Source organism: Ascidiella aspersa, chromosome 9 (assembly GCF_963924565.1).
Source record: "Ascidiella aspersa chromosome 9, kaAscAspe10.2, whole genome shotgun sequence".
In the NCBI taxonomy this organism is placed as follows: Eukaryota; Metazoa; Chordata; class Ascidiacea; order Phlebobranchia; family Ascidiidae; genus Ascidiella; species Ascidiella aspersa.
The window spans coordinates 758,726-883,345 of NC_139455.1; the positions used below are offsets into that span (position 1 = coordinate 758,726).

Genomic DNA, 124,620 nt, shown 5'->3' on the forward strand with positions numbered 1-124,620 from the left:
TAGGATGCCTCCAGGTGGTTATATAGTGGCCACGAAAGGTTTACAAACTTACAAAAATGCGAAAGTTAACGAACAAAATTGAAAACACGTGTGACCCACAACTCAGTCGATATCTTTCAACGCCTTTAACCTAGTGTAGTGTTGCTTTGCGTGGTGCTGCCACATTTCCTTATGAAGTTATACTGGTGCATAAGGTAGCCAAAACGTTAAAGCAGATGTGTCCAACAAGTGGCACGCGTGCCAAATGTGGCACGCGCCAAAATTAAATGGCACGCAAGCCCCCCTAAATTAGTTAATTTGCTATTCAGCCAATTGTAAAAAAATAGCTAATTTTTTATACAGTAAACTGCCATTGTTTATTCGCAATATAAAACCATCGCGGCAATCACGACAACTAACAATTACTTCTAATACTATAACATTTTATTGTAGTGGAGGCTAGCATTCACATAACTATAAAGTTTGGTGTGAAGAAACAAAAAGCAAAGGTCAACTCACGGACGGACATTTAGATGCAGTAATGTTAACTAAACGTTTTATATTATTTGTAAAAAAAACGCTTTTATTACTAGAAAGAATTATATTACTAAACTTTAGCAAGAAGTTATAGAATAAAAATTGGCACGCCGGCATGTACGAGTTGGACACCCCTGCGTTAAAGAAAATAACAAAGTATAGTGACACATACCTGTTAGAAACAGTGACGTATCACCAACAAACTAATATAAATTGATCTAAATAGCTCCTCTGGTAATTGTAATTACTTACCAACGTATTGGCAACCTATTCAAGTCGCCTTCTTCAGGGCGAATGACGTCGAAAGTATGTTTTGCGAGCGAACGTCAAAGCCCATTTACTGAAGTAAACCAGTAACCACATACATATCAGACTGCACAGTTCAAACATTTCAAGCTGACTCAGTTTGTTAAACACTCAAATAATAAAGTCACGTGGTATTGTAATGCGATGCCCAACTTGACATCACTGTACAGTGTACACGTGACCGGTGTTCACTGACGTGTGACCAACGCCTCGCTTCGCGATTTCATTCTTCTTTATGCTATTCGACTGGATACAGTTTGAAACTACAGCACAGTGTTTTCTCAGCCTTTTATGGCTAGCGAAACCCGTTAGGAATAACAAATAGATTACGGCACCCCACAAGATTTTTCGGTGGGCAATTCAAAATAATGTCACAATAAACAGAACTGGAACAACACACATCAACTCTACGCAACCCAAGGAAGTATATGGATATATTCCACTCTTATCTTACATAAAATTAGTAAGAGTTAGGGGCACATATTAGATTTTTAAAGATTCTCAAATATCTTATGGCACCCTGGAGGTTAATGGTACCCCAGGTTGTCGCGGAACCCCGGTTGAGAACCACCGCTATAGCGGATTAAATCACCGTGTTATGTGTTCTGAAAATTATCAACATACTCAACGAGCAATATCAACTGAGTGAAGTGACTCTGTCTAGAGTTCAAGAAGTTAAGGACAGGAATTTTAGCGGCCAGCTCCTCGAGTTGGGTGGATACAGGAACGTGCAAGACAACCGTCGGCTCTCGCCTTAAGAGCCAACGCCTCGTATACAAGCAACAACCCCCAAAGCTAAAAGAGACTTTTTGTTGCTTCCAATCAGTTAATAAACTCACAAACTTACCATAATATGTTTGTTTTGCCAAAGGGCAAACATTAACATTTACTTACAGCCCTAGGTTTGCTGTTTGTTGCAAGTTAAATGTTGTTTGAAAGTGGTTATTTATTTAAAGCGACAAAACAACAAAAACGTGAAGCCATGCATTTTTTCAGTGGAATTTGCAGAAATAAAACACAATTTTTTTTGCTGGGCAGAAAATATGCTGTTCATGTCAAGTATAATAGAAGTGCAATACTGGATTCTAAAAATACAAGTGCATTTTTTTCCTACCTTGGTACAATAAAAAAATTGAAGCTGCTAAAATACACAAGTCTAACAAAGACCTAAAACGTGCAATAGTGTAACCAAGAAGAGATAACTATCGTTTTAAAACAATATTTTGAGTGATATTTACTATTTTAGGTGCTTTTTTGGTACACTTGAAGTATAAAGTGTATTTCTTCTTACTGAAGTAAATGTAGTTTTAGCAGAACGTAGTTTTGAAGCCTTATAAAAAACAGCCCTATTCTATTGTATACGTATGTAAGTAGACGGAATATCAAAGCCCATACAGCAGTATTAGCGCAGGTAACATTTTAAACGTTTCGAATATATTTTTATTGATTTTTAACACCTGATCTTAATATTTGAAAACGTCTAAAAAATGCTCCCTACTTTTATATGGGCTTTGTTATTCTTACTACGCCTAACTAAAACCTCCAGCCATTATGCTCAAAGTATACGTATGTACATTATACAAGGCCCTCCCCTTACAGCCCCACGCCCATGGCTCTGTAGTAAGAGCAAGGCAGGACCACCACACATTGTGTTGTCTGCTGGTAGTAAGGGTATCTGCTGCTTCTTGTGGGAACTGAGACCCTGCGGGGAACACAAAACTTGGTCAGACCCAGTGGTAAAAGTAGTTTTACTGGAACGCATGCAAATTGGAAAAAAAAGTTTTAACGGGCCGTCCAGAATAAGTGATCTTATGCATGACACAGTTTATTTTTTTATTTTTGTTCTGCTTAACACATGTTGTTTTGTTCCGTATAGTAGCTTATGTTTTCTTTAAGCCAGGATAAACTGACCAAACGACAAAAGTAGCTTTATTTGTTTTAAATTAATTCACTAGCTTAATTTATATAAACTTGCTTATCGTTCAATGTGGTTCACAAATATGCAACTTAGTTTGAATACATTGTAGGAGATGGCAAATGGTTTGAAAAAAAAACGAACGTGACCAAGTAAAAAAAGAATATTTTCTCACGGCGTACTTACAAAACTATTTACGCCGTTATTTTGGCTTAGTCAATTTTTAAGTGTGTACAAAGTTGCCACTACTAGGAATGTCTGATAATTTCGGGTCGGAGCCGAACAGCTATCAGTACGGACAGTGCCATTATCGTGGATGTTTATAATCAAGAAAAATAGAGTTTTTTTTAATAGAAAAACAGAGCTAATTCGTTTTAAGAAAAAAAATTTTCAATTACAAAGTTGTTCTTCCGGCAATATTTTTTATTAAATGTACCGATGTTTTAATGTCCTATACAGGAAATCTTCATCAGGGCATAGAATCAAAACGTCGGTACATTTAATAAAATTCTGTCGGTGATAAATAGATGGATTTTATTTTTTCGGAACCGCAACAACTAGAACGCAGTACAAAGTTTACAAATAAATTTTCAGTTGTTTGTTCCAGGATGCAGCGAAATAGCGTAAGAGACACCCTGTTTGGTGCAATGGCAGCAACATCCAGGTAAAGATTCATTAAAATCTTTTTGGAAATTATATAGTTTAATAAAGAAAAACATCCATTCGTTTTACACTACCTGTTGCATTGCAAGTAAGTTCTCCTGCACAGCTGACAACATCTCATCCCGTGGTCGCTATCACTCTGCTCCGCTCGCCTCTCACTCTGCCCCGCTCTGCTCTCACTCGGCCTCATTCTCCTCTCCTCCTCCCTCCTCACTTGTCTCTCTCGCTCCTCACGAGCTCGGTTGCCATTGTTGGGAGCAGCTCGCTCCTGAAAGCAACATTGTTGTAGAGAACAATAAATATGAAAACAGACTTGTAAGTCTCCAGCCGCAAGACCGAGATAGAAAACTTGGAATAAGTTTTAAACCCGACGGAGTAAAACCAACCCTAACCGCAGCTCGCTCCTGAAAGCAACATTGTTGTGGAACAGTGCTTCCCAAACATTGGGTCGCAATTCGCAAAGCTTTTTAAAAGTTACAGTTTTCTATTAGTTGGCGAAATTATTGCATTATCATTACGTAACACAAGTACTTAACAATTAGATGTGTTGTGTTGTGTCCCATTAACTACTTCAGTACTTACGCCAGTTAGTAAAGATGCAGGTTTTATGTAACTTTAGTTGTTTGGCCATATCTCATTGTTGGTTGCACAATAAAACTTGCTTTAAAAGTGGGTCGCGGACTGAAAAGAGTTGGGAAGCACTGTTGTAGAACAATAAATATGAAAACAGACTTGGACAACTAGGGCTCCTGTCGCAAGAGCGACATTACACCAACATCGACATCGGAATAAACACAGTTCGGAATAAGATCAAAATAGGACTAATAACTTAACAGTCGTATTAGGAATAAATCTGAAACCCGACAGAATAAAACCAGCTATAACCGATTTTTTAACCCCTACCACTAATATTGGGACTTTCTTAGAGTTAAGCCCATGCTTTCAGATTGTTAAAAGTACCTACAAGTAATTTTGACAAACGAGTCACCTTTTCACATTCCTTGTTTCGGAAATATAAAAAAGCGTAATTTGTACAGAAACTATAATTGTCCCAAATAACTTCTTTTTTAACTAATTTTAAACAAAACTTAAAAGAATCTCGGTTATTCCCCCTCACCTTTCGAAACAAATAATCGTCCTGTGTGACGTCATACTGCAGGTCGATATAATCATGGGAAATCCCCTGATCTTCGTCGATTTGTTCGTTTTCATCAGGAACGAAATCCAAACTCCAGGGGACCATCTTAAAAGCGGGAATTCCCCGGCACCGGGCGCTCAGGGACTCGGGGAGTTCCCCTAAGTCGACTGGGGATTTCTCGTCTTGGCCCCAGATGATGTCATCCATTACAACTTGCATGTCTTCGTCCTGGTTTGTAAAAGAAAAAAAAATTAAATCAAAATCAAATAAAATTCTCGTGTTTTTTTAGTGGAAATTTTTTTTTCTTTCAATAAAACATGGGACAACCCAAATTACACTGCTGTGTATTGTAACCTTAAGGTCAGGGGTGTCCGACACGCGGAACGCGACCTAATAAAAATGGCACAAAAGTCCTCCAAATAGACTAAATTCGTTATTCAGCCAATTGTAAACCAACTGTTAAGCTATGTGATATCACGACATTGAAGCGCCTTATCGTGCTTGCCGCAGTAAACTTAAAACCATAATTGGGCCTTTCCTCACCTCAGCAAAGTCAGTAGCGCACCTTGTGAGTGATAGTTGTTTGCGTGGTACGGTACAAGAAACACTGTATAACTGATAAGAATCCACATTTACCTCAGTCCCGTTCATCATAGAATCGAGCATCTCGGGTGGGGGAAATATCGGAGGAGAGGAAAGTCCGTAGCTTCTGTCGTCACGGATTAAGCAGATCCTCTCACCACTTGGGGCGCTAACGATCACTGCGGTCATCTCGTTCTAAAAATAATATTGATGTTTTGAATAAAATAATAATAATGATGTTTAAAGAATGAAATAAAATCAAAAGTTTCGTGAGACATTCCAAGGTTGTTATGACCCATTAGATTATTTTTGTTTTCAGCCTTAACTAATTTAATGCAAATTGTTAATGAATGGTAAAAAAAATATAGGAGATCAAGAGTATCACAAAAAAGTGCCAGTTTACTAAGTAAAAAACTATTAAATTTGTGTAAAAAGGTCAGGTATGTGGAACTAGGCCTACAACCACAAAAAATGTAGAGCATTCGCTACATTTTTTGGTGTCTAGAGGTATCAAAAAAAGCCCCATGCAAATATAGAAAAGTCGTTAAACAAAAAGCACATGGTTAAAGTAACATACTCAAACGATGTTGAGAAGTCACTTAAGCTAGTTTACCAAAAAAATTGAACAGATTAAAAACTAAAATAGTATTTAAACTACAGACGAATCCTAAATCTACAGCAGATATCAGTATACTGTCAGTATACAAAGATAATCAAAATCTAAACAAATAAAAACAAAAATAGTATAGGAACTGCACCGAAACGTAAATCTACAACAGATATGAGTAAGCTGTGATATACCACTCACCAAACCATCGCTGATGCTCTGAGTAGTTCCACACGTAAAGCTCTCAGTGTGATGAAGAGGATCAAAGTTGAGTTTTCCAACAAACTTCTCTCCTTCGATCATCCCGTGAACCTTGTACTCACTGCTCCTCTAAAGAACACAGGCTTCAATCGTGAGAAAACATAACATAAAAAATATGGGACAGTGATTCCCAAACTGTGTGCCTCGAGAGATTATCAAATGTGCCGCGAAATGTAATTTCGGAAAATATAGTATTTGTATTAGCAATAGGCATACACGTAAGGATTTTAGACTTAATACGCACTACTCCTTACAAGTTAATAATTTTGAGACACTTGTATATAGTTTGTTGTGTCTTAAGGACGATTATAAAATTTCTCTATTGTTGTTCTGTTAAAATTGTGCCGCGAGCCAAAAATGTTTGGGAACCACTGGTTTAGGGGGGTGTCCGACGCTTGTAGCGATACCCGATATTTCTCAACGAACACAGGTTTTGAATCGTGAGCAAACATAACATAGGGAGTATAGGGGAATGTCTGGTACTTGACATTTTGTAACGATATGGGCCCGGACTATGAACATCTATTTTGGACCTCGAATCAATACAGTTTTATACCATAAACTATTTCTTCAGTTATGCTCAACTAGAAATGTGCAATTTTAATGTAAAGCATAGGACGGCATAAAAGTAGTAATAGCAACTAACACTACATGGAACCAATTCTACAAAGTTAAATATTAAAGTAGAAGTAAATTACGTGGCGCCCCTCGGTTAAGAACCACTGATTTAGAGCATTCTTAGCACCTTATGGTGTTGAACAGGTAGAGCTGTGTTGATACAACATTTAATTATTTTGTATTTATAACTTCAAAAAAACCTTTCAACCCACCACGATCTCCCTATGCAGGAAAAAGAATACGAGAAATGCGACGAGGCAAACCACGAAGACACACTGGAGGATCCCGAAGCAGATCTTCAACTTCCGCGGGATCTTCTGAGCGCTCCTCTGGGAGAAACAAGTAAAGCAAGCGTTCTGGATCACACAATCATAAATTATCGAACTTATCCAAAAAATTGGGTCGCCAGGTTAACAATAAAACGTTTAAATGTTTTGTTTTGTATTTTTTGTTCGTTATGGTTTTACGAATAAATAATTATTTTTGCAATGTATCTTGTTTCGCCTTTTGTTTTCCTTTAAAACTGCTTAACACGAATTGAATCACGGCAAGGGGGCAGCTGACTAAATGACTTAACAGTCTTTCGCCGCCTCCTGGGAATAAGCAAAGCGTTGGGAGTGCCCCTTGAACCACAGCCTACTCGGGCTAGGCATTGTTTCTGCACAATTCAGACCAGTTGAAATTGTTATTAATGCTGCCTTATTTGGTTCGCGCAGTTAAATCCATAACCCGAGTCAGACTCCGGTCAAAATGTACAATTTCATCGAGTACCAATTTTGGCTCAAACCCTGCAGCCCATATTTCACCTATTTACAAAACTAAAAAGTTTGACGTGCATTAATACAATCATATGGGTGTCCTATACAAAACTGTTTTCTGTGCACAATGTTTGAAAGAAAGCTAATCGGTTAGCAGTTAAAACTGCATGTTAAAAGTGAATAAAGAGATATTGAAATTGTTAAAAATGTTTTTCACTTTTATATGGGATTTAATATTCCCACTACCTAGAACAGGGGTTCTTAAACTGGGGTCCATGCACCCTTTGGGGGTCCGTGAACTAATTTTTTGGGGTCCATGAAGGCCTAATGGAAATAGTAGTTGATATTATAAAAGTAATCAATTTTTAAAATAACTTTAATTAAAATTAAAACGATTTGCACTGAATGTTGGCTCCATTACACTTTCACATTTTTGGACCGAAATCGGCAGATTTCCGAGGTCTATTTGTATTGTGACGTCGATTTGTGACGTCATTATGGGAATTTTCTCGCCTACCGTGGTCCACGCGAAGCAATATAAAATTTTAGGGGTCCGCGGTAAAGAAGTTTAAGAACGCTTGACCTTGAACAATACTGTCTTGGATTAACCGAACCTTGGAAAACCATAAAAGAAATGTCACTTTTAAACACAGAAAGGACAACAACAAAAGCATTGTTTTGCTAAACTCAAAAACCTTGTGTTTGTGTCTTAGCTCCAGAAGCCTTGCTCTGTAAAACTATTTACACAAAAAATGACTGATGTAAATTCTGCAAAAGTAATCCGGGCTTTTCTCGGCTAAAATGAAAAGCTTAGTCTTCGTTTACAAACTCGCGTTTGGTTGTTGCTTGTAGCTTTGCGATTTCTGTGAAAACTATGGTTTAGCGGCGGCGTTTAATACCAATCCAGAATGTCATTTCAACGCAACGGATTTATGTGGCGGCTTATACAAATACATTAACACACTCGAACTCTATTGATCGCAAGATTAGAACATCCGGATACCACGTACAAAAAGACAAAAGGAATACAAATTTCAATTAGCCTAATTGTTACAAAATGAAGGAAATATAATAGAAATATTAGCAAAATTTACATTAAGCAAGTTGTAATTTAATTTATTTTTCCACCTTAGCTTAGTTTTGCATAACATTTTGCCTAATGAAGTGTCCGTAAATATGGTGCGGGCAGGAAAGAATTTAACCGGTAGGGTGTAGTTTGGCGGCCCCTGCGCTATTTGTTTGTAAACGCCCCGGCAACAATATTGTGCTTCATTAAACATTTGATTCCAGTACTGATTCTTAATATTTTAAGCTAAAAGGCATCGCGATACTACCCAATACCAAATGACGTCATCACTACCCTCAATAAGCAAACTATATGAAATTCAAACGTTTAAAGTCAATCTTCTAAAAGGCTTTTAGACCAAAGTTACTTTAACATTAGGAAGTTTAGTAACCTACCGTTGTTAATCTACTAAATTTTGGTAGTTTTTTTAAACGCAAAATCGTCGCGTTTATTCGCAAATCATGAAAGAAATATCTATAATTACTTGGTATCGTAGGCAACGATACCAACCTCGTATCGGACAAGTACCGATACTATCACTTGGTATCGGGCATCTGCCCTGATCCGATAGTATCGGATATTTCTAATTAAATCCCTCTTTCGTGCAATAGTTAGATCTTCTCACCTTAGGTTCAGGCGGGACAAGTAAAACTTCAGTTGAACCGTCATCTTTCACGAGTAAATCAACTTTGTTGCCAGCTGTCATCTTGACTAGAAGTTAAACAACTAAACCTAATGGAACAAAAATTATGTTATTCAAGTATTTCACAACGCATATAAGCCAATGGACCGTCTTTCCCTTAAGAACCGGATTCAAAATGTTAAAAAAATTGTATTTTAACTACCTAAATGCACTTTTTCTATGTCTTAATTGTCCTATTGGTGTCAATTTTCCTCGAAAATAAAGGGTTTGGCAACTTGAACGATTTAAAGGTATTTTTCGCTTTGTGCGAATCGCTAACATATATTTTTAATGTATATCTTTTGCATTTAAAGTAAGACAAATCAAATCTAAAACTTTAACATATATAACAAATTAAACGAACTGTGTAGGGTTCTTAAAATTACTTTTTATGACGTCCCTAGATGTAACTTTGTGACGTCACGTATGACGTAAATTCGTGCCCCCTGAACAAAAATCCTAGATGCGCACCTGCGACACAACAACTATTTAACCCATCGGTTCATTCTAACACTTTGATTTATTCTTACGCCGCCCAATCGCATGTAAAAAGCAGTTCTCGAAATGAAAACTAAAGGCGATTTTACAAATGACTTGACTGGGATTTAGTCGTTTCAAAATGACTTGTTTCAAAACACTGAACGATCCTATTACAACCAAACCTCTCCTGACTTGAACTTTATTTGTAAGTTTTCGCTGAAATTAAAGCGTTTTTGTATCAGTGGCGTTTTGTTTCAGTCCGTAAACATAATTAATCGAAATTTGGAGCTCTGCACTGACTGCACACTACTTGCAACACACAGCAACGAGAATATGCAAACAACGTAGTAGTGACGGGAAATATTAGGCTAAACATCCGAACGGAATAAGCGAGACACAAGCTTATCGTAAAATCTCCCAAAAAATAAAGTGGGTGTAGGACTAAGAATACTTTACAGTGCTTCATTATAATGAATATCTACTTGTTTACGACGGTTTCATAACAACGCTACAGAACAGCTAGTCAAAAATCTATAAAACGATCTCCCTAAAAAGAATTAATGAGCCACTGAGCATATACTTCACTGTTATATAATAGGGTTCTAAGGCGGCTATGGGCAAAAAGGCAATTATGTGTAGGCGGTCTAAATGCACTTAAAACATTTCAACCTGCTCAGTCACACAGCCTATACACAAGACTCTAGCAGTGTACAATGCTTTTATGTTTTACAAGCTTCACACATTTGCTCAAGTAGTGCTAATTTGCTCGAAGCACGTTGCGATTAAGCGTCAAAAGGCGCGCGCCATTCAGAGCCCACGTGCTAATCGCACTAATCCTGCAAGTTGCTTCCAAGCAGAGAGGATTGGGCCGCGCTATTTATAGAAGCGCCGACCTTAAGCCGGGCGATTTGTAAACAAGAGATTACTGAAGCTGGCTCGGTGTGCAAACTTGAGCGAATGCAGGCTGATGTGTGCTGAAGGTCAGATTGCACAATAAAGCAATCTCGGTGTAAAGCTGTAACACGAAAAAACGAACCTATTATCTTGGAATTTGTTAAATTTAAAGCAAAACTTGGTACAAATTTGATTGCAAAGCTCCCAAACGTACAGCGAAGAAATTTCACATTTCACTGGTGAATTCATAATCAATCCATTTGCACAAAATCCACTTTGTAGCAAATATATAAACCGGATTTATTTGTCAGCACCTGATTTCGTTTTCTTCTTCTTTTAACAACTCATAGTTAGCTTGAAAATTTTTGGCGGTTGGACGTAGTAGGAACATAAAAGCCCATACAAAAGTAGGCAACATTTTGCTGACTTTTCAAATAACTTTTAATTTAATATTTGAAAAGGATGTTGAAAATGAATAAAGATTTGTTCGAAACATTCACAAAATGCTTCCTACTTCTTTATGAGCCTTGATATTAATTCTACTTATAACTACAACCACGCGCCATTATCGTAAGATTTATTTAAAACTTTCATAATGATACCTACTTCTGTATGCTTTGATATTCTTACTACGTCTTACTACAACCTCCAATCGTTATGCACCTAAGTTAGGTGGTCAAATGATGCCTTTTAAAGCAAAAACAAACCTACATTACCCTGTAAAATACTGTATTACTACGCAGCTAACAGTAGCCTTTAACATTTACTCAGCGTGGAATATTTCTGATCTGCTGCCCAAGAACCGATCTCAGTGAAGTGATCCAATGCACGCCAGGCAATTTAAGGGAAGCCACAATTCGGCAACCTCATTGATTGGCGCAATCTAATCCGAATACTCGTAAAAACGTCAGACGCTTAATTGCCTTACGTAGGAAATATGGTTTAACACCTCTCATATACAACACGCCTGGGAAATGACAGCAATCCACCCAAACAAAACAATAAGTAACACATGCCTATATCGGGTTCAAATTATATTCTAAAATATTGGTTTTACCAGACGAATTAGTCACTCCAGCAAAGTATAAGTACTGCCGGTTTAATAACAATTGGGTTACCGAAATGAGTTGCGTACAAACACTTTTAAAGATGCCAAACCTTTACTTAACTTGCTGGTAAGTTGTACGTCGTTTACCAGATGACGCACGGAGGTAAAATTTACCCAGCGAAATCTTCACAAGAAAGTTAAGAATGTTATGCATTTTAAATGGTCAAACGTCGTGTTCAACCTCTGCAACAAGAAGGACCAATGTACAAGGAGCGATTGCTTATACAAGGATAGAACTTAAACACTTTTAACCGCAAAACTGGAATTATCTGACGAAACGCAGGCTTTGCCAAGCTTAGAGAGAGGGTAAACCACTTAAGCGTTTATGCCAAGCAACTCTGTCTAAAATAACTACAGGAATAAGGAAAAAAATTGAATTGTTCTAGATATGCATTCATAACTTATTGTTATGTTAAAAAGGGATCTTTCGCGAATTTATTATTTATTTTCTTTAACGTTTTTGCGACGTAGGCAGAATGCCTTTATTTTTAGTGTATACCTACTATGCCGGGTAGCAACAGCATAATTTTCATTATGCTAATGCTTGAATTAGTACGTAGCGGTTTGTTTAAAGTTTCACAGATTTGTTATGCTGTTTTTTTTATCAGCTATCGCGTTGAACCGATTTCCTTTTCTAAAATAAAACACATAGCCTACATATCATTTTTCCTCGAGTTCGAGTAGTGAACACAGTTGTTTTGTTAGTCACTTTACATTCCACCCTTTGTCATTGTGGGTTTATCCTAGTGGCTATATACGTTTTATGACATCCCTGGGTTAAAGATCTACCAAAAAGCTAAGATAAGATTAGGCCTGAGTTCCAACATTATGGCAAATACAATTTCCTGTTTAAATAACATTAAAGAAAATGTCGGGCAAAATTGGAAATTTTCATTCTTTTTCGGAGTTATTAAATTGTGAAGAACAATAAAAGTAGTCTAGTTCGTTTGTAAAACAAATTTTCCCAGACAAATATTAGCAGTTCAGGTTATTGGCGTTAATATAATGAAAAAAGAAAGTTATTGACGTAATTTAATGCAGTTCAGTTTTGAATAAATGAATAAATTTTTTTAGGCAAACAACTAAATATTCCGCTAATGTCGATATATCATCAATAAAAAGAAACACGAAACCAACAATACAGAAACCTTATTTTCATTCAAGCTAAGTCTCCACTAAGCAAAACACCAAAACTGAGATTTCTTTCTGCAATTGCATTAACAAAATCTAAAATAAATGCAACGAACTTAACAAAAAATCGACCATTTAAAAAATATCGTCATATAAATATTAAAAAAAAATAGTTTTCGAGGAATTAAAAATAACAAAAGGGTTGTAATTCTTTTCACAAAGCTACAAGTACCATTAGTTTCCAAAGTTGCCTGTTTTTTTTTACTTTAAATTTTCAGATGAGCCTAATAACTCTTTGAAAAGATTAACACGAAAGACAACACAGCAAAACAGCAACATGATTTAGACTGCGACCCAGCAAAACACCCGACCTGCAATTCCTTTGTGTGCCTTCAGGCAACTTAACCACTCCTTTATGACCCCGCTGTAGGGTCCAATAAAACCCACTGAGCGCTGTCAGGCCAAACCCAGCCATTCGCGAGTCAGCGGAGCGTGACATTTAGCCCCTACGTAGCTGGTCACGCTTGACTGGCGACTGTAAGGCAAGGAATAAGTTGCGTGACAAAAGTGAAGTTTGGTGGCTACAAGAAAGTAGGGGTTTGCTGGCGAAAGGAAATTGACAGTTTACTTGAGATTTCAAGATCCTTGACAAAGAGCCGTTGTGTACCGGCAATAAATGTGGTGATCTTGTGTAGGTTCGGGTTGGGTAAACAGCGAACTTGGAACGTTGAATTTTTTTGTGTTATATCTCCGAAGTTATGCCGCTAATAAGCTGAAATTTTCACACAATTCTTCAACTTGATTTAGCTATTCAACCAGCACACATTTTTAGCAAAAATATCACGATTAATGTAATATTCACAAATATAAATGTTAATATTTATCCATATTAATCTAAATCTCGAGTTATCAAGCCCAAATTCTATTTATTTTAACCAGAGGACATACTCTTCAAACGTTTACCGTAATAACTAGTGATTTTTTTACATATATAACAATGACCTATTCCTCAGTTAAACGGCCGTCCTCATAAAAATAAAAACACAAGCCTATAATTGTTATTTTAACTCAAGGGTCACCAAGTTACGGACAAAGAAATAATTTTACTGGTCCTTGGAATATTTCCTTCATTAAAAGATGAAGTCCAGTTAAAATGTTGGCAAATGCAAATCAAAACTAAATTTTAAATTGAACTACAATTTATTAAAGCTCACTAAAGTTTTTGCTGCATAGTTATTAATATTTACTTCGTTTAAAGATATTAAGTTAATAAAGATCGACTTTAAATTTTATATTAGTTGATCATTACAGATATCCGGCCTTTTATTTAAAAAACAATTGATGACCCATGTTTTAACTCTAGCCTGAACATTAACTTGGAAAACCAAAGATTTTGTATTCAGTCTAGACACTTTTACACTTGTTGCAATTTTTATAAAAGGCAGACATTGTTGGTCGAAATACAAGCTGCAAGAAAAATACACTGCGACGAGAATACTGTTAAGTGGCGTTCAACGGTTAATATATATGAGATTGTGTAGCAAAAAGGCCTATACACGTACATAATAAAATGCAACAAGAAACTTAGAAAAATAGAGAAAGTGAATTGGATTCTAGAGTTTTGAGCAAGGTAAAACGGCTGACTGCAAGACACAATACAAAGACGCGTGAAAATAATCGGCAAATACCTGCTTTCTTATGCAAAATGTGTTCAGTGTTATTAGCATTGGAACATGAGCTCTAAATTCTGTGTTGTTGCAAAAAGCAATTTTGGGTGCTGTTTTTTCTGGACACAAAACACGCAACAACGGTTAAGGTTTGAAGCAGTGTTTCTAACCCATGGGTCGGCAAACAATTGGGTCGCCGACTGCAGTGGTTTTGTATGGTTGGACTTATGAAGATTGTTTCTTAAACAGGATTCCTTTGAAAGATAGAATTGCTGAAGCAATCAAAGATATCAACTAAATCACTTACAACAAAAGAGAAGTTGGTCGCCAAAGCTTCGCTTTTATAATTTTGTGTGACCAGCGTTTTTTTAAGGTGTTTTGGGGGGTTAAATTTCTCCAGCGGTTTCCCAAATTTTGGACTTGCAACTATTTAGTATTTAAATGAAACACCTGCGGTCTCTTAAAACTACTTAGCGGTCACCCAAACCAAACCTTAAAAAAAAAACTGTGTGTCACGGCAAAAAGGTTGAGAAACACTGGTTTAAATTTTAAATTCAATATTCAAAGTATAAGCTGATATCCCGAGACTCAATTTTAAAAACACATTTCATCGAGGATTGTCATACGCGTGTAAAAAATCACAATTCACATTGAAAACAATTTTGGCCAAAAATCTTAAAATCGAATAAAACAGAAAAAAATATGGCAAAAAATGAATAAAAACTCGGCCCAATATGTGGTTGTTATTTACAAAAGGCAGTTTTATTTTTTGCCGTTAAGATGTCGAGAGCGTTTTTGCGCATAAGTGAAGTCGTGATTAAAAAATAGCGACTCTAGGTTAAAAGGAAATAGAGAAGGTTTGTAGAAAATGCATAGAAAATATAAACACGACAGGCACGGAATAGATCGGCCACAATGAGATTAATACAAAGAACAAACGATGTCCGATAATTACTTTATTTTCCGATACCGATATCCGATATTTTGAAAAAAAAAGTATCGCCGATCCGATCCGATAATGAGCCATTATCGGTTAAATAAACAAATCAAAATAAATTAAAAGGGAAATGTAATTCATTTTCATGAGATTTGGCTTAAATTAGTTTTTCCACGAATTTTAATATTAAAATACCAAAACCGGTTGCTTAGATCGTAAAATATGACAGATGACCAGATTATTTTGATATCGGATCGGCACCGATACCACGAGAGTATCGGACGAGTACCGATACCGGTATCGGGTATCGGTTACTATCCGGCATTATCGGACATTCAAACTCGAGAAATCGCGTATTGTTTCATTTAAGGCTGCATTCGCTTCAGACATTTACTGAATCACAAGCACAAAAAAACAACGGTAAACAGGGCTCGATTACATGACGTCAACCATGATGACGTCATGTCAATTGCGTTAGTGCAAACATACTTTAGGTGGGCTGCTCTATCTAACATTAAAAAGGTGATATTGATTAGTTTGAAAAAAAAAATAGAAATAGTAATACTGCAAGGCAAATCAAAACCACGATAGAAATATTGATTAAAGTGCAATTGTTCTTATTTTTACAAAAATTGGCTTCATATTTATTATTGGTTATTTTAAAATTTATGTTTCAGAAATCCATATATAAGTACTTGAAGTCGACATTTAGTTTCACGCCGCATCACGGGTTCTTAAACTTGTTTAACGCGGGCCTCTAAAAACACTTATGGTTTGCGCAGGGTCGACAAGTATTTAAAAATGACGTCATAAAACCAATAGACTTTAGAAACCTAGTATTATCGGTTTAATAAATAAAAAAACTAAAATGGAGTCTAATACAATCAATTTGAAGTCGCCAAAAGCTTCTACGAAACTCTGTTCCAAAATATTTCTGTTTTTTTCAAATTGCACACTAAGATTTCAATTAGACCTTGATGGACCCCTAAAGCTAGTCCACGTACCCCAAAATTCCACATAACGCAGTTTAAGAACCCCTGTGCTAGGTGGAACAAAGTCTCAATAAGGAAAAGTACTTTTACTGAGTCGAAAAAAATGGCAAGAAAATATATTTTCACTGATAGGTTTTTACCACCTTGACCAAAGCATCTCGACGCGAAGTAGAAAAACAGACACACAATCGGTGGATGGTAAAAAAGAATGTTAGCTTTGAAACAAAAAACGTAAAAAAACTGCACCTCGTTGAAAAAACAATGCGGTTTGGCGAAAATACACTGGCTTCATGATAAATATACTTAGGGTCATTTGAGCGCTAGCCTATCAAATATAATTATATGGAAAAACATACTATGTTTGGGGAATAGTGGCAGGGGGGTGTAGTAAGACGTAGAATGAATATCGAACTCCGTGAAGGAGTAAGTAGCATTTTATGAACGTTTAAAATAAATCTTTAAAAAGAATTAATTCTGAAATGAATTATTCAAAACGTTCACAAATGCGTACTTCTGTATATGCTTTGAAATTCCTTCTATGTGTATGTTTTAAAAGCGTTCCTCACATAAAATTAAATTCATAAAAAACAGCTTTTCACGCGTTTGTGAAACCCTCTTTTGAGTGGAAAAAACATTTTTCTCCAATATTTTTTTACGATTCTGGGACTTCGTATGGTTTGGCGCCCTCTGGTGGCTCGTCTTTCGGTAGCGCTTCCGGGATTTCCCCTTCGAGGAGAAGAGCGTGCTCTGAGGCGCCACCATGCGGCGTGTAGAAGATACGATCGCGGTCCATTGTGATCTCACAGTCGGTGTTTGTCTGAGATAAAACAGTTTTAAAGAATGGGTTATTTGTTTGAAAGTCAGCTTCTCTCACCTGCAACAGTTTCTTAACCAACTTGTCGAATATAAGAATATAAGCGGCTTATGACGCATATTTTGTGGCGAAATGCATTTCTCTTAAGAACTCGTAAATGACTGCAGACTTTAATTGGGACAAAAAGTAGATTTTACTATGATTTGAATCAATTGATAAATAAAAGCAGTCGTTTTATTTGATTGGGCCGATTGTAGTATTTTTTTTTTAATTTATTGAGGGTTACGGACAAGATGTTTTCTAAATTTACGAAAATGAAAGCAATACGAAGGCATTTTTACTTAAGATTTTGTAAGCGAATAAACCATAAAGTCACTAGCATAAATAAATTCGAAATTGATCAATTTCGTTGGCATTCATGTTTTTTTCGAATTTTACGAAATCTTTCGCAGAACCAACCTCAATAAATATAACCATATAAAACTCCTGCAGCTGGCGGCTAAATTAAACGGTAACACAATTTTGGGCCGCGGCCCATGGGTTGAGAAACACTGTGATAAGCTGAGGCTGATCGGACAAACTAAACACCAACTAGAACTTTAAACTCTTCAAAAGCATCCGCATTATCACCTTTTTGAAAGTAAGCGCACGTCTTTGCAACTTTTGGAACGTGATAAGCATTTTTTGCCGTTTTTTAACTCAAAAAACAAAAAAGTGCTACTCGGATATAACAACATTATAACTTTTTGAAACAGGGAACAACTTACAAATAAGCGTTATCATATGACATCTTCAAAAATAATTGGCGCTGAATACCAACCTTACGGCTTTGTTTTTACAGTTTTGAAACGAGTTGCCAAAAATAAAATTGCAAGGAAGTCATAAAATATGGGGTAATATATAATAATAATACTTGACCCACCCAAACGCTAACTCTCACCCTTTCTAACCCAAATATTGCTAGCAATATAACGGGACGGATAACGTGGTAGGATTCTAGACCAGCGCCTAAATTTTAACAAATATGACGTCACAATCCCACCTCGTCGGTCGCGGCGGGGGTTTCCCCTCCAGTTTTGTCGGATGAGTGGGCAGCAAACCCATTTGCGTCCTCCGTTTCACTACCGCCCACTAGCGGCGCGCTCAGATCGGTCATCTCTGACGCGGCAAGCTCGCTGTACAGAAGGTTGCCTACGTCATTGTGTGACGTCATCAAACTATGACGGAACCTGCGCAAGAGGGTTGGTTGGATGCATGAAAGTTTTGAATGTCTCTTTATTCATTTGCGACGTCGATGAATAAGTATTGATGCGAAACGTCCACAAAATGCTTTCTACTTCTCTATGTGCTTTGATATTCTTACTACCTCCAGCCATTATGCTCCAAACTTTAAATATAAAAAGCGGAAAAACATTACCAAAGTGTTTCGGTCTGTAGAATAATCAATCACTAGTAAAAATCGTTGTAAAGCGTCAAACGGTTTTATGTGAATAGCATTTATTTATTTCTGTTATTTTATAACTATAACTAGAGCTGTCCGATAATATCGGATCGGAGCCGATACCCAACAATTCAATCCTTTCAAAGACTCGACCCTGTACTATTCCAATCGCATCGCTTAATAAAGCATCCCAATAATAAAAAAGAAAACCCCAGCTGATTCAAAACTCACCCGAGAAGTCTCGCCTTCCTCTTGTACGCCACCCACAATCCGATGAGCGCAAGAACCACCACAAAAATCACGACCACCACCACTGGGAGCGCCGGAGAGCCCGTCGCCGGTACCTTTATGACGTCACACGAAGCTCCCGGGGGGCAGCGGCACTCTCCCCCCTCGCAAACCTCCCCAGGAAGGGGGCAATGCACCCCCACACAAGAACAATGGACAATCGGGGTGAATCCCCGCGGGGAAGTCCCGTTTTGCGGACAGAGGCACTCGTATTGTTTACCCGAGTGGAGACAAAGGGCGCCTGTTACGTCACAAGCGGTGCAATTGTTAGGTGCGGCGGCGCGGGTGAGGGCCACCGATTCGCGGGGGAGGGAGTTGATGATGGCCAGGGCTGGGGGTTCCCCTGAGCTGTAGTCTATCCACTGGAGATGCGAGAGAAGCTTGTCGGCGTCGAGGTAAGATGAACCTGGAGGTTGGAACGTTAAGATATATTATAAGTCGCGATATTGAAATCCTAACCCGGTGGTAAAAATCAAAATTTACATCTCGCATATGGTTTGCTTTAAAGTTAAATTAACGTGGTTATGAGTTTTAACTTGAAAAAGATGGTACTGGTAGAAAGGCGTTTGAACGTCAAAATACATTGATTGAAACCTTATAGAATAGCAAGATGAAACTGGTGAAAACAAGGTGGCAATTCAAAATACTTTAAAGGAGTACGGTATAAAAATCTTAAATCGATGAAAAAAGAAAATTCAAATCTCGCATTTGGTTTGCTTTAAAATCAAATTAGGGAGGTGACAAATTTGAACCTCACTTTCCCTACATAAACTAAAACTTAGCAGTTTTTAGTCTAAGAAAAACTTTCTAACGTTCTTTGAACTATTCAAATCTATTTTAGAAAAAAAAATGAAAAGCAATTAATCGAAGTATCTAGAAATTGGCTCATATATGTCGGATTGTAACTGGTCAGTATTTTAACAAAAACAATAAAATATTCGCTAAAATTAAAAAATTAAAGCCAGTAGAAAAAAAACTGTACAATCTTGGATATATTTTTCAGAACTCCATACATACAGCTTAAAAATTCTGCTAAACATATACAATTTAAATTTACCGTGTAAGAATGCCTCATAGACTCAGTGCCCCCTTAGTATTTGACATATATTTTAGAACTCCATACACACACTTTGCAAATTATACTGAACATACAATTATACACTTACCGTGAAAGAATGCCTCATAGGCCCGGAATCCCTTATTCCTCTTTCTAGTTGCAACCGATGGAGTTGTGTGCGCCAACTTATGGATGCGGAACACGCGGTTCGTCATGGCAGTTGTCGCGAAGATATAGTCGCCATAGAGGGCTATAGAGCGTGGGCGGATCTGGGACTCGAACCGCCGAACCTCGGAACTCGCGATGCCGTTGAAATCACAACTGACAATCACTCTAAGCTTGGAGTCAGCCCAGTAAATACGAGCTGCTGTGTCGTCCACTGCTACACTTCCAGGCCAGTCCATCTCACCACACCTTATAAGGAGTTGGTGCTTGGGGTTGGGGGAATCCCCGCCGGACATCGGGAGCCGGATTATAGAGGGTTTTATGACGTCAGAACCGCCGTCGGCCACGAAAAGGAATCCTGTGAGAAAAAGGGTGTTTTGAATTTATTTATTCATTTTTGCATCTATTGGTGTTTATAGTTTTGATTCTGCCTTTTTAAAGCATAAAATGTAGTGCTGTGGTTTAACTTTATCAATTGTTTGCGATTCTAGTTTTGTTTTCTTTTATATTGTATGTAAATATTTTTTAATTTATTAGGGAGTTCAAAGATAAAATAAATCTATTCTCGTAAATTTGTCTGTTTTAACTTTTGTAATTGCGTATGTACTTTAGGGAACTACCTGGTTAAATTTCCGATTTACCCAAATGTAGATATTTTTAACTTATTCTCTAAATTTTTAAGGTTATTTTTATACTTAAACTCCTTTTCTAACTTTTTTTAGTTTTTAAAACTAGTTTTTGTTTTGCTTTGCCATAAATTCAAACCCAAATATCGCAGACCTTTTCGTATGCTGAGGGCGACATCCAGCGGCCAGATTATATTCGAGTTGTTGCCGTTGTAGAGCGGTAGAGAGCTGAGTGGTGCTCCGTGTGTGTTGAGCGACATGACGTGCACAGATCTTGTGCCGATGTCTGACCAGTAGAGGTTTGAACCGATCCAATCGAAGGCGATGCCTGTGGGGCGCGAACCGGGGGCTAGACGGTGGATCTGGGGGGTAAATGGGGGTTGTTAGGGGATTTTCCCTTAATAAGTGATCGTTCAACTGGGGATAATTACCCCCAGAGGCATACAACGCCGAAAGCTGTAGCCGACTCATCGAATCTGTCAAACAAAGATGCAAGCAGGGCAGGCTAGAAAAACAACTAGCCTGAAGTGAGGTTCGAACTCCAAAACTCCGGTCAAGCCGGGACCGTCGCTCTACCAACTGAGCTATGCAGGCTCTCAGAGGAGCGAGTTGAGAAACAATCATACGCCAATCCCCAAAGTAATACTTTGATGTGTTTAATGGGATACAATTTACAAGGTGCAATTTTAAAGCTCGGTAGAAAAAATTATAAACCTTACAGTTATTGTTAAGAAGGGTTTGAATGCAGACTATTACGCTGATTTAGTGTTGCAAACATCTTCTGTAACAATCAAAATCGTAAGAACTACCTGTCCGGTCTTAGTGATAAGGACAGGAAGTGTCTGGCTAAGCAAAGTGTGTTATTATTGTGGGTGTGTCAAACTATTAAGGGCACGAAGTACTGTAGGGGTAACGAGAGTGAAAGGGTTAATAAAAGGGCCGCCAATAGTGTAAGGCTGACAGTGTGTAAGGTTCAGTGTTAGGTTGAGAGCTTCGTGATTCCAAAATAACCTTTTATTGTGTTTTGTGAAACAGCTTACCATAGCGGATTGCTTGTTTGACCACTTGTGTATCGATGCGTGTTTCCAATCGATCCAATATACGTCATCAAATGGGGTCGACGCCATTCTGCAAAGATGACGTCATCAATTAAAGAGCTTAACTTTAACTTTGCGTTTTTGAAACATCAATATCATTGAACAAACTCAATTGTTAAATTATTCTTCCGGCAAATATTTTTTATTATTATAGTTCTACCGACGTCACTTTTGTTGCAACAATATTTATTTCAAAATTTTCTGAATTTTTCGTTTTCATCAAGCAAGAAGAAGCCTACTATAAATAATAATGGTATTATATGATTGGTGTTAACAATATCTTTTAATACAAAAAAATTCATAATTTGCTTATTTCTTCTGCGGCATAGTTTAATTACACAATTCATTGTACTTTGTGGTAATTTTGGTTGCAATTAAATGTTTTCATTTATTTTAGAGAAGTTGGAATTATTTGCTTTTTTTAGAAAAGGTATAATATTTTGTTATGTATTCAACAATACAGCGATTACTAATTAATAATAACGTTATACAAATAGTTTTACTTTAAACTTGCATGCGTTGCTTATCTCGCCACAGCAATCTTGCAACCGTACCTTGTGACGTCAATGTCTGATGACGTATTGAGCCTGACGACGAGGTCACGTGACGGCTCCTCGGCCTCCAAGTACTCGTACACGTGGATAACCGGGGGAATCCCCGACGTGGTTATCAGCTTAGGTGCTTTCCCTCCTGCTTTCGTGATCAGGCGACAAAAAGTGTGGCCCTGGAAAACACAAATGGGAAAAACTTCGCAATGTAGTAGGTCTGGTCGACATTTTGACTTTTGTTAGGTAAGGGAAGTGTATAATGTATATAGTAATTGAGACCGAACTTTTTCGCTTAAATAACCCGAATAACCAGCGTAAATTTAGCAGCGAAGCTTTGGCGACCTAATTATATTCATTAGACTTTTAAGAAGTGACCAAAACACAAGACAAATAACAACTTTAAACGTAGATATATATATATCCCAAAACAATTAAACGTCAAACGCCACAAGACACAAAGTAAACTCAAAATCTCACCGAATTCACCCAACCCTTCTCGCATTTACAGTGGAATGATCCTGGCAGATTGATGCAGGTTTGCGAGCAAGGATGAAGCGTAGAGCATTCATCCACATCAACACAACGCATTTCCGCGTCGAGCTGGTAACCGCGCCCACAAGTGCACAAAGATTTAAACCTACCACCGCCGGCAGAGGGCGGTAGAGGACGACATTCGCCTTTGATCAGCTGGGAGCAGTTGTGCGTGACGGTGCAGTCATCTGGAACAACATTATATTAGGGCATAATGGCTGAAGGTTTTATTAGGATTTAATAAGAATATCAGAGCTCATACAGAAGTAGGTTGCATTTTGAACGTTTCGAATAACTCTTTATTCTTTTTTAACATCGATGTTGTTTTCTTTATCGATGTACTTCTGTATGGGCTTTGATATTGTTATAACATAATATTAGGTTGAGTCGCTTTTTGGAAAGAGATAAGAAATACGTAATAAGCGTTTGTTGTTATAATAATTTCAAGTATTTAAGTCTGCGATGTCTTCCGGTGTATTAATGATACGTAAACCGAAATCGTTGGTCAAAAAGCAGCTTCAGAAAGGCTAGATCACAGTTTACATATGTGTATGTTTTATTGAAGTTAGTTAAGAATTGCATTCCCCAAAAAATATTTAATTTTTAATAAAAAACAAGCCTGTTGTAGTTAAATAACCCCTGCAGTTTGAAATTCGGACAAACCTTTCGAGCAGAACCTTTCGTCTCTGACGTCAGGGCAAGTGATGACGTCATCGCACAATGTGGTCAGGGGGGCGCAACTCCCGTCGCCGCACAAATAACCCCCCTCGCTCTCTCTAGCGCCATCCAGTGAATCCATGCGCTGTGGCTCCATCTTGCGCCAGATGAGACAACTGCTTCCGTCCGATGAGTGGCCTGTGGGGGGATTAAATGTTGGACGTTATTTGTGATTTCAGTTAATCTTTTAAAGTTGGTAGAGCGACGGTCCCAGTATAGCTGAGGTCGTGAGTTCGAACCTCACCACAGGATATTTTTACGAACGGGATGCAGCAGGCACCGGTGCTATGGTTGTTTCTTGACTTGCTCCCCTCTCAGCCTGCATAGCACAGTTGGTAGAGCGACGGTCCCTGTATGACCGAGGTTGTGAGTTCGAACCTCACTGCAGGCTAGTTGTTTTTCTAGCTTTGCCTTGCTTGTATGAATATCCTTAATTGGTCGATCGATTCGTTTAGTCTGTTAAAGACTTAAGGTGTACAAAAGTAAGTTTATGATTAACTCAGGGATGTCTTATAAAGCATATAATGTTAATATAAATCGAAAATTCAAAAACGAATGTACATGAAGGACTATAAAGTGAACAGAAACATTAAACGTGGGGCAAAAAACCGCGGAACATCAATTGGGACCCCCACTTGAAACATTTTTGGTAAATTACAAAGACTAAAAAACTCAACTCAAACAACAACACAAACATTGGATTCCTCTGTCATACATAAATTAATTTCTGCTTTATAAGGTGTTTCGAAAGACCATTTGAAACGTTTGAAACCACCTTACATATTTATAGCGATGTTTCTCACCAAGGTTTGGAGGTCTTGCGGTGCACGAATCATGTTCTTCATCAGTTCCATCTCCCAGACAATCCTTCACTCCATCACAAACCTTGCTCAGTGGAAGGCAAGCGGCGAACGACTCGCACCTGAACATAAGTAGTCGTTGCAGGTGGCTAAAACAATTATAATATGACACACTATCGTGAAGTGACTTTAGCGCGAAATGACACTGATGCCGCAAAGAGACACCTTTGCGAAATGACACTATAGCGAAGTGACACTCCTGCGAACTGACATTATCGCAAAAAGACACTACGGCGAAATGACACTATTGTAAAATGACATTATCGCACAATGATCTTATCGCAAAATTACACTATCGAGAAATGACAACACAAGGAAATGACAGTAAAGCGAAACGAAATTATCGCAAAATGACACTACGGTGAAATGACACCATCGCAAAATGACACTACGGTGAAGTGAAATTATCGCAAAATGACACCATCGCGTGGACAACTTTAACGTAACTACATCACAGCTAAATTAAATTATCAATATAAGACAGCGCCTCTTAATGACACCATAATGAAAAGACACTACAGCTAATTGACAACACTGTGACATTGTATGACCACAAAATTACAATCGTAATAAACATCAAACTCTTAAAAAATTAAGAAAATAAATAAACACATAAGATTAGCATGTCACTAAACTTTGTTTAACCCCAAAATGCTAAAAATCCCCTTTTAACTTTAATTCAAAAACCCATACAAAATAGTAGACTTTTTGAGGAGATTTAAACTGCTTTACACCCAACGTATGATTGCATCATCCTTTCAAAATGATGTTTCAGTGAACTGACCTGAAACTTCTGTCAGGGGGACATACGAATTGGTCACACACCGGGCCCTCGTCGCTTGCATCAGGGCAGTCGAACTGTCCATCACACTGCCAGTGGAGCGGAACGCACGTGTTGTCCACGCACCGGAACATGAACTCGGGGCATGATCGCGAACCCGGCACTGTGTGTTGAGGTTTAAGGTCAGGTTTAAGAGGTGGAGGGTTTAAAAAGTAACTGGTGATGATTTAAAGTAATTTTAGCCATAAACGGCTTTTAGATATTTTTATTTTTATCAAATGTTTGTTTTGAAGAAAATACAAAAAATGGGCCCTAACACAGTAAAGCATTGTTGATATATGGCCTTTATTTTATATAGGAATATAAAAGATATATGAAAGATTCGCCTATTGCTAGATTTTCCATTTTTCTAGTTTAAATCGTTGGCGTACACTGTACGTACTGTACATGTACAGACATACACGCAGGCTTTTACTCTACCCTTTTTATTGCTCATATTAATAGACTAACCTTGTAAGCAGTTGAACTCCTCTGTGTAGTTGAGGCAGTGAGCGATCCCATCACATCTATCTTCAAGTGGTATGCAAGCAGGAGGGACTTCACACCTGGGTGCAACAAGCCGGTTGTTAGAAGTGGTGACTACACTTGTCCTAACTCTAGCTTAAAAATGTCCTACTGCATTTTTTGAATGGGCGAAAAAAAAATTAGCCTAACAATTTGCATACAACGTGCTGGTTGCTTAGCAACAGTGGCTACACCCATCCTAACTCACACTAAATCTAGCTTAAAACGAATGTTTTGATCTTACAACACTTTATAAATGCGTAAAAAAATAAGACTCAAAATTTGCATACAACTTGCTGGTTGCTTAGCAACGGTGGATAAACTCATCTCAATTCTCAGCTACAAAAGTTCGGACTAAAACGGTTGCATGGGAGCGTGAAAAAGAAATTAAAAAAATCCGGTTTCTCCTCTGACAAGTAACACCTTTAAGAGTACGTAAAAACCGACGTACACATGCGCAGTATCAAACTCGAAACTGATGAGTCAGCAAATTGTAAATAATAAGGTGGAATCGCATACAGTTGAATATTTTCCGAGATATGACACACCTATAAGTGATTGCTGAACACCTAGTATCAACGCTAAGTTAATTAAACGGGTGAACTATAGGCAGTAGATTCGGAGCCAGAGAAGAGACTTAACAAAATCGCACATTTGGCCGGAGTCAAAAGTCGGACTCGGGTTATTATAACAGACTTCGCAGCCCTGGCCTTAGTTGTAGTAGGCCAGTGATTCTTAACCTTTTATGGCTTACAGCACTCCTAAAAAATAATAAATATATTTTCGGCACGCTTAAGCAATAGAAATGGCACACCAGGGCGCCTCGGTTGAGGACCACTGTGTTGGTCGTTGCTTTCCAAGGTAGTTACCTGAACTCATACTTCCCGCAGGCGAGTTGCTGGTTGCAGTCCAACTCGTCTGACCCGTCTGTGCACTCGTTTTCACCATCACATCTGAACTCAGCAGGTACGCACTCACCAGACGAGTTGCACGTGAAGTAGCTGCTCGGACAAGTCGAGTTCGCTAAAAAATAAGGTTAAATTTAAATCATTGGTGTGTCAGTTTGGCTTTGCTGTACAAACGAAAAGGTATTTTTATTCAGTTTTTGAAGCATAATAGCTGAAGGTTGTAGTTTGACGTAGAATGAATATCAGAGTTGGAAATGAATGAAGTATTATTCGAAATGTTCACTTTTAGTTCACAAAAGTCACAAACAATTGTAGTAAGCTTTTTAAATTGTCGTTTAGTTTGAAATTAAATCAAATCTACGATTCAAATCACTTTAGTTCGTCGTGTAACAAGCTTCAAGTGACCACTTGCTATTTGCCCGGCTTCATCAGTTACACATACACCCATTACTTATTAAATGTAGATTTGAAATACTTTGGTGTCTAGGTACATAGCCTCTTCCTAAAAAGATATTCGCCATAATACTGATACATTCAGTGGCTATTACCAACTTTTTTTTGCGGAAATGCTATTTTAAGCTCTAAAATGAAATCATATTTCTGACTAAATTTCCTAATCAACATTACATTACAATGTAAAAGACATTAATAGCAACATATTAAAAAGTCGTGTATAATTCCCAGTTACAACTCACTGCAGTTTATTTCATCGCTTTCATCGCCGCAATCATTTTCACCATCACACCGAAACTCTAGCGCCACACACTGGCCGTTGTGGCAGCTCCATTGGTTGGAAGTGCAAAGGGGGAGGTCTGGGGGGCCTACAAATAATACGAGGTAATTAGAAAAAAGTCAGGATTGTAGTGCTCTAGATAGCTTTTTGCAAAATGTGAAACAGAATACCTGAAGCAAGTAAGGTTAGGTATTTACACTTGTTAAATACAGATGTTAAAATTCTGCTAAAAATAATTTTCTTTAAAAAACTAACTACTCGTACCGCATTCCTCTATAGTTTCATCCGATCCATCCGGGCAATCTTTCTCTCCATCACAAAACCATAGAAGTCCCAAGCAACTTCCGTCCTTACAAGCGTCTTCTTCTTCGTCCTAAGTACAACAATACCAGGGTTAAAGAAGTACAACAATACCAGGGTTAAAGAAGTACAACAATACCAGGGTTATCTTGCAACGGTGCTCACAAACTTAATGGAATGTTTAAACCAGGGCTAATGGTATTAGTAGCGTCTAAATCGGAATAAGTCCCAAATCCGTCGGAATAATACCTTAAGGGTCAGAATCAGGCCTAAACAACACTTTAACTAACCCCAAACCCCACCCTTAAGTACATCACTAACTCCCCTAATAATTTCAACACTAACTCATTTTCTAACCCCTCCCATTACCCAATTTACCCACTAATAAACCCAAACAGGATAGAAAATCCGGTGCCAAAACAGCGGCACCGGTCAGACTAGGGCGTTCAAACGTAGTCACCAAAACAGTCGATGTCAGACCGATGGCCCCCGATCGTCCCATACCCTCTACCTACAGGTTCGGGCGTTATTCTGGCCATTTAGGCCTTCTTCCGATGAATTAGGACTTATTTCGAAAAATTTAGGCCTTATTCAGACAGATGTAGGTCTTATTTAGACGATTTTGATCTTATGCTGTCGTGGATATTACTGCGTATTTGGCTGTATTATGTCGTTAGTCTTAATACTACGATTTTATAAATTTTTCTGCTTTAGGTATCGTTGCTTTGTAGGTCTTATTGTGTGTTCCCCGAGTAGATCATTTGTAAAAATTACACAAAGTTACAACTGACAATATTTTGAGGTACATAATTGTGCCGCGGCCGCAGAGTTAAACATCCCTGCACAAACGTTAGTTTTTACACACAGCAGCTATACATAAAGCTCACCGTGCATCCGGCTTGCTCACAGTTCTTCTCATCACTTCCATCCTCGCACTCCTGGTCTCCATCACACCTCCAGGAGGATGGAATGCACTCCAAAGCAAATGATGGAGATCCCTTCCTCTGGCACGAGATCTCACCAGGAGCACATCTAGGTGGCGCTACACAACAATGTACAGAGTTGCAGCATATTTTAAGGAATAAGAAAGATATTGGGGCACAATGGTTTGAGGTTTTAGTTAGGCGTAGTAGGAATAACGAAGTCTGTACAGAAGTAGGAAGCATTTTGAACGTTTCGAATAAATCTTTATTCATTTTCAACATCCATTTTGATTTTATTTATCAACAAGTTCGAAGACATTTCAAAATCACACGTTTTCAAAGAAAAAATTGGATCCCTTTTAGGTGGTTTTGTTTAAAATTAGATTTTTGTTTTAATAGGGCACTTTCTAAACGCAAAACTTGAGCTGAACATGAAATAATTTCAATACTACTTAAAGACTTTTCATAGGTTTATAAAAACCTAAAATTAAAATTGGATTTTGTTTACTACGGCTTATTTCCAAACATATATGTTCAGCGGACATGAAATAAATTCAATAGTAATCAAATACTTTTTTAAAGTTAAGGTTTTAAAAGACTTTTTAATGCCCAATTAAATCAAAGACATTCAAGGCTTTTAAAGCTTCAAGTCCTTGTGGCAACAATGCAAGAAATAATATTACAGGATTTGCAAAAATGCTGACTCACGGCAATCTTCCTCGTCTTCTGCTTCGTCACACTCTGCGCTCCCGTCACACCTGAATAGGTCGAGGATGCAGCGAGGCGGAACGGACTTGGAGCACTTGAACTGACTGTCCATGCACACGTGACGTTCTATTATGAAAATACGTTTTATACAGCGAAACTAGCATCTAGCATTAACAAGGAAATCGAACTACATAACTTGGATCTAAACTAGGAAATTTATCACAAATAAGGCAAAACATTATAAGGCAACAAATTAGGCTCCTCGCGCAAAACAGAAAATTCATTGGCTTGGGGTGAAATACCTAAACTGAGTACTATCTATTTGCATTAAATCGAACTATAGTTACAAAATAGCTGGGCGACTTTTTAATTTCTAGAAAATTATTTTTTTCCGAGCAGGTAAATGTGAGTTAATGCAATTTTATATACAGCCAAGGGAAAGACCAGTGATTTTCCAAAACTATGTGAGGTAGATTACTTTGTGTTCCGTGTCACTTAATTTTATTAAATTTTTGTAATTTTGAATAAATAACTTTTTTGAAGAGGCTGCATAGACTCGGATTACGCTATCTATTATAAAATTGATAATATTTTTATAAATTCATGATATAAGTTATAATACTTTGTAAAACGTGTGCCGCGAATGTGTTTTAGTTTTCTTAGTAAAGTACAAAAGCACTGCTCAAAACACTTACCGCAGGTTTGTTCTATTAACGCCTTAACCAACTTTTTATGTTAACAAATGCAGCAAAATTATCTTTTTCCAGTAAATAAAAGCGACAAGATGTGTCTTTTAATACTCACCGCAGTTTAGTTCGTCCGATCCGTCTCTACATTCAGACTCTCCATCACATAAAGATGAAGGACTGATGCAATCTGGTCGGTCAGCTGTCGAACTCTGGCACTGGAACTGACCGGGGGTGCAATGGAACGGACCTGGGGGGTTAAGGGGTTAAATGTTACCCATGTTGTACAAGGGTTTACGGGTTAGTTGTGTGGTGAGTAGCTACTCCCTTTAACTAAAGAGGAACAACATACATTGGACAGGGGTGTATGGGTTAGTTTTTGGGTAAACAATTTACTAGCAAAAGGTGGATAGGGATTGCGTTAAAACGTACCCATATAGTAAAAGGGTGTATGGGTGAGCTTTGGGGTGAATTAGCTACCCATTTAACCAAAGGGAAACAACAAGGGTTGTATTGGTCGGTATTAAGTACCAAAACTACAAATATGGTCCGAGGGTCCTGCAGGCAATAAATATGTAATTAAAGATCCCATAGAATATAACAAGTCGGGAAGTCCTGACGTAAATACATAAAGCTTGAAAAAAATATTAAAGCCAAAAACGTCAGGTTAATCGACATCATTATACGCACTTGTATCATCATCAGGTAATAATTACCTCGTCATTATATTAACTGAAGATAATACAAGTTCGTATTGACACGTTTTTTAAAATAATGCCGATCTACTCGACCTTTTTGGCTTGACATTTTTTCAAACTACATAACAAATTCGTGAATAGTGTATCTTACTTAAATACACATAGTTTAGAATAAAAACAAAACCAGCAATCAAATTTTAAGTATGGAAATTTTTTTAATTAAATCAAATTTAATTCTTCATTTTGTTGGTAAAAAAAACAATTTTTTCACTCACGGCAGTCCAGGCTGTCGGCCTCATCCGAATTATCGCCGCAGTCATCCACCGTATCACACTTCCACCACTGGGGGACGCACTTGTGGTTGGCGCAAGCGAACTGGGGAGTAAAATAAAATATGAAATAGATTTAATAAGAATATCCAAACCCATACAGAAGTAGGTATCATTTTGAACGTATAATAATCAGCGCCTTCTCAATATGTTTAAAATGAATAAAGATTTATTCGAAACGTTCAAAATGCTGCCTACTTCTGTGTGGGCTTTTTTGTTCATTCTAAGTCTAACTACAACCTTCAACGATTATGGTCCAATGAAATAGGTTGTTCTACACAAACAGTCATTTTGTTTTCGGTCTTTGCCTTAAAAAACAGCACCTTACTTAGCCTCAGCAAACCCAAGTAGAAAATAACTACTAACCTCACTGAAGGAGCAGTTATTAATGCAGGTTGTGTTCCCTGCTCCGAGGATGAAGTTATCCGGACACTCACATCTGAATCCTTGCGATCCTGGAGCCACCAGGCACAAGTCTGAACATCCCTGTCGGTAAACTTTACATGGATGGTGGCCTGGAAGGTTAAAACACGGGATTAACCAAATGTATTAGTACACATGGGATCCACAGTCCAGGTATGACTGAGGTCGTGAGTTCGAACCTCACCACAGGCTAGTTTTACGAACAGGATGCAACGGTACTATGGTTGTTTCTTGACTGGCTCCCTTCTGAGCCTGCCTAGCTGCTCAGTTTGTAGAGCGACGGTCCCGTATGACCGAGGTTGTGAGTTCGAACACCAACAGGATACAGCAGGCAACAATGCTATAGTTGTTACGCGTAGCCATTTATGTTTTGGCAAAACAAACTAGTGATATATATATATATATTTTTTTTGGCCGAATTATTATTAACTTTCGTTTGGTAAAATTATATTACTGCATAAGTGTTCAGTGGCCAAAAGAGGCTGACAAACACTGCCGTAAACCATAAAAGGTTGTGAACCCATGCACTATAATACAGGAACAACTATAAGTTGTTTTTTCCAACAGCGATGTTATCACACACCCACTTACCACCATAAGCAGGTTGTCGTAGAGGATGCGCCATTTTGAGGTCAGTAATCTTGTAAGGGACTTGTGTGAGCACGATGGCTTGCTGCTGCCTCGGCCTGAACTTCTTGGTGGAAACGATTCGCTTGCTGCGGGGATCGAACCAGTAGAGACGGTCCTCGAACACAGAAAGCGCTCCGAACAATGAGATCAGGTGAGGCGAAAGTGCGATGTCGACCACTGTGACGTCACAATACAACAGTTGTTGTGGTTGTTTACTTTTAAATCTGAGGCCTATTGGGAGCCAGTTGTACATTCGTTATTTGTGAGATAGTTTTTATGAATAAATGGCGATGTTGGCCACTGTGTGACGTTTATGGCGTCATTATTGATTAGTTGTTTTGTTTACTTTCAAATTTGAGGCCTATTGGGAGTCAGTTGTGCAATCGTGCGAGAGTTTTTTTTTTTGAGTTTTCATAAAAAAGCGAGAGTTTTATGAAATACATGGGGGTGTTGATGTTGACCACTGTGTCACGTCATAATAGATTAGTTGTTTTTGTTGTTTACTTTTGAATTTAAATCTATGGAAATCTAGTTGTGCATTCGGGGAGAGTTGATGGAATATGACGATGTTGATTTTGGTGTGACATCATAAACGATCGTTTGTTGGTATTTACTTTTAAAATAAGATCTGATGGAAAGGCAGTTGCGGAGATTTTAAAGGGCTTTGTGTTACGTAAGTAAGTCTAGGTATTAGATAGATGATAGAAAGTCTAACTTCACGAATGACTAATCATAATCTACAACTATTCATAAGGACTCGCAACAGCAGAGACGTTTATAAATGTATATTAGTAAAACATCAGTATACAAAAACACATGTTCGGTCGATAAGCTCTTTATCGAACCCAAATTTGAGGTAGTGATTTTTGAATTAAAGCATAGTAAATTTATTTATAAAAAACGAAAATGAACAGGTTAATATACTAAAAAGTATCATCAAATATCAATTCGGTTTTGCGTCGTTCTTCTTAGCAGTTTAAGTCTTAACAAAAATAACTATTAAAATACTAAACAACACTAAAAACAAGAATTCTTATTGAATTGGCCTAAGTGGTAAACGCTTTAGAAGAGGGGTTATCAAACTACGGCCAGCCGAGTTAGTTCGACCGGCTCGCGACCTATTTCCTTAATACAAAGATACACAATAGAACTTTTAAACTAAGCGACAATTTATTTAAGCTCACTTCAGTTTTTGTTGCATTTTCTAACGATAATTAAGTTTATAAAGTTCGACACAAAAGTTGTATAACAGGCCTGCGATGTTCAGGCCTTACAGTAATCCTGACCTTTTAAAAAAAAAAGTTGGTGACCCACTGATCCCCTGCTTTACAACACTCAGCAAAACCAATACCTTTACAAGACGCAAAACACAAAACTTACCTATCTTGGGGTAGGTTCCATCTGTGTTACAATAAGCGATGTAACCTCTCCTAGCGTCACTCCAGAAAAGTTTTCCCGAGGTGTAATCCATTGTGAGGCCTGCAGGTTCGTGGAAGTGGTCTGGAAAAAAGATTTGGTCTATAAGTTCATAAATATCACAAAAAGTGATTAGGAAATATATAATATTAATCAAAAAACAGCTCTTCTGGTAATTTGTCATTGTTATATTACTATGGTAGCAACAGTTCATATATTGGAAATATATGATTTGGTCAGAAAGTTCATAAATAAACACAGGGCAAATTGTTCTATAGTTTGTTCCACTACGAAGGTAGGACTCACAAGTCATTTTTTTGACTTTAATAGACAACTAAAAACTCAATATAAACACGACAAGTAAGTCGAGCTCTTGACATATAAATGAAGTAGTTTTTGTTGCACTTATTTGTTCCCTTACTAAATTAGGATAAACAAGTCCTTCTTAACTTCAATATATAATTATCATTAAAAGGGAAATATTCTAGCTTTTAACATAAACGATTGTAACACATCGGAGCATAATGGTTGGAGGTTGTAGTAAGACGTAATAAGAATACCAAAGCCCATACAGAAGTAGGTTGCATTTTGAACGTTTTGAATAACTCTTTATTCATTTTCAACATAGCTCTGTATGGGCTTTGATATTCTTATTACGATTGTAACACAGTTTGGAAACAAATTTTGAATATCAAAGCCCATACAGAAGTAGGTACCATTTTGAACGTTTTGAATAACTCTTTATTCATTTTCAACATAGCTCTGTATGGGCTTTGATATTCTTATTACGATTGTAACACAGTTTGGAAACAAATTTTGAATATCAAAGCCCATACAGAAGTAGGTACCATTTTGAACGTTTCGAATAACTCTTTATTCATTTTCAACATAGTGGACCATATTCGAAACGTTCACAAAATGCTAACTTCTGTACGGGCTTTGATTTCCTACCACAACCTCCAGCCATTATGCGCGAAGATAAATGACTTTCGTTTCCATAATTAACTAACAAATAAGTGCCAGTTCAAGAAGTTGAACAAATACTTTTTAGGTTACTTGTAAGTCGTCCAAGCACTGATAACACACTCACTGAATTTAGATTTGTTGATTACGATCGTTCTATTAAAACCATCCATTCCTGCAGATCCTATGTGAGGGGATTCCCCAATGTCCGTCCAATACATATACCTGAAGAAATAAATTTTTGTTTGGCCGAGGTAGACAAAGTTGTTTCCACGTATATTTTGCTTCAAATTTCGCTATTTGTAATAATTTTAAACCTCCAAAAAACACAGGTCCGATAGAACTAAGAGATTGATTTCTGTCAGGGTCACATTTAAAGATTTTTAAAATAAATGTAAAGGTTTTTAAAGACACAAAGTTAATCATTTTAAATGTTGTTAATAACAGTCAACACAAAAAATAGTTTAAAATCTTGTTTCACACGCGACACATTTAAAACATATAACTTAAGTTATACATAAAATAAATACAAACACTATCCAACAACTTTTAGAAAAACATCGGGTTTTTTTAAATTTTTGAATATCTAAATCAATTCAAAGGCATTTCACAGACTTTTATCCCAAGGTTTTGTGACAACTCTGTAATATTAAAGCGGTACTTACCCTTTTTTCGGGTCGACCACGATTGCCATGGGAAAAGTGATTTCAGTGTTTATCAAGGTTTTCCTGAACAATCCATCTATGGTAGCAACTTCAATACTGGCCGCTCCTGTATTTAAGAAAACGTTTAAGTAATGTGTGGACGAATTTTAAGTGGACATTAGCTCTAAAGCAGTATTTATTAACCCTTTAGACCAGCGAAACTTTAGTGACCGAATTTTCTTATCTCAACATTTTGTAAGGAACCAAAACATGACAATATCAAAGAAAAGTTTGAATTAAAAAACGGATAAATATTATTAGAAATTTGCCGAAAACAAATATTAACTAACCTAACCATATAAAACTAGTAGAGTCGGCGACCCAACCAAATCAAAAATCACATTCAATAATAATATAATCAAAATACATTTTTTACGACATAAAAAAACTTTTTTTAATAATCAAACAATTTTTTACCACAAAAAAAACAACTGTTCATTACATTCAAACAACAATTTTTTAGAACAAAAAAAAAACATTCTATAATAACCATCAACATTTTTTTACCCCCCCCCCTCCAGCCCCCCCCCCCAAAAAAAACTTATTCTATTCTATACTAAACTCACCAGAATCTGTCCAGTAAATGTTGTCAGCGACCCAATCCACAGCCAGCCCTTGTACATTGTTAGCAGCAGTTCCACTCTCATACACAACCCTGCTCTGGTTGAGGTGTTCCAACTGGGACACGTAGCTCTGGTTCATCTCCATCCGCTTGATGACGCTCTTGCCCCTCATGACGTCAGCCCAGAAGAGCAACTGCGCCCCCCAGTGGAAGTCTAGTGCCACCGGGTGGTAGAGGTGCAGGTCGTGGCTGTAGTTGTGCGCGGTCGAGTCCAGTAAGACTTGACCGATGTAATGCCTGGGAAAATATCGAGGTATTGTTGGTATGCATTTTATTAAGCAAGTGTCTAATTGACTTAAGCACTGATTTCAAAACGAGTTGATAAATCTGCCTATAGTGCTTATCAAAGGAATTTATCGCAAAGCCTTTTTTAATGTTTTTAAAAAAACTTGACAAATGTAATGTCTGAAACAATATCTAAGAGATGTTGTGGCTATGCATTGAATAAATTTAGTGGTTTAACGACCTGATAAAATGAATTGAGAACGACTTGAAAATGACTTGACAAAAGTGTTTCAAGTTCTCAAAAATCTAAATCTATGCCTAGAACAATTTCAAGGATAATTTTTCGATAAACTTTTTAACAAAGTTAGTGTAAAAAGAGTTGACCGATGTGACTGTGGTAAAATATTGAAGGAAATTTATGGCCAAACTAACAAAAAACAATTTTGATAACAAAGCATGACCTTATAGTTATCAGTAAAAGCATATTACGTCATACTTAGTGTTGGCAAGTATGACGTCACGATTATTTAATGTCGTACGTGACGTCATACTTAACTGTTGTAATAAATATTCTTAACATCGATTGATCGCCACAGCATAGCATATGACAAGAACCCCCACCGATATGTTTGATGACGTCATAATACCTGTTTGTGAAGATGACGTCACATGTTACCTGTTTGTGAAGATGACGTCATAATACCTGTTTGTGAAGATGACGTAGGCCTCCCCTGTGTGTTTGTCGGCTTGGCAAGTTTGTGTGTCGAGGGGGTTTCGGTGGTATCCGGGGGTGCAAGAACAAAGGTACGCCCCCCCGTCGTTCGTACACACCTGGGGGTACATGGGGTAAAAAAGGTTATGGGTGTTTGGGGTTATAGAAGTAAAAACTGTAATGAAATGTTTACTTTATTAAATCATGATTTGTTTTTACAAATCTTTTTAGTTACGAAAAAGTAATTTTAACTGGTAAGAAGGGACGTATGTTGAATAATTTTCAGCTTAATAAAACCTTTTAAGTATCCTTGTTTCAGTTAAGTTACCTGCGAGCAGGGCGGTGCGATCTGTGGGTCGTTACATTCGTTTATCTCGAGACAAGAGAATCCGTTCTCAGCAAGTCTGTAGCCTTTCCTGCATTTGCACTCGTATCTGAAACAAGTAAGTTGTAATGTAAAGCTATCGCAGCATTACCTGCTTACTGGATATTAAATCAGTCCATACTAAACAAAACCAGCCTGGGAAATTTTTACTGCGTTGAGGTTCGAACTCACGACCTCGGTCATAAATGGACCGTCGATCTATAAACTGAACCACACAACGTCCAGTATAAAAAAGGTCGTGAGTTCGAATTATTTCACAGTTTTACTTTGTCTAGCTAGCTTGTTCGAAACTTACTTGAGGAATCCAGAAAAAAAGACTGATTTCGGTTGACGACTGTTCACAAATACAAAACGAAATGACAAAAGTTAAAAAAATCAATTTCTACAGTTACTTTTCAACGAGGTGAACTAGTAATATTCTAGTTATCTTGTTCCCTTACTTGTACTTTCGTTCCACGCATATTTGCTGGCATCTGTTGGGCCCGTCACAATCTCTCACGTCACACGAACTCTCATCTTCACCATTAGTACAATCGTTGTGGCCGTTGCAAGTCACGTTCAAATCAAGGCACTTGTCTGAAAACAGGTTTGAATAGATTTAAATCAGACGTATAATGAACTGCAAAGCCAAAAGGTCGAGTAGATCGACATCATTACGATGTTGGATACGAAGTTGTATCATTATCAGTTAGTGTCAATGTTATACCGTAATAGATACAAATATACTTGGGAACCTATGCACTATTCTGTATATGAGATTGATTTAATTAATTGCAAAGCCAAAAAGGCCAAGTAAGATCAACATCATCTGATTAAGACGTTTCGATACGAACTTGTATCATCTTCTGTTAATAGGACTGAGAAGTTAAAAGCATCACTTATATAAGGTGGGACGCAATTGTTAGCATTTGATTTTCAAACATTATAACATTGCCAAAATATTCACGTAAAATCCTAAAAGCACACATTGATATATTTTTTTAAATGAAGTTTTAGGCAAATACGTATCTTTAGTGAACTAATGTTGCAAGTTCAGAATTAAAAAAACGACTAACAAAAATACAGTGTTTTTACCCGAAACACGTTTGTTAGGATAAGTGGGATAAAAACTCACGCTTTGAAAATTCTGATTCACTGCATCAGCTCTACAGCTTTATAGGTTGTAACGGTACGCAGATGACGTCACCTGTGACGTAATGACTCACCGTCGCACTCGACGTGGCTCCTGACGTCACATCCGGTGCAGTTTGTCTCGTCTCCCCCATCTGCGCAATCGGGGTCACCATCGCACACCCAAGATCGCGACACGCACTTGCCACCCTGGCACTGGAACTCTGTGTCCTTGCACGGGGGGTAATCTGGTGAGATATTTAGAAAAAAATATTTATTTTATTAAATTTTTTCCTCGTGTTTTTTATTTTTTATTTTCAGCATCTTTTTTAGCAAAACTTCTAGTATGCCCCTCTTTTACCCCTTGGGTAAGCTAGTAATTTTTTTAACATAACTTTTAATTGGTAGGGTCTTCTCTTTACCCACTCCACCCACTTTCACCCACCGCATCGGTCCTCGTCGCTTCCATCGTCGCAGTCGTTATCTCTGTCGCATTTCCACTCAGCGTTGATGCATTTGCCCGAAGCTACACATCTGAACAACCCTCCTAGACAAGTCGTCTCCGCGTCGCCTGGCAACATGACGTCACAGATGAGTGACATGACGTCATACATTATAAACATGACGTCATACATAACTAACATGACGTTACATAAGTTACATGAAATCACGACAGAAAGATTACGTCACGAATGTAACATGACGTCACACATAAGTAACACTACGCAACGAAAGAAACATGACGTCACACATACGTTACAGGACGTCACAGAAGTAACATGACGTCACAAAAGCACCATGATGTAACAACAGTTAGGTTGCACAGTTGCACACTATACCAGTAGCATTATTTTAACAAAATATGTTGGAATAGACATCGCTGAAAGTTGAATGCAAAGATTGCAACCGTATTGTGAAATAGAATGTGAAACGATTTTATAGTCAGTGGTTTAAACTTTTTATTTATTTAGAATGGTGTGATACTGAGCTATAAAAAATAAAAGAAATAAAAAAAATATTTGTTCCCAGTTTAGGTAGTAATATTTGGCCAACCATAATGTTTGAAACGACAAAAAAAAAACAGCGCAAACCCAAACGTTAAAAATACGAAGATGGCTACTATTGGTACATTTACATTATTTTGAACAACATATAAAACTTTTGAATTAGTTTTTAACGAGTTGAAGGAACGACATTAAGCTTGGTATTTATAAAGTAGTTTTACTAACCGCATGAAAGTTCGTCAGATCCGTCGGGGCAGTCGTACTGACCATCACAAGCCCATCTTAGTGGAATGCAATGGTTGTTGGCCGCACAAGACATGAAGCCCTCCTTGCATTTCTTACCAACTGCGAGAAAGGGGAGGAAATGCATAATTTAAAGTTGTTAAACCGGGTTTGATATTTTAAAGTGTTTAAATTATAGGCCGGTCAATTCAAGCCATTTTTTTTTAATTAAATAGCTTGATAACGAATACAAAAGTTAGAATGGCCAGGTAAATTGTCACCATCTTAATAAATTCGTACCAACGGCGATAAAATAGAGGCAATATACAATTTAAAAGTTGTCAAACCGTATTCAATGTAGTTAAGTGTTTAAGTTATTGGTCGGGTAATTTAAACCAAAATCTATTATCAAAAATAACCTTGACTAAGAGTACCACGTTAAGTAAAAGGTATTTTTAGCGACTTTAAGACAACCTTTTTAGAATTTAGACAGGTGTTTATGTGGGCTTAACACCATTTCACACTGCAATGTTTGTAAATGTTAAGCTACATTACATTAATTTTATCTAATAAGAAAACAAGTTGGCTGTTTTTTGTGAATGCATTTTAAAAACATTACTAATAAGTTAAAATGAATACCAAAAGTAGAATAAATATCAAAACCCATACAGAAGGAGGCAGCATTTTTTTAAAGTTTGGAATAAATCCTAAATCATTTTCAGAAAATGAATAAAATTTATTCAAAACGTTCACAAAATGCTACTTCTGTATGGGCTTTGAGCAACCTTTGATATATTTATTTTGTTTTTCAAAACGTGATAGCAACTCACCACATCCCTGTTCGTCACTCCCATCCGCGCAATCAGCATCGAAGTCGCACTGATAGGCGTTGGGAATGCAAACGCGGTCCGACTTACATTGGAAGCTCAGGGGAGGGCAAGTCATGTCTGAACAAAAGTATATAAGATCACGGGTGAGCAGTTGTCTACAGGTGTCCTAATCAATTTTAAGGCTTTCCGCGTAAATTGGAGCTCATTTTCTTTCTTTAAACATTATAATAAATATAAAAACTATATTTTGCTTATAGATAACCACTCCTACCAATATATCTGTATTAGTAAACTTAGGCCGCTGCTTTTCAGATATTGTAATATAAAATTATTCCATAGCATTTCCGAAAAAACACACAAATTAACTATTTTTTTAACTTGCAAATTTATCTTTAACTTTTTATTTCCATGATTGGCTGATTTAACATAGCATTTGGTGTTCAGTACTAGTTAATAGGATCGGCTACAACGTTTTGATGAAAGTAAAGTTGTACGCGAACTTACTGCATCTCTCATCGGATCCATCGCCGCAGTCATCCTCTCTATCGCATTTCCACGTCATTGGAACACAATGACCGTTGTCACATCGGAACATGCCTTCACTGCACTTCACTAGGGATATATAAGTGACGTTTGACAGTTGGTTAGTAAGTAAATTCTACACTTTAACCACACTTAACCTAACATAAAGTTAACAGTTGGAATTAATTTAACTCAACCCTATACACGTCGTCAGGACACAATGATCGTTGTCACATCGTAATTAACATGCCTTCACAGCGTAACACAATATCCTAAAAAAATAACATGACTTTTTCTCCTGACAGCAAGAAGTTACAGGAAAACAAAAAAAAGATTAAAAAAAACGCAAACGTCAGTTTGTAGTTACTTTGTCCCAAACACCTCGATACTTACGCTTTGGGGTGCCCTTAGCTAAGAATAAAGATAAATAAATAAATGTTTATTTTAGTAAGACTAACACTGTAACTTACGCTTGGGGGTCGGCAATCCACTTTGTGGACAATCGATGTCATCGCTTTCATCGCTCCCGTCGCCGCAGTCGTCTGTTCCGTCACAAAGGAATCGCGTGTGGATGCATCGACGGTTGCCGCACAACCAGTAGTTCTTCCTGCACACATGTTGCGCAATACGATTGAAATGTTGCGCAATTGTTTAGATAGTGAATCGTAAGAACATGTAATACTTCGAATGAAAATATTTCAAAGGAGTCTAAACAAATGCCTGATAGTTAGGTTAGTACTGGCTAGAGATGTCCGATGCATTTAATTTCGATACCAATAACCGATATTTAGAACAAAAGTAAGCCGGTACTGAATAACGTCATTACTATATGCTTAAACATAAAAATAAATTCAGAGACTTTTCAAATAAAATAAACGCAAACATTATTGAAAGACTTTTGGAAAAACATTTTTAAAGATTTCCTTATACGTAAATCAATCCACCGAAATTTAAAGGTTCACGTTGTAAAGTACGTGAAAGCAGACGGTAAGCATAACAACAAAACGTACCACTTAACTATGACGCCAATAAGGTCACTACCCTGTTATTACGTCACACCTTGCCATGACGTCACACCCTGCTATGACGTCACTCACCTGCACTGTCGTTGGCCGCAGTAGAATTTATCTTCGTCTGTTCCGTTTCGACAGTTTCTCGTTCCGTCACACGTGAGTGAGTAGTGGATGCACTCGGGCGTGTCGGTCACGCTCGGACGCACATTGCAGTTGAAGCCGTCCTTGCCGCAATTGTCGTCACCTGAATGCCGGTTGTTACGTCACAGGGAATAACATTGGCTTGTTGTTGTAATGTGGATTTAAGGTGTATTTGTAAACTTGTAGAGTCGGTAGTAAATATTTTAGAAAATTATACAGTAAAATTTTTAAGGACTTCATGGACCCCCGAAACTATTCCCCGTACCTCAAATGTCCCCAATAAACAATCAATCTAACCCCACCCAAAACTTAACCCCACCCCATACTAATCCTATCCCATCTAACCTGAACACCCAATACTCACCCCTACAAGCGAAGGATAGCGTTCCATTGGGTCACACTTAACCCCATCCCGTAATAACCCAATCCCCACACTTAACCCAGCCCCAATACTCACCCCTACAAGCGAAGGATAGCGTTCCATTGGGGCACATGCATTGAGGCGTATCATCCTCCAAAACAACACACTCGTATTTGCACTGAGTGTGCGCGCATGGGTTCGGCTTGCCTGAAACAATACACCGTCTATTACGTCACAACACAGTATTGTTCATAATAAATTAAAATTATATGATAGAATATTGACTTTGACAGGGGGCTAAACATGATTTTAGGAATAAATATTAGTAACTCGGTGCTTAATATGCAACAAACTTCAGCGACTAATCATGTTTTGCCGAAAATATTTACAATTTTTAAACTTTAACCTTTTATTCGGTTCATTTCCTAAAAACCTATATGGAATAAACCGGTATCGAAATTGGTAGTTTGTTTTCAAATATATAATTCGGGCTTTCAAAAAGCTGGCATTTTTTGGTAAATTTGAATTAGATAAGATTAGATTAGAACTTGGCACACAAGCAGCTAACAAATTAGATTAAGAATTAGCCACATTTTGCTTTAATTATTTAAATTAGAACAACCAGAATTATCTAGTTGTCCAAGCGACACAGAGCGAAACTATTTAGCCAGTGGTTCTCAACCTTTTTTCTTTCGTGGCCCATTTACGTTGCAAAATAATTCTGTGGCCCAATAGTTTTATAAAGGAAAAAAACTGTAAAAATAGGTTTAGGACAAAACACAGAAGAACATATTTCAAAACAGATTATTTAATCAACCGTGCATTAGTGAGATACTTGCGGCTGAATAATAAATTTACATTCATTTTTAATTTCTCCCCAAGCCATTATTTCAGTAAAATTAAATATAGTGACACAAACTAAATCTAGCTTTTTTAAATTGGTCTGTGGCCCACCTCAAATGTTCTTATGGCCCACCAGTGAGCCATGGCCCACAGGTTGGCACCGCTGTATTTAGCGTTAGTCGGACTCGGGCTATTTTTTTAACCTTTACGTAAATAGATCAAATACATGGACGAAATCATACATTTGGCCGGAGTAGGAATCAAGTTTATATTCTGGCCAGAGTCGGACTCTGGTTATTTTTACATACTCTCAGCACTTTGAACCTATACTTATCCTCGTATAATTTAGTTACAAAAATGGATCGAGCACTGACTGTAGAGTTTGAGTCGGGCTCGGGACTTGGCAAGGTTAATTTAGCTGGAGTCGGACTCTGGTTATTCTACCGATTCGCAGCCTGGCCACTAACTTACATAATAACAAAAGTAATAATCTTTAAAATAAATTGTTTTATCTAATTGTGCACAGAGTCGGAAATGGACTCGGGCTCATTAGTATCCAAGCACTTTAAACCTACACTGATCATCGTAGACTGCCATGACTCCGAGTAGGTTTAGGAAGGATAGATTCCTCATCACTTGCATATCCCCTCCCGTCCACTTTGAGGCTCGTAATATCTTCTCACGCTGCCAGTCGCTCCAGTATAGGTGGCGCCCTAGCACAGCGAGCGAGAACACGTGGTCCAGGCCTCGGGACAGGATTATCTGTGACGTCACAAGGGTGGTTGTGTTGTTCGAGAATTATTAACAATGCAATGCGAAATTGCACGAAATATTGGCTCAAAGGCTTGTTGATCACTGATTAGTGATTATACTTTGCGTTTTTTCTGTTGTTTGACCACAGTGTTACAAAAAACTAATAATTTTTTTCATAAAAATGTTTATTTTCTTTTTTATTTTCTAATAACCTCTAAATGGCCAGTTTTGTTTTACAATGGATGCGAATTTGCAGGAAATATTGGACTACAAACAGGGTTAAAGAACATCCTTTTTTTGCCGACAGGATCACAAAAGTTACCTGATAACGGGACAGGTGAAAAAATTGAGAACCACTAATTTATTGGGTTATAAAACCTAAACCAACTCTTGAATTGGCCAAAAACACTTTAAATTGAGGTATTGCTCATAATCGGATTAATTTACCAACTTTAACAGTTTAACGTTTAATTTTTATAACAAGGACTTAACTTGAAATTGGCTTGCTCGACTTGGACTTGACTAGAAATTCTCAAAACTTTAACATTAACTATCAACTACGTCACAAGTATTGTTTTAGGGTAATCTCCACCTTTCTGTCCTGTCCATCGAAGTTACATCTTTCGATTTTATCGAGAGTTGCATCTGCCCAGTAGAGCTTACGGGCCACAATGTCGATGGTGAGCGCGTTGGGAGTGCTCACTCCAGTGGTGATTAATTTGACAATGTTCTCGCCGTTAGTGGTCGCCCTCATCACACTAGGTTGCTTGGCGTTCCAATTCGTCCAGAAGATTAGGTTTGGTCTGCGAAATATTTGGTTGTAAGGCTATGAAAACTATGAAAACGGCAGTTAAGGAGGATATTTATACGTTTTTGTAATATTTTATTTGTAAGTGTTTGGTAAATTAGGATTTCAAGAATTCACTATACTCTTAATAAGGTTAATGTCTAGCTCAGTTGGTAGAGCGACGATCCTAGTGAGTGAGTTCGAACCTTACCACAGGCTAGTTTTGCAAAATAGGTTTTGCCAGGCAGCGGTCCTATGATTAAATGTTTATCGACATGCCCTTGCAAGCCGCACTGCGTAAAAAACAAATTTGGTAATCTGAAAATGAAACTGAAATGCAAATGATAAAGGCGACAACAGAAAGCAAAGGTCGCACAACTTCAAGAACAGGGGTTCCCAAACCGGGGTCCGTGGACCCCTGGGGTGACGTAGAATAGTTTTGTGGGTTCATAAAGGCCTTGAAGGCCAAATCTTAGTGCATAATTTAAATATTTTTTTAAAATCATATTCGTTGAATAAAATGCTATGATGGGGAATGATTGAATAAAATGCTATGATGGATGTTGAAGTTAGACGTAGAATGAATATCAAACTCATACAGAAGTAGGTAGTATTTCATGAACGGTTCGAATAATTTTTTACTAATTTTTCCCTGCTGTAGAATTTGCCAAAAAGTAACATCGATATAAGTCAAAGAAAAAACTTTTAAACATCAAAATCCATCGAGAAAATTGCTTCCAGCAAAACGCAGCCTTCAAAGCTTCCAACACAAGAAGTTAAAAGGCGACAACAATAAGAACAACAATCCTTCGCGTTCTTAAGTTCTTGCGAAGATCAAACAAAAGATGCCGGCACAAGGCTTCTGTTTGCTGGTTATTGTCGAGTGGTGGCTACGTAACAATGGGACGTGTGTGACGTCACAATAGGATTCGCGTGGTTGTGATTAGCGGCTGAATGTTTGTTGCAAGTGAGTGAGGAGACAAGAGCTGAGTAAATAAATAAGTTTTGAAGGATGGTTGAAGAAAGTTGAAGTTATAAGATTAATTAAAGTTGTCGACAAATGTTATACTTGTATTTATGTATGTATTAAGATTACAATTTTTTGTGTAACATAAACTGTCGCTACCAGGCGTAATATTAACCAAAAAACAGCTCCTCTGGTAATTATATACTCAAAAAAATACCAAAGGAGCTGTTTTTTGTGTTATACGTCTAAGAGTTTTGCAGTTCGCAGGACAGAGGTCCGAACATGTTTTTACGCAATGCTTCTAAATGTTTTGATTTTTGTTTACGTTTGATTTAAAATAGACAAATTTCGCTCATTTTTTGCTGCTGTTTTTTCAGATGGACGCCAACTTGATTTTATTGTGTTTTTTATTCTGTTACTAATATGTAGGAATGATTTGCGTTATAAAGTTCTTAACTTTGATTTATACTTGCTTATATTTAAAATGTCACAATCGCAGCAAGAATTACCTATAGGTCAGTGGAACAGTGATTGACGTAGAATTATAGTTATGGTACCCATACTTCGGAGGTGCACCTTTCTTCAATTCTAACTACCTAATTCTAGCAACATATTGGTAGGTGTTTGGTGCAGTTTAAGCACAAAATTTAGCACATTGTTGTGTTTGGGCTGTCAGCCGCATAAAGTCAAAGTTGGCTGTATGACGTAGCCCGCCATAACAAAGACGCGACCGCGATCGGTTTGTCGTAAGCGCGCGCGTTCCATTGTTGTCCTGTCCGACAAACACGCTCCCCCCCCACAATCGCGCGAAAGCTCGCGTTACGAAAACACAGAAAGTGGAAGAATGTGCGTCTGTAAAGCGCATTTGTAAGCTGATAGTTTGGTGTCAATTCGTAGCAGCGTATTATATAGGGGTTGGACGAATAAGTTAAGAGTTAAGACCTTTGGGCTATTAAATATTAAAATGACGCACAACGAAAGACCTCGGTATATACAATACTTTTTAGGACAAAGTATTAATTGCTAGAGTGAATAAGGCGAATGATGTCCACGCAAAAGTTTGCAGGGTTGTGTTTGGACAAAGCATTAATTGCTTAAAAAGTAAACTTAAAAAGTGAACTTAAACATTTGTTGCATAATTCCTCAGCTAACCTTCACTCTACTTCACATTGGGATGGCGTGGCGTATTGAAATTTGCAACATACTTCCTAATATTTCTCCCTGGACCACTGCGCATTTTTACGACTGCTTTGTTAATTTTTAGACGGAAGGTGTTTTGGTTGCGATTAATTAGTCATCATGGTGGAACAAAGACAATTAATGTGTCACAAACTTAATTTATATATATATTTACCACTAGGTTTGGATTTTTAATTATATATGTATTTACCCCTGGATTTTCCTTTTTTTTACTTGATTTTTATTTTTACAGTCATTTTAGGGATCTAAGACTTATACTTATAAATGGTGGCACTTATTTGGCTCCCGCTTGAGGTCTATTGCTAGGAACGCTTTGTAACTAAGAGGAGCAAAGAGAAGAGTGGTAGTATGTCGATGACGAGGAAACAGATTGAGGAGGAGGGAAGAGCTCAGGAGATGATGAGAGCAATCAACGACAACAACGTAAAGAAAATTGAGGTGAATATTTTATTATAATAAAAAAACAGCTCCTCTAGAAATTCTAACTGTTAACCAACGCTTCGGAAACCTATAAAATCGCCTTCTGTGACATTTCGCAGAAACGTTGGTTAACAATTACCTGAGGAATTGTTTTTGATTAATATTACTATATGCCTGGTAGCAACAGTTTATATAAATATTTCATGTGACTTTTTATGATCTCACTTTTTGGAAAATTACTTATTATTACACAATAATGCCAACCGCCCGTTCGCGAATGCATGAAGCTAACCTAGAGCTACCATATAACAAGTTGTCTTTTTTAGAAAAATGAATGGTCTTTGAGGACAATAAAAAAATGCCCAAATATCCCAATTTTTGCATTTTGCGTTTTCTTGTTGATGTTTTAACAGAATTATATATATTAGCATAATTAAAAGTTAGGTCAAATTACTTTACAGCAACAAACTGAGTTTATCTGGCATTTAAACTTGCCTTGTTGCGTCTATTTTGTTGTTTGTTTTTTGTTTTTTGCAAAATACGCGCATAACAATCCATACGGAGTGGTAAACAAATTAAATTTTTTGTGCACTTTTAGGTCGAAATTGTACTGTTTTTAGGCAAAGAGGCCCAACTAACCTTAACATTTGTGACTATCATCAAATCTCAATACCGTTAGCTGTCACTGTTAAGGTGCTAATGTAACTTTGTTATGTGACTCAATTGCAGGAAGTTCTTGAAAACACGAAACGTCAAGGAAAGGGCTTCGTTCTAACAAGCAAGTTCTCTCACAGAAGGGGATCCCCCAGGGTAAGCGCCAGTCATGCGTGAATATAACCCTTGACCTTTCTTCAAAGCCAAAATGTACAAGGTGGTAAAATCAGTTCCTTAATGGCGTTTTTTTTAAGTTAAATGATGTATTTAAAGCAGGGTTTCCTAAAAGTTTTTTTAACGCCGACCCCTAAAAATGTTTGGGTTCACATGAATTGCGATAGGCTTGAAATTTTCAGAGATGACGTAATCAATTGACGTTATTAAACAAGTAGACTTAAGAAATCTTATATTTTTTGTCAAAAAAATAAAACTGAAATAAAGCAAATGGTAATTGGGAAGGTGTTTTTTTAAATCAATGAATTTTTGAAAATACTAAAGATTCCTATTAGCCTTCATGGACCCCCTAAAACTACCCCACGTACCCCCCCAAAAAGGGTCCATGGAACCCAGATTTAAAAAGCATAATTTAGAGTTAATTTAGCAACAAGTTACATCGATAGAAGTAAAAATACTTGGTATTTCAAATATACACTTTAAAAGTGTAGTAAAATAAAAAACGAAAATATCCTTGTCGGCAAATCTAACAATACCGTACAAAGTGAACAAAACGGAGAGTTTAAATTATTCATAAAAAGTAAGCCTAGGTTTGTTGACATTTCTCTTTCATAACCTGGCTTTTAAACCCCTCCAAGTTATTGTTATGTACACACAGGTCTGGCTGACAACATTAAACTCGCAAGACAAACACTTGAGCACTTAGTTCAATGCTGAAACGTTCTGACAAACACAAGTGAAATAAAAGCAGGGGCCGAAATGTTGACAAAGCAGATTACAATAAGTCGTGGTTAGACTGGGTATTTCGTGCTGTTATGAGCCTATGGCTAAGCCAAATAAACCACATAACTTTGTAGCCAGGACGACATAATACAGCTGGATGGTTCAGCACTAAACAGCTGCTTTGAACAGTTATCAAAATGTTTGGCTGGTACGACATAATATCTTAACAGTTAAGACTTACCTGTGAGACAAAAATGGGATTTTCTAATGTAATTAGTTAGAACAGATTAAGGTTGGTTGGATATGGTTAGCATAGATATACTTAAATCTGCTTTAAATGTTAATACGAAAGTTTTTCAAATTCAGTCTAGTTACATTACTGAGTTCAATTTAGAAATAAACTATCAGTATAACTTATTCTTAAATTTGACTTCCAAGCTCAGCTATTTAATTGATTCAAAATGAACGAGTTTTACATTCGGTTTCTCTCCATAAATGAATCTATAAGAGAAATAGAATGAACAGGGAAAAAATTCAATGTGTTTTTGAATAACTACGACCAATGCTATTGTATTAAAAAGCATAGGAGCTTAGTACAGGGCTTGTTATGTAACAATGGTTTTATGACGTCAATACCTAGGCACACAGTCAAGTAATTTATTTTCAGGACTTACATTTTTTTAGAAAGAGGTTTTATACAAAAACGTTAGACGTATGGTGCAAGAAACTTGAATTCTGTGTCAGTTTGTCAGATGGAGTGACGGGAAAAGGCCGGCACAGCAACATGAGGCACACCAAAAGATGCACAGGCTTCAGAAAGATGAGGTTTAGAGACCGACTGAGAAAAACTTTGCGCTGTTTTCGCAGGGTAACTAAGCAGTTAAACTTAAAAAGAATTTGTGTTTAGACGTAGAATGAATATCAAAGCCCATACAGAAGTAGGTAGCGTATTGTGAACTACAATTTATTTTGATATCTACTCAGCTTAAAAAACACAAGAGTTAGAAAATAGATTGTGTGTTTTTTAGGAAAAAAAAATTAGTTTTATACAAAATCTTTTTCAGACATTTGGTTAAAAAATGTCAGGTTTGCAGTTAATAAACTAGTATTTTTTATACAAAATGGTTGATTTTGAAAGGTTTTAATCAAAAACACAGATTAGGGCCAATTTCCAAGTTCAATACGATTTTCATCATTTTTTTTGTTTTTGACCAAAATACAATTTTCACCAAGTTTTGATTTCAATAATTACCCTTGGTAACTTTTAGGGTCATGCAAGGTCACCACCCCATCAACCCCACATGCCAATGGTAGTTGGCTCACCCATCGGATCACCCCCACCATCAAGAAAATCAACCCCATCACCAAGTAGGGGGCTTTCACGTAGAAAGAAAAGTGGAAAAAAGAAGATTTACCTCACAGAGATCAAGCAAACTGAAAGACCAGGCAAGGTAAATGTAAAGGACTGTGTATTGAAAAGCTAAATTTTAAAGTAAATTAATTTGAATTGATTTATTCATTGAAAATTTACACTGTTTTTTTAAAGGTCTTTTAAATTAATTTTTTTTTGTTTTTTTTTTTTAAAAACAAATCTGTCCTGTGTTTTTCTTGAAAAGTTTTTTAAAAATCTATGTTTTTCAAAAGGCTTTGAATTAGTTTGAATTGATTTGTTTATTGAAACGTCTTTGCAAACACTGTTTTACAAAAGTTTTTAAATGGTCATTGAATTTATTTTAAGTGCAGCTTAAGCTATATGTAAAAAAAAGTGTCATTGTAAAACCAATTTTTTAACTGTTTGGTATTCTGTTGATTATTGTACTGCAATTTCAACTGCTTCATGGACCTCCTAAGCTTACATACCCCTAAAAGGGTCAACATAATACCGTTTAAGACCCTTTACCAAAGTAGCCAAAGCAGTAAATGACAGAAGCATTAATTTGTATCTTCTAGCTTAAATTTTATCAATATTGTGATCAAAAACTGAAAAAAGAAAGGGTTGAATATAAAATGTTGGAATGGAAGAAAGAAAAAATCATTCCTGAAATCTTCTTCCCAGGTGGACATGGCGATACAGAGCGACGAACTTGACCCCGACCAAATGTTCCCCTCCCCCCCTCCCGTCACCCCCGAGCAGCGGTCCGAGCATGGCGATGATGACGTCACAAAGGGAGGGAGCAAAGAGGAGGAGATAACGTCTTCAGTGAGAAAGGAGCCTCCAACTGCTCCGGTTGAAGAGAGTCCTTCTTCGGTGGTGGATGAAGAGGTTGTGGAGTTGTCGAAGAGGTGGAAGAAGGAACGGAGGATCAGGTGAAATATTCAACATCCGAGACCAGGAGAAGATGGGGATAATTATTTATATATTCATGAAACTTATAAGTACCGGAAGCTTCTGTTTAGTATAACATGCCTGGTAACAATATGTATTCATAAAGCTCAGCTTGGCTTAATTTCAGTATTTTGGGTCACTTCACTTTGCCTATGTATATATATGTATACTGATATTGATATTAATGTTTATATATATTTCTTAAACTCAGCAATCAAACTGCTACTTGAAATTTTAGCTTATTATAATGAGAATTTTTTTGTTTGATGACTTATTTTTTTCCTAAAAATAGCTCATTTTTTATTTTTTACATTCTCTTTTTTCAAGGGTTTTCAGTTTTACCGGATAAAAAAAATGGTAATATCCTGGAATGTACAAATGCAAATTGTTTTTTATTAAAAAAGTTGTTTTACAAATATATTAAAAAAACTTAAAAAAAAACGAAAACACACAAATTAAAAAAAAAGTTTATACGCCTCAAAAAACACTTTTGAAAAAACGTACAATTTCAAAAAGGCTTAATAACTTTAAATTAAAAAAATATATTAAAATTTTATAATTCACAGCTCTGCGAAGTTTGCGCGTCTCGGCATCGGGAAGCGGCCCCCACAATTCCGGGTAATCCCTCGACCCCAGCCCAAAGCAGTCAAGGCCCCAGGGGAAAACCCGGAACCCCTGGCCTCGAATATCTTCGTCACTAGGGTCCCCAAGCAGGGGGGCAAGATAAAATCCCCCTTCTACACCCAGGTTGATATTCCTGAGGGTGCACTACCCGGTGACGTCATAATGAAGTTCGAAACCCAGGGCTACGAAACGTAAGTGACGTCATATTTAATTTGAAATAGCAAGACTAGATGTTTAAACAAAGTTTAAAATTTAACTTTGCCAATTTTATGGCTGGTGGAAATTGTCAGGATTTATAAATTTAAAATGTATTTCGCTTTGTGTAATGATTTAGGGAAAATAAAAGAGAAATATATGTAAAAATTCTGCACTGGAAAAATAGAAATAAGTGTTTTTTCTAAGAGAGATAGATATAATATTTTTACTGAAAAATTTTTTTTTTAAACAATAATGCGCTATATAAAAAAATAATAAAAAAAATTTCACCAGGTTATGCAGAATCGCATATTAAAAAAAAGAGTTGTTTGTTTTTGTTTTGTTTAGTAATTTATGCTTGTTTTAGAACAAAGTTGGAGCTTGGTGATGACGAGAAGTTGTGCAGCTACATCGTCGACATCGACCTGAACCCCCTCACATATTGTTTGCAGAGGGAGGCCACAGTGCGCATGCGCATACTAAAGGAGTGCGTTAACAGGTGGGAAGATAATAAAAACTCTAACCATGCTTTGTAGATGTTTTAGCCTAATATTGACTGGACAGTTTAAACTGACAATTGATTTCATGTTTATAAGAAACCATTATACACCAATACCTGCTCGGAATATATTTTCATTTTAATAAAACATAATTTGGAGCATAGTGGTTACAGGCTTTGATTCGACGTATTGGGAACATCGAAGTCCATACAGAATAGATGGCATTATAAACGTTTCCAATAACTTTTGTTTTCATTTTAAACATCGTAAGGCTTTAAAAAATTATTTAATACAACAAAATATAAAAAACAAATCATTTCAATGGTTTTTTAATCTTGGACTTGAACTATTTTTGATTTGAGACGATATATTTGAAATAGCGCTTGACTTTATCTATAAGGAAAAGTCAGAGCTTTAAAATATTAAGCAGCTTGCATTTACCTAACTTTAAGTACGCGAGTATATCTCAAAGTGACGTTACGTTTTTTTAGGCAAGATGACGTCATCGTGATTACGTCACGCCACTTCAGCTGGCAGAGGATTGCGGCTAGGATTGAGACGCGAGAAGTGAATGGGGATAATCATTATTACGCGGTCGCCGACACACAATACCTGGGTGAGTTGGTTCGGGTTTGGAAACAAAAGGTCGAACTTGACCTTTTGAGTTAATTGTTTGACTGGTTAACATTTGGTTTTAGGGTTATTTAGTTTTTTTTCGTTATTTCTTTAAATTTCATTTTCTAACGCAACCCCATATTCTCTCCCAGTTGTAAATCCTTCTTAACATTTTAAACATCTATTTTATTCACAATTGCAATCCGTTTGAAACCACAGACTCGGGTAAAACCACAGACCCAGTCGCTATTTTTATCCCTGTCGACACAAACGGTAGTAGATAATAAACACAGGAGCAATGGTTAATTTTGTTCTAAATATTTTTAAAGAGCACAAGTTAGGCTTATAGTGAGTTGCTGAACATTTATTTGTTTTCAGGTAAATTCGCGGTCATTACTTCCGGTCGCGCCGACCGTTTCGTTATGACGTCAGCAGGTGGTTTGTTTGAGTCGACAATCGATCCTGACGTCACAATGCGTGTGGGGGAGGGATCGGTGAGGGGTGTTGACCACTTGGTGGAGCTGCGTGTTGTGGGGGTCAGGGACGAAGCGGTTTTGAGGACGAGCAAGCAGATCGAAAATGTGAAAGGTAATTTGGGACTAGGGACTATATACAAGTTCTTTTTTAAATAATAATCGAAGTATATTGAAAGCGGGCAAGGTAATAAGTTTTTTTTATTTTTTTAATAAATAAATTATGTTGAAAACGTTTAAGCTAAATGGGAAATTGCTATCTACAAGTTTTTTTGCTTGTTTTTCATTTTAGGAAAAAATAAAAGAAAAAATTAAAGGTTTTGAAGTAGTCAATTACTAATTTTTTAATAAATATTTAAATTATATTAAATGTGTGCAAGTTGGAAGCAGTTGAGATTGTTTTGTTATTTTTTAATAAAAATAGTAATTATATTAAACTGTGCAGAGTAAGAGGGATTTGGATATAACTAACTAAGTTTTTGATAAGTGTTTCAAAGAAGTTATCACATAAACATAAAGACATATATCAACCATGTGCCAGTATTTTTTTAAAGATGTATTAAAGTAACGTCCAGACATATGGCTTTTCTGCACCATGTGACACTTTTCCCCACAGAAACCGCAGGAAGCCTTGTTGCCAGTAGCGCCTACATCGACATCACCAAGGACACAATGGGTCGATCCGGTCTGCTACAAGACGGCACACAACTTCCCAAGCGCGTCACACTAGCCGTTCCCATGACAGCGGTTGCCAGGCGACCAGCGAGCGATGACGTCATCAGCAAATGGGCGGCGGCGCCGACTCTAAAAGTGATGCGACGGTCTAAGGCCGAACCCGGAATTCTGCGGGGATCCTGGGAAGAAATCACGGCGGAACAAAAACAACTTCTCGATCCCGTTTCAATCCAAGATGGCGGCGTGGCGCTGATTGACGCGCGCGTTCCCGGCGAGTTTCTGCTTCTATTGTTCGACGCTGACGTAACTTCCGGCGCGGGCGGGCCGCAGCGCGATCTGGGTGACGTGTGCGACGCGTTGCTAGGCAACAACAGGCGACACCGTGCGGTTTTTATGATGCACCAGAAAGTGGAAAAGCCAGAAATCGTCAGTAAGTGTTTCATCGACGTTTTACTCTTATTTGCGTTATGGATTAAAGTGAATAGATCTTAAAGAGAAAAAACGGGTGAACATGTGTTTGCACTCCAGATGGGAAAAAAGTTTTTCTATATAATGTGTGCGTTATCGTTGTCCAGTACAACTCCGGGTTTGGTCACAGAATACATATTTTGTATTTATACATTTTAGTTTCTAATACGGGTTCTTGATCTGTCCCAAATAAGGCCAATAAAGCCTGCTTTGCTTGCACTACAATCGTGATCAGGATGACTGAAAAGTCTTTCCCGAAATGAATAGAAGTTATAGGATGGGGAACCGGGAAAAATCTGAACTGGCCGCCAAGAGTGTATCTTCGCATTGCTTACTTTGTCGAGCAGAATATTGTTGACATAGTTAAAAAAGCACTAAAATAGTACGAAAAGTGTTTTTCTACCTGCATTTTTGTATTGTTCTGTTTAAGCACTTTTAACTTTAAACAATTACAAACAATTCAGTACTACTTTTTATGAAACTATGTCCATGCCTCTAAGAAAGAAAATTTCCTTTGGTACAAAGCCGAGTCAATAAATGACGTCATTAACCTCAAACCAATTTATCAAACAGGAAAACCGGATTTGTGCTAAATTTTTTTTGAAAAAGAAAGCTTTTTCTATAGAGAAATGTTTACCAAATCTCGATAAAATCGCGTCACTAAATGACGTCATTCGATAAATCACCAGGGAAACCCCCTTTTATTCCAGGTGTCCACGTAGTTCCGGAGCACGCGGCCGACAGAATTCACGCCCAGATGGCCAAGACCGAGGAATGGCGTACTACTGACGTCACCACTTACCGCAGTGACGTCATGTTGCTAGGGGAACGCGAAGTTGTGGATATGAGGTTCAGGGAGGGATTCCGTACCACGGCGAACCAAATCGCACCTGAGCTGCAGTTTAACAGCAGAAGGTGGCAAGGATATCAGGTGCGTGTGCACTTAATTACACCTAAGTATCAGGTGCGTGTGACTTAAGTATTAGGTGAGTATCAGGTGAGTGTGACTTAAGCATCAGGTGAGTGTGACTTAAGTATTAGGTGAGTATCGGGTGAGTGTGACTTAAGCATCAGGTGTGTTTGACTTGAGTATCAGGTGAGGGTTACTTAAGTATCAGGTGAGTGGTGTGTGTGACTTAACTTGAGTGCACTAAGTAACTGTTTTTAAATGACTTTACCTGCGGGCACTTAACTAAATGTCTTTTATTTAAATGACTGGACTTAAGTGCATTTAAGTAACAGTTTTTAAATCGCTTGACTTGAACTAAATATTTTGTAGAAATTACTTTATTTTAGACAATTAACAAAAAAAAAAAACTAATTTTAGGTATTTCAATTGAAACATTTGTGCCAAAAATGGGTAATTTATTTAATCTGTAAAAAAATAAAAGCGTCCAAGATAATTTCTCCTTTGTCGTGAAATAAATTTAAATCGCCTAAAACTTTCTATTTTTTCTCAGTTCCAACTTGAAGCCAGCGACGACGCTTTTGCTACGGGAGACGCCACCATTAGGGGCGCCATTGAGTTCGTGGTGAGGCGAGGTGATGACGTACCACCTACGTCACACACCTGTTACGTCACAATAGCGAGGGACAACGTCAGACCGTACAGACCGACGGTGATTGTACGGCCGATGCCAAAAGGTGAATAATTGTTTCACGTATCTACGTTGGGGCTTTATAGATTATACCAATAGTTCGATTATTACTTATCCTCTATTTTTTATGTCCGGTTACTCATTGATATCGGCATAATAGATTGGTGGGAGATTATCGCCTAGTCTAGTTTTACATACTTATTTCACGTAAGCCACAATATTTCGCAAAAATTTGCCTTGAGCGTTGAAAAGCTAATTATTTTGTTCAGTTGTTAAGTTACACACTTCTGACAAAAATATTTTTTAAGTTACCAACGCTACCTTAAACTGCTTACCATTTTAAAAATATGGACATCAATCAGTTATCGAATTGGCATTGACACCACCCTAGTATATGCCTTGTTTTGGAAAATCGACTGCGATACGGTTCTATCGTACCCTATAGTTATGAAAAGCCATGATAATAGCGCATAATTCCCTTTAGATAGCATCAATCATTTCAAAATGTCAAAAAAATCTGGTATCAGGTATCAACCAATATTATCGTACACTAATATTTGATACAGCAGTGTCAGCAGTGCTTATTTCCAATAGCCGTGATACAATTTTAACAATACACAATTGTATATTCCGTGTAGTGTCAGTGTCCCATAGTGAAGGGGTTCTACAACTGGGCTCCATAAAGGCCTAATTGAAGTGTTAGTTTATATTTGAGAAGTAAACAATTTTTTAAAGCAATTAGTTTAAATAAAAATAAAACGGATTTGCACTGAATGTATTTAGACTCTACTTCACTTTCACATTTTTGGACCGAAATCAACAGATTTATGATGTCTATTTGTATTGTGACGTGTGAAATCATTTTTAAAATTTCTTGCCTACAGTAGTCCACGCTAAGCAAAAAAAAAAATTAGGGGTCCGCGGTAGAAGAAGTTCCCCTGCTGTAAGTGTCTTTAACAACACACAACCTTCTAGTGTCGGTGGTTCGTGAATACAAACTCAAATGGCTCAAGAATCTTTCGGCCGCTGAGAAGGAAAAATACAAGGGAATCAACCAGCCGTAACCAATGACCAACTGACCGTGACGCGAGTCACTCAAGTGTATCGCACGTCATCCAAAATAACTATGGCGTCACATATTGTCACCACCGCTCGTAGCACTTTATTAAATGCTTTAAAAGTGGCGTCATGCCCATGAATTGGCGTTTAAATTTTTATAAAAAAATGTACATTTTTTAACACACAAAAACATTTACAATAAAATAAGTTTTTTGATTTTTTTCACTAAAAAAATAATAGGTTTATTTTAATAAATAAAGCAGATATTAATTTGACCACAATTGTGCAGCTACAGTGTACTTATTTCAAATAAAGAAATCTAAATACAAGTTTTATAAAACTGTGATTTAAGCAACTTAAGACTAGTTATATTTTACTTTTCTGCGCATATTATAAGTTCTTTCTCCACTGTGCACTTACTGCTTGCTTGTTCATTACTTTGTAGAATATTTGTTGCATCCTTAAAACGCTTTGAACAAATACACTATTGAGATTTATAAACGTATGTGAAAGGAATTATAATGATCGGGAAGTTTAAATATTACTTATTTGACTCCTCAATTTTTTAACTGGATGTCAAGCTGCCAACGCTAAACGAACAACGTGATGCTTCCAATTCGAACGACAACCACCAGAAAAAACAAGCTTCGTAGCTGAGGGAAAGCACCGATATAGGTCGCGACCCAAATTTGTGTTTACGTTTGATTTATCGACTGCAGTACTAAATATGCTTACCAACTCGCGGTGGAGTCGAACTCACGACCTCAGGAACTTTAACAACAAGCATTAGCAGTGCCTACCTAGCCAAAAAGTTACCACTGACAAAAACAAACTCGCGGTGGAGTCGAACTTACGACCTTTGGAACTTTACCAGCAACAAGCATTACTTACCTTTGGCATTCTCACAACACGGGAGCCCTAAGAAACTAAATTCGCGGTTGGGTTGGAACTCACCACCTCTGGAACTTAACAACAACAAGCCTTAGCATTGCTACCCGCTAAAACAGAGTGAGAACCACTGAGCAAACTAACTCGCGGTGGGGTTCGAATTCATGACCTCTGGAACTTCAACAACAGTAAGCAAACCTACCTTTGGCATTCCCAGAGAACGAGAGCTCTCAGTTTATCTTCAGGAGCCTGAGGTGGAACAATGATGAGTTTCTTGGTGGAGTTTGGGTGGGAGAGATACAATCGCATCACTTGTCGGTCGTCGAAACTCGTCCAGTAGAGGGCGTCCTGACCGCGGTGGTAAGCCATCCCTTCAACCGTTCCAACATCTGTATAAATATTAAAAAAACAAAAAAACTGTTTCAACGTCTGTATAATATATAGGGGGTTAGAAAGTGTTTTAAAGCAGATATTTAGACATCTAAAAACAAATTAACTATTTAAACGAGGCCAATACTATCTTAATTAATTTGTCAGCCGTTTTGCTATACGACGAAAAAGGTTGTCATCTTTTTATGAACGACAACAGTGCCAAGTATCGGACAAGAAACGATAACAAGGCAGTAAGTATCGGACAAGAAACGATAGCAATCTAGCAACATTTAAACAAGCACGGGTACCACGGAGGCAAGTATCGGACAGGTAACGATTCAGAACCAGTAAGTATCGGACAGGTAACGATTCAGAACCAGTAAGTATCGGACAGGTACCGATAACAAGGCAGTACGTATCGGAAGAATTCCGATAAAAAATCAGCAAGTATTGGGAGAGTACCTATACACCCTAACAAGTATCGAACATGTTGAGATTAACAGTGAGCTTGCTAAACCGTATTTTTATGGAAGTACTTTATGACCGATTTAATTGTGTGATCATTCTATGACTTGCGGTCAAAGGTCACTGAGCACATGGTGCCTTGACATTGTAGTTGTCCTTACGGCAGTTGGTGTTACTACCTTGTCGCGGTAGGAGCTCATTTTGTTAGTTGCTTGTAAGTGTTTGGCAATGATGTTTAACTTACTGATTCTGTTTCTGTTTTATTAACATTGTTTTGTATTCTAGTTGAATAAGGAATCCACTTGTTTAAGCCTTTTCGTGTTTTAATAAATTCCTGTACGTGTACACTGATAAAGACTTCAGTATCGGATCGGATCCATTAGTTTTCAGAACAAGTACCGCTACCACCCTAGCAAGTATCAGACGACAATATACCGCCTACCTTTAGCGACAGGTTTCCTGTTCGGAGTTGATCTTCCCTGTTCCTTCATGTCGATCCAGTAAATGTTGCTCCGCACGATGTCGCTATAGAACACGCGACGACCGTGGTAGTCCATCGCCATGGCAACGATCGAACGCATCACTTTCGGGTTCTTAAAAAAAACAACTAGCGTGAGATTTGAACTCGTAACCTTTGGAAATTGCGAGAAGTGCTTAACGGAATGGGGTTTTACTCTCCAGAAATGTGTGCAGTTCAAGAAGTTCCGGCCAACGTATTAAAAGCTGCTCAATTCAAATAAGTCATAATTTTATCTAAAAGTCGTAATAATTATAACTATTTGCAAAACGTATAATTCCTGCTGATCACCTCAATTAGTGGGAATGGTTCGTTTAGATCGTGAGGATTGTAAACGTTGATGCTTCGAATCACGGTTCGTGAAGAATAGAGAACATACTTGTCGAAAGCTGGTGGAAAGTATCGGAGTTAAAGCAGATTAAAATTAAATGAAAAAATTTTACAATTTCTGCTAAAGAAAAGGTAAATTGGCTAATCTCCTATATCTAAAGTTTCTTAAAATCAGAGTAACAGCACCTACAGTTTGTAATATTAAGAGGAGAAATATTAAAAAATATGCTATAAAATACTTCCTTTTCAAATAAGATGAAATTTTACCGTTAGAACTCGTAAAACATAGGCTGAACAAAAATAACCTAAATTAGTTTTGTATGGGACAAGTTCTACAGTAATTTTGTGACATAAATGCAAGATCGATAGTTTTTAACATTTCAATAAAATATGACGTCACCTTTGCAAGTTTTATTGTCGGTGTTGAGCATTCCGTATGCGCATGCGCACTTCGTCTCGTTTCCCCCGAGATAAAAACAAAGTTGCTCGCAACCCCCTGGAAATAAAAGTGGATCTTCATAAAAAACAAACATTAAAATCAGGTTTTTGCTTGTCAACCGTATCTCAGCTAACGTATATATAAACCACAAAGAAAAAAATATCGTTTTTTTCCTTACTCGTAAACAGAAAAACTGAAACTGTGGCCTTTGTACTATTTTATCTAGCTTTTACATTTTGACCTTACGTTTAGCTTTTTCAATACTCAGTTTTTTTTTCGATGCTTGATGTTTTTAATCGAAAAGAATGGTCGTTCGATATAAAAATTACCTCGAAATGTATCAAAATATAAAAATTCGCTTGATTTTTCAGTAATAATTACGCTTCGATAGTAAACCTTTAATAGTTTGGTCGAATCGTTTTTCAGTAAACGAAAGCGCTAAGTTTAACCTCACATGGCTAAAATGCCAACTTTAATTTGGTATCGGATCGGCACCGATACGACCATAGTATCGGACAAGTACCGATACTACCTTTTAATATCGGATGTTGTATGTGATCTAATAATATATTACGTCTGTATCCAACCTCACCGTTCTTAGTCGTGTTTGTGTCTGCGCACAAGTTGGTTCCCAGTTGTCGTTCAGGACTGTAAGCCACGATGTCGTTGAGTCGATAAGATAGAAGCTTCCTCAACCATCGAAGTGTGTTGCTGCTCAGGTCGTAGCTACTCACTGAACCACCCAAGTACTGGCTGCAAAACAACATAAGATTATAAGACTAAAATAATTAGGGGATTTTTTTTAGGTTTTTTTAGTGAAATTTCAAGAAATTAATAATTTTAATTTTATACTTCGTAAATGTTTAATTTTTTTCTACTGTGGGGCAAAAAAAATACAGATTTCATCAATAATGCTCAGTGTATACCTTCCTCTCTTTTTAATCGTTATCATTTTTCATAAATAAGGAGACAAATAATATCGTTTCAGTTTAAATAATGTTTGAAAAAAATAGGTGAGTGTAAAAACAACATAACAAGTGTAGGTGTATTTGTAGAATCTTCCAATACAAATTAATATTTACATACAATTTTACAATTGCTCAAGAATTATTTTAAAGACTTATTTAAGGATTTATAATAATGCCTTAAGTCTTATTTACAGATTCTTTCAATACACTTATAATGCCTTAAGACTTGACTTATTTAAGGATTTTTGGAATACAACTTATAATGCCTCACCTGTCTGTCCAGTATAGGAACCCTTTAAAGTAAGTAATCCCGTAGGTTCTGGATTGATTAGATGAGATCACTGTCCTTACGTTGTTTCCATCGATGTCAGAAGATTGGATCTGGTCGCTTTTAGCATCGCACCAATATAGAATGTCGTTCTGACAAGTAAATAAACTTTTTTTTTACTACAACAATATTAAATCCAAATACTCTCCACTTTACTTGTATGGTACGTTCGCATTGGTAGTTTTAAAAAATGTTATTAAACCATAAAAACAATTCTAGCTATTATTTTTTCTAAATAAAAAATATCAACAAAAAATGTTATTGATTGATTGATTTTTCAGGGTAAAAATCGCCGCATATAAACGCAAATCATGGCTGTTATTCCTACATTATACCACCCTAGTATTGCCCGTGTGCCGAACCTGTCATTGGGCAGGGGATATCGGCTCCAGTACGATAATACCGGGCATCTCTACTTGTCGTTATGTGACTCACCTCATAATCAACGGTGAGCCCGTTAGGCCACCCGAGGTTGCTTACGATTTGTCTCGCCCACGAACCATCAAGCCTCATGCGTATTATACTGGCCTTCTTTCCCCAATCTGTGGCGAATAACAAACCGCTGGTTGGATGGACTGAGATTGCGCGGATGCGATCCCCACCTTTGTAGATTGTGTAAGGGAATGAGCCGTTGAGTCGAATAACCTGAAATTAAGGTATTTTTCAATGCTTTGAATGTAAATTTTAAGCACTTCTTGTGGGTCGTGGACAAGATTTATAGGGTCCAGGCCTAATTGAAATCTTAGTGTATAACTTAAAATACGAAATATTTTTTTTAACGAATCAAGAAGATATTTTTTAAGCTTTGGAATTATTAATTTTGAGCAGGGGTTTTTAAACTGCGGTCCGTGGACCCATTTGTAAATACGTGGACTAGTTTTAGGGGTCCAGAAAGGCTTACTTAATATCCTATACTCGTGTTTAATTTAATAATAAATATAGAATTTTTTTTAGAAGAAAAAGTATAATTGAAAAAACACTTGGGCGCCTTCTTCGGACATGTATCAAGACTATATTTTAACTGTCACGTTTGTTGGACTGAAACAAGCGTGTCTTAGGTCTACTACTTTTATGACGTCATCTACAAAAAAATCATGCCGACCCTGGTTCACGTCACTTTCGTCAACAAAACAAACAAATATTGCCATTGTGGTCTACATTAGCTAAAATGTTGCCATCAAAGAGATCCGCAACAACATTGTTCAACTTACTTTGATGAGATCCAAGCCTGGGTCAGTCCAATAAAGGTTCCCAGCAATCCAATCAACAGAAATCCCCTCGAACCGCTCTCCCGTCTGTCTGCAAATTAATACAAATATATCAAGTAGTTGTACAGAGGGGTTTAATGATAACAAGCATTTTGTTCTTGTAAACGTAATTTGTAGTAACAAAAAACGAAGGAATTTTAAACAGCGACTTCTGCAAAATATTTCCAATCGTTTTAACCTTTTTTACAAAAGTGAGCAATTTTTATACAGACTGAATTCCTACTTTTTGTGAAAATTAAAACTTTAATTAATTTGTTCTTCAATTAAAGATTTACAAAAATCCACCTTTTTACTCACTTCATTATTAAAATAAAGAAATACGACATTGATTCTATTTCGAATGTTCAAAGTACAATATCCGACAATTAAGTCCAAATGTGACGTGGTATTAAACACATGACGTCACTAACCTCGAGCCGAGATCGCGTTGTGTGACGTAATGCGAGTAGATGACCCATTGTGACGTGCTGTCACGTGATCCACCCTTAATGAGGCTTGTAGCTGTGTCGATCCAAACAATCGTGTTATTCTCTGCAACGAATTAACAACACTGTTCAATATGACGCAAACAGTCGCAGGTGATGTTAAGACTGTTTTTCATTCGAATTAGGAAACTGATAATGCCTATTCATAAGGCGAAATACATATTTCTGTAAAATTTTAAGAAATGATTTTGTGTTTTATACATGTTAGGTTTGACAGCATCTGATACGATAACAAGAATCTTTATTTTACATGTTATTGTCTGCGGGAGATTCCCTACTTCCGTAAGTACTTCAGTTTACACACACATGTGTTTTTCATTTACTGGATACTTTAATAGTCTAATGTAGGTTCCTTTTAGTATGAAGTCGCTCTATAACTCTTTGTACTGAAGGTTGCAGCAGGCAACGGTACTATGATTGCTTCTCGACTTGCTCCACTCTGAGCCTGTGTAGCTCAGTTGGTAGAGCAATGGTCCCGGTATGACCGAGGTCGTGAGTTCGAACTTCACCACAGACTATGAAACCTGATCTTAATCACGTTAATTTATGTATGAAACATTTAGTTTTCTTGGAATAACTCACTCGCATAGAAATCAACTCCAGTGGGTAATAGTTGTGTGGTAATTGGAACCAAAGCGTCAGCGTCGCTCTCCATATCCACCCCAGCTATTATGTGGTCGTTGGAATATACCAGGAAGTCACGGATCACTATAATGATATGGAAGCGTAAGCGTTGGTCAAAAACACTTTCCGAGGGGCTAGACCAGAGTTGTTAATAAACACATATGTGTGTTTGTGTGTATCTTTCATTCGGTGTTTTTTTTTTAACCAACTAAAAAGTGAAAGGAAAGTAAGGGGACTGAATCTTGAAAAAAATCAATTTGTCAAAAAAACAACAATTTGTCACACTTAATTTCCAGTTTATAGATTATCAAGTTGGTTTGTAAACATAACTCAGAAACAAAGTAAAACTAATAAGAATATCAAAACCCATACGAAAGTATGTAGCATTTTTTGAACGAACATTAAAATATTACCTACTGCTGTATGGGCTTTGATATTTTTATTACAGGAAACATTTAATAGTGTGTTCAAACAACAGTCGCACTCTGATTTATTCGAAACGTTCAAAATGCTACATACTTCTGTATGGGCTTTGATATTGTTATTACGTTTTACTACAACCTCCAACCATTATGCTCCAAAGTAAAACGAAAATAATTACAAACTTACTTTCGCAAGCCGACAGGTTTGCCTTGGTGGCGTGGAACCCGGTGGAACACCTACATGTGACGTCACCTTGGTTGTGGGGAGGGGGGAGACATAATTGCTCGCACCCCCCGTTGTGCACCGTGCACGAACCCACGGTAGAGTTGCTGAAATAACAAGAAATTATCAAATATAGGGGGTTCAGCGATAACTACATTATAAGCAGGGTTACCATACCGTGCTTGTTTCCAAAATTTGTGCTTATTTTGAAAAAAATCAAAGGTTAAGGCGATGGCAAGTCTTTATTTCAGGTGCGCCGAATCATAAAGAACACACTAGACGCGGCGTTTAAAAGGCACGAGAAAAATAGAAAAAAGGCAAACATAACGTTTCGACAAATCCGGGTCGGTGTAGTGTCGCTACAAGGTAAAAAAATAAAAATAAATTGTTCGAAAAAAAAATTCGAGATTAATTAATATAATATCGAATACGTAAAAAATAAAAAATGCAAAAAATAAATAAAAATAATAAGAAATTTGTCAAAATATAAGAGGACGCCTACTTGGTGCCGTCGGTGAATCCTGTCTGTTTAGTGACGTCATACATTGCTAGGGCGTTGAGGCGCGTAAGGCCTCCCCTCTGGCGCACTCGGACCCACTTCGGGCCCACCTGGCTCACTTTGTAGATCGACGCTGCGAGGAAAATGATAAAAGTAGGTTTATTGGGATGTGTGGTAGGACAGGGCTCCTCAACCGGCTGTATTGAACACCCCAAGGTGTACAAGAATTGGTAAAGGGTTGATGGGTTGTACAAGATACCGCACTACAATAACCCTTTGATCAGATATCACAATAAATAAACATGTTTATTACCACACTGGCACAACATGTATTTAAGCGTACATAACTTGTAAGATACTATATTCTGTTTGTGACACCACACCCAAATATTTCTCTTGTTAATCGTTATTGTGAGGTAGGCTACTACTAACTAGTTCTTGGTTCAACTAGTTCTTCATAACGGTTAATAGTTCTCTGCGCATTACAACATGGTGTATGTTTCTATAAGTTCAGTGCATTGCGTAGACTGGGGTGTACAAGTTCTTCAGCAAACGTAAAAGTGTGTACTGTTCAACAAAGGTTGACAATCACTGCTCTAAGGTACTACCACTTGGCACTGGGCTACATGAGGAAGTTTTTTAAGGGCCTTGGGGTATCTTTTAAATTATAAATCTTGAATTATATTAGCTGGAACACCACTTTTTTACCCAACTTAGTACAACGTCATAGAATAAAATTGACACCTATACTAAGACTTCTATAACGCCAAACATCATTTTCTTATTTTGTTTATACTGTGCGTAAACTAAGGCAATAACATCGGCTTTATAAAATGAAACATATTCAATTTAGGTATAATATGAACGGATCTGTAATGAATGAATCTCAAACCAAAAAGGTTGAGTTGATCTATACGGACTTGTATTATCATTAGTTAATGTTTAATTAACTTATCATTACACCGTCAATGTGAAATTCGTGTTAAAGTTACTTTTGTCGGCAATAACATCGAACTTTACCAAACAAACTTTATACTCACAAGTGGATTAAATGTATTTTTTAGAAAAGGTCGATTCACTTGACCTATTTGATTTTGACATTCATTTGTTGTATTTAAAAAAAGAACACAAGAAAGTCTGTGTTAACCAGCTTTATACTTACAAGTGGTGGGGTCATATATCCACACGTTCGACCTGGATGCGCTCAGGTAAGTTCCCTTAACCTTGAGGTTAGTTGTGCACCAGTAGGGACCTTGACATCTTCCGTTGTACAACTGATGGAGAGATGCATCGTGGGTGAGATACAAGTGATCATTGAGAAAGTACAAGTCTATAACATCGTCCAACGGAGAAATCTGAAACATAATTGTAAATTAAATTTGTCCTTTTTACGTTAAACAATACACCTCTTTGGAGCATAATGGCTGTAGTTTGTAGTTAGTCGTACAACATATCAAACCCCTACAGAAGTTGGCGAAATATATTATATATTATATATCTTTCAAGATCTTTTAATAGTGTCTGGCCTGAATTGCTAGCATTGTTAGAGTTTTCTGCTGTTTCATACAGAAGTAGGAAGCATTTTGTGAACGTTTTGAATAAATAATAAGATAGTGGCTGGAGGTTGTAGTTAGGCGTAGAATGAATATCAACGCCTATACACAAGTAGGTTGCATTAAATCCCTTAAAGAATTTTTCAAATAATACTTGTAAATGAATCAAGTATTTTTGGAAACATCCACAGCATGCAATCTACTTCTTTACTACAACTTGGTATCGGGTATCGGCTCCGATCCGATATTATCGGACATCCCTAGGTGCAATTTCCACTATTACCGACCCTACTCACTTTATTAAGACCACTTCCGTCCATATTGACTTGGTAGACTCCTTCGTCACAAGCAAAGTACAATAGAGCGTTTATTACGTCAGCAGTGAGACCACGTGGGTGGTGCAAGGTCATCCAAGGTGAACCGGGGGCGCGGGTTTCTAGGCGGGCTTTGTAACTAGGGGAGATCACGTGGTTAGTTCGTAACTAGGGAAGATCACGTGGTTAATTCGTAACTAGGGGAGATCACGTGGTTAGTTCGTAACTAGGGAAGATCACGTGGTCAGTTCGTAACTAGGGGAGATCACGTGTTAGTTCGTAACTAGGGGAGATCACGTGGTTAGTTCGTAACTAGGGGAGATCACGTGGTTAGTTCGTAACTAGGGGAGATCACGTGGTTAGTTCGTAACTAGGGGAGATCACGTGGTTAGTTCGTAACTAGGGGAGATCACGTGTTAGTTCGTAACTAGGGGAGATCACGTGTTAGCTCGTAACTAGGGGAGATCACGTGGTTAGTTCGTAACTAGGGGAGATCACGTGTTAGTTCGTAACTAGGGGAGATCACGTGGTTAGTTCGTAACTAGGGGAGATCACGTGGTTAGTTCGTAACTAGGGGAGATCACGTGTTAGTTCGTAACTAGGGGAGATCACGTGGTTAGTTCGTAACTAGGGGAGATCACGTGGTTAGTTCATAACTAGGGGAGATCACGTGTTAGTTCGTGTAAAAGAGGTTTTAAATAAAAAGTTCTGAAAGAGCAAGTTTAAGGCAGGGTTACTTAACCAGGGGTGCTCGTACCAGTGATTATAAAATAAATCAATGATTATAAAATAAAATCATTTTAAGTAGGTTGTTTGAGTGTTAAGAGTCATTATATTAGGTGACATAAAAAGTTGTTGCTGTACGCCATTATAATAAAAACTAGAAGGAGCAGGCCAGGTTACAGTTACGCACCTATCTAGAATAAAAACATTATGGCTGTTACATGAGAAACAAGTTGGTCATACCGCCACATTGCAATAACTATTTGTGCTAAGAGGACTGAAAGGCTTGCTTTTGCCATATGTCTAACATTTTTACATATAGCCGAAAAATCAAGTGAAGTTTAATTCTCCTTTTTTACCACCAAAAATCACTAGTAATACAGCTTGTAATTAAAAAAAAACAACACCAACCCTGACACTAGAGACGCCATTGTGATTCGGGCAAGTGACGCCACACTTCCGTTCCGCATGACTGGTTCCGATGACGTCCAGAATATCTTCTCTCTCATCCAATCAACGACCAGCCCGTATATGTCAGTTGAGTCTATAAAAAGTGAAAAGTTTTTACGGTAATTTAGTGCAAATTTGTAAATCGCGGCGCTCTCATGAAGGGGTTGCTAAACTGGGGTCCATGGGAACCTTGGGGGTCCGTGAACTAGTTTCAGAGGGCCCAAATACGCCCAATTGAAATATTAGTGAATATTTAAGTGATCATTTTTTTTTTTCTTTTTTTTTTAAATAAAACTGTTTTACACTGAATTTATTTAGACTTCATTTCACTTTCACATTTTTGGACCAAAATCAGCAGATTTATGATGTCATTTTTGAAAATTTTTAGGCTACTTTTTTTACCTTAGGAGACCTGCTCTTCTAATGTGTCGTTTCAAATTTTCCAGGACAAGAATTTCGTTTGGTATCTTAACTGCAGTAATAAATTACTGGAAGATATTATTATCCATTGACATTCGAACTTATTATTACTAAAACAACATTCAAAATATTCTTTATAGACTTTCCTGTTTTAGTCAAAGTCAGTCATTAATAAGTTGAGGATTGGATTCTATTTGAGTTATTGCTGAAACGTCTGTAAACTGCCAAATGTCGATTTTATCGAATATTATGGCTTTAATATTTAAAAAAAAAAAAAACATTGTCCAGATTAAGAGACTGATGATGCCTTATTTTGTGGCGAAATACTTTTCTCTTTTAAATAATTCGAACTTTTAAATGACTGACTTAGACCAAAACAGTTAAGTCTAAAGAGTATTTTCTCTAATTTCAAGTCATTGTCATCATTTACGAGTAAGAGAAAGGAAATATTTTCGCATTTTAAACATTCAGTTTACCAATGCATTATTCGATCATTATTTAATTTTCTAAAACAAACAAACATAAAAATTAACTTTAGTGCAAGAAATTTAGTGCAGATTAGTGAAATCATTATCGCTTGATAATCCATCGAACTTTTCAAAAACCTTCGCAAGAAAAAAGTTTATCTAATCACTGACATAATAATGATTTTTAATTGAAATTAACAACGCACAACAAAGGTGCTGAAAAAGTATCTCAAATTTTGTTGAAAATGAATGAAGATTTATTCAAAATGCGACCTACTTCTGTATGGGCTTTGATATTCTTTTTAAGTCTTACTACAACTTGCAGCCATTATGCCTCAAAATAGTTCAAATCACCTGTTTTAATCACGTTTTCAACTTCAGATCCATTCAGTGAAGCTCGTTTAATCTGGCTGTCACCCGCTTCGCTCCAGTACACACGGTCACGTGGTTCATCAACAGCCAATCGTGTGGCGTTCCGCACCGCTGGCGCTGAGATGGCGTACATTGTGCTGTAGTTTAGATTGGTGAGTGAAACGCCTTGGATCTGGGATGTTGAATTGTGTCATTAATAATATTAAATTGGGTGTAAAATACAATAAATTATTTTGCATTCACATATTTGTTTGCGCCCAGGGAATTTCACTGTAAAATTGTATGTGAACTTCATAATATTAGACCAAATTTCTGATTATTTCGAAAATATGTAATCAACATGAAATTGTTCTATTTTATTTAAGGGTGTCATACAGATTTTAAAGTTTCCTGTTTTAGTTTAATTTAAATCTGTATTTGCGAATATGATAAAGATTAAAATATTCAATATAGCATTTTCTCAGAAATGAAAAAGAAAAAAAGTTAGGTTGGAACGCAAAATGTAATAGTGTAATATTATATTATGTACAATAAATTAGTATTGGACCGGCATCGATACCACCCTAGTATCGGGCGAGTACCAATGTCACCATCATATCGGATGAAAGCCGATACTACAATTTGGCATCGTGCATCGGTTCCAATCCAATTTTATCGGCATTTTCAGCTGCACCGACATTTCCCTAGCACCGGAGTGCCGGTACCACCACTTGGCATCGGTTAGCGGTTCGGATATTTTATCAGAAATTGCTAAAAGGAAAGATATCTGCAAATACCAAATATTCAGCCAACAAACCTCAAGGGGCCTTGCGTAAATAAGGAATGACTTTATTCTGTTGCATGAAAGTCCATCCTGCCCCAACTCGAACATGTAGGGGCACAAGCATTTGGGGAGGAGGACGGGTGCGACATCTAGTGACAGGGTCTGAGGGGAGATCACGCACAGACCTGCGCACGAGTGGTTTGCGCAGGGGTTCACCAGCTCTGTTCAAATCGATAGAAAATGTTGTTTTTATTAAAGAAAATATTATTAGGATAAATGAAGAAGGGGAAAAATTGTTGATTTATTTTTCAATATTGCAGTTACAATTTTTCGGTAAATTAAATGAATAAATATGCACTTGCCATAAACTAAGCATTTTATCCAAAAAAATTACACTGAATTAATTTCGCAATTTTTTTTAGCTAGAACTGTTTTTGAACTACTTTTTGATAAATTTTAACATTGTTTTATTTAATAGAGATTTTGGTAACTTTTGGCTTTTAATTTGGTTAATTTTTTTCCCTTTAATTGTCATCTTTTATCAATTGTTTTGTTAATAAAACCATAATATTCTTTGAAAAAATTCTGAATGACTTATCACAATTTTGCATTTTTCTAGTTTTAATGTTTTACTGTTTAGGTAAAAAAAATTTTGTAATTTTTTTGTAATATGTTTAGATGTTTATGTAACGGTTTAATTTGTTATTTAATTTTAATTCTTTAACACCAACCTGTATTCGACATTGCTCCTTTAGTCAGCGGCTGTCTGCTTTCATGGAACACAATGATGTCAAACGGGTCGCTAGTTGAGAGTTCGAGTACAGTCGAGTTTCTACCCGGCCACTTGAAAGCACTCGCTATCACACTGAAGCTGTCGGACCATATAAGGAGATGCGAGTAGAGGGTTAGGGCGAACGGGTGAGTCAGCCATTCTGCGTTCGTCAGGGCAGTGAAGTATCGGCTGCCGTCGTATAAAGACGATAATATCGCGTCCGATCTGCAAAAAAATTAAAAAATTGGTTGTTTTATTAAAAATAAAAACCGGGTCTGAAATATATGAAAAATTAAGTTTTAATCAAATTACGGAAAATGTCGAGTACGAGAAAAAGTTTTAAAAGAAATGCTTTCGGAAAAGGCTTACCGAAATCACCTGATCAGAATTTGAGAGCAAAAAAGGCCAGGCCAGAAAAACAACAAGCCTGTGGTGAGGTTCGAACTCACGACCTCTACACGCCTGTGTAGCTCAGTTGGTAGAGCGTCGGTCAGCCACAGCTTTAACTTTCTACTCACTTAGCATCGGCCCAGTAGATCCTGTTCTCCAGGTAATCGACGGTGAGTCCGTTGGGCCAGCCACCCCCGCCCCTCCTACTGTCCCATATAACCCTACGGGACTTCCCCGCCATTGTGCAACGCTCGATGCGGGGGTTCGACTCCTCCCAGTCGGTCCAGAAGATTAGGCTGCCAAAAAAATCACAAAAAGTTTGGTTTTTAGAAAAAAAGGTTGATAAAAATTAAGTTGGAAAAAAAAGTTAGGTTTTAAAACAGAAGGGTTAAAAAGGATTAACTGGAGAAAATTATGAGTTCTTTAGAAGAAAGTTTAAGAAAGATTATACTGGGGAAAAAAACACAAACAAATTTTAGGTTTTAAAACAAATATTTAAGAAAATTTAATACAGGGGAAAAACAAGAAAAAGTTAAGTTTAAAAAAAAGGTTAAGCACTATTAAACCGGAGAAAAAAAGAAAAAATATTGTTTTTTAGAAAAAAGTTTAAGAAATGTTAAACTGAAAAAAAGAAAAAATATGAGTTTTTAGAAAAAAGGTTAAGAGAGGTTAAATAGAAGAAAACACACACAAAAATACGATTTTTTTGCGGTTTGTCTTTCGTGTGCGGCCTGCTACGATAAATTAAACAAAATTAAAAACTTTTGGAGCAAAATCTCAAAAAAATTTTTTATTAAATATAGTTAGTTAACTTACTTACCAAACACTTCAATTACAGCCAAATCTTTACAATATTTATCTGAATCTACAAATTTCACCTCTAACCAAAACTTTGTTCTCAGATAAGGGACTTACCAGAAGCGTGGGTAATTTTGGTAAAGTACTGTACAAACTTAAAAAAAACAAGTTATAGCAGTGGAATTTATATCAAATATCATTTTACCAAACACTTTAATCACAGGCAAATCTTTACAACACCTTACTGAATCTACAATTTCGCCTCTACCAAAAGTTTTACCAACCGAATTTCATCACAAAATCCAACCATTTCTTCTCATATAAGGTACTTACCCGAATCGCGGGTCAAGGGCCAGGGCCCTGGGGTTGGTGATCCCCCCCGCCACAAGGACGCTCCGGTGGTTCCCCTCCAAGTCTGCGACCTCGATTTGATCGAAGCTCGATTCGACGAAGTAAAGTCTCTCGGCCAACCAATCGACAGCAATCCCCTCTGGAGCATCGATACCACCGCTCACAACGACCGATGCGTTCGCTGTGCGTAGAGCACGGCCTGTCGGATGAATCGGTGTGAGTATATTTTGTTATAAGATAATTTGGGAAGTATGCTGTGAATAAAAGGAAGTAAGCCAGCAGGTCGAATCTGGCTCAATTACCGGGAAAACACAAAAAGGCCTAAAAAGCAACAATACCCAAAGCAGAAAAATCTATAAAACCATAGACCAACGGCATAATAAAGCCAAATACGTAGTAAATTCACGGCAGAAAAAGATCTAAATCGTCTAAATAACACCTAAACCTGCCGGAATAACTCCCAAATTCATCGGAATAAAGCTTAAATAGACAAAATAACGCCTGAAACTGTAGGGAGAGGGTATGGGACAAAGGGGGGTCGTCGGTCTGGCATCGGACTTTGGTGTCAACGTTTGGACGCTCTAGTTTGCACCGTTAGGGCGACGCTGTTTTGGCAACGTATTTTTACACCCTATTGAGGGGTTATCGGCGGGTAATGGACGGGGTCAGACAATGGCTGGAGTACTTCGGGGCCTTATACTAACCAAGCCTTATTGGGTATTCCTACAGTGGTCTACATTAATTAGAATGAGATTCACAAACAACCCACAGAGGAGAGATTACCGTTGCTGTCAGTTAATTAAGATTCACTTTTAGCATGAACTAATGAAAAATTACATAAAAAGCGTTACTTAAATATCTAGTTTAAATTGGACATTTAGTTGCTTTAGGCCCAAAAACCTCCACAAACTCTACAAACGTAAACCTCACCGTTTTAACATGGAATTAAGTTTGTTTTAAAGCAAAGAAAAGACCCAAAATCTTACCTTTGCTGTCATAATGTAGATCTGCTCTTGTGATCGTGTCACCTCCAACATCCGAGTAGAAGAGTAGTTTCTTCCTGTAATGGAAGTCGACTGAGCCAGCGATGAGTTTGGATGCAGCAACCAGGAGTTGGGATCTAATCTTAAGATGAGGATGGACGTCGAATCCCAGCCTCATGTCAAGCTCCATACTGGGAGGGGATTAAAAGAAGGTTTGTTAAAGTTTTTAATATTGTTACCCCTAAGAAGAACGTGATTATATCAATTAACCCCTTTTCAACAAAATAACAAAATACAGCCGCATGTTCAGCTCCATACTGGGAGGGGAGATTAGAAAGTAAATGCAGTGTTTTCCAACCAGTAGCATGCATACCACTAGTGCAGGAGTTATTAACTTTTTTTAATGTGCACCTCTAAAAAAATACGCGGAGTTTATTTTGAAACCAGGTGTTACCCAGCGACAGAACAGTTTTTTTTATAAAGGCCAGTTCTTTAAATCAGTGTTTCTCAACCTATTTCGCGGCGACCTAATTATTCTCCAACCTTGCTTGAGAGTTATTTACATTTTGTAATAAAAAAATAACCATCTAATATCGAATTTTAACACTTAAAAGCTCAGTTGGTAAAAAAAATTCTTTTTAAAGAACGTTTAATGTAAATATTCCAACAAGGAAATGTTTTAACCTTAGGATTATTATTTACTAGCAGTTATAAAATCCTTTGTGACAAACAATAGGCTTTGTTTGTCAGACAATTAACCTGCATTGTAGGATTAAACTGAAGTAAAATAGTAATTTATTTATAATTTAAGAAAATTAATATTTAATAACTAATTAATTAAGGCTTCCGGCATTATTCTATGAATTTTATTTTATTCCTTTTCCATAATCGTCGCGTTGTTCAAAAAACACGTTATAAAAAAGTTATATGTTTATTTATTTTTTTATTAAAAATGAAAAAAAATCTTTTAATAATGCGTCACAAAACAATATGCGTATCCTAGCAACGCGAAATTTACAAATTGGAGAAAAAAACGGGAAAATATTTGAGATTTAGAGGGTGGATAGTGCAGAGAGAGTGAATTATTTGAGCAGTTTTTTGAGATATATTGAGCGATTTTTATCAGATTTCAGCGAATTTACAGAAGATTTATCGAATTTGAAGCTGTTTTCAGCAGTTTTCAGCAGTTTGGATCAAGCTTGAGAGATCTTGGTCAGTTTTGATAGATCTGCATCAGATTAAGATGCATTTCTGCGCATCTGCAGTTCTGTTGGCCGCGGTCGTTTGCATGGTTGGGGTCAGTTGTGCAATGGGGTCAGAGTTCAGCGGGTCAGCGGCCAACGGGTCAGAGGTCAAAGGGTCAGGGGTCAACGGGTCAGTGGTCAGCGGATCAGGGGTCAACGCGTCAGTCGACAGTTGTGTTTTGGGTCAAAACGTTAAGGATTCGGCAATGCAGGAAAATCAGGTGAGATTTGACACATTTTTTTAAGAATTTAAAATTAAGAGGCTTGTTTTAGAATTTTAAGGGCGCTGGTCTAGAATCCTACCACAATGCAAGTGATTATTTGGGTTGCGTTTGGGTAGGTTAAGCAATATTATTAAACAATATTACTTGACCCACCCTCACCCAAACACCAACCGACACCCTAACCCAAATATTGTGCGTTGCATAATAATTGTTTCAACGCTGTGGTAGGATTCTAGAGCAACGCCGAATTAAGTCTGTTAAAATGTTTTCCTGTTAAAACTAAAAAAAAGGTTCAACTTTTAGATTTATTACCGCAATAAACTCCTAGATAAAAAACCTTTAAATTATATTTGTTAGCAAGAATGCTTTTTCCACGCAGGAGGAAATTAGTTGGTGGAAAACTGTGGAGAACTATTGGGAAGCAATATTAACCAGAGTCCAAAACTTCATCAAACCACGACTCACAGCAGAGGAAATGGAGGCGCTGGTGGCAAAATACAATCAGCAGAAGAAAAGGCTTCGCGCGAGGATGGCAAAGGTACGTTGTGACGTCATAATAGGGGTCGCTATTCGTTTTTTTTTACATTGGGAAACCTGAATTTTGCCGTGCATTAGAAACTTAGTATTTTTTTCAAAAGAGAAACACTTTTATGTTGCAGAAATCGCTGGGCACGATGTTATTTATTAGTATTAGTATTTTACAATTTAAATAATGAGCAGAAAATACTGAAAAAATTGAGGGAGTCGTTATTTACAAATATTAAAAATGAAAAAAGTATTGCAAATTTCAAACTAAATCTGCTTTTAGACTTCAATAAGCCACCATGAAATAAATAATGGTGTATTTGCGATCTGACTTTTAAAATTTTGTATATTACTGCACGATTTTTTTTTTTTTTTTGTGTTTTACTAAACGCTTTGATTTTCGCAGGAAACATTGTGGAGAAAAAGGAAGTGGGCTGTGAGCAGTTTCCACAAGTCTGTTGGAGCGACACGCGACATGCAAGTGCTTGTGGCGACAAGCGACATGCGGTGTTCGACAACTAATGTGAGTTTAGGAAAGTAAAGTAGTGCTCAACTGCAAACAAGTGCCTTATATGGCTTTATATACTGGGGATTTTAACCAATAAAACTAAATCTCTTTTTTTAATAAAAAAATTATAAGCTGTCAAACGTGGACAACAAATGCACTTTCTTAAAAAAAGTAAATACAAAATGTAACAAATGAGGTTTGGACTCCATAGTTCCTAATTTTGAATTTGATTTTCTGCATTTTGTCGTAGGGGGAAAATTCGGGGCTTGGTTTCGGAGATTCTGCAACAAATGTTGGAGTGAGGGGAATTGGAAAACCTTACTTTGTGGATTGCGACACGAATTTTGATCCAAAGGTAAAGCAGTAGTAATAAAATAACACGTAGCTGAACCCTTGGTTCGATTTAGTGATTCTTGCGAAAATGTGAGGTGAAATATAAAAAAAATAGATTACCTTAAAGTTGAGGAAATGTTTTCCTCCAAAATTCACAGATTTTCTTAATGTCCCAAACCTTATAAAACAATTTAGTCACGCGGAGCCCAATTTATGAAGAGCATTGCTCTAAGTAACAAAGGAAAACCTTATATTTCTTCAACAAAATGAGTATTTTTATAAAGATAAGAGGCATGTAAACTTAATCCATCATTACGTTACAGGGATCAGTATTGTGGTGGGCGAACAATTTGGTGGCGAACCTATTCACGCAAGTCGCTGACAAGATTGCTGGGTTCGTTTCAACGAAAGATCTTAGAGCGGAGAGGGTTAGACGGAAGATGTTGGTGAAGCTACAAGATAAAGCTGATCGGTCAAAGGTAAAGCTACAATTCGACGCTATGTGCGTTTATGCATTGGGATATTATTTGAACAAGCGTCCTGACAAACCTACAAAATTAATTCCCACGTCTAAAGTTTGCTTATTTCTGTAGAAAAGTATTTCTTATTTTAAGTGTTTTTTAGGGTTACGTTTATTTTTGCTTTAAAATGATTAAAAATTGACGCTGTTTGAATTTTTCAAACCATTTTTAAAAGCCTGCAAACAACTTTATGTTACGCGCAGAATCTACGGCTTGTTAGACTTGGTGTCCTTAGAGATCTTTATCACAAGAAGCTTGCTAAAGCTGAGATGATTGGAGAAAACGAACCGAAATATGATCAAACAGAAATTTCCATTCAAAAGGTATAGAATCATAACTTACGCAAATTGGAGGAATTTTAAGAATAAAATTTAAATAATGCTTATCTTCTAAACTTATAAAAAAACATTAAAGCTTTATCAACCTCCAAACAACCAATCTTATAACAAATTGTAAAACATAAAAAATCTATTTTAGTAATTAATTGTTTTACCTGTTTGTTTTTCAATTACTACATATTTTTAGTTTAAATTTATTTTGTGATTTAAGCTTAAACATCGTAATTTTTAACAGGAAATTATTGTCCAAGATGAGATTAAAACAAATGACTTGAAATGGAAATCGTGGGGTGAATATATCCCCTGGAATTGGGGGTGGTCAAGAAAAGTTGAAATTAGTCCAAACGAAAAACCTAAAGCCGAGGTGAGTTTTTGCAAAACCTTTAAACTTTGAGAATTAAAATCCATAAAAGAACCGAACAGATTTCTTTTAATTAATATAATTTTTTTAAGTAAGATTTAATTTTTATTTTATTTAAGCATTATTAACCTTCGTATTTTTACAGGAAATTATTGTCCAAGATGAGATTAAAACAACTAATGAGGTGAATTGGAAATTGTGGGATGAATTTAACCCTTGGGGATGGTTTGGGTTTGGAGAAGATGGACTTAGTTCAGACGAAAAAGCTATATTAGATGAGGTTAGTTTTGAAAAAACGTCAAAATTTTGAAGCATTAAAATCCATAAAAAACAGAAATGAGTTTTTTAATTATTATATAGTTTTCAATTAAATTATTTTTTGTTGTTCAAAAATCTTATTATTTTAACAGGAAATTATCGCCCATGATGAGGTGAAAACTAATGACGGTGAATGGAGAATCTGGAAGCTGGGTGAACTTACCCCTTGGGGCTGGTTTGGGTTCGAAAAAGATAAAGTGAACTCAGACGAAAAATCTGAGCCCAAGGTAAGTTTAGCAAAACACATAAAATCCAAAAAAAAAACGATTTTTTTAAATTAAGATTTAAATTTATTTTGTTTAAGGTTAAAAGTTTGAATGTTTTTTTTGTTTTTTTTACCCTTAACCTTCGTATCGTATTTTTTACAGGAAATTATCGCCAAAGACGACGAAAAAACGAATGACGAAAAATGGAAATTGTGGGGCCTGGGTGAATTTACCCCCTCGGGATTTTGGGGGTTAAAAGAAGTTGAATCAGACGAAAAAAATAAACTAGACGAGGTTGGTTTTGGCAAAACGTTAAAACTTTAAAACTTTAAAATCCATAAAAAGACCAAAAATGATTTTTTTTGTAATTAATAAATACGTTTTAATTAGGTTTAATGTTTTTTTGTTTTAAGCATAATTAACCTTCGTTTTATTTGACAGGAAATAATAGTAAAAGATGACGACAAAATGAATGACGATAAATGGAAATTCTGGGGCTGGTTTGGGCCAAGAAAATATGAAGACAACGAAAAAGCTAAACTAGAAAAGGTAAGTTGTGGGGAAAAGCTGGAACATTTAGGAAGAAAAAATAAAATAAAAATAGTGGACATTTTGACTCATTTTAGATTATTTTAATAAAAATATACCCAAAAATTTTTAATTTTTTTAATTTTATTGAAAATGCTACGACCACCCATGCACGGTGTTCAGTTGTTTTACATATATTGTTTAACCTTTTGTGGTTCATTTTTTTTTTAACCTTTGTGAGAGCACAGAACCTAAATTAAAATAAATCACGTAGATTGAAAAAATGTCCACAAAAGATAAATTAGAGTTTGATGGTATTACTGTTGTATAGAGAAGATAAGGTAATGTTGTTGGGTGCTATAAAAAACTTTAGTTCCGAATTTAAATATGCAGTAAATGGCAAGTCTGGGGCATAAAACGAAGTAAGAATTCAGAAAAAATGAATGTTTGTTTAAACTTTTAATACTTCCCTGACGAAAGGAGAATATTTCGATATACAATAAAAAATAACAAAAATCTTTCTATATATTTTATGCTTCCCTGACAAAAAAACGAAATATTCCTAAATACAATTTTTATGAGGTTTTAAACTGAACGCCAATCTTAAAAAGTTCATTACTTTTTTTATGTTTATTAATTATTTGTTTCGCTAATAACAAAGTGAATAAAATGTTCTGTCCGCGATCATAAATCCTTATGGTGGCCCTTACTGGAATAAACTGAAGAAATAAAATCATATTTTTTCGTTTTGTTAATAGTTAATGCGTGTATAAAGTAACATAAGCTTTAACCTCTAAAGTCTAACATCTGAAAATTTATCACAGGTCCAAGTCAAAGAGTGGGACGTTGTCACGTTTTATCAGCTGATGATGGATTTGAAAGTTCCACATCTTGTGCTTCTAGCGATTTGTTGTCTTATCGCAAAACTTGTATTTAAGCGGCGAATAAACGCACTTTGATTTCTTTTACTTTTTTATTAAAATAAAAAAAAAATAAAAAACCTTCTTGTGTTCCTTTTGGTGGATGAAAATCTTTTAGTTCAAAATTTAGAAGTTTTTAAAACGAACGTCTTAGATCAAGATTATGTTAACAAGGGTCGCAGTACCTGTGATATATAAGATGCAAGGAATTGTCTCTGATCAATTAATTCACCTCTTGTGCCTTTTTATGAAAGTAGTAAAAAAGTGTCAAAAGGTTTCACAATTTATCCGGTCACGCTTTTCAAAGTTCTCTTACTTGTTAAAGTTTAAACCCAACTTTATTCGTGAAAGCTTTGGGGGGCCTTTCTAACGCCAGCAATTTGTGTTTGTTTTTTGTCAGTTGCACACGTCTTTGCCAGCATGTGCCTGTGAATATATTTGACGTCACTATTCTTATCGCCTTTTGCTCGCGCTTCTGCTTTTACGTAACTTTATGACGTCATCCGTGAAAAAACCACTATCACTAACCTTCCCTAGGTTACTCAATATAGGCAAATTAAACAAATTTAATACTGTTGAGGTGATTAGATGCAGTAATGTTGTTGTTAATTAATGTTAAATCGGCCTTAACAAGGATTTAAACAAGAGGATGATAGATTAAAAACAATTAAATTAAGTCAGCATTACAACTTTTAACATAGGGCTAACTTACATAATTAACGATTAAAAAGTAGGATTAAAGCTAACAAGAATTGAAACAAGAGGGTGAACTCACAATCTGACGGCTTCGTGGTTTGTGAAGATGAGGAATGGTGGAGGTTGGGGTTTTGCGTACACACAGCCCCACCCCGTGGGGTCTTGGGGGTCGGAGATCCACCCTGGGTAGCACGAGCACTCGTAGTTGGATAGTTCCTGGTAGCAGATGTGGCTGCAGGTGCCCGGGAACTCACAGTACGGGATGACTGGAAAAATAAAGGGGTAAAAGGGGTGAAAAGTTACGGAAAAGGTAAAAAATACCTCTAAGTATTGTGACACAACATGTTAATAACGCAGTACCAAAAAGATTTGGCTGTAACAATGGAAAAGAAAGGAACGGTGTGGAGTGAATTTAGCAGTATGTATACTCGTTATTTCACGATAAATGTTTTGCACAACTATATGGTAAAAATATTAATAAGTTTTTATATAATTTTTTTCCCCGTCGGATATAATTTTTTTGAAGATTTAAAATTGTTAACCAGGTGAACACCGAATGCTCGTAGTACGATGAAAATCCATTGTGTTTCCATATATTGTACCACGAGCGTTCGGTGTCATTCACCCTGAAGAAGGTGATTTGAAATGTTGCCGAAACGTTGGTTAGAATTAATTAACAGAGTAGTTTATTATTATTTTATTATTATGCCTTGCATCTACAGTTTTTATGTTGATCTTACATCTGCATGTTTTATGGTCGTCTCCGATCTCCATTCCCTTAGGACACGAGCAAGTGTATCCGTCGATCAGAGTGAAGTTCTCGTTACATGAGTGGCTGCACCCCGAGTCAGCACAAGTTCCGTTCACAACTGGAGAAATGAGAAGTTGTAAAATAACACGCTTGTCGAAGTAGGTATACCAAAGACCGTATACAGGTTGGTAACATTTCACAACCTCCAGCCACTTTTGCTAAGAAAATTCAAAGCTTTGATTTAAAGTAAAAATCTGTAGACCGACTTTTCGCCAAGAGCTAATAATTTCCTAGCATTTAGCATATATGTTAAAATTAGCATATACAACTTAATAAAAAAAACATTAAAATATATTAAGCACTTTGGTGGGTATGACAGAATCTTAAATAGAAGTGATATTTCGACCAAAATAAGTCACAGAAAACTTTAAAAAAATCTGGGAAAAAAAGGGGTCTAGATTGATTTTTTACTTCGTCCTGATCAATCACGGTTGTGTGTGAGCTTGAGATATTAACACAAAACGTAGTTCAACGGTGCCACCTTATTTCAAATTAAATAATCGTCTCCGCAGAATAAATTCTGTTTCGGAGCGTGAAAATGTGAGTTGCGTTATAAAGTGCGCTTACCGCATCCTTCTTCGTCGTCGTCAAGAAGACACTCGATTTTACCGTCGCACATATTCACGCACTCGAACCTGTGCATGTTGGTCAGACAGCGTTTCTACAAAAACAAGAACATTTCAAGCTGAAATTAATATAATAAAGCTATCATGTGGCTCTATACTCCAATTGTTCTCATAGGTTTTACGCTTGTGAAAAATAGAAAATCCTTTCGCGGATCGAAAACAATAAATTTAAAGGCACATTTCTTTACTGAGACAATTAGAGCAAGTAATTAATATTAAACAAAGTAATATAGTATTACACAGGGTCACTCAGGTAATGGGGAACTGTTAGTATGAAAGATGTTGAAAAAACAGCTATTTGAGCATAATGAAAGCAGCATAATATAGTGTAGCATACTAACGTTGCATTTACGCATATAGAGTTGGCAAAAAAACACAGTTTGCCAATTGCACAAAAAAAAAGACCGGCAGTTAAGAACTAAGTGGCTTTTTCCGTCATACACAATAAACAATAATTTATTAACTTTCTACATATACCTCACAAAAGGCAAGGTAATAAATAAAAAATAACGAGTTAAAAAACGTTCATATACACACGGTGTATTCTGTTATGAAGCCTTCTGAAGTCTTACTGGACAACGATAACTATTGACTGCTGCATCCTGTTCGTAAAACTATTCTGCGGTGAGGTTCGAACTCACGACCTCGGTCATACTGGGGCCGTCGCTCTACCAACTGAGCTACAAAGGCTCAGAGGGGAGCAAGTGGAGAAACAACCATAGCACCGTTGCCTGCTGCATCTTGTTCGTAAACTAGCCTGTGGCGATGTTCGAACTCTCGACCTCGGCCATACTTACCTTGGTTTTTTGCTGAAACTAGGTTGAGAAAACTTTTTTATCTGTTTAGTGCTTTTACTTATCATTAATATTTTTACATGCATATACTTTTTTACCTGCTTATACTTCCCAGTATCAGGGCACGAGCAGTTTGACTCGTCCCATCCATTCTGACAATCAACGTCCATATCACAAATCCACATCGGAAGGATTTTACAAGGTCCAGTGTCTCCACAACGAAGTAAGCTGTTCGGACAAGCAACCTCTGTAAAGCAATGTGCGTTACAACATAATGGCTGGAGGTTGTAGAAAGACAATCAAAGCCATAACCAAGTGTGGTAAACACGCCTTTATGAAATGACATACAGAGTAAAGTCATTCGTAAAAACAAATTAGGTTCAAGTCAAGTCATTAATATAAAATAAAGCGTAAAACTATTAAAAACGGCAAACTCGTCCGTTCATGAGCCACGACTCAAGCACAAATAACAAAAACACAATACACAGCAAGCCGATTGTTTAATGTGCAAAATTTGAGATTAATACCCCAATTTTATTAATAAATATTTGATAAAAACACTTAATGAGTTTAAGTCCAGGTCAAGTCATTTGTCCGAAAGACTTAATTCACTTTGGTCAAAAGACTTAAGCCAAGTCAAGTCATTTGAAAATAGTGACTTAAGTGCACTAAAAAAGTCAATTGACTTAACTGTTTACAACACTGGGCAAACCTAACAATAACATAAGAAACAGTTCGTTAAAAAACGTTATAAACTACCTCCACAGTTCAGTTCGTCGCTTCCATCGTGGCAGTCAGTGTTGCCATCACATTGCCACCTCCTTGGTATGCACTCGTCACTGCCATTGCCACAAGCGAACTGGTTGCCACCCATACATGCCAGTTGCCCTTGCCACTTGTCAGGGCAGTCAAGCTCGTCAGAACCATCTCCTGTAATGTTATAATGGTGACCGCACATTTTTATTAAAAAAAAATTAAAAAACAATTTGAACGAAAATCTTTAACTTTGAAATATCCTAAAATTGAATCGCTTGAATTTTTGGATATAATTCGAAAAAATAACAATACAACCGCCAACACAATAGAAAATGGTTGGAAACAAAGCGGTCTTACTTAACACACAGCATAAAGTGGTGTAATACGTATAAACTATATTCCAAAACTATTTAAAGACTTAAACAACAAGTTTTTTCGAAGACATTCCAATACATAAATCAATTCAAATACATCCAAAGACTTCTTCATAAAGAGTCGTAAGACTGTTAGCATAGGTAATCGCGGGACGGTGATAATGAAAAAAATAACAAGCTTTATGATACTATCGTTTAGTTCAAAATTTTAGTTCGATTTGATCCCACAACAATTCTGTTAATAAACTATTATTAACCGTATTTTGGCTTCGTATTTATTGCGCAATAATAATCATACATTGCGCAATAAGGTGGGCTCTTACCACAGTCGTCCTCCCCGTCGCATTTCCACTCAACAGCGATGCACTTGCCGTTACCACACGTGAACTGCACTCCCTCGTCACAAGCCGCCGAAGCTGGGAAAATAAATAAAGGTAAAAAATAATGTAAAAAACAATACAAGGGGAGAAAAAATAAGGGGAGAAAGATAAATTTGAAAAAAAATTCAGTGAAAAATATAACAGGTGAAAAAATTAAGGGAGAAAAAAATAAATCTTAAGAAAAATAAAGTGAAAAAAAAATAAAGTGAAAAAATATGGATGAGAAGAAAATAAGGTTGAAAAATAGGGGAGGAAATAAAGGGAGAAAATAAGGGAAAAACAATAGGGGAAAAAAAATAAGAGGTAAAGGTTAGGGTTGTTTTTGCTGGTTCCTGTCTAATCCACATTCAAAGGTTTCTGGGTTAACAAATAAAATCGTTTTAAGTCTAAGCACAACCTCCAGCCATTATGCTCCACAAAATACCAAGTGTTCTACAGGTAATATATATGATGAGTTGTACTAACAGCAGTTGGCGCTTTCATCGCTTCCATCGCTACAATCGTCTTCACCGTCGCATCTCCAAACATCAGGAATACAAAGTCCACTCGAACACAGGAAGTGGCCAGAACTACAAGTGCGGTCTAAACACAAATAAAAGTTGATACCGAGACAGCAATCTATAGTATTAGTTGCAAAATTATTGGCCTGATGAATATTTCCCGTAAAAAAACGTCGGTACATTTATTAAAAATATTAGCTGGAAGAACAGTTTTATATTTGGTTTTAATTACAGGGATTCATTTTATGGTGTTATACTGTGCAATGGGGCACTTTCTGTATAGAGATTATTATTCCACGTTATTCAACTTACTTTTGCATATGCTGAGCTTTGAGGTATGCTACAACATATTACTCGATGTTATTCATATACTTTATTTTGAACTTACTGTTGCATATGGTTGTGTTTTATATCGTGCTACGGGGTACGTAACAATATATTATTCAACGTTATTCAATGGTTTCAACTTACTGTTGCATATTGTTGGGTTTTCGTCTGCCCCACTCGTACAATCAGCGTCCCCATCACAAACCCACCTCCCCGCGATGCAAATCCCCGAGCTGGGGCACTTGAACCAACCGGAGGGACACGAGCTGTTCACTGTTCAACAATAGTTACGTCATAAACAATAGTGACATCATAAAACATTTGTCTCCACTAACGTACAAATGAGGTCGTGGGTTCACCTATTGAGCTGGTTTTATTTAATTTTCCGTTTGTATAAAGCACGAAAACTGTTTCCTAAAAAACAACATGCTGAAAGTGGGTCATAAAAAACTACAAAGGTAACAAGTTTATTCGATGCTCTACAATTGAAATAAAAGATCGAACGTATTTGTTGGATATGCAATTTTTCCTTGGAAGTTTAATTTGTGGTAGCCGTTCGAAAATAAAAAAACCAAGATAACTAAAAATGTTGCCTGTTCAAATGTTTGAATTAAAAATATAAAAAAGATAAAAAAAAAATCTAAACCAAAATACTTACTGCATCTATCTAGTGACTCGTCGCTATGATCAAGACAGTCGTAGTCGCTATCACAAAGCCACTTCACAGGAACACAAAGTCCGTTGCTGCATTCGAAGTGGTCTTTCGCACAGGGGGAGGGGGGCGTGTAGTTCTCCTTCTCTGTGACGTAACAACACTACATTATAGTGACGTCACAATACCGCGTGTTGGCAAAACCGCCCCACGGTTTGCTGGACTTGCGGAAAAGGGGAGAAAAGGTCACCTTCTCTCTTATGGCGACGTCAGAATATGTGTTACGTCATAATATATGTGTGACGTCATAATATATGTGTGACGTACTGTTTTGAGGGCAAGGAGTGGGACAAATTAGTAGGATTGAGTAGAAATTAATTAATTAGGAGATACAATACATGGTTGCCAAACGGTTTTATGAAAAAATTTTAAAGAATCGAAATAATTAAATAAAATATATACATACAGCCTTTCTAAGATCTAAAAATGGATCCCTCGCGGTCGGCACAATAGAAAATAGTTGAAAAACACAGACTTTTGTGAAATCAAAGGAAACACTTTTAAAGATGTAAAAACTTTGTGGCAACCCTTTACAAATATATAGACAATATTATTTTTTAATCTTTGATTTATGTGCGTTTTTAGTTGATTTTGTTGGCTATTTTAAGTTTTATGATCTTCAACTCTACGTTTTACTTCTCTATTGTTGGTTTATACTTTTAATCATAATTTCAATTAGACCAAATACTGCTTTACAATTTTAGGATAGAGGTAGAATGGAAATTTTTTTCTTTGAAGATTTTGTCGAATTTTGCAGATGTTGTTTTTAATCGATTTCAATTCTATTTGAATAAGCTTACCTATACAATATAAACTGTTGCTACCAGGTATACTAATATAGATCAATAGACAGCTCCTATGGTAATTCTATTTTGTTCTCCAACATTCCGGCATCCAATCGAAATCATCTTATTCAGGGTGAATGACTCAGAACGCCTGCAATATTGTAGAGGAGCTGTTTTTTTATTTGTATTACCTATACAAGTGTGCTGATCCTCTGCCATCCTTCTGTTATCCGGACACTCGCATCTGTAGTGAGGAGGAACAGGGATCGGGAGGCAGATGTCGGAGCAAGGGTTGGAGGAGCACGAGTTGGATCCGTTCCTCGATGCTGGGTCGTACACCACGATCTGGAACAAACGAGGAAGTTTTCATCAAAGACTTGGTGGAGTTAATGGTTGGAGGTTGAATGAAGTTTTAAAGAAGGATCAAATTAAACAGTAAAAATATTGATAAAACAGCTTAAAATGTAACTTCATGTTCGAACAGAATAGGTTAGTAACCGTTAGTTGATCAGTCAACACTTGGTGGATTTATAATGGTTGGAGAAAAATAAAACGCTGTATATAACAAAGAAGTTTAAACAACGATTTGAAACAGAAGAAGGAGGTTTTCTCTCTGGAAGCGTTTATAGTGGTTTGAGGCACGGCTGCGAAAAAGTTACCGGAGTCTGACCCCGCAAAAAGTTGAAAGCGAGTCCAACTCCGGCCAAATGTGCGATTATTCCGAGTCCCGGGTCCGGCTCAGGCTCGACAAACTGTATTTTACCCATTTACAAAACTAAAGACTATGGCGATTAGGCAATCCACCTATAGCTTTGTCGTATAATTATTCATCCACTTACAATACGTGGTTGGAATCAATTCAACCATATGCTATTCCGCGTTTATGATTTAATGTTTGCCACCTCATCAGTATTTCGTACTGCGCAATGCGCATGCGCACGTCAGACTAATCATACTGGCATGCACATGTGTAAAATATTTTTAACTTTTTCTGCACCACAAATTACAAAAAAAAGGAGAGTATAGATTAAAAACTGGAGGTAACTTAACAAAGGTAAAGCGAATTTTAACTTTTTTTACGGCTCAGTGTTATATTTCGCAGCATATTATTGTAACCAAACAACCCATTGTATTTTTTCCACTTATTTCACAGATTTTATAAAATGACGAAAAGGCTTTTCTTTGTCATTTCTTTAAAAAAACGATTTTCAATAAAACGAGTTTTTGGGTGATTTGTAAAAAAGTTATTTTTTCAACCGAATTCGTTTTATTGAATAATGACTTTTCCAACCTTAATAAACAAATTAATTTAAAATTGTACACAAGTATAAAGAACATCGTTTTGTCTTTCCTTATGAACATAAGTTGTTCCGATCGGAAAATATAAGTAATATAGCAACTGTCATTCCTAGCCAAAAAACAAATAACTACAAAACAAAGAGGACCAACCTTCAACAATAGAGGATAAACACTCGCAAGTTGAACCGCAAACCATGGTTGGAATTGTTAACTTTACTTCCCGTTTACAGAAATATTTAATTTAATTTAATATCGAATTAACACCGATCACACTCGAGTATCGGATAAGTACCAACACTACTGCTTGGTATTAGGTGTTAGTTTCGATAGCATTGGATAACCCTTACTAAAAGGCAATTAACTACAAAATACCAGGTAAAAAAAAATCAAGACCAACCATGGTGAAATCTTTGTTAAAAGTTGTTGAAATGATTCATGGCTTAACAACATCGGCCATGCCTAGTTAAGGCGATTAATCACAAAATAACCGTCGGGAAAAATCAAAACCAACCTCCAGCAATGGCGGGTTCTCTTGCACCACAGTAGTGTACGCACTCCGGGGAAGTCCCCCTGTAGCGTTGAGTGCTACGTTTAGGTCGAGTCTGATTATTTGGGCGGATCGGTACTCGGACCAGTACAAGTAGCGACCCCCAGTGGACGGGTCCTGGTAGACGACCACGGACAGGGGGTGACTCAGGGCGTTGTGGACTCCGTGGAAGTTGCCGGTCATAATCACCTGTGGAACGTATATAAACAATGATATTAAATCCATCCTGTATTTATGTAGATGTGTAGCATGTGAGGATAATAAACTGTTAAGCAAAAATTAAAAGTAAAAATGCAGCATACTTAGATGTTATAGGTATAATAAACCGGTTTCGGAGGTAAATATCACACATATGTGTACGTGTGAGTGTTTCAGGAGAGCAATAAAGGACTTGGGGAAAAAATAAAAGTGTTTGTTGCGTTTAATTAATTTCTAAATTTGGTGTTTTGGTTTGGGTTATCTTTTAGTTTTGGGTATTATTTGGTTATCACCTGTAAAAAGTTTAGGGGTTTGTTAGGAAAAAGCATAATAGTGTAAGCAATTTCTTTCAAACAACAGAATCTGCCTCAAAATTTATTTTTTTTTTCGAATAGTAAAAAAACAAACGATTCTGGTTGCACATCAAAATCTTTAGCCATGAAATAAGACATTTAAACAATCCCCAAAAATATTATGAATTGCGTTCAAAAGCAGACCAAACGAAAACACTTTTAACGACCCACTTAAATTATCGCCGCACACTTCATTTTACGTCAGGATCGTAGAGTGTCAAACGCATGACCGCTCAAGCGTGACAACCTTACCTTTCTGTTCGTTCCATCCAAATTAACGCACTCGATGCGGTCGTAATATGCTTCGACCCAAAACAGAAGGCGGTGCTTAAGGTCAAGGGTCAAGCCGTTTGGCCACAAGATGTCGTCACCTGCGAGAAAATATTCCATTAGCAAAGGGAGCGGGCTGAGAGCTGTTTCCTGTCGATATCTTGCCCAAAACACACGTTTTTACGTTTGGAGCATAATGGCTGGAGGTTGTAGTAAGACGTTGTAAGAATATCAAAGCCCATACAGAAGTAGGTAGCATTTTGTGAACGTTTCGAATAAATTACCTTGGATAATTATTATCGTTAAACGAAGAAAATATAACAAACATGCAAAAAAAAAAAAAAAAAAACTGTAGTGGTGTTTAATAAATTCTAAAATATAACAAACTAAACACACAACTCAAAACTAAGCACAAATCTTATAAATAAGCACGGAACGGCAACCCTGACTATAGGACACTACCACTAAACGACCTGACCACAAACGGACTCACCGTCCAGTTGTTTGGGAGTGACGAGTGAGGTCCGGTTACTCCCGTCCATCCAAGCTCGTTCAATGCTGCCGAAATAACCGGGCTGGGATCTTGCTACTTGCCACTGGGTCCAGTACATCAGGCTGTGAGTGAAGAAGGTTGGTTTTAAATAACAGCAGTGTTGTAAACAAGTCATTTTGTCCAAGTCAAGTATTTTGTAAAATAACCTAAATAGTCGTGTCTTTTGCTAATAAAGTCAATATTTCAAGTCACGTCCCCCCCCCCCTCTCAATAAAAAAAACGTAAAATCAAAAAAATTAAAAAACGTTAAACTATTAGAATATTTAAACTATTTTCAAATGGTTTGGGAAAGACTTAGTCATTTGGGAAAACGGCTTGACTTGACATAATCTTTTTGCATAAATTTGAAGAAATGGAGTACTTCAGACTGAGAGCAAGGATGTATAGTAAAAATAAATGAAAATATTTAATAAAAAAATGAAAAAATATAAAAATAATCAAAATAATAAATAATAAACGTCTTACCCCTCGGCTGGATCCACCGCTATCGCTCTCAAGTGTGACGTATTGCTGCGCAGTAGCACTTTGCGCAGGTACACAGGGGAGGTTTTGTGGTCCCCCTTGGAAGCGGCGGCGCCGGGTCGACCTGGCCCCGACTGTGCCGAGCGTTCCTTGGCCAGCCTGGCCACATTCACGGTTCCGTATCCATCGTCGGTCCAGTATACGTTCCCACTCATCCAATCTACAGCAACACCCTGGCAGTCGTGGAAAGCCATGTCGAAGATTATCTGCAACAAATGTGGACTTTATTAACATTATTTGAATATTATTGTTTTTTGTTTTTTTTCTTATTTGATATATTCTATTTATATAACGAACGACACAACAAAACGAGTGCAAAAGAAAAAAAAGAGGCGAGATAAAACATTTGTCAGAAAGCGACGACTTAGCAGGGAGGCATTATGTGGATATTGTTAACCTTTTAGTGCTTTATTATGATTAACACTGCTCCTAGTGACGCGCTTTGACTCGAGTTAGTGCTGATTGTTAGTGTTGGTAACTTTTGTTTATTTATTCTATTTGAATAAGAAACTAAGTTTTTGCAACTCTTGTTAACTAATAAAGACTTCAGTCGGCATCGACCTTCACAAGATTTTGGAAAACTACGCATAACGCATAAATTCTGTCACAGTTTTATAAAATAAACTTTTACAAAAAAAGTTTAAAACATTAAAATTATCTACACAAACATCCCTTACAGAATGGGCTAGCTAGTTTAATGACACAGTAATGTATTGAATTAACTTTATTGAAGTTAGCTTTAGGACGGGAAAACGACTTAAACATTTGTTAACAATATAAACTAGTCTCAAACCTCGCTCTCATACACAAGTAGGTAGCATTTTAAACGTTTCTAATAAAACTCAAGATAATGGCTGGAGGTTGTAGTTAGACGACAGACGTGGAATAAATATTTAAGCACATACAGAAGTAGAAAGCATTTAAAACGTTTCAATAAGTGTTAAGCCAGTCTTCAGACGGGCAAATGATTAACAGTTTGCTAATTATATAAACTAGCCCAAACCTCGCTTTCTGCGCCTTCCTCAGGTGCGATTCTTCGTCGAGACAATTCGTAAGTTCCGATGTCGGAATAAATCACCCAATCAACTCCGTCCGAGTCCCTGCGGAAAAAAACACATATAGGTATTATTTAGGTCAGACCTGGGCAAATTGAACTCAGAAGATTGGTTCCTGCAAACTATGATGTCACCACAATGCAAGCTATGGTAACACGAACTACTGGTCGATGACGTCATTATGATGACGCCACAACAAACATGTAACATTCTTTATCATTTCTATTTTGCGAAAAATATACACGTTTGAATACATTTAAGGTTCATATCGTTCTGCAATGACGTCACCACACTGTAAGCCATGACGTCACAAATTCTTTATCGATGACGTCACCACGCACCTGTAGTAGTCGAGCGCTCGCGGCATTTGCAGGTTTTCGATCGGGATCATGGGTGAGTAGTTGTGGTCCCTGTCTGCGAACAGGGAAACCCCCTTGATTTCACCGGGGTTGGATTTTCCGTAGAGGAGAAACAACTGGTCGCCCTCGGGCTCTGCAAGGAGGTTACTAAAGGTCATTTGGGCTTTGGGTGAAGGTTACTACAGGTTACCTGGAGCTCTTTAGTGGGTTAATAAAGGTCATTTAAAGTTGTCTAAATGGGTCTTTTAGGTTTGTAAAATCAGGTTGTTAAAGGTTTTTTGAAGAAACGTTTTGTTCCTATAAATTACTTAAAATTAGGTGATAATAAAAATGATTAATCTATATACACAATTCAAAGCGCTTATTTTAAAAGACTTAATCAACACACAATTAATCTGACAATTATATATAGAACCATTGTGGTGAGTTAATGATATTATTTTTCTGCTTTACATCCATTTTATTGCAACATAGTGTTCTTCTAACCACAAATAAAGCTTTTAAAAACACTTTTAGGAAAGAAGCAATAAACTCACTGTTACAAGAAGTTCCATCGTCGGCCAGAGTGAATCCTGCTTGGCACTTGCATACGCCCCCTGGTGGTGAAGAGTTATCGGAGGCGGTGAGGAGACAAATCTGCTCGCAACCTTTGTTCTTACATCCGTGCTGCAAGTCTAAAAAGAAATAAGACTTGAAAGAGTTAAAAGCAGTAATTTAGAATACAATACACAAGTTTTGTTTGAAAAATAAAAGAACAATCAACGATATAATTTGGTGACTTTTTACCTAACCAATTGCGAATGTAACACCGTTAACAAAAACAAGGTTTTTGTGAAAAGAAGAGAATCAATACAATCGACATATTTTTCTGATTTTGGACAAACAATAAATTGAATACATATTTTGGCCCAAAATATTGAATTTAAAATACAGCTTGAGCATTTCAAGAAATCATATAACAGTTAAATTTCAACATATATATACAAAAAACGCAAAAAAAATTAAAATCTATGTTTAAAATAAATATAAAATCCTTTTTATATAACCATTAAACTTTTCGTTGCATTTTACCAGTAAGGTTGCCTACATAGGCTACTAAACAGCAGAAAATACTTAAGTTTAATTTCAAATCAGGCAGAATTTTAAAATAAATACAGGGCAAAATAACTAACTTCATAAATTGGAAAATAAAATTAAAAGAAACCATTATTATTTTAGTTAGTAAAGCCTGCATAAAAACAGTTACTAAACAGGGCAGACAAAACTTAAGTTTAATTTCAAACTAACTACAACTTTAAAATTAATGAATAAAAATTAAAGAAACAATTTAGGTTTCAAATGCATTTTACCAATTGGGAGCCCACATATACTACACAACAGAAAATACTTTATGAAAAATTAATTTGGTGTCTTCTTTCCAACAGTGAAGCACTTAAACGATCTTACCGGCTTCATTATGTAGGTGCTTGTGGGCCAGCTTTATTACGTAGATGTACTTGAGTCCTCGCACCACAACCTGGCTGTTTTGTCCACTTGAAGACCAGGCAGGGATCCTTACGATGCTTTTGTTGTGAAAATCCGTGGCAAAAATAGAACCTGAACACAACAAAAGAAAATGTTATGGTGAAAATACACGATAGATTTAAGGCTAGTAAAGGTCTATCAGTTAAAAAATGTATTTCATTTTGCAATAGAAGTATTTATTTTACAGTGTGAATTTTTTTAAGTTAAACAATAAACTTGAAGTTTATTATTTATAACTAGAAATTTATGTGTCTAGAATTTACAATTTTTACTGATTTAAGTAAAATTATTAACTGTGTGAACTAAAAAACAATTTTTCTTTATTATGTTGATTGTTGACTTTTAATATATTATTGTAAAACCATTCCATTATTAGCCAAAGTGTCCAAAAAATGTAAATAGAGCCTAAAAAATACCAAAAAGTTATGTCTCTATAATAATATTACCCAAAAATGTTATCTTTGTTTAACAATTACTTAAAAACAAATTTGGTGTAAATAAAGCAATGCAATATATTTATTTGTAAGATTCCATTATTCAATTGTGTAAAGAACAGCAAAATTAAATAACACCAAACACAAAAGCATTGAAGTTTAACAGATGACTTACCATTAAAGTAAGCGATGTCAGTAAAGAATAGTTTGTTTTTCGATTGTAAAACCATCTTGCGATGTCTGCCGTTATAATCCACAGATTCAATGTAATCTGGAAAATTTGAACAAAGTGTTTGTTTTAAATTTTCACAATGCTTAAAAATTGATACATAACAAAGACGACAATAAAAGCAAGCTTTGAGTTAAATAAAAGTAGAACCACTTAAAGCTCTTTAAAGTAAAAAAATCATACATAGAAAACTTTACATTTACTGCAACCAATTTGCCAAACATGTTTTGTAGATATTCTTTATGGTTTAAAATTTCTTATTTTGTTCATCGTTAGAAAGTTTCAAAAAAACTACTGTAAGTCGGGTAGTGATTAAAAAACATGATCAATATTTTGATGATTGAAACTAAAATTTCAACTACTGGTAAATTTAGGCCCTAATATTCACAAAATACAACTTCGTAAGAAATCAAAAGCCAAACTTAAGCATGAAATAACATTTATAATTAGATTTGCTAGTTTCTGTAAAGTTTGAATCTTTTAGAGACACAAACAAGTTTCTGGAGGCAAAAACTGTTGTACTTTGCACACAAGAGACACTATATTTCAAAGTTTTTCACACAGCTTTCGCAAACATGTTAAACATGGACAGTGTTAAGTTTAGCAGTGGGTTTGCAAAAGCGCATTTTAATGTAAGTGCTTTATGACCTATTTAACTGTGTAAGCATTCTATGGCCCAAGGTCAAATGATCAAAGGTCACTGAGCACATGGTGCCTTCACACAGTAGTTGGCCCTATGGCAGTAGGTGTCATTACTTTTGCCGCGGTAGGTTACTTGTAAGTGTTTGGCAATGATATTTAACTTACACTCAAGCTGTTTCTGTTTCAATAACATTGTTTTGTATTTTTTCGAATTAAATAGGAATCTACTTGTGTAATCCTAAGTTGTGTTTTAATAAATTTATGTACACTTCAGTATCGGATAGGATCCATTAGTTAACATTGTTTTGTATTCATTTGAATAAAATATGAATCCACTTGTGTAAGCTTTTGTGCTGTTCACTGATGAAGACTTCAGATCTGTTAGTTTTCAGACAGCTGGCTGTTGCAACTTTTTCAACAAACCTTGGTGCGTATCGATGAAATAAATCCGCTTGCCGTAAATATCGAGGGTGAGAACCTCGGGGAAGACGATGCTGCGATTGACGACGACCCCGAGCGAACCCCCGTCCATTTCAACCCTCGACAACCGAGGTGAAACGCCGTGGTCGGTGTAGAACAACAAACTGGAAAACATTAAGAGTTTAAAGCAGACTGGACCCGGCCTGCCAAGCAATATAATCCGGCGTGTGGCTTATTTTCAATAAAACTATTCTACGCAAAAATAAGCCTAAAAACAACCCCTGGTTTAAAGAATTGCAATTACAATGGGGGCACAAGTGGTAACTAGGGATGTTTAAAGTAGAATGAATGTCATGCAAAAATCGTTTTCAAGTTATTATAAGCTGTGTCATTTAACGAAGTACCAAGCAAAATATATGTCATTAAAATAACATTAAAAAAATATAATAGCAAACCAATAAGATGTGAAAAAAATCTGTTTCAGGTAAACATCTGCAAATTACTTGCACTTATGTATATCTTGAAAAACAATAAATAAAATATTAAAACATAGCAAAAAAATTCATCAAAAAACTCGAGTTCTCGGGTAATTACATTTCTTCTTGAAAGTTTCGTCAAACTATTTAAGTCACCTAAGTTGTAAGGGTGAATAACTGTGAACGCTCATGAAATCGCAAGAGGAGCTGTGTTATACAGTTTACATACAAAAAATTATAAGTTAACTTACCCAGAAAGGGGGTCGATTGCGATTCCATGCAAGTGGTCAGAAGAGTTTAGTTGATGGACAGTTCGGCAAACCGGCTGGCCAGTTATGTTGCAGGCAAATATACGACCGTCCCGACTGTCGGCAAAATATACGTTGCCTGTCAGCCAGTCAATCAAAAACTGATGGACGTCTGGAGAAATACAAAAAGGCATTGCAAATTTGTAAATAAATGAAGATTTAATCGAAACAGTCAACATCCAACTACATATGTATGGGCTTTTTTCTTACTAGATATTTTGTTAAAGGGTTGAAAAAAGGGTGAAATAATCTATGGAACATATAAAATGTTGATATCAGGCATAATAATAATAATAATAATCAAAAATAGCTCCTCCTCTGGTAATTGTAGTTGTTAACCAACACTTCGGCAACCATTCAAATCGTTTCTTTACAATCTAAGTGGCCTTTGTACATTCAGAACTCCAACTTACTATGCACGCTATAGGGAAGTGGTAATCTCTTTGCACTTCTAAGTTCTTTGATGTCGCTGCAACTGAAAGTGCTTAAACTGGGGTTAGAGGTCACGGAGATCCAGCAAAGAAGGTTGTTCGACCAATCAAAATCGATCGCTGGGATTTTGGCACCGGTCTTTGAAGTGTAAAGCACTTTTTGGCTCCCATCCAAGCTCACTTTCTAAAGATAATAAAAAGCTAGGGGGTTAGTTTAGGACAAAGGTTACCAAACTTTTTTCATAAAGGGCTGGACAACTTTGATTATTGCTTAACAAAGAAATAAGTATACATAAAAAAACTGTTGTGAGGTCTAAGAAATTGATAACTATACAAAACTGTTTATTTAGTTTAAAATTTTCAGCAACATTTAGCTTAGAATTGCATTTCAATTTAAACTGTACTTTCTTCAATAAGGACACAAAGACATTTTAGTAAATTTATCGGTTTTGGAAGACTTAATATTACTTAACGACAAGAAATGTTTCAAATATAATTGAAAAAACAAAACACTGTTATGTCATGATCACATACCAAATGGTTAAAATTTTTTTTTTTAACACATAGATTAAGCTGCACATAAAACAAATTAAAATTCTTTTGAAAAGTTAAGGGAATTTTTAATGTGAAAATTAAGTTAAACAAAACCAAATATATTTAAAGACTTTATGGCAGCCCTGTAGTACACTAAAGGTAATTTACCAATAAATTTTCATTGCTGGATACCAGCAGGTAAGGTTGGTCCTGGTCTGAGGGGGGTATGAAGCACAAATGGGGGTCTGCGGGGTCAACAAGGAACCCCGGGTGACAGGAGCAAGTAACATTCCAACCGACCCCGTCGGTACAAAGCTGCTCACATGGGTTCACCACAGAGCAGGCTGAAACAGCTGCACAAAAAAAATTTATAGTGAAGAGTTTAATATTCTATTTCTTGATTTCAAATGTAAATGGCAATAAAAAAAAAGTACTCTTTATAATGTGTCAAGGGAATAAAGGTAATAGCTGTGCACAAATAATAAAGTTTTAAGATGTACGATACTTGACATTGTAATATCATAAACTATCAGTCCAATATTTTGGACAAAAGACTTCTAGTTCGTAAAATTGTTATACTAGAAATGTATGACTTTACGTAACATATATGTATTATATGTATGACATGTATGTATGATTTTATCTACAAGGACCAAGGTATAGCTTGCAATCTTGGTAAAAAAATGAGCAAAAAAAAGTAAATGTTTGTTGCTCTATGCTTTTTTTAGCAAAAAATCTTAAACTTTCTGAAAAATTATAAAATAATCAGATAAAACTTTCCTAAACAAGAAACGTTTAATTGTATATATAACTTGTTAAAAACGCACAGTTAAATATAAGTGGAATAGCACGGTAGAGGTTTTTAAATTTACCTGAACATGTTCTGTTGTCGGAATCATTGATAACAAAACCGTCGGCGCAATAACAAGAAGCAGCCCCAGAAGGGAGAATCGCACATCGGTACGTGCAGTTCAACACAGCACACTGGGAAGGCCCGTTGTAACCAGGGGCCTTCTCTGCATAACATACACTTTTATTAACATTTAGGTTCACATTATGAAAACAAATTTTTTGCAAATTAAATTTTTTTTTGTTTTAAAAATAATCCTGTTACTGTTATCTATCAATATCTGTTTCTGGTAAAGTTTGCTAAAGATATATTTTTATATACTTGCTTTTTCGTTTCATAAACATTTAAACTATTTTTTTAGATATATATATTACTGCTATGCAAGGAAATACTAGGCATACAAACTATGATTTTTATCTTAAATCGTTTTACTTTACTGCATAATTTTTTATCATGAACGTTTAATCCATTTATAAAAAGAATATGCATTGTGAAAAATAAGAGGAATTAACAGGTATACAAACCGACCAGCTTTTTATTAAATTCATTTTTGTTGTAGAAATAATGTAGAACAGTTAAGGATAAAAGTCCGACACAATCTTTTTTTAAATGAAGTCAAACCTTGGCAAAACTTTTCATCAGACCCATCGTCTGGACAATCGACGATTCCATTGCAGAGCTTGTCGTAAGTAACACACAATGTTGGCTGGCTGACGCATGCTGCACCATAGTACCGACACGTCGGGTTTGAATCACCTGCAAATACAAATTAATAAAAGGTTTTGAGGCAAAAAACAAAGTAAACTCCAGAAAAAAAAATATTAATTCACACAAACTCAACAAAAGTCCAAAAAACTTTTTTTCGGGACACAATAATAAAAAATGTGTATAGGTAAATTTAAATGTAAACTTAGGTAGCAATCAATGTATCTTCCAGTAAGTTTTGTGGGAAATCGAAAGATAAATAACCTACATTTTTTTCAATTTTTAAAGTGGTTCAGTTAAAAAACATAAATAAGTGACTAAATTCAGCAACAAAACGTCTTAATCAAGATGATATCGATCTCCTCGACCTTATTAGTTTTCACAGTCATTATAAAATTATATTACAGATCTGTGCATGCATAGTGTACCCAATAATATAGTGTGGCTAAGGTGTTAAATAGGATTGCTATCTTTGAATAATTATATATTATAAATGATATTAAACTGATCCGTATGTCTTGTGCTGGTTTTGTCAAAACAAACAACAAGCAGCTAAAAATAGTGAGAATTATTTCTCTCAAGATAGTTGACCACCAAATAAAATAAGCTAAAAATTTTCAAAATACTAGAGTCAGCCAGATTGCAATATGCAATATTTCTTAATTTAATTCTTTGAACAAAATTTTTAAGGTAAAATAAAACAGGCAAACATATTTAATTTGGACAGAAAACATCTAAATAGTCAATACAAAAAGATATACCAGTTGGGAAAGTTTAGGAAAAAATTGACTTATTGAAATATGATATGTATAGTAAGAAACTTGGAGATACAATTAGTTCACAGTGAAGCATGTCAATTGTACATCAAGGCTAGACACCCAGTCACACCAAATGCCCATGAAACACTGTAGTTTGTCTCTTCTAATTACAAGTCAGCTACAGACAACGTGGTAACTAACTGTCAGACAAGTGGCACAATTGACAATTTAAACCAATTCAGGAAATACTCAGTTTGGAACACTTCCTTACAAGCTGCTGAAATATCCATCCGTTACAAAATTGAAAATGTCAAGACGTGATGACTCGATAAAAATTCCCAATTTTGAAAGGTTAATGAAGATATTTGAGACAATTGTTTCCATAACATGTAAATTGTTGGATAATTTGGTAACTATGGAACTTCCAGTCATTTTGAAATAAACATATTTAACTCCAATATATACATGTCATTGCAAATTTTGGCTTAAACTACATGAATACCAGCAAATAAATCCTGTTTGCATCAATTAATCAATCATAGTTACTTGTTCTACATGAAATATGAAAAAATATGCATTTAAAGTTTTTTAGTAAAAAATTAAAAAACAGGACATTGTAACAAAAAATTTATTTTGTCATGAGTCCATATTTGTAGCAATATGTTGTTATTGTCTATTTATATGAATGATCAATGCTTAGTGTTGTATAATTCAATACATAGTGTTGTATAATTCAATACCATCATGCGATTAGCGGCAATCACATTAACTGCCATTTACCTGATTAAAAAGTAAAAATAAATATAGTAACTTACACAAGTCTGGAGCTTCATCCATTCCATTCTGGCAATCTTGATCACCATCACAAAGCCAACCAGTGGCAATACAATCTCCTGGTTCACCACACTCAAAATGCGACTCTTTGCACACCTTTGTTTCTGTAATACAACAACAAATATATAAAGAGACTCAGTTAACAGAGTGAACGGCCCCGAATCTTACCACAGGTACTAAAATAATGAAATAACGGTTTTTCGCTTTTGACTCAGCGTAAGTTAAATGAATATCCCAAAATCCATTGCAGTTTTGTTCTCTTTAATATACTCATTGTTGTACCTCACATAAAAAATATTGGAATATTTTTTTTATAACTGATTTTATTTATTTGTGAAAATATACTCATACCATATTCAAATAATGCTTGGATAATAAAAATGCTTGAAAAAGCAACGGACAACGGTGTTATGGTTGTTGTACGATTTGCTCCAGTCTGAGTCTGTGTATCTCAGTTGGTAGAGCGATGGTCCGATTTGACCAAGGTCGTGAGTTCGAACCTCACCACAGGTTAGGTTTACTAACAGGATGCAGCAGGCAATGGTGCTATGATTGTTTCTCGACTTGCTCCCCTATGAGCTTGCGTAGCTAATTTAGTAGACTGCCGGTCCCAGGATGGCCGCGGTAATGAGTTTGAATCTCTAGATGATTTTCATCTTGTCTTGCTGGCACTATAAACCTGGTAGCCTTTCTGCTTTCGATTTACAAACATCAACCGTTTACACATTCTCACAGAGTCAAATTATGGCTTTTTGTTTATGCCAGACGAATGAATAAATAAATGAATAATTTGGAGACAATCTTTACATAAAACTAAATTTTAATAAACTTTAAACTTAGGTGTATTAGCTCGTTAAACTCTTAGTACCGGTAGTTGTCTCACGAATATAAAATAATACCCTCTCTTTATGGCAACCCAACTTTTTAAAAACAAGGAAATGATCTGATTATTACTGATAACTGTACTGAAAAGAAATAAACAAACACTATTTTTGCTCAAATAAACTATTTTTAAACAAGAATTAACGAACACTATATATTTTTTGCTGCCACCAACTTACCACAATTATCTTCATCACTTCCATCGTCGCAGTCTGCGTCTCCATCGCACCACCAATCCAGTGACACACAATCCTTCTTGCCCGCTCGGCATGTGAACATCGTTAACGAACAGTTGCGCCAAGACGTTGATGGTATGTTTTCTGAAAAACAGATTAACCATTAAGCTTTGATAAATGCTTTTTTTAAAGCTTTGACTTCTAGTCCTACCCACTGCTAATAGTTGGCATTAGATAATAATCTGGCACAAGTTAAACAAAAAAACAAATGATTAACAACAGAAGGTAATAAAGTTTCTTAAAACACTAAAACATTTTTTTTTTAAATAAATTACTCTTGAATGATTTAGTTTCATCTATTTTGCTTGTTTAGGAAGTTAATAAGGTAATTTGGTATCGAAGTGGATCATGATACTTTTTGTCCGGATGTCGGTAAAACAAAATGCCTATATCGGACATCCTAGATGGCATGGAATAATAGGGCCTGTAGCTCAAAAAAAACTGGGGTGACAGGCTGCATCCTAAACCTGCTCGTTTTAACGTACGGGAAAGTCAGGGTGCTTATTTGATTTTTTGGGGTGCAGGTTTGATCTGTTTATAAAAACTTACAGTTGTTTATTACAGATTAGTTAGAAAATCTTGTACTTTTAAATATTCTTCAAATATAATAAAAATTCAACATTTACACTTAGTGTTTACCTGTAGATACATGACGGGCAGAAAAAGGCGTCGATGAAATTGCAAACTTAATCCACAATATCCAAATAAGTGCTGTAATAAAATTGTTTTTACTCCTTGTAAAAACACTTGGGTTCAGAGTCATTGCAAAAGTTTTGATGTGTTTTGTCGTTTAATCCTGATGTTGCAGTTTGAAGATATGCTGTCAGTTCATCACTGGATTCCAGTAGTTCTTTTTGTAGTTTGGTAAATATTCGTACACAGGTAGCTTTCAAAATATCTTTTTTTCGGCAATTTCTACTTAAAGTTTTAGCTGTGTTTTTAACTTTTGAGGTAAAATTTCGGCGCTGCTCTAGAATCCTGCCACAACAAGTATTCTTTGGGTTAGGGTGCGGGTTAGCGTTTGGGTTTGGGTAGGTTAAGCAATATTATTAAATAATAATACTTGACCCACCCTAACCCAAATATTCTTAGTTGGTTTTCTAATTGTTTGGCGCTGGTTTAGAATCCTACCACATGTTTTCCTGGGGTTTGTATTGCTAACAATATTTAGGTTTGGGTGAGAGTTAGCGTTTGGCCTTTGGGTGGGTCAAGTATTATTATTTGATTTATTCTTACAAATGTTATGCCTTCCTTGCAATTTGAACTTTGACAACGCGTTTTGTTACCAGTAAAATGAATGTGGTTGGATTCTAGTCCAGCGCCCTAGGAAAATATTACGTTTCTTTTTTATAATCACAACTGCGATATAGACACAACCTTAAATACGGCAATGTACGAAACAACCCAACAAAACTAGCAATACCTGTCAATTTTAAAGTAAATAACGGTGAGCCATCGCAAATAAAAGTATTTAACTGTCTGTAAGCTTGACCCAGTTCAATGCATTAACACGCAGTACTTTCTGGGAGGAAATACAACTTTAATGCGTTAAGTGGTGTCTGTCTGGGAAATAACAACATGTCTTCTTTTCACCTGCCTTTGCAGGAGACAAAACAAACTTGCTCGTTACTGACGTCTAGCGGAAATTAAAAACATAAACAATGTACTTTGCAGAATGTTGTGCTAGAATTTTAAACCAACAAAGCAAAAATCCACCAAATACCTTTTTCTAAAGTTTTATCGAATTGAAGTTGAGAAAGTGAACATACTCAAACCTTAAACTGAACAACGGGGGAAAATATATCGTTTTCAAGCATTTAAATTTTACTACACACCCATTAGGAGTCAACACGTACCTTTTGCCTATATGATTCCCTAAATCAAGTACAGCTGAACTGCTTACCGTCTAGTATTTTTTGTTTCTTCTATTAATAAATGGTTTTATTCCATTGCTTGCATAATATGAACCAAGCTAAGACAAATCGGCGAACAGTAATTGCCTAAAACGTTATACTTTGGGGCAATTTGATTCTCATAGCGGAAATTCAATAAATCTTATTCGGCCCTAGACGTAGACTAAATAGCAAAAACAATTTTGTAAACTTTATTTTTAACAAACTTTTTCCAATTTCATTTTTTTAACTACAACCACAAAACCATTATGTTTCAAAAGTTATTTGTCGTTCTTTAAAAGTTTCAAAATAAGAAACAACACTTTTCTACCTGTCTGACAAAATATTAAAACAACATTACAAGATCAAAGCTAACAGAAATTTATTACAAATGTTACGGTAACTTAAAGAAGCAATGATAAGAATATCTTGGAAGAAACGCCATTTGGTCAACGCTGTAATAGGTAAATTAGTTAGACCAAGAAAAGCTTTCACAGTTTCCACAATAACTCGATGAAGAAAAGTTGGTACAGAAAAATAAATTCAGAAAATGAATTGATATAATTAAAGCTGCGCATATGAGCTCTGATAACAAGAAAAAAATGTAGTACGTCATTTAAAGCCGGTATATAGTTGTAAAATAATGTAGGTAGTCCTGTGAAATAACCAAGTAACTAAGAAAATTGTTTGGAATTTTAACGAGCACCTTTATTTTATATTTTAATGAGTTACCGTTTAGCACGACTTTGGTCCATGTCATGTTTTTCTCGGTTCTATATAACTCGAAAAAGTTGAAAATGGGTAATAGATTAAAAACAAGTGTTTAAATTGGATCAGTAAATAAGCAAAAAGTATATTTATATAACGCAAAACAAATTTCTGATTCACGAATTTAAAAGTTTACGACACTTAAATACTGTACAGTGCAGTATTTAACGCAAAACGTGGGGTTATTTGAAGTTTACACAGTTCAATGTAAAGAACAAAAAAACGGCGCCCAGTAATTCAGCTCACAAAATATTTCAAGGGAAGCTGTAAGAAATTGAAGAAGTAAACAAAAAGTAGGTTTATTTTCTTATCACTAAACCTCGCTGACTTGATGAATTTTTAGGAAATTTCGCGAACTCCAATTTTGGAGAATCCACATTATTTTAAATCAATTGTAAAACTTGGACCACAGGTGAATCAGCAGGTTACAGCAAACAATCGTTGACCCAAAGAGCTGCAAATGTTTTTGTTGCATTATAAAGACATAACAAAATCCTTTTTGTTTCTGTTTATTTCGTTTAAAAAGTTTGGTAAAAAAGTGGTTATTTTTACCAGACAAAATCATTTTGATTAAATCGTGATGACGTCATCAAAATCACAGGTTAGTCTCAATAAATAAACTGTTTTGACTGTTATATGCTTGCAGTTCTTTGGCGCGGATTGTTTATTTTGAACTATTGCTTGTAAGTTTTTCCACTTCAGTGAAAAAAAAGTTGTCACATAAAAACAAAACAAAGAAAAAATGATAAAAAATGACGAAACGCCAGAATGAAAACAACTTTTAAAGCAAATTTGGCAAACTAACAACAAAAAGTTACAATACTATGATTTACATTTTGTAAACCGCATTACCTTCACATTTGTCGTCACCCTAGTAGGCTTAGAAACCAGGTGTCTGACTATCATATTAAATAAATTTAAGTTTATGTTTTTCAATAGAATATCAAAGTGTTCGATATGAAATAATATCGCGTGTAACCAAGACTTTTTACCTTTTTTTGGTTGACCAACTTATAAAGTGATTGTGTTTGAGAAAACGTAAAACAGTTTGAAATAAAAACAAATCATTCGGAAGTTTTACCGAAGGAACTTGCCCTAATCAGGATTGTAGTGCACGCAGAAAAAAACAACTACCGCCCGGTGATATTCGAACTCACGGCCTCCAGTAAGACGGTCTCTGCTCAGGCTCAGAGGGGAGCAAGTGGAGAACAACTATAGCACCGTTGCCTGTTACATTCTGTTCATAGAACTGGTCTGTGATGAGGATCGAACTCAGCCGTGCTGGGAACGTCGTTCTACCAACTGAGCTAAACAGGCTCAGAGGAAAGCGAGTTGAGAAACAACCATACGCCAACCCCTAAGCTGTATGTTTGCACAACCTCATATTGAAGAGAATCATCGGCCCGTATTGAGCAACTGAAACATTGATATACACAATTTCGTGATAAAGTTTCAGCTTTTCACGCCGAAGCTGATCTTTTTGTTCGCTCTTTTTCCCCTTCCTCTTCGTTTTTCTCCATTGTGACGAAAACAAAGAGCGAGGCGTCCTTGTGTTTGGAGCCGTCACGCTTGAGCAGTGGCACGTGACGGTAGCCTGTAAGGTATTCCCCCAATATGAGATTCGCAGCAGAATGATCAAAAAGGAAATTTATATTTTCAGAACTCATAATAAACTATGATAAGCAGTGTTGAAAATAAGTCAACTTCAGTCAAGTCATTTTTATAAACTAACTTCAAACTAGGTACACTTTGCACGGATCTGTAATGTATTTTGATAATAAATTGCAAAACCAAGAAGGTCGAGTAGATCGACATCATCTTGATTATCAAGAGTCACAGACACATTAACTGAAGATGATACAAGCTCGTATCGAAACGTCTTAATTAAGATGGTGTCGATCTACTCGACCTTTTTGTCTTTGCCATTCATTATCAAACTTCAAATTACTTTACCCAAAATATTTTTGCCAACTTTCGTTTCACCGCACGCCTACTAAAAAAAAATTAAAAAAAATTAAAAAATAATCTTTTTAAGACCCAAGTCAAGAACTTTCCCAAAATATTTTCGATTTTTTTTAAAGTTAAATTTCTCCACACACCTAACTATGTTTACCACGAGCGATTTACCAGCAATTAATTTACCACCAACTTACCACGGGGCAGTGTGTGTTGGTGGGACTCAAAATACTTCCAAATTTTTGTTTAACTACTTAAATTTCTTCGCACGCTGAAACAAAAATTAAAAAAAAAATATTTTTTTTAGACACAAACCAACTCCAGACACTTCACTTAAAATATTATCAATTTGTTTTTGTTTTTCACTAACTTTAATTTCTCCGCACGCCTTCTAAAAAACTCCAAAATAGTACATTTTTAAGATTCCCGTGCCAAGTTAAACCACTTTAGCAAAAAAATTTCCATTTTTTACCAACATTCGTTTGGCCTCACGCCTACTACGAATAATTAAAAACAATTGTCCAACTTACCAAGCGCGACGCTGGTAAAGGGAAGTGTTTGTTGACCAACCCTCTCCGGAGCCCGGTCCCTGTCCTTGACGATGAACTTGACCATGGCCATCTCAGGTTCACGAACGAGGAAGGAAAACTTCTCCTCCCAAACGGTGCTTCCCCCTGCGAGAGAGTCAAGCTGGAGTGAAAATGCGGGAAAATTGATGGGATTGGGAAAACTAATCAATTAAATTGTCACCTAACGTACGGCTGATTAAATAATTACCTAACGAACGGCCAAAAAGAAAATATCGATGAGATCAAACGTTTATCTTGTGTTTTACTTTTTTCATGTTTTACCTTCGTTTTTTGAGGTACAAGTCATCCGATGTGAGACATCTAGCGGATCTCCAGAAATGTCGACTTCGACGAAAAAGTTGGATTGTGAAGAACCTGAACAGACGTTTGCAGAAAACATGAACTTATATAACAAGCAACTAAAGCAAAAGGTTAAGTAAAAATTGCCAGTAATAATACTGTTATGTTTTTCTGTGCGAAAAATGACATTTTTTTACACTGTTAAGAGGACACATAAATTTTTCAAACTTTGTTTTTTTACATTGCGTTTTAGACACATAACAAATAAAGGTGTTAACATTCACAGCGACACGTTTTATATGATACCGTAACCGACGCCATATTATCGGACAAGTACAGATATTAACAATTGATATCAACTCTAAACCAATCATAGCAAGATAGTTTTAAACGAAAATTAATTTTCTTTAAATACTTTCAAAAAGAAATAATATTTTGGAAAAAATGACCATGAGCTCAAAACTCAAAAATACGAAAAAAATCATTTTAGTGAATCGGATTTAATTGAATAAATGTACAAATAATACGAATAATTATAACATTAAAACAAGCTGATTTAGGTTGTTTCAGTTTCAATCTTGTGCAACCAGAACCGCTTGGTTTTTCACAATTTTTTTCCTTTAGGCAAATTATTGCACCGATACTTGATACTTTGGTCTCAAGTCGCGATCCGACCGACCCCGATATTACCGGCGGCCGATAACTCACCGAGGTTCTGTCCGCTGATGACCCGGATCGTGAAAATAATTGCGGAAGTGTCCACCACCTCTAGCGCCACCCGCTGGCGACGTGGTTTGAGGACGTATCCGCAATTACCATTTTGTCGAAATTTTCCCACGCAGGTCTCCATTTCGTCGCACTGGGTCTGGTAGTTCAAGGCGACTGACAAATTAAAATAAATAAATAATTTTTTTTCGAATCGATTTTGTCCAACTACTCCTAATAAGTTTTCGTCAGGGAGTATTTGAAAAATAATCAACAAAAAAGTGAATTTTCTAAAAGCGTAAAAAAATTGAGTTGCCTAAAATCTAGCCAAACTGCCAATAAAGCACTTTTTTGGATGTTTTTTGGTAATTTTGGTAATTAATTTTTGGATAAATCTTGCAATTTTGGGTCGCGACCCATTGGTTGAGCACCGCTGGTCTATAGCTTCTACTCACCCAGCTGGAAACCGGCATTCCACAAAGGTTGAGGGTCGTAGTTGCTGGAATCGGTTCGAATCCCGGCAGGGTAGGTTCGGCTCATGTGCTGTCGGTGGTACTCTATCGCCTCCAGTGGATACTGCTTTGCCAATCTGAGAAGAAAATTACTTTGTTGTAAATCTAATTAGTTTTTACCGACGGCGGAGTTATAGAATTTTGTAAAACAAATTGAATATTTGGTTAGTTATTGGTTTTAAAATTGAATAATATAAAAAATAAAATAATAAATAAGGCTTCTTTTATACCGTGTTTTTTCGTTAACCTTCTAACTAAACTTTTTTTTATCAAAGGTAAAGTTACAAAACTTTAGAACAACTTTTCGATGTTACCTTTATTGGTTTTATCCCCCAATTTGTTTTGGGTATTTCTTTATTGTTTTCATAAAAAAACATTGAATAATTTGTAGAAAATAATAAAAATGTTTTCTTTAAATACAGTAAATAAGTAAAATAAAACAAATTGTTCTATCCTTTTTTTAAACATCATCTTGGACTCATTGAAGTATAATGGCTGGAAGTTGTAGAAAAAGTTAGTAAGAATATCAAAGCCATACATAAGTATAGGCATCATTTTGAACGTTTCGAATAATTCTTTATTCTTTAAAGAGTGATTCAAAACGTTCAGAATTACACCTACTCCAGTATTGGCTTTGACATATTCTTACTATATCTTGGAATCACATAATAACTCAAATTTTACAATACGCTAAAAAGAAATCGCAATACGATTAAACGAAGTTAGTTTACTGGAACTAAAATTGGACGTTTTTCCGTTTAAGTAAATATTTGTGGAATTACGAAATGAGCTGTCGTGATCATCAATAATGAAGATGGAAAATTTGCTATAACAGAAGGTCTTAATTGCTTGAACGAGTATTTTTATTAATGCAATAAGGTAAACGCCAGGTGATTATTATTTCTCCATCTGTTATTCATGTAAATTTAATCTATTTCCTCATCTTGAGTTCGTAGTAACGTTGATGGTATGTGGGCTAGATTTTGGAGTGGTCTACAAAGACCTAATTGAAATTTTAGTCTTAAAAATAAAACTTTGGCGTTGAATGTATTCATATTTTACTTTAATTTCACAGTTTTTGGACCGAAAACAGCAGATTTCTTAAAGTAACTTGTTTTTTGACTTCATTTTTTAAAATAAAAAAAATGTCATCTACGGTCCACGCGAACCAAACTATATTTTAGAGTTCCGCGTGTAAAAACGTTTTAATGACTCCTGTTTTACACAAATTGGTAACTCGCTGTAACAGTACATCTAGCTTGAATGTATATTTATATTTAAGTTAGGATTTAAGAAAAATAACAAAATTGCTTACTTCAGCGCTTTGATCTCGGAGAATGACGATATTTCGTCGAAATTTCTCGAATTCCGGTCAAAACTCTTGAATTTTGAACTTTTGCAGTAAACAACAAGCGCAGAAAGGGATTTGGAAAGACTGGTTTTGGCTGGTTTAGGAGCAATCTGTGGAAAAATGGGGTTGAAATGGGAACGTCGTTCTACCAACTGAGCTAAACAGGCTCAGAGGAAAGCGAGTTGAGAAACAACCATACGCCAACCCCTAAGCTGTATGTTTGCACAACCTCATATTGAAGAGAATCATCGGCCCGTATTGAGCAACTGAAACATTGATATACACAATTTCGTGATAAAGTTTCAGCTTTTCACGCCGAAGCTGATCTTTTTGTTCGCTCTTTTTCCCCTTCCTCTTCGTTTTTCTCCATTGTGACGAAAACAAAGAGCGAGGCGTCCTTGTGTTTGGAGCCGTCACGCTTGAGCAGTGGCACGTGACGGTAGCCTGTAAGGTATTCCCCCAATATGAGATTCGCAGCAGAATGATCAAAAAGGAAATTTATATTTTCAGAACTCATAATAAACTATGATAAGCAGTGTTGAAAATAAGTCAACTTCAGTCAAGTCATTTTTATAAACTAACTTCAAACTAGGTACACTTTGCACGGATCTGTAATGTATTTTGATAATAAATTGCAAAACCAAGAAGGTCGAGTAGATCGACATCATCTTGATTATCAAGAGTCACAGACACATTAACTGAAGATGATACAAGCTCGTATCGAAACGTCTTAATTAAGATGGTGTCGATCTACTCGACCTTTTTGTCTTTGCCATTCATTATCAAACTTCAAATTACTTTACCCAAAATATTTTTGCCAACTTTCGTTTCACCGCACGCCTACTAAAAAAAAATTAAAAAAAATTAAAAAATAATCTTTTTAAGACCCAAGTCAAGAACTTTCCCAAAATATTTTCGATTTTTTTTAAAGTTAAATTTCTCCACACACCTAACTATGTTTACCACGAGCGATTTACCAGCAATTAATTTACCACCAACTTACCACGGGGCAGTGTGTGTTGGTGGGACTCAAAATACTTCCAAATTTTTGTTTAACTACTTAAATTTCTTCGCACGCTGAAACAAAAATTAAAAAAAAAATATTTTTTTTAGACACAAACCAACTCCAGACACTTCACTTAAAATATTATCAATTTGTTTTTGTTTTTCACTAACTTTAATTTCTCCGCACGCCTTCTAAAAAACTCCAAAATAGTACATTTTTAAGATTCCCGTGCCAAGTTAAACCACTTTAGCAAAAAAATTTCCATTTTTTACCAACATTCGTTTGGCCTCACGCCTACTACGAATAATTAAAAACAATTGTCCAACTTACCAAGCGCGACGCTGGTAAAGGGAAGTGTTTGTTGACCAACCCTCTCCGGAGCCCGGTCCCTGTCCTTGACGATGAACTTGACCATGGCCATCTCAGGTTCACGAACGAGGAAGGAAAACTTCTCCTCCCAAACGGTGCTTCCCCCTGCGAGAGAGTCAAGCTGGAGTGAAAATGCGGGAAAATTGATGGGATTGGGAAAACTAATCAATTAAATTGTCACCTAACGTACGGCTGATTAAATAATTACCTAACGAACGGCCAAAAAGAAAATATCGATGAGATCAAACGTTTATCTTGTGTTTTACTTTTTTCATGTTTTACCTTCGTTTTTTGAGGTACAAGTCATCCGATGTGAGACATCTAGCGGATCTCCAGAAATGTCGACTTCGACGAAAAAGTTGGATTGTGAAGAACCTGAACAGACGTTTGCAGAAAACATGAACTTATATAACAAGCAACTAAAGCAAAAGGTTAAGTAAAAATTGCCAGTAATAATACTGTTATGTTTTTCTGTGCGAAAAATGACATTTTTTTACACTGTTAAGAGGACACATAAATTTTTCAAACTTTGTTTTTTTACATTGCGTTTTAGACACATAACAAATAAAGGTGTTAACATTCACAGCGACACGTTTTATATGATACCGTAACCGACGCCATATTATCGGACAAGTACAGATATTAACAATTGATATCAACTCTAAACCAATCATAGCAAGATAGTTTTAAACGAAAATTAATTTTCTTTAAATACTTTCAAAAAGAAATAATATTTTGGAAAAAATGACCATGAGCTCAAAACTCAAAAATACGAAAAAAATCATTTTAGTGAATCGGATTTAATTGAATAAATGTACAAATAATACGAATAATTATAACATTAAAACAAGCTGATTTAGGTTGTTTCAGTTTCAATCTTGTGCAACCAGAACCGCTTGGTTTTTCACAATTTTTTTCCTTTAGGCAAATTATTGCACCGATACTTGATACTTTGGTCTCAAGTCGCGATCCGACCGACCCCGATATTACCGGCGGCCGATAACTCACCGAGGTTCTGTCCGCTGATGACCCGGATCGTGAAAATAATTGCGGAAGTGTCCACCACCTCTAGCGCCACCCGCTGGCGACGTGGTTTGAGGACGTATCCGCAATTACCATTTTGTCGAAATTTTCCCACGCAGGTCTCCATTTCGTCGCACTGGGTCTGGTAGTTCAAGGCGACTGACAAATTAAAATAAATAAATAATTTTTTTTCGAATCGATTTTGTCCAACTACTCCTAATAAGTTTTCGTCAGGGAGTATTTGAAAAATAATCAACAAAAAAGTGAATTTTCTAAAAGCGTAAAAAAATTGAGTTGCCTAAAATCTAGCCAAACTGCCAATAAAGCACTTTTTTGGATGTTTTTTGGTAATTTTGGTAATTAATTTTTGGATAAATCTTGCAATTTTGGGTCGCGACCCATTGGTTGAGCACCGCTGGTCTATAGCTTCTACTCACCCAGCTGGAAACCGGCATTCCACAAAGGTTGAGGGTCGTAGTTGCTGGAATCGGTTCGAATCCCGGCAGGGTAGGTTCGGCTCATGTGCTGTCGGTGGTACTCTATCGCCTCCAGTGGATACTGCTTTGCCAATCTGAGAAGAAAATTACTTTGTTGTAAATCTAATTAGTTTTTACCGACGGCGGAGTTATAGAATTTTGTAAAACAAATTGAATATTTGGTTAGTTATTGGTTTTAAAATTGAATAATATAAAAAATAAAATAATAAATAAGGCTTCTTTTATACCGTGTTTTTTCGTTAACCTTCTAACTAAACTTTTTTTTATCAAAGGTAAAGTTACAAAACTTTAGAACAACTTTTCGATGTTACCTTTATTGGTTTTATCCCCCAATTTGTTTTGGGTATTTCTTTATTGTTTTCATAAAAAAACATTGAATAATTTGTAGAAAATAATAAAAATGTTTTCTTTAAATACAGTAAATAAGTAAAATAAAACAAATTGTTCTATCCTTTTTTTAAACATCATCTTGGACTCATTGAAGTATAATGGCTGGAAGTTGTAGAAAAAGTTAGTAAGAATATCAAAGCCATACATAAGTATAGGCATCATTTTGAACGTTTCGAATAATTCTTTATTCTTTAAAGAGTGATTCAAAACGTTCAGAATTACACCTACTCCAGTATTGGCTTTGACATATTCTTACTATATCTTGGAATCACATAATAACTCAAATTTTACAATACGCTAAAAAGAAATCGCAATACGATTAAACGAAGTTAGTTTACTGGAACTAAAATTGGACGTTTTTCCGTTTAAGTAAATATTTGTGGAATTACGAAATGAGCTGTCGTGATCATCAATAATGAAGATGGAAAATTTGCTATAACAGAAGGTCTTAATTGCTTGAACGAGTATTTTTATTAATGCAATAAGGTAAACGCCAGGTGATTATTATTTCTCCATCTGTTATTCATGTAAATTTAATCTATTTCCTCATCTTGAGTTCGTAGTAACGTTGATGGTATGTGGGCTAGATTTTGGAGTGGTCTACAAAGACCTAATTGAAATTTTAGTCTTAAAAATAAAACTTTGGCGTTGAATGTATTCATATTTTACTTTAATTTCACAGTTTTTGGACCGAAAACAGCAGATTTCTTAAAGTAACTTGTTTTTTGACTTCATTTTTTAAAATAAAAAAAATGTCATCTACGGTCCACGCGAACCAAACTATATTTTAGAGTTCCGCGTGTAAAAACGTTTTAATGACTCCTGTTTTACACAAATTGGTAACTCGCTGTAACAGTACATCTAGCTTGAATGTATATTTATATTTAAGTTAGGATTTAAGAAAAATAACAAAATTGCTTACTTCAGCGCTTTGATCTCGGAGAATGACGATATTTCGTCGAAATTTCTCGAATTCCGGTCAAAACTCTTGAATTTTGAACTTTTGCAGTAAACAACAAGCGCAGAAAGGGATTTGGAAAGACTGGTTTTGGCTGGTTTAGGAGCAATCTGTGGAAAAATGGGGTTGAAATGACTTAGTATGAAGCGTCATGTACTTTGAATGGCTGGAGTTAAAATGCATATGGGCTAAATGGGTGTTGGGGAACATCTCGACAAAGGTCAGTTTGCTAGCTCGCTTTAAAACAACTCTTATTTTTTTAAACCTTATAGCTTTAAAAATTGACACAAACAAATGTGTAAATAAATCAAGAGTTAATCAAAACGTTCACAACATGCTACCTTCTTCTGTATGGGCTTTGATATTCATTTTACGAATGTGTAAATAGTTTACATGTTGGTCATTTTAACAAGACAATGACAATAATTAAAGAGGTAAAAAATTACATTTATTTCATGTTTTTTGTTTCGGTACCTTCATTAGAACCCACATTACGTCATACAAAGTAAGCAATACTTTCGTCACAAAATGCCAGTTGTGACGAAACAAATGTCAAGCAAGCTAGATTCCCTATGTAATGTATATAATGTAGGCTATAAAATTTGAACTTGGCTTTTTAATTTACAGTAAAAAATTTCCTTGAACTAGACCCAAACCAGGAGACTCTTTCGCTGTTTCCTGGGAAAGTTAAATATTGCAAAAGGTTCTGATTTCGTCGATATCTTTTTTTTCCCACCTCGGAACTTTTTCGTGACGTAGTAGGATCGCTGGCGGATGAGTGCGCGGTCGCGTTGCTTCGGGTGGATGAGCGGGAGCTACCGGCACGAAGAAGATACGACAACTTGGTGTCGCTGCGCGCCCTGGGAACTTTCCGCACGCTCACTTCCGCGTATGACGTCGTGTCCCGACGGGGAAGCGCTATTAACACATCCTGGGGAAGCGAAATAGCATTGATTTGACGATTTGACGAAATAGCCGAAACAGAAATATACATTTTGCCTGAAGAAGGAAAATTTAAATTAAGAAACTGATGATGCCTAATCCTAAGTCGATATTTCTGCAATATTTTAAGAAATTATTTCTGTTTATACCTGAATGGTTGGTGATTAAAAAGGGTGCGGCAAGGAAAAAGGGTAAAAAACAATATTTAAAAGAAAAACCAAACGAAAAATTCATCTAGTCATTTTGATGTTTTTAAAGGAATCTTATTTTGCAGAGAAATTACAGCTTGGTTCAAAAAATACACAAAATACCTCATGAATAGTTATTCATCCTGAAAGTTTGCAGTAAACAAGATTATCTACCCCTGGTTTAATAAAATCAACCTTTATTCGTTTTTACCTTGGCCGAATCCTCTTCAATGACGTCATCATCATCATTCGTTACGTCACACCAGTTGTTATTAATCGAGTTAAGCTTGGGAAGTTTCTTGCCTGAAGCGAAAACTTTATTTGTGATTTTTTGATCGATTTAAAGCAGCACAAAAAATATGAACAAAACTAAAATTCAGCAAAAAAAAAACTTTAAATTCTTTCGAAATAACAGAGCTTTCATTTTTTAAGAAAATCCAAAGCGCACAAATGTGTAAATATAATTCGTTTAAAAACATATTTTAACATTTAAATTACTCTGGACTCGGGAGTGGGACTTGGGGTATTTTTATCCGACTCCGCAGCCCTGCCAAAAATAGGTTAATTAATTATTCATCAAACATAAGGAGGCTGGTCTTGCCGAGTATTTTAAATAAGGTTCCTTGTTATAGAACCTTTAACAAGAAAAAATTAATCAAGCCTAAACATAAATAGACTCAGCAATAGCACAGCCTTTCCTATCAAGGTGATATTTTTAACTGGCCGAAGTTGTCTTTATCTTATATTAAGGCGTTTAATTCTATTTTGAAGCGTTTCTAAAATAGATAATTGTTAACGTTTGTCAAGAAAATTTAAGTGCAATTGCCACGATCGTTTTGTGCATATTAGTCAATATCAAACAAATATCAAGCTTATAAAGAAGTAGGTTGCATTCCTTGAATTCGAAAATTAAGCGTATTTTACACAATGTGCCTCACACTAATGTATTGTACTCGATGTCTGGAATCCTTTCCCAATTTTGACGACCGGTAGTAGTAAAGAAATAAGAATAACACGACCGGACTATTTATATACCAGACTTGGGCAACTTGGTTATTCTATTTTCCCAGCTCGACGAATTAGAGCGATTTTCTGCTAATTCCAATTTTAATCAAGTTTGTGAATAACCATCGTGTCCTAATTTTAGTTTTATCTAATTTTCAATTTTACCTAAATTGTTGCATTTACTGCGTTTTTCAGTTTCTTAGTTATAGAGCTTGTAGCCGAACAGGGGAACTAATAAGCCTCTAATTCCAATCTAATTAAATTGAACTGAAAAGCTCTAATTTTAAATCATCTAAAAGCTAACCTGAAAACTACAGTTGCCAAATTCCGATGTACACGGCTTGAGACATTTTTGAGCAGTTGTTTTTATTTTTACTTTTGGGAATTATTTTTTTCGCCATTGAGTAGTATTTTTTTTGTATATTTTTTTACCTTTCAGCAGTATTTTTCCCCTCAGGGCCGATGGTGAGGGTAAACTATCTTCTTTCCCTTCTGGATTTATGGAGGTCACTAGAAGCTCACTGCCAAGGATTTTCTGCAAAATATAAAGTTCAATATTTGAGGTTAAGGTGGTGGGGTGTATGGGAACAACGACACCACACACCTCTCAAGCACCCACATTAAGTGGCCATGACCTTCCCCGCCCCAAACTACAATTTTGCTTATTTTTTTAACTAGATGGTTGCATTATTTCAGATCTGTTTCTTAAATGTCTTTGCCCATTTTGATAAAATAGTTTTGTCCCAAAGGCGGCGTACTTCCCCCTCGCACCCTCGAAAATAAAAGTTTGGGCAACTTAAACAATATTGAAGCATTTTTTCGTATTAAAGCATTTTGTTTAACGCAATAACATCTTTGTACAGCAGCTTTTGTATTAAAAGTAACACCTCTTCAACCTAAAACGTTACCAACTAAACGAACTCTGCAATGATTAAGTTTACTATGTGCCTAATGCGTCACGCCTCAAATCAGATTGAAAGCATTGTCATTTTAAACCAAATTAACGCATTGTTTTCAATTAGACTTGATTCTGTTGTAATTTGCGGGTTTGAGCAAGTGTTTTTAAGATTATTTGTTGTATGGCATTCTCGTAATAACATAACTTTGTGATGTCATCCTTAAAATTGTAATGCCCTCTCTGAACAAAAGTCCAGGGTCCGCTTTGCGAGAATGGGTAACATCAACATCTTTGTAATATAGCTTTTGTATTGAAACTAACAATTCTTCAACCTAAAACTTGAACCAAATAAACGAACTGTGTTTTGTTGTTTAGTCACTATTTCGTGACGCACGCTATAACCGTATAACGTTGCTACCGAGAGTTGTTATGCGGATAACAAATGTTGAGATGTCTCCGTGACACAAAGGACACAACACACCGCGAATGTCTGGAGCGCTTAGGTAAAAACACAAACAGAAGGAGCTTTAATCCAAACAGGAAGACATCGTAAACTTTACGCGATGCATTGCGCAAAAGGCCTGCATTGACATGTTTAACGGAAGATTCGGTTTCTAAGAATTGAAAATAAAATGAGCGAATGGTAGAAATGGCTTGCATAACAAGGAGTAGCTAGCATTTTGTGAACGTGTCAAATGAATCTTAAGATAATAGTTTGGGGTTTTAGTTAGAATAAAAATCAAAGCCCATAGCATTTTGTGAACGTTTCGAAAAAAATTAAATATAATGGCTGGAGGTTGTAGTTAGACGTAGAATAAATATAAAATGCTCCCAACTTTTCTTACTAAATAACAATAAAAGGTCACCTGTAGATAGAATGCCATCCGGTCCTGCTGGGCCACACTGCAGTGGTTCTCAATGCTCAGGATTAAGGGAAAGAGAGTTGTCTCGAAAGCGTACTCGGCAATGACCTCTATCGCGTCCTTGAACTTGATTCTCGACGTCAAAGTGTACCCGTGGTAAATGAGTGGTTCGCCATCCGATCCATCCCAACAGTCAAGTTCAACACAACGGCAACCCATCAGCAACGCGCTGTGTGTAAAAGTTTCAGTAACACGCTATACATAAATGATTAAGTATCATCACTAAAACACTACCCGATAATGTAGCAGCAACATTATATCCGTAAATGTATCATTAACGCCGTATTAGTAAAAGTATGAGCAACATACTACGTAAATGTAGCAGCAACATTCTATACGTAAGAGAATCAGCAACACACTACCCGTAAATGTATCAGCAACACACTATTCGTAAAAGTATTAGCAACACACTATGCGCAAAAGTATCAGCAACATTCTACAAGTAAAAGTATTCTCAACACACTACTCGTAAAAGTACCAGCAATGAGCTATAGGTAAAAGTATCCGCAAGACACTACACGTAAATGTATCAGCAACATTCTATAAGTAAAAGTATACTCAACACACTACTCGTAAAAGTATCAGCAACGTACTATAGGTAAAAGTAGTATCCGCAAGACACTACCCGTAAATGTATCAGCAACATTCTATACGTAAAAGTATTAGCAACACACTATGCGCAAAAGTATCAGCAACATTCTATAAGTGTAAGTATTCTTAACACACTACTCGTAAAAGTACCAGCAATGAGCTATAGGTAAAAGTATCCGCAAGACAGTACCCGTAAATGTATCAGCAACATTCTATAAGTAAAAGTATACTCAACACACTACTCGTAAATGAAAAACGTCACAAAGTTATTTGTGATATCACAAAACAATTTTAAAGGTTTAAAGGTGTTATGAGCCACACGGCGTAGCTATTGTACGCATAGCGCATTTGGGCCGAATAGATTTGCCTAAAACGGACAAAAACAATAAGAAAAACGTATGGACACAAACCCCCCAAAATATGTTGGTTTACATAATAATTTGCTTTTGTAGGAGTATGGCCTTAAATGTTAAAACAAATTGCTCAACAAAACACAAATTGCGAGCAAGCAATACAAAATTTCAGATCGATAAATTAGCAGGCACCTGTTTGTATAGGAGGATCTGACATGTGATGTCTGTTTGAACAAGATTTCCCGAAACGATTATTTTCCCAAGGGTTTGGGATTGATTAATGAGTAATAGCTACAGCAAGAAATAGCGATACAGCTTAAGAGGGCGCAATAAAGCCGTGTTAAGCAAACCTGTGTCGTTTGGCAGATTTAGGAAGACATTTCGAGGTTTTAAGGCTGTATGTGAGAAACTATCTAATTAACATGTCGTCAAATCCAGTTTTTTAGGACATTTTGAAAAGTCCCAGAAAATAAATTAAGTTAAACGTTAAACTAATAAAATTAGTATCTCGTCGGATTATAAGCAATAACTTAACTAAAAACAAACGTACACGCAATACGCAGCAAATTTTGCTTTATGTAAAAAGATTGAGATAAATAACTCAATTTTATAAAACAAATGCTAAATAAAAACAATTTGTTTCCACTCAAGTTATGGGTCCGAAAGACTTAGATCAAGTCAAGGTATTTAAAACTAGTGGCTCACATCAAGTCATTGAGTCATTGACTCATTACAACACTGACTTAATCGCTATTGCAGAACAATCTTCAAGTATTTTTCTTGCAACAACTGGACAATCTTGGATTTTACGTTTACTAAAAAAGTTAGATTTTCATTGCAGCATATTGGAGTTTTGGAGATCACAAGAAATATCACTTCCTTAAAAAAATTAAAATTGTATCAACGTTTGAATAAATCTTTATTCAGTTCCTATGGGCTTTGATATTTCGCCAAACCGTTGTTATCCATTATAAATGTGTCCTTGCCGAAAGAACGACTTTATAATCGATAAAATGGCTTGTAGCAACAGTGTATTCATGTTGTTATCCATTCACATCATATCTTAACGCATGAATAAATAATAGGATATAAAACTTAAACATAAACCTTACAAAAATGTCCTAGATTGGTGTTTTTTTGGCTACCATAGTACGCCGAAATAAGTTCAAAATTAATCGGAATAACACTTAAATGCAAAATAACGTTTTAGTCTTAAAGGCTGGAGTCCCTTAAAAAAAATTGCAGGCAATTTAAGAGAAATACCGGAAAATTAATTACTATAAAAAAACATAGAATCGGCTTAAGTTTTTCGCGTTTGCAAAACCTGACAAATTCCACACCATTATTTTTAAATGTGTTTGTTTACAGTAATAATTAGTAACAATAAAGTTTGCAAGCAATATGTACTTTATTATATAAACTGTTGATACTAGACATAGCAATATTAATCAAAAACAGCTCCTCTGGTAATTGTAATTCTTAACCAACGTTTCGGCAACCTATGCAAGTGAGCTTACGAAACGTTGATTAAGAATTGCAATAACCAGAGGAGCTGTTTTTATTAGTATTTACTTCATGTATGCGTCTGTGCTGCTGGGCTCAGTTAGTTGGTCTCCAGTAAGGTAAGTATTGTGGGATGAAGCGATGTAATAGTGGGAGAGCGGCTGGCGCATGTCTTGGTAGGCCTGCAAAGAAAACACAAAAACCTCAAGATAACGAACTAGACGTTTGTATAGGACAGGGGTCCTTAAACTCTTTTTGAAGCGGACCCCTGTCGTCAGTCTAAGTCTCTTTAGTTGGAGCATTATTTGAAGGTGCTACAAAAAACATAGTGTACCGTACTTATTGTTATTTATATTTATGAATATTTGTATTCAGTCATATTTGACCTTAAAATTCAGGCGTGCTACAAGCGACTGAAATAAGGTAAAAAATATGAGTCTACTTTTCAAAAAGAGCCATGATTTGACCCCCAGTTATTCGGGGATAGGGTGTTAATATTTCTTCAAAAATTCATAAATGACGAAAATTTCTAATTGGGCTAAAAAGCAAAAGCTCCATAACTCGAGAAATAACAAAGATTTTTAGTCAAAAGTTTCACACATTACTTAATGCAACATATCTATCCAACAATCAGACTTTAATTTAAAAAATATGATTAAAATTGCACTAAACTGTACATTTTCAGTCAACACACATACCTGGTCATGTCGCCAATCAAAGAGCTCGCAATAGTTGGATGAGAGGTAGAGCGAAAATCCGTAAATTGTCATGAGACCAGCGTCCCGTGCCCGATCGTCCCACTCAAAATCATCCACGAGTTTCGAGCAATCTTTCTCGATAACTTCCAAATCTCCCTGCGTCTTCTGCAAGTTGGAGGTTTTTTTTAGAAATGCACAAAATATTAACTGGGTTTGGCAGTGTTGTAAGTCATTTCGAATAAATAACAAGTCAAGTCCCAGTCAATTCATTAGTAGAGCAAGTCAATTTTAAGTCAAGTCCTTGTCATAATAAATACGTTAAACTGTTAAAACTGATGAACTCGTCCGATTATGAGCAAAACTAAAGTAAAAAACAACATCAACGCATCATATGGCAAGTAAATTGTTTTAAGTGCAAAAAAGATAAGTAACCCAATTTTATAAAAAAGTTTCTTACTGTGAACAGTTCATTTTACCCGAGTCATTTGTCCAAAAGATTTAAAAGCAGTGACCGAGGAAAAACAACAAAATAACAAGAAACTGTTGAACGCAAAAATGAAATAAATACGCGATTTTGCCAAAACTGTTTTAAAATGAATAAAGCATCTAATTTTACGTTATTTGACAAATTGATTAATTCGAAGTCAAGCCATTTGAATAAATACTTAAGTTAAGTAAAGTCATATAAAAACAAAGACTTAAGTGCATTGATACGCTGAAAGCTATCGCTCAACGAATCTGTCAATCATTGATGCAAGCAGATTAGAAAAACAAATAAAACCAAGTGTCCTATCGCAAGGATCAAAAACATACGACCTCCGGCCATACCGAGACAGTTAAGTGAGTTTGAGTTGGGACTTTACAATATAAGGAGTAAAAAGTGTCATAAAATTATGAAAATTTCAGCACAAAAACAGCGCGGAATTGCGTTATAAACCAGCGTCAAAAGTAATCTTAACTTCATCGCACTTGCGCCATAACCCACTTGAATACCATTTGAGTAAGGACTTTCAACACTGCTAAAGTAGTAAAAAATTTTTAGGAAAACACAGCGTGGAAATTGCATTAGAAGCCAGCGTCAATAAGATTATTTATGCCAATAAATTGACGTCAGTCGAACCCACTTGACTACAATACCCTTCGAGTTAGGACTTCACAACACTGGTAAAGTAATAAAAAGTGTCATAAAAGTTATGGAAATTTTGGAGAAAAAATGTGTGGAAATTGCATTATAAACCAGCGTCAATAATATTATTTACGCCATCAAGCTGACGTAAGTCAAACCCACTTGAATAAACTTGTAAAGCTCCCGAACAGTTAACGAGTGCTGGTCAGCCGAAGTTTCGTTGAAAAGACTGAGAACTTCAGGGCGGCAAAGCAGAGTGCTGTAAAACTCGAAGAAGCCACGGAAATCACATTTGCCGTCCGCCGATGCGAACCTCTGCAAAAACAAGCCGATAAAACAGGCGTTATTGGATTGCGGTTCACCAAGAAACTGAAAAATTCACTTAAAGCAGGGGTTCTTAAACTTTTTTTACCGCGGACCATTGAAAAAATATTTGGCTTCGCGTGAACCACAGCGGGCAAGAACATTTCAGACATGAAGTCATAAATTGACGCCACAATACAAATAAACTTCATAAATATATGTTGGTCTCAAGCCAAAAAAAGTAAAATGGAGTCTAAACACAGTCAGAAAAAATGATTGAAAATTGATTACTTTTTAAATATACACTAATATTTCAATTAGGCCTTCATGGACCCCCTAAAACTAATTCACGGGCCCAAGGGGTCCAAGAACCCCTGTCGTAAAGGAATAGTTATCAACCTTTTTGTAAAAAAAATTAAAAAAATTACGCGACTCACTTCCTACAAAACAATGATGTTATAACTTACAATCGTAGACTGCAAAACAGTTGCAAATACAACAATGTCATCAGTTTTTAATCGATATTTCGCAAACTTGCCCTTAAGCATACATGAGTAACACAAAAGATATTATCTAAAAATTAAATTTGAGGCGCACTTAAGGATCTAATGAGAATCACAATTTAAGAATGACTATCATAAAAGCATAAAACCGTCGTTTTGAGAAACATTTTTTGAAATACGCTATCATTAATAAAATTTTAAACTTTAAATATTGTAGCCGAGGTAAAAAATCCAAAGTTATATTTTAAAACTGTCGCCTAAAATTAAATAAAAAAATAACTTTAGTGCTTGTCAGGAGCATATGGTTTTCAATGACAAAAATCGATGAAACCTTATTTCCAACATACACCCTACCGAGAAGATTTCTTTTGCGTTTTTCGTCGAGACGTTTTGACCAAGGTTTTTGACCACTTCGTCGTACGTCACGTGACCTCTTCCACCGATGTCTGATTTGTAGAACTTTTCCCAAATTATTGTAAAAATTGAAATTGGACTGGTTAAGAAAGATTACTGAAGCAGCTTAATATTTAGGGCAAATTAACCACACGTCAGCTATTTTGAACCCTTTAAACCCTTTAAAGGCAATGTTTATCGTCTTTTAGTTACTAAGTTTAACAGTTTTTAAAGGTTATACAATATAACAATAGGCAGTCATTTAAAGGCAGCATATAAGAAAATCACTTTTAAAAATGAAAACGATTTAACCTAACCTTTGAGAATAATGGTTGGAGGTTGTAGTAAGACGTGGAATGAATATCAAAGACCATACAGAAGTAGGTAGCATTTTGTGAACGTTTCGAATAATTATTCATGGATGTTGAAAATAAATAGGATTTATTTAAAACTTTCGCAAAATGCTACCTACTACTGTATGGCCTTTAATATTCTTGCTACGTCTGACGTCACAATGTTACGTCATAACGTAACGCCGCATACGTTAAAACGTGGCTTTGATATTCTTACCACGATTTAAATTAACTTTCACTCTTTCGGAAAACTACAAAAAAAAAGTTTTTGCGAAAAGGATATAGTTCGTTCTGTAAGCGAGGTTTGAGCGAGTGAATCTGCTTCTTTAGATAGTTGAGTCCGTGGACCCAGAGACGAGCCGTTTCATCGTCAGGAGCAACAAAGTTGAGAGGAAGTCGTGATGAGCTGTCGAAGACGATGGAGACGCAGTCGGAGCGATGGAACTTGCTCCTGGAGGAGGAGGGAGTGAGAGGAATGGAGGTGGAGCGCCTCTCACTCCTACCGAAACAAACCGACTTGATTTCACGGAGATCAACTGAAAATATAGGAAAAATGAGTTTGTTAAAGAAGCAAGAAGCTTTTGTTTGAAAAAAAAGTTTGTTAATGATGAAAAGGTTGTTTGGAGAACGTTAGGGTTTTGTTATGTTGTTATTTACTTTGTAGCATTTGGTGGCTACTTTGCAATACTTAACTTTTTAGTTTTATTAGAATAAATATCAAATCCCGCACAGAAGTAGGTAGATTGTTCCCATCAATCTCAAGATAATGACTGGAGGTTGTTGTTAAACGTAGAATGAATATCAAAGCCATATAGAAATTAGTAGCATTTTAAACGTTTGGAATAAATCTTAAGATAATAGTAGGAGGTTGTAATTAGACGTAGGATGAGTATTAAGGCACAAACAGAAGTAGGAAGCATTTTTAACGTTTCGCATAAATCTTTATTCATTTTCAACATTGTTTTTATTTCATTACAATAGCGAAAAGGTTAAGAACCATATCACAAGGAACAACTTCAAAGCCAATCGAACACACAGCCTCGTCCATTACCCACTCAGTTATCACAAGTAAGTAGCAGTTTGTAAACGTTTCGAAATACATCTTTATAAATTTTCAACATTGCTTTTATTTTATTACAAGTTATAGCGGAAAGGTTAAGAACCATTGGTTTAACACAACAATCAACTTCAAAGCTAGCCAAGTCATACAACGTCGTCCATTACCGGCTCAGTTTAGTCACAAAATCGTGCCACAGTTGCACGGAAAGGTGACAAGCACAAATATTAGCTCGCCAACTTCGAGTCCCACCCATTGTCTCCCCCCTCGACAAACAATCGCGTCGAGAGGCGCCGCTGACAATCGCCATTATGACGTAACAACCATTAAATTATTATGAGGGAAGCGTAGTCGCTTTACGCACCTGAGTTGAATGGTTTTGTCTAATATAAAAGCTATGTCAATGTTAAAAGACGAATTGAAATTTGAATACAAAAAGCTTTTGCACAACTTGATTTATCTGGACAAAGTCAAGATTCTGAAAAGTTTAAGAAATCAATCTTAGGCTTTAATATATTTTAATGGCTTGTGAAAGGCGCCAATAAGACCCTACACTTGCATCCATCGAATAACGACGCAAAAAAGTATTGTTGTATATCCGCTGCGATCAAATATTATCACAATAACATGCATAATAATAGTATCCTAATATATAGACATCTGGTC

General features: G+C 36.2%; 5 protein-coding genes across 5 annotated transcripts in view; 1 reads left to right on the plus strand and 4 right to left on the minus strand.

Annotated features, from left to right (window-relative positions):
* Positions 1–1,748: 1,748 nt before the first annotated feature.
* LOC146131775 (uncharacterized) lies at positions 1,749–9,154 on the minus strand. Its single transcript, XM_083397043.1, has 7 exons — positions 9,056–9,154; positions 6,819–6,935; positions 5,929–6,057; positions 5,175–5,315; positions 4,518–4,766; positions 3,475–3,668; positions 1,749–2,524 (listed from the first exon to the last, which is right to left on the minus strand). Exons 1-7 carry the CDS (start codon positions 9,134–9,136, stop codon positions 2,416–2,418), a joined length of 1,020 nt encoding a protein of 339 aa, XP_083253169.1. The 5' UTR covers positions 9,137–9,154; the 3' UTR covers positions 1,749–2,415.
* A 5,432-nt stretch (positions 9,155–14,586) lies between these two features.
* On the minus strand, positions 14,587–93,150 carry LOC146131776 (prolow-density lipoprotein receptor-related protein 1-like). Its single transcript, XM_083397044.1, has 78 exons — positions 93,006–93,150; positions 92,096–92,233; positions 91,542–91,692; positions 91,149–91,245; positions 90,089–90,351; positions 89,564–89,685; positions 89,053–89,171; positions 88,214–88,438; positions 86,595–86,748; positions 85,565–85,705; positions 85,051–85,179; positions 84,545–84,661; positions 84,023–84,115; positions 83,329–83,499; positions 82,668–82,816; positions 81,717–81,810; positions 81,079–81,207; positions 80,418–80,604; positions 73,620–73,807; positions 72,616–72,832; positions 71,613–71,780; positions 71,054–71,319; positions 70,356–70,543; positions 69,542–69,731; positions 68,262–68,394; positions 67,110–67,266; positions 66,423–66,615; positions 65,299–65,393; positions 65,231–65,259; positions 64,726–64,859; positions 64,075–64,200; positions 63,418–63,538; positions 62,951–63,038; positions 62,175–62,384; positions 61,683–61,831; positions 61,036–61,196; positions 60,405–60,500; positions 59,966–60,063; positions 59,600–59,750; positions 58,523–58,709; positions 44,567–44,777; positions 43,797–43,983; positions 42,475–42,585; positions 41,961–42,120; positions 41,334–41,470; positions 40,846–40,953; positions 40,342–40,458; positions 39,515–39,634; positions 38,731–38,856; positions 38,381–38,533; positions 37,616–37,751; positions 37,119–37,224; positions 36,755–36,909; positions 35,798–36,090; positions 35,193–35,298; positions 34,655–34,752; positions 33,529–33,648; positions 32,110–32,325; positions 31,462–31,610; positions 31,042–31,141; positions 30,187–30,318; positions 29,383–29,508; positions 28,639–28,793; positions 27,716–27,824; positions 27,414–27,539; positions 26,680–26,833; positions 25,757–25,851; positions 25,250–25,409; positions 24,409–24,527; positions 23,552–23,743; positions 22,835–23,076; positions 22,364–22,533; positions 21,753–21,840; positions 20,867–21,074; positions 20,031–20,444; positions 18,808–19,270; positions 18,178–18,364; positions 14,587–17,138 (listed from the first exon to the last, which is right to left on the minus strand). Exons 3-78 carry the CDS (start codon positions 91,589–91,591, stop codon positions 16,974–16,976), a joined length of 11,799 nt encoding a protein of 3,932 aa, XP_083253170.1. The 5' UTR covers positions 91,592–91,692; positions 92,096–92,233; positions 93,006–93,150; the 3' UTR covers positions 14,587–16,973.
* LOC146131777 (uncharacterized) lies at positions 47,169–57,849 on the plus strand. The gene is made up of 12 exons (XM_083397529.1): positions 47,169–47,366; positions 48,078–48,158; positions 50,168–50,350; positions 50,956–51,206; positions 51,792–52,040; positions 52,412–52,543; positions 53,036–53,160; positions 53,538–53,747; positions 54,249–54,737; positions 55,486–55,706; positions 56,236–56,419; positions 57,349–57,849. The coding sequence occupies exons 1-12, from the start codon at positions 47,277–47,279 to the stop codon at positions 57,435–57,437; spliced, it is 2,304 nt and encodes a 767-aa protein (XP_083253655.1). The 5' UTR covers positions 47,169–47,276; the 3' UTR covers positions 57,438–57,849.
* A 57-nt stretch (positions 93,151–93,207) lies between the features above and the next one.
* Positions 93,208–101,592, minus strand: LOC146131778 (prolow-density lipoprotein receptor-related protein 1-like). Its single transcript, XM_083397045.1, has 11 exons — positions 101,462–101,592; positions 100,766–100,906; positions 99,686–99,808; positions 98,029–98,163; positions 97,430–97,573; positions 96,726–96,910; positions 96,006–96,207; positions 95,536–95,704; positions 94,812–94,972; positions 93,693–93,788; positions 93,208–93,218 (listed from the first exon to the last, which is right to left on the minus strand). Exons 1-11 carry the CDS (start codon positions 101,583–101,585, stop codon positions 93,208–93,210), a joined length of 1,491 nt encoding a protein of 496 aa, XP_083253171.1. The 5' UTR covers positions 101,586–101,592.
* Positions 101,593–104,659: 3,067 nt separating this feature from the next.
* Positions 104,660–124,620, minus strand: part of LOC146131779 (1-phosphatidylinositol 4,5-bisphosphate phosphodiesterase zeta-1-like) — a 24,029-nt gene continuing 4,068 nt past the window's right edge. Inside the window, exons 3-23 of the mRNA XM_083397046.1 lie at positions 123,181–123,433; positions 122,506–122,626; positions 121,508–121,660; positions 120,220–120,384; positions 119,591–119,703; positions 117,018–117,243; positions 115,680–115,788; positions 114,460–114,551; positions 113,863–114,049; positions 113,083–113,212; positions 111,711–111,844; positions 111,259–111,432; positions 110,533–110,625; positions 110,212–110,355; positions 109,192–109,319; positions 108,840–108,985; positions 107,468–107,601; positions 107,016–107,189; positions 106,290–106,382; positions 105,969–106,112; positions 104,660–105,076 (exon numbers count right to left, since the gene is read on the minus strand). Of these exons, the coding sequence (XP_083253172.1) occupies positions 104,943–105,076; positions 105,969–106,112; positions 106,290–106,382; positions 107,016–107,189; positions 107,468–107,601; positions 108,840–108,985; positions 109,192–109,319; positions 110,212–110,355; positions 110,533–110,625; positions 111,259–111,432; positions 111,711–111,844; positions 113,083–113,212; positions 113,863–114,049; positions 114,460–114,551; positions 115,680–115,788; positions 117,018–117,243; positions 119,591–119,703; positions 120,220–120,384; positions 121,508–121,660; positions 122,506–122,626; positions 123,181–123,433 (3,047 nt within the window). The 3' untranslated portion in view covers positions 104,660–104,942. The remainder of the gene's footprint in view (positions 105,077–105,968; positions 106,113–106,289; positions 106,383–107,015; positions 107,190–107,467; positions 107,602–108,839; positions 108,986–109,191; positions 109,320–110,211; positions 110,356–110,532; positions 110,626–111,258; positions 111,433–111,710; positions 111,845–113,082; positions 113,213–113,862; positions 114,050–114,459; positions 114,552–115,679; positions 115,789–117,017; positions 117,244–119,590; positions 119,704–120,219; positions 120,385–121,507; positions 121,661–122,505; positions 122,627–123,180; positions 123,434–124,620) is intronic.

Bases quoted from the DNA above. Each gene is read 5' to 3' on its own strand.
- LOC146131775 (XM_083397043.1), bottom strand. From the start codon at position 9,136: ATGACAGCTGGCAACAAAGTTGATTTACTCGTGAAAGATGACGGTTCA. The intron at 6,936-9,055 runs GTGAGAAGATCT...TGTTTCTCCCAG, and splicing joins TTGTCCCGCCTGAACCTAAG to AGGAGCGCTCAGAAGATCCC. The intron at 2,525-3,474 runs GTAGTGTAAAAC...TGTTCCCCGCAG, and splicing joins ACTTACTTGCAATGCAACAG to GGTCTCAGTTCCCACAAGAA.
- LOC146131777 (XM_083397529.1), top strand. From the start codon at position 47,277: ATGTCGATGACGAGGAAACAGATTGAGGAGGAGGGAAGAGCTCAGGAG. The intron at 50,351-50,955 runs GTAAATGTAAAG...TCTTCTTCCCAG, and splicing joins AAACTGAAAGACCAGGCAAG to GTGGACATGGCGATACAGAG. The intron at 53,748-54,248 runs GTAATTTGGGAC...TTTTCCCCACAG, and splicing joins GCAGATCGAAAATGTGAAAG to AAACCGCAGGAAGCCTTGTT.
- LOC146131776 (XM_083397044.1), bottom strand. From the start codon at position 91,591: ATGATCCCGATCGAAAACCTGCAAATGCCGCGAGCGCTCGACTACTAC. The intron at 80,605-81,078 runs GTAAGATCAACA...TTATTTTTCCAG, and splicing joins CGACCATAAAACATGCAGAT to TCATCCCGTACTGTGAGTTC. The intron at 22,534-22,834 runs GTGAGATTTTGA...TGTGTTTTCCAG, and splicing joins AGAAGGGTTGGGTGAATTCG to GGCCACACTTTTTGTCGCCT.
- LOC146131778 (XM_083397045.1), bottom strand. From the start codon at position 101,585: ATGACTCTGAACCCAAGTGTTTTTACAAGGAGTAAAAACAATTTTATT. The intron at 97,574-98,028 runs GTTTGACTTCAT...TATGTTATGCAG, and splicing joins TGATGAAAAGTTTTGCCAAG to AGAAGGCCCCTGGTTACAAC. The intron at 94,973-95,535 runs GTAAGTTAACTT...AATGTTTTCCAG, and splicing joins GCAATCGACCCCCTTTCTGG to TTTGTTGTTCTACACCGACC.